This window comes from Esox lucius, chromosome 1 (genome assembly GCF_011004845.1).
Source record: "Esox lucius isolate fEsoLuc1 chromosome 1, fEsoLuc1.pri, whole genome shotgun sequence".
NCBI lineage: Eukaryota > Metazoa > Chordata > Actinopteri > Esociformes > Esocidae > Esox > Esox lucius.
Window position 1 is genome coordinate 11,606,261 of NC_047569.1, and position 121,896 is coordinate 11,728,156.

The window sequence follows — 121,896 nt, forward strand, 5'->3', positions numbered from 1 at the left end:
GGAGGAGAGCAAGAGGGAAAGAAGGAGCAAAACAAATGAATTAAAGATGTGTCTGCAAGGAACTGTACATCAGAAGTGGGACACAGCAGCTTGGTGTGTCCCTCTCCTCCAACCATTTTTGTCCTCCATCTTCCACTTTCTCTCTCCTCTCCTCCATGTAGTGTATTCCTGAATCAGAAGGATAGAGGACTGTACTCATGATCCACTTCCCGCCAAATGTCTTCCTAAATTAGCCTTGTGCCAGACACTCTGTGCCCGTTCACCCCAATGCAGTTATGCTAATGCTAACGAGCCATGCTTCACCATGTCTTTGAATACTAAACGCTACAATCCTCAGAACAGCTTAGCATATAGACCTCCAGCTATGTACTGGCACCCTCTGCCCTAGCATACATTGAACACATCTTTGAAATTCAATTTTAACTGTTTTTATTCCAATGTTTTAATAATTCTTATTCCACAGTGTTGGGATTGAGCCTAACACTTTGTAACTCTTGGTTAGAAGCCGCACAAATTCCCACAAGTACACATAAAGAAACACACACACACACGCTGTCACCCCCCATAATCATCATTATAATTTATTAAAAGTGTGTTGAGCTGAAGAGAGTGAGTGTTAAAGCTCAGGGGAAGACGGGATTGCTTTCTTAATTAAAAGAAAGGAGAGATGGGTGCCAAGGGCTGTGATCCTTCTTAAGAACAAACTCATTCAATGACTTCTCTTATAGTTGGCTCATTTGTTCTCTGGCACGGCATGTACATACACACACAACATTTCACATTTTACTAACCTTCTGGGAACATTATTCCCATTCAAAATACTTTTTCCTCAACCCCATATAACTAGCCTTAACCGTACACCTAAGCCTAATTCTTACCCTATGCCAAAAATATATTTGTTCCCTATGGAGATCAGGCACATGTCCCCCAAAACGTCAAAATTACATAATATCTAATAGTAAAACTATTCAACAATAATTCATACTTATTTGCCCCTTACGCATGTATTGTTTGAAAGTTGATACATTGAACTGTATCAGTGCAGAGGAAATAAGTATGCTCATAACTTAGAAAAAATATATAATTTCCTGGAATGGAACCTGCTTTCGCATGGCTGTACCTAAACTCTTTGGGAATACTATGCTAACTAAGATATGCTAACTATTAGCAAAGCTATTAACCAAAATAAAATCAAGGATCTGGACTTAGTCTTGTGTTGTTTTATGTTCTGATCAAACTTTTTTTTCTCTAAATACCTCCAAACTGTTCCTTTTTAATGTCTATGATGGGTTATGGATGTGATTTGTTTATTTCTTACAATTTTGGCTAGGGTTAAGAATGTTAAAATGCTTTCCCATTAACAAATGTGGATATAAATAAAATGACTTAATTTGAGTAGAACTAGTGATATAGATTAAATCGAGCTCTCCAAACCGATTTTTTTTGTCTACCTCTGTTTTGCTCTGCCTGCTCCAACCAGACACAGAATCAGTCACTTTCCACCAAACCAAACATCGTCAAGACTCTCTCTTCGGGATTGTTTGGAACAGAGGGGCTGTTTAAATGTGGCCGTAGGCCTGCAGTGAAGTCCTCTGGTTGTGGAGATACAAACGCCTTCATTCGCACGTCTCATGTCCGGCCTGCCTCATACTAAGCTGAAAATCCCAGACAACAAACAAATTTGTATTTGAACAACAGCGCTAATAAATATGCATGTTGCAGAAAATCCTTCCTGCTTCTCTCCCTATCTCTCCATCCCTCTGTACCCACCCCTCCGCTCCTTCTACCCTTCCTGAGCCGTGAGATGAAAGGTTAGGAAAGGTCAGAGGGCACTTCCGCCGCTCCCGGAGAGACGTAGAGGGATGTGGGGGCTCTTCATCCTGAGGGAACTTCCACACTGAAACCGGGCTGGATGACGTCATCCAGTTGACATTTAGATAAACCACAACCACCCCAAAAAAAACGCCCTTAAGAAAGGCCGGTGGGGGTGCACGTGTGTGTTTGCGTTGTGCTTGTGTGTCGTATGAGCGAGTCATGTTTGTGTTTATTCCTCCAGTGGCCCCAATTTGGACAACTAATTACCTTAATACTCCTTCATTCCTCATTAATGGCCTCTGTTTCAGGACATACTCAGTTACAACAGCAGGGCATGAGAGACAGACTGACAGACGGGAAGAAAGGCCCACAATACAACATGAAGGCAAGAACACACACACACACACAGAGGCAAACTGTACTGAATCATTTATCTGCTTTTTATTTGTGCCATGTTTGTCATGCATTAAAGATGCCCAGGCAAAAAGAGAGAACAAGAGCGTGGAAAGAGGCGACTGCAGAAACATGCACCAAACATTCAGAACAGGGAGTTGGATCCGTGGTGTTTTGCAAAGGAAACAAACAGCGTCTACATAATTAATGTTGATTAACAAAACCGCTCTGCATTTCACTGTGACTAACAAGCCTAGAGGAATGGGAAAGTGGGAAAATGCCAATTGTCTTCATTACAGAAAACAAGCTACAGTTACTGAACATGACTCGACACACGCACACATGCATACTCTCAGTGTGCTTAAGAGCATGAAATTATTACTTTGGCAATGTTTGTCCCTCCCTCCCATCCGTTCTGACACGGTTTTCAATGCCACAGGACATGATAGGTAAACAGAAGGCTCTGGTACTCCACTTCCAGTCTGGCCTCTCATTTTTACAAGCAACAGGTGAACAATGCCCAATAAGTTGCTTCTCCATCAAACCACAACAAGATCTGACTTTAAAATTGAAATTTACTTTTGAATCCAAAGTAAGTCCGGGATTGATAGGAATTGATTTCTGTTGCGGAAGTGCTTTAATTATATATTATATATACACCGATCAGCCTAACGTAACATTATGACTACCTGCCTAATATTGTGTAGGTCCCACTTTTGCTGCCAAAACAGCCCTGAACCCACCGAGGCATGGACTCCACTAGACCTCTGGCACCATGTCGTTAGCACAAATCCTCTAAGTTCTGTAAATCGCGAGGTGGGGCCTCCATGGATCGTATTTGTTTGTCCAGCACATCCCACAGATGCTCAATTGGATTGAGATCTGGGGAATTTGGAGGTTGTTGTGGTCCTCAAACCATTCCTGAACCATTTTTGCTTTGTAGCAGTGCGGATTATCCCGCTGAAAGAGGCCTTTTGCCATCAGGGAATACCGTTGCCATTAAAGGGTGCACATGGTCTGCAACAATGTTCTGGTAGGTGGTACGTGTCAAAGTAACATCCAGATGAATGGCAGGGCCCAAGGTTTCCCAGCAGAACATTTGCCGTACCAATGCTTTCCCCCGGCTTGTTTTCCCATAGTGCATCTTGGTGCCATGTGTTCTCCAGGTAAGCATCTCACACACACGGCCATCCACGTGATTTAAAAGAAAACCTGATTCATCAGATCAGGCCACCTTCTTCCATTGCTCCGTGGTCCAGTTCTGATTTTGTGCTTTCGGGAGTGGACAGGGGTCAACATGGGCATCCTGACTGGTCTGTGGCTTCGCAGCTCCGTATGCAATAAATTGCGATGCACTGTGTGTTCTGACACCTTTCTATCAGTACCAGCATTAATTTTTTCAGCAATTTGAGCTACAGTAGCTTGTCTGTTGGATCGGACCACACAGGCTAGCCTTCGCTCCTCATGTGCATCAGTGAGCCTTGGCCGCCCATGACCCTTTCGCCAGTTCACCGCTTTTCCTTCCTTGGACCACTTTTGATAGGTACTGACCACTGCAGACTGGGAACACCCCACAAGGGCTGCAGTTTTGGAGATGCTCTGACCCAGTTGTCTAGCATCACAATTTGGCCCTTGTCAAAGTCGCTCAGATCCTTATGCTTGCACATTTTTCCTGCTTCTAACACATCAACTTTTGAGGACAGAATTTTCACATGCTGCCTAATGTATCCCACCCACTGACAGGTGCCATGATAACAAGATTATCAATGTTATTCACTTCACCTGTCAGTGGTCATAATGTAATGGCTGATCGTTGTATCAGTGTTATTCACTTCACCTGTCAGTGGTCATAATATTATGGCTGATCGGTGTATATGTACACAAACAGCAATGAGTGATATGGTTAAGGTGAGGCATTGTTGTTACCACAGCTCAATAAGACAAAACCTGCTTTCTGTCGTGTGGGGTAAGAATTTGGGAAAGAGTACCCTCAGGTTCCCAACTGCTGGATGTTCTGGTTTTCAGGGGAAATAACCTCCCAAACAGATGATTTTTATCTTCTTAGGACTACAAAATACTTTTGGTAACACCACACAGATGATTTTGTTTACCTGCTACTGTAGCTTGGGAATATTGGATTATAGCCATTATGTATGTTGGTTAATTTGGTTAATAACGTTGAGCCACAGGAGAGAATTCAATGGTTTGGTATCGCAGTAAGTGTAGGCTTTGACAGAACGTGACTTCCTGTGAACGGATACAAAGCAGTGTTCTGTTGTTATCTAAACACGTTGAACTTATAACATTAATTCGATCATCTCACAAGAGTAAAGTTTAGCTATTAATTCAGAGTGGTAGTTAAGGTTTGCATCACAGTATTGCGGCATCATTGTGGTATAAAATTCTAATCCTAGTTGTACCATAAATGCCCATGCGTCCAGCGTGTGGCAGTGCAAATTCACTCAGCACAGCCTATTACTGTCGGTGTCAAACAGGAGTTCCCAATCTGGTCCTAATATAGCTACTCCTAGAACTGGCATCTGCAAGCCCAATAATGTTTGTTGGCTGATCAATGCATTCTCCTCCAACCACGTGGGCAAGTACTTCCTGGTTGTTCATGCAGTGTGATAAGAAGCAAAAGGACTTGTGCTTCACAGTACAGAGCAATGGATCTCCAACTTTCCCAGGCTGCCTGGAGTTTCTGCTCTGTGGCAAAGCCGTAAGTTCGATAAAATGCAGAATGGCTTGCCATGAACGCCTGTTTGGAAAGCTAGTCGTAATCTTCAACTCTGACTTGTCTGTTGGGATTTGTTGCAATAAGAAAGAACTGTAGATATAATTTGACAGAATTGTGTAAGGGAGAAAAAAAATATAGAATACAATGAATAGTGTTTACAGCTGTAAATTACTTTATATATTCAAAATCGAGCACCCATTTGGCTAATCAAGCTGATTCCCTGTTTCAGACATGACACAAAAATATACACACACACACACAAAGTATCAATTTCTGAACGAGACCTGGCATGACCATTCCAGAATATCTCCCTCTATTAATATTTATGGGAGCGAAGGAATCCAAAGGTATTTCTATTCTGAACGATTTGTGGCTAGGACGTTCCTACACACAAACACACACTGTCACACACACAGTTATGAGAATCCAAACTAAACAGTTCAGCCATTTCCCCAGTCTTAAATATTCATGAGCACCTGTCATCTACAAGACAGTCTTGAGATAAGCAGTGTGTGTACACAGTCACCTCCGAAATGACTGGACTCTGGTAAAGCTGATTGCTCTCCAATAATGTTGCCCTCTGATCATTATGGCACCCTTGAAAATATATTTTTTAAATACCTTATTGAATAAATGACAAAACTACTAACCTTCAAATTTTGGGGGAAATTATATAACTTAATTAGAAATATAATTAGAAATTAAAATAATTATTTTCTACAAAAGATTTATGTAATTGGAACCTGTTTTCACTACGAACTTGCTGGATGCATTCGCTGTTTTGGTTGAATTTTTTTATTATTAATTACCGCCCAGAAATGTGTGGTACATAATGTATTGTGTAATTTCCTTCCTTAAATATTATGATTTATAACAAGTGCCTAGTTCCATTATTCCAGATAATCTTGAAAGAATCATAACTCTGATGACTGAGGAAGTTACAGTGATATATGGAGAAGAGAGAGGCTGGAGAAAGAGAATGACTGATAGAAAGAGAAAGGCAAATGCCGACAGACAGAGAAATGGGGGTGGAGAGAGAAAGATGCAGGCAGACATATGGGAGGACAGAAAGAGACAGATAGATGCAGACAGACAGATGCAAATACACAGATAGAAGAGGTGGGTGGAGCAGCGAGAAAGGGTGGCAAAGGTTTCTGACCGCTGCATTAGTCTGTCTCATTCTCCCCTCCAGCACCATTAGCATATCATTAAGAAACATCTGAACTCACAGATGTTTGATGCTCGCCTGGCAGCAATGCCGAGCAGCTAACCCTCCACACACACACACACACACAAGTGTGTCCAACCACAGCGACACACACACACACACTCATACAAAACATGACCAAGTGTGTCTAAGCACAGCGACACACACACACACATACCCACACACACAAAAAAAACACACATGGGCTACACTAAAATACACACAGACTGAATTCACAGATGTTTTCTGTTTGCCCGTGGCACTATCAGAACACCCACTGACAGCAGACAAGAGTTGGCAGAGCTCAGAGAGAGTAGTGTGTGTGTTTGTGTGTAACACTGCAGTACTGTTTATATTCACTCACAAGGTTGCCTTGACTATGTCTCTTTGCTGCCAGTATACAACACCAGTCACAGACAGAGGAGAAAGAGAATGAACAAAGTGTTGGAGTGAGAGGGAGACTCCAGCTCTGGTTGGACATACAGGCAACATCATGTCCGACAGGTAGGAGAGGTGGCTATACTCATTATTAAAAGGGCCTTGATACTGATCCATTGTCAAAGCCAGAGAAGGGCTAAGTGACATCTACAAATGTCTCAGATGATCAATATCAGTGTGGCTAGACTTCTGTAGCCAAAATCTGACCAAATCTCAATACAAAAAATCGCTATACATGTTGACTGGCTATGTTACTGGTCTGCATTGGATTCACAGCCCCACTCAGAAACGGAAACTGTTTTCACCGACACAACGATCAGTCAGATGGGTGACGGTGACATGATTCGAGGAGAGTTGAACACAGAACTCTGCTTTTCCCCTCTGAGACTAGAGTTTGAGTTCTTCTCATTAATTAGCCCAGGGGTCCTGCAGAAGGCGCAAAGTGTGGTCCTTCTTGCGTGGAAGGATTCTAGTGTGAAATTCTGATGAAAACAGCAGTAAAATAAGAAACAAACCTGAATAGTATATTTTTCGCTAGATAAACTTCTTAAAATCGAGTGTCTCGAGTCCTATGGGGTTATGTTGTGATATAAGCAGGTTCGGGGGGTAACGCATTTTGAAGTAACACGCTACAGTAGTCAGACTACTTTTTAAAGATAATGGGTAACGCGTTAGTTAATCCCTTACTAGTAGCCTAAATGTTTCACATAAATAAAGCGCCACTCAATTTCCCACAGTGCAAACTTCATAGCTTTACGTTGCGTTTCTTCTCTCCAGTAGCAAGTGGCAACAAAGAACGCAAAGATGGCAGCACCAGGGGCCTCATGTATCAATCGTGTGTATGCACAAATATGTGCGTAAACAACGAGTAAACCAGTTTTGACGCAAAGGTTGGCATTTATCAATGTTGTTGGGCCAATCCCAATGTCCACACTCACAGACTCACAGACTTTGAAGCGAGTTCTCACTAAGTTTGTGAGGGCTTAGGGCTGTCCCACTGTCAAGTGCGCAAGGGTTATTTCGCAAACATTTTGAGCCTTTTATTCACCCTTTTCGTGAGTCTGCATTTCTGCAGACTTTGCCTGAGGGAATTGCCCACAATTCATAGAGTTGTGACGTGAAACACGAGGCTTACCAGGGGAAGCCTGGATGCGAGAGAAAAATCCCAGGAAACCCGCTTTATAAAAGAAGAACGGTAAACTGCATTACATTAACAAGGATTTAAGATGGCACATAGAAAACATGAAATCAGAGGAACATAATCACCTTATTACACAATAGTATATTCAACTATTTATTTTCGTTTTTGCCTAACAATGCTGTTTTGACCAAAAATAGTGCATTGATTGTTGACAAATATAGATTGTTATTGACAATTACCTCTTGTCCACTCTGTAGGGCAAGAGTCTACAAGACATATAAATCATGCAGTAGGTCTATTAAGTGCATTGGCCACGAAAAAAGTAAAAAACTTAAAAACCCACAAAAGTGTGCAACATGTTTCAGCGTCCTCAAGGTAACAATAAATTCGCAAAGCGTTGTCTCATTACTATTTATAGCATGTTGAGCCCTTGCAGCCTCTTGCACTTAATCACTCACCAGGTGATGTGAGTTAAGTCTGTGAAGGTTCAGGGCTTAGGGACATTGGGATTTGGCCAATCACTGGGGTTGCTGTTCAGTTTTGCTGGGAACTCTTGCCTGTTGGACCATCAAAGTTTGATCCCAAACATTCTTCTGTTGGACAACCAATGTTGACCCCAAATCAACCTCCATTATTTCAAGGCAAACCAATGTCTGATTGAACACATAGCTGCCCCTTCAGAGCTGTATTAACAACAAATGACTACAGAGGGCACTCAATTAAAGTGTATAAGGCAGCAGGGATTGTTTGAGATTCACCAGAGTACAATTTCATTCCGTTAATAAAAATGATTGTATTTTGTATTTTTGTTGTATGGGAGGTGTTAAGTGGTTTGAATGTTTGTATAAGAACTCTGAATAAAGTCCTGAAACATTAATGGATTATGCACATTGTTGCAAAGATATTTCAAATTGCAATGTTCCTAATGTTTTCTTTTTGAGAAGGTATTTTTATAAGTATATAAGGCTACAGCTGTTATTTTTGTTCTTTGTTGTTCACTGCAATGGATGTAGTACTGAAGTCTGGACATATCCCATATGGAAAATAAATGTATTTTTGCAATGCAAAATGCATGTAGAATGTATGATGAATATATGTCGAGTACATTAGCTTTATTCAAAATGCATTTCAGGTATGAAAATTTATTTCATTCCGAAATTTATTAAAAAATGTATACAAACATTTAACTTTATTCAATTTACATTTGATGTATCAAAATTTATTTCACCTTTTATTTTGAAATGTACGGTAAAATGTATAATTACATCAACATTTTTTCCAAATGTATTTCAAAACAATGAATCTTCACAGTCCAAAATGACATTCATATAAGACTTATATTTTTTCACTTCATAGCAGACCTGAAAATGATTTTACCATCATTTCAACAACAAACACAAACTGACACCAAGATGGATATTGGGCCTGGCAAGGACTAGGGGGTCCCTTAGGTGTCATCCAGGGATGGGTTTTTTGCTGAAATCAATATTATATTACAGCCAATAATAAGACCAGATTTTCGAAACAAATGCAGCACACTTGTCTTCACACAGTGTATAAACAAACAACACTTTCAAAATGTTCATCATTAGTATTCCTGGGAAGGTGTTCCGGGCCCGTCCCACCGGGAGGAGACCCCGGGGAAGACCTAGGACACGCTGGAGGGACTATGTCTCCCGGTTGGCCTGGGAACGCCTCGGTGTCCCCCCGGAAGAGCTAGAGGAAGTGTCTAGGGAGAGGGAAGTCTGGGCATCTCTGCTTGAGACACAGCCTGCCGAATATATATTTTCTTTTTAAATATATTGTACAATATATTTAGTATGTATTTTCCAATACATTTTCAAATTAATCTCCCAAAATGTTTGATACATATTATATGCATTTGGCAAATATATTTCTAAATGTATTCCAAATGTATTAATTCAATTTCCTTAAATACATTAATTGGCCAACATTTTATAAGTAAAGCTCCCTGACACTGGATATAGGAGGGCATTAATTCCAAATTGGATATCACAACATTGTGGAGAAAACCTGCGTAAAAGCATTACAGCAAAAACAGACATCTCTGAACCAGTACTGGAGCTTGGAAACCACAGCAAACTGTGAAATGGCTTAGAGTGACTGCCTGAATGAGTAGATTTACAGCCAATGCTCATAAAAACGCAAGGACACAAGGAGAACTCCAACTCACCGCAGATTAACTCTTTGAATTGGAAAAGTACTTGATCCAAGTAACCTGAAAACAGAGTTTCAGTTGGAGTTCAATCTACTGAGGGCAAGAAAAAGCCTAAACAACAAATGTAAAATCAAAGAACAGGAACCATTCTGGGATGAAAACAAACTCCTTAGCGTGGGAGGAAGACTGCAACAGTCTAACTTCACATTCAGAGAGCAGCACCCATGGGTTTTTCAGTGCAAACACATACTCATATATACTGATATAGTACCATCATGCATTATGGAGTAAGAAACACCCTAGTACAGATCAGATAGAGAGATACTGGATCCTGTCTGCTAGACTAGACAGCTTTTCAAGAGCACCATAGCAGGAAGCACAGTCGACTAGGGTTTCTAAGGAAAGGCCGGAGAGTAGGCCATCACACAGATACAGTACACAGATACAGTACACTGATACAGCACACAGATACAGTACACTGATACAGTACACTGATACAGCACACAGGTACAGTACACAGATACAGCACACAGATACAGTACACAGATACAGCACACAGATACAGTACACAGATAAAGTACACAGATACAGTACACAGATACAGTACACTGATACAGCACACAGATACAGTACACAGATACAGTACACAGATACAGCACACAGATACAGTACACAGATACAGTACACAGATACAGCACAGTACCAAGAGACATAACTGACTTTGCCATTCAAATAAACAGGTGTGGATTTTACAAGACCACTCATAGTGAAAGCAAATGGTTCTGAATAGAGAATATCTTCCGAAGTTGAAACTGTATTTTCATACAACCACAGGAAAGTGACAAAGTGACAGGTTAGATTTTTATAAAAAATACCTTCTTATTGGAGTTTCTTTGATTAAAAGTGTAGAAAACAGTGGTTAGAGTAGATTATGTATTTTTCCATATGGGTGAGATAATGTGGCCATAACATCATGCAATAGAGATTTCTATAAGAGAAGTACTTCTGTTTTTATCCCATTGCTTTCACAGCCAGGAAGTATAAATCTGTATACATGCGCTGATTGGGAGAGGAGCAAAATATATATTACATCTATTATTACTATCTTTGTTCACTGTGGTCTCTTCAGCTAAGAAACACTAAGAAACCATGTTAACTGTGGCATAATAGTTGGCGGTAGGTGGGTGTCCCTTAGGTTAATGCTTGGCAATGTGGGTGGATTGACTTCCTGCCTGTTGGGCTCTGTCTGGGTCCTCCCCCAGATAGGGCCACAGTATCACTGGACCCCACTCTCTCAGCCCCAAGGTTTTACGCTGCTATATTATTGTGTCGGGGGAGTAAGTTCAGATCTCCTTCTCCATTGTAAATCTTTGTAGCTCTAAGGAATGCATTTTCAAAATGTTCCCTGTCTCCTGCCCTTTAAACTTAGCAGAAAATGAGGTCTTGGCCCACACCTCCGGAGTACCAGGCTTGAAAGGAACTCCAGAGGTCCCTTGGACAGGGATAGAAGTTGCTATCCCTGTCCAAAGTCCTCCTGGTTGTGTTGCAGATCAAGACGATACCTGACGATTGCAGCTGCCACCCTGTGCCCCCCCCGGGTTGTCCCTGTCCTTGTCCATCTGGTCATGCTTCTGACCTGGACTAGGTTTAAAAGACTCTGGACTCAGCCCACATGCATTTATTAATTATTAAAACTTGGAGTCCTAAAATGTTCACCCGGCACAGCCGGAAGAGGACCGGTCACCTCTCTGAGCCTTGTTCCTCTCTTGGTTTCTAACAAAATGTTGACCTACTTAGTTAGATTTTCCTAGCCAGTGAAATTCAACACTGTTGTAGTTTGCTCTTTGGGGTTTCAGGCTGGGTGTTTTGTAAAAGCATTTGTAAAAAGGTCTTTATAAATAAATGTATTTGATTGATTGAAAAGGGGAGTCCAGGGGTCTTCAAGCAGGGACCTCTGGGAGTCTGTAAAGCTACTGCAAGGGTTCCCTGGGAATAATTCTTCATAAGTATTTATTTAAATTATTATTACTAACACTATTTGTGTTTATTAAAATTTTTGTTTTAACCTGGAAAATATGAGAACTGAAGAGAAGAAACTACAGTTGCATACCCTGGCAGAAATAGTGAAATTTTGGCATAGATTTAAAGAATATGACTGATAATGCAAAGAAAAAAGTATTAATTTAAGGATAGTGATCATATGAAGCCATTTATTGTCACATAGTTGTTTGGTTCGTTTTTAAATCATAATGATAGAACACCATCCCCACTGTGAAGCATGATACTGATGTTATGGGGTGTGTGAGCTCTAAAGGCAATGGGAATCTTTTAAAAATGTATGAATGCAGCATTTTATCAGAAAATACTGGCAGACAATTTGCATTCTTCTGCACTAAAGCTGTGCATGGGATGCTCTTGGACTTTCCAGCATGACAATGACCCTAAGCACAAGACCAAGTTGACCCTCCAGTGGTTACAGCAGAAAAAGGTGAAGAATCAGGAGTGGCAATCACAGTCTCCTGACCTTAATATCATTGAGTCACTCTGGGGAAATCTCAATCGTGCGGTTCATGCAAGACGACTAAAGAATTTGCATGACCTGGAAGCAATTTGCCAAGACGAATGGGCAGCTATACCACCTGCAGGAATTCGGGGCCTCATAGACAACTATTACAAAAGACTGCACACTTTAATGCTAAAGGGGGCAATACACAGTATTAAGAACTAATGGTATGCAGACTTTTGAACAGGAGTCAGTGCCGTGTTTTGTTTTATGATTGTGCCATTCTGTTATGACCTACAGTTGAATATGAATCCCATAAGAAATAAAAGACATGTGTTTTGCCTGCTCACTCATGTTTTCTTTTCAAATGGTACACATATTACCAATTCTCCAAGGGTATGCAAACTTTTGAGGACAACTATATATACAGTTCTGAAAGAAATTAAGAGACCACTGCAAAATTAGCAGTTTGTGTGGTTTTATTATTCATAGGTATGTGTAGAATTAACAGTTGACAACATTGACAACAGTTGACTACTGACAACCTTACTCCCAAATTCCAAATATTTATTTGTAGAAAATAACAACTGGTCAAAATGACCAATAAAAGATGCATTGTTTTCAGAAGACCATTTCATATTCATTTTTCAACAACAAAATACAAATGTTTTAACTTAGGAAAGAGTTCTGAAATGAATATTCGGTGGAATAACCCTGATTTTAAATCACAGCTTTCATGCGTCTTGGCATGCTCTCCACCAGTCTGTCACATTGCTGTTAAGTGATTTTATAACATTCCTGGCACAAAAATTCAAGTAGCTCGGCTTTGTTTGATGGCTTGTGACCATTCCTCTTGATGAAATTCCAGAGGTTTTCAATGGGGTTCAGGTCTGGAGATTGGGCTGGTAATGACCAGGTCTTGATTTGGTAGTCCTCCATCCACACTTTGATTGACCTGGCTGTGTGGCATGGAGCATTGTCCTGCTGGAAAAACCAATTCTCAGAGTTGGGGAACATTGTCAGAGCAGAAGGAAGCAGGTGTTCTTCCAGGATAGCCTTGTACTTGGCTTGATTCATGCGTCCTTCACAAAGACAAACCTGCCCAATTCCAGACTTGCTGAAGCATCCCCAGATCATTCTCAATCCTCCACCAAATTTCACAGTGGGTGCAAGACACTGTAGCTTGTAGGCCTCTCAAGGTCTCTGTCTAACCATTAGACGACCAGGTGTTGGTCAAAGCTGAAAATTTGACTCATTAGAGAAAATGACCTTACTCCATTCCTCTACGATCCGATCCTTATGGTCTTTTGCAAACTTCAGCCTGGCCCGTCTTTGCTTCTCATTTGTGAAGGGCTTTTTTCTAGCTTTGCACGACTTCAGCCCTGCCCCTAAGAGCCAGTTTCGAACTGTCTTCGTCGTGCACTTCACACCAGCCGCTGTTTGCCATTCTTTTTGTAAATCACTTGATGTCATCCTACGGTTGTTGAGTTACATTCAAATTAGTTGACATCATCTCGGTCAGTGGACAGTCGTTTTCACCCACTGCCAGTCTGTAGCTTTGTTGTCCCTAATGTCTGTTGCTTGACCTTGTTCTCATGAACCGCCATCTTTGAAATGTTCAGGATGGAAGCAACCTGACGCTCACTGTATCCCTCTGCCAGTAAAGCCAGAATTAAACCCTTCTTTTCCTCACTCAAAGCTTTTCTTTTCAAACTCTTTTGTCATGCTGAATAGTTATTTTTGATTTCAAATTACCTTTGAGGTACTACTTGCAAAGCTGTATATGTGGGTGGGGTGTTGAAATTATGGACATTACTTTTTAATTGTTAAATTAACAAGGGAGTGAGGGTTTGTTAAGCAATACTAATGGTTTTGGTAATGCAGAGAGGGAGAGAGGTTTCTTTTTGGGAGAAAAATAAAAAGGCGATGCTATTTGCACCCACATCTCCGTACCCAACAATGCAATTTGCACCCAGGTGTCCGTAGCCAACAACTCTATTTGCACCCGGGGTGGAAATAGCCCATGTATCTATTTACACCCAGGTGTTTATATTGGCAGACAATTTGTAGCCATCTGTCCGTAGCCAACTACCTGAGTACAAATACTGAAACTAATCACTCCCCAATACTATTTGCATTGATCTACATTTACTTTTACTATTACATGGTAAACACCCTATGATTTGAAGAGGTCAAGACTTTAATCTGTAAGTTTCAGGTTTATTACTACAGCCTGTGTATGCACGTCACTAATACCAAAAACACCCAGATATTAGTTATACCTGTTGTGAGTCATTTTTTGCATGATGCACACGAGCACGATATTCTCACTTTGGCCTTGGCCGGCTAGCACAAAACATGCATATCTGCGCTGAGCCTTGAAATAATTGATCATGTATGTCACAAGAACCAATGTATAAACTCAAATTCAGGTCATCAAATGCACCTTTGAAACTTAGTTAATATGCATTTAAATTCCATCATTCCCTAATGTCCCCATCTAACATTAGCTAGCTAACATTATGACATCGGACAAATCTGTTACTACAGTCAAATACTGAACCATTAGCCTTATTTTTGCTGGTTAAAAACGTAATGTAGCTATATGGCAGCACAGCAGAGTATTTCGGTTAAGGGCAATAGATGTGAAAGTTTAACATTTTGCATGTTCAGCTGTAGCCAGTTAGAGCTAGCTAGCTAGCACAAACTCTGCAATCGTTGTCAAAATTGCTGTATGCCTTCATAATTGCTGGCTAACGTTTGCTAAATTACTTGGCTAATGTCTAACATTTGCTAAATTTGCTGGGCATAGAGGTTTGCACCAGTGGCGTTGTTAGGCCTGGGCGTCTGGGGCTATATAGCCGCGGATCTTTTATAAATAGCCCCGACTGTATTGTGATCCTAGCGACTCCTCTGGTTTGCACATTGGATCATTTTAGTTTAATAATACAAACAGCGAGAAAACACAACGTTGTTGAAAGGGTTATATTTTGGGTAGTCTACATTTTTTTATTGAATCCTCCTTAGGCACCTGCAACCGTTGAGGCACCCAGCTAACAACAAGAAGAGCGAATGTCTCTTACTGTGTGAGTGAGTGAATGGTCAAATAGCGCAGTGGTTAGAGAAGATGACATGTGAATAGGTCCAGAGTTCGTATACCTCGCAGGGGAAAAGAAGAACGCATTAGGAATTATTCCGTATAGACAAAAACTTTGCTGGCTAAAACCGTTAGTATCTACATTATAGTAAGCCTGAAATAAAACAGTTTACGGTTATATTGCGACTGTTTCTGGTCAATTTTCGAAGTATGCATCCGTGCATGCGTTTTGGGTTAGTATAGACAAACACATTTGCTGGCTTAACATACAGTAGTTACGTTATAGTAAGCCTTACCTTAAACGCTATATGGTTATATTGTGACTGTTTCTGGCATGGAAAAGTTCATCTTCAGTCTCGCTAGAAATTGCTGAATTCTTATGATTATTCCTAGAATGTTAGTAGATACTAGTAAGCCTATTACTGGCTAATAAGCTGTAAAAATGGCCAGTGGCAAAAGCAATACAGTTCATAGACGCTATGGTGGAGTTAAACTTAATAAGAAACGTTAGTCAGTTTAACAGAATCCTCAGTGGAATCTAGCGACTGCTGAAACGTGTAATGCAAAGTGGTTGAAGACAGCGTGTCTCATGTGGAAGACCTAAGTTCAAATCTATTGAGAGCAACGACATTTATTAATTATTTGTGGTATTAATTATTTCCACGATTCTCTCATCTTTTCACCTGATGAAAAAGTTAGCAATCATCGCCTTTATTGATAGTTACTGTATAAATGTTATTCACGAATGAATGGAAACAGTACAATGTTTTGCCATGAAAGAAAAAAATATGTTCTTATTCCATGAAATGAAATAGCTTTGGCAGACTCACTAGCAATTGCTCAATTCTTATGACTATTCCAGTAAGTTTGTAGATACCGGTAAAGCTTATTACTGGCTAATATGCTGCTAAAACAGCCAGTGGCAAACGCCATTCATAGATGCTATTTGTGGTGGAGGTAAACTTAGTAAGAAACGTTAGTCAGTTTAACTGTATCAATGTCATTCACAAATGGCCAATTAACTATTAAAACGGCCAGTGGCAAAAGAGGATTTGTTCAGGATAGAGACAAGAGGCTATACTGACACCCAGCAAATGTACAGCTCTGTGGTGCATTGGTTAACGACACAGCCTTTCACGTGGGTGACCCTGGTTCGAAATTGGAGATGGCAATACTTTATATTGTTGGCTGGCTGAACTAGGCTTGCCTGGTTTCTTGTTTAACTTTGTCGTTGAACAATTACAAGTTCAGTACAACGAAATTCAGTAAAAGCCATGATCGCTGCATAGATCGAACTCATGACCTAAAGATTACAATACTGACACCCTACCTATTGTGACTAAGTAGTTAACTGCTAGGGTCGGGTGACCAGTATCCGTTGATACACGCAACAATCCGACAAGTATTGCACTGTTTATTTGGGTGGGTGTAAATAGCTGCTTAGCTGCCGTGTGGCTATTCTCACCCAGGTGCGGACACTCCGAAATAAAATTGTGTCAATGTAATTTTTAAAACAATTTTAGGGCAAGGACTAACATGAGAATGTGAAAATGTTTTATTATAAATAGTAAACATGTTATTATATTGCCTTGAAATAGTACGGAGTGATTGGAATTATTAAATAAGTAATTTAGCTTACTCTTGTCAAGAATAGATAAAAGTAATTAATATAAATGTTCTTACTGCCCCCTCATCTTGTGGGACACAAACAAAGTGAGCTGTATGGGCAAATATATAATGGGGATCCCTGGATTGCCTCTTGGTTTGGGTAGAGATTCCTTGACAAGAAAAGGTTGACAAGGACCTCTGCGTTACATATTGAGATGTTAAAACCAACAAATTCTCAGGAGCTCACTCCCGCAACACAAGCTTGAGGCTATGAATTAGTCACCAGGGACAGAAGAAATACCTGTTTGTTTTTACTTATCACTATCAAACATGTTGACTGTGGCTGCCGTTGTTTCAAAGCCAGCATCATTTGAACAGGTCAGGGGTCATCTGTAAGCCAGAGGCCAGTGTTGTCTGTCTGAAGGGTGTTGGTGGAGGAGGGGAAGATAGGCATATTGCAGCTCTGAAAGCCTCCTTTTCATGTCCCTGTCGGGCGATTATCTCAATCTCCATCATGAGTAATACTCTGTGTGAGTGTGTGTGTGTGCGTGTGCGTGTGTGTGTGTACAGTCCAATAGTAATTGCTACAATATGTCACTTTGAAGAAAATGATCTGACGAGGTGCTTAACACCCTGTCCATTAATGCTACAGCGACGCGAGGTGTAGAGTATTGACCCGGTAGCCTGCAAAATGACAAAAAAGAGGGAATGGATCCACACTCAGATATGAGGATGATACCGGGCCTAACAGACTGCCCTGTAACCAGAGGTCTGTCCCGTTGGGTCAGGCTGCTCTGGGGTCAGGTTCCATGACAGGTTTACAGGGAAGAAGTCTTACTGAGATTGCGTTATTGACCCTTTAGAGCTGGGTGCAATGTGCAAGTACGGCAAAAGTAGCAACCGATGCATTGCGATGTCTTCCTACCACAGAATCTGTGTGGCGGGTAATGCAGGCGTACTGTAAGAATGCTTACTTGCGGGCTCTTCCTCAACAGGTAAGTGTTCGAAAAATGCCAAGCCTGTAATATATAGAGGTTGCAAGCAAGCATTTCACTACAGGAGCATGAAATCAATACTAGGTCAGATAAAATTAAAGAAGACATGAAAATACTATATGCAGTACTGGGTTCGTTCCAATATTAATATCAATGTGCAGGAACACTTGTGGGGATCGAGCACAGTGATTAATGGAGCCCGGCATTGCTAAGCTTAAACACGAGAGACTGAAGACGACAAGTTGAACGCAGGAATGCAATGCATGAAAAACACCAGGCTCTGTGTTGGCCTCGGCTCAGGTAGAGGGTGGAGGTGAAGTTATGTGCGTTAGAGGTTGAAGGAGGATGTAGCGTAGGATGAGGCGACTGAGAACGATGTAGGATGAGGTCTGTGGTCCAGAAACCCCCCCGGAGGGCTGCCAATGGATGCCCACCATGTCACAGGCCGTTCAGTGTTCAGCGCCACACGGCAGGGTTAAGTTATGAGCTGCTGAGGGGTGTGTGTGTGTGTGTGTGTGCGTGTGTGTTTGATGGGCTCAGCTGTCCAGGGTGATTGGCTGATGAGGGGAACTGAGGGAGAAGAATGGCACATTGATTTCAACCAATGACTTGGTCAATACTGAGCAGAAAACCTTTTCCATTGATTCACACCCACCAAGTATAGTAGGCTATAGCTTTACAAAGTAACTGATTGCACACCAGGAAGTGGATATATCTTCTGTGGATTGCCTGTGTAAGCCTACACAATAGCAGGGTCAAAGTTTTCAAATTGCTGTAGCCAAAGACTGATGTGATTGGTCGGAATAGTGACTTCAGGCACTGTTGTTTTTGCTCATTGGGGCCAACACTTCAGTCTCACACATCTGTTCTCTGGTGGAAACTGAGGCAAATTGAGCTCAGTACAACACTTGTATTTTAGGTTTCAAAGGGAATAGACTAACTGGTTCCAAAAATGTGGAGGGGAAATATTTCTGTATCAGGTGGAGCCCATTCTGGTTCCAGATATATCTTGAGTTAACATTAGTACCGTTTACGGAAAGGGTTCCACATAGAATACAAAAGGGTCCTAAATAGAATCAAATGAGTTCTACTTGGAACTAAACGGCTTTCTGTGTGGAACCTGGAAAGGGTTAAAATGGTTCTCCCCCATTGAGACAGCCATAGAACAATTTTGAAAGCGTGGGGTGGGTTTTTCAAATGTTCATACATATTCAGATTTTGTTCCAGGTTTGAATAAATATATTGCAATGTAATAACTGGAACTGAAGAACTATTGATTTGAATGTGCATTCAAGCTATTTTCATTCCATTACTATAATTGTTTTCCCTGTTGGATATACCTAATCCAGGCGGATAACCATTGTAAAACCAGCCCCAGTTGTCAGTGTTTTCAGCACCATGGACAGCGGTCTGCTACTGCTGTGTGAGAAGTATTAGATTATTCACTACGGAAATCCCTCAACCAGGCTATGGGTTGAAGGCTAAGTGACTACCTCACAGATAGAAGGCTTTGGTCATGGAGGGACGGAAGACAGATTACTTTTCGTTTTTCAATGAAAAATAGCCGTTTTCTCCATGATCCCAGCCGGGTCTGTCGGTTTACCAGCGGCTTTAACGATTATGAATGAGGAGCGCAACAGAGCTAATGATGGTTCCACAATCTGCAGATGTTCTGTCGCGCCCAGTCAGAAAATAGAACACATGCAATGTCTGTCATGCCTTTCCCCTTTATCAGCAGACCTCCTAACTCCCTGTGTTATACCCAACCTTCCGCGTTTACCCTCTCGCTGATAGGCTATCCGTGCTCTCGCTCCCTCTGTGTTCTTTCTGCAGTCTGCACTCCGTCTCCGGTGTTTGGGAAGAGAAGAGTGGTTACGGTTTTATGGTAGACAGCCTGTTTACAGTTAGCAATTTAAAAATTACCCCTAGAGACTATTCATTTTTTCTCGGCGCTTTTTAAGAAAAGGGGCTTGTTTAGCGCTCTAATGGGTGCAAGGAGATTGATGGAAAACCGCGCAACACGCTAGGTTTGGAGCCCATTGGTGTGCTCGAGTAACACTCACGTATGAAAGAGAAAGAGAAGAGAGAGCGCTTTAAGGTGGCGTCTTATCCCGCACACATCTCACGTCGGGGATATGCGGTATGCGTTCAGGCCGCTTACTTATCAGACTATAGAAACCCCCTAAAAATGTTAAAAAAAGAATTGCCACTGTCACTGGTCTAAGGGACACGAGCCAATAAGCACCTGAATCAATGCCACACATGCCACGGCCCCGCGGCAGCTGTTATTAATGAAAGCGCGCAGGATTATCCTTTTCCGCTCCCTAAGCCCGACGAATCCTTATCAATGGAGCCGTGTGATTTACCGTAATAGCGAGTTAAAGATGACATGGTTGGAAAGAAGAGATAGGAGGGACGGGCGGGGAGAGGAGTGAATGTGTGTTTGCAAGTGTGTGTGCACGCGCGCGTGTGTGTGTGAAAGAGAGAGAGGGGGAGAGGGCGCGCATGTCCAATGCTTCCACGCAGGCTGTAGAAGCTCCTCACCAGTGGTGAGTTTTTCTCTCTCTTTTTCCCTTCGCTCTCTTTTCCACCCATCTTGCATGTGCTCTGTTGACCGTTGAGCCGGACAAAGCTCTCTCCATCGGCAGCGGACACTGCGGGGGGAACAAGCATACTATGGATTGCTAAAACTCCGGCTTCTTTTTCCTCTTTTCACTTCTTCTCTATCGCCTTGTGTAATCCTCCTCAATGTCTCTACACAGTTTTTAAGGAACGGAAAATGAGGATTATTTACCCGCACTTTCTCGGGGTGTTTTCCGCACTATGGGGGCTTGCGACTGGGGCTTTCCCCAGCAGCGTCCAGATAGGTGAGTAGGCTACAGACGCTTCAAACACACTGCGGCTAGAACAAAGTGTATGATATAGCCGATATAGCTATAATTTAAGACGTCTTTTAAATATATATATTTTTCCGCATTCGTGAATAGATATATATGAGAGGGAGGGAGAGAGAGAGAGAGAGAGAGAGAGAGAGAGAGATACCATTTTCATTCCTGTTATTTCTATGTATCTGAGTAGCCTGTAGAGAGACATCGTTGGCTGTCTCTCGGCTGATGTGACTCAGATGATTATTCATAATTGTGGTAATTGTTTTCCCGCCGTCGGAACGGAAGGCTAAAGGGCTCTCTCTCCACCTTCCCATTTCTCTCTCTCTCTCACCCGTCTTTTATCTGTCTCGCTCAATTCCCCCTTTGGTTTTATTTTAATTTTAAAATGGTTATCTTAAGCTCAGTTAGGGTGCTTCGTTCCGTAAGGTGTTCATCCGAGTCAGATGGCCATGCACTGCAGCATCATTTCGTGCCATTGCTGATAACACTGGCCAACTGAGCCGACCTGTTCAGAACGGTCAAGACCAGGATGAAAGTTTAAACATGAACCGCTGCCCTGCGTCGGTTATTTATATTCCCCATGATATGACCAACACAGACAAACACACGGGCGCGCACACACACACGCGCACAGCACTGTTCTATTCACTCATTGTGGGGTGTGTAAGAGACACTGTAATGAGATTTCGGTCACTCACTGGGTCTCGCTGCTTTTACTGAGCTATCCATAAAGTTAATATGCTAAATATGGGCTGCTGGATACACACACATCCCTAAACCCCTCCCCGTCTCTTCTGTCGAGAAACAATTTGCATATCGCTGCACTGCACAGCGGAATGTCATTGCAACTCAAGGCAGAGGGAACTTCGTTTTTAAAACGTAAAATGAACATGGTCTTTTGCGATCTCTTAAAATAGATGCAATTTAGTTAATTCAGCAATGATGACGCATTAAATCATCAGTAATACCTAAAGCAGACAGGTCTTGGAAGCTTGTAGGTTTGTCTGACTTTCGGTCCATCAGCTATTGCTGTTGATGTTTGAATGTCATTTGAGCCTGCTACCTTGCCCTCACCGTCCTCTTGTCTTCTCTCTCTCTCTCTCTCTGTCACACACACACACACACACACACACACACACACACACACTACATTCTCCCTCATTTTGTGTTACCTTACCCCCGTATTTCGGTAGTTTATTTTCGCTCTCCGAATCCGCAAAGATCCCCTCTTTCTCAAATATGTTTTGTCGCCCAGTTCTCCCGTATTTATTTTGCTCCCAATGATACAGTGTTCTAATAAATAAGTTGAAACCAGACTTTCTCTTCTTCTTATCTAGGCGGTCTGTTTATCAGGAACACCGATCAGGAGTACACAGCATTCCGGTTGGCTATCTTTCTGCACAACACCAGCCCCAATCAGACGGAGGCTCCTTTCACCCTGGTACCCCATGTCGACAACATCGAAACAGCTAACAGCTTCGCTGTCACAAACGCCTGTGAGTGCTACCTGATAAGAGTAGTGTGTGTGTGCGTGTGCGCGTGTGTGCATGTGCGCACGTGTGTGCAAGAACGTTTAGACCATCAATCGTGCTAAGTTGAGTAAGCGTGAACTCTCACACACTGATCTGAGTGACTTCCTGGTTGGGAACGCAGTTTGGAAAGATGCGGAGTGTCTTGGTGTGGATGCTGTCATCTTTAGCTCTCCCTTGCCTTGGGAGGTGCTGCAGCAACACATGATCTTAAATACAATTGGATGCTATGACACCGGATAAGGAGAAAAAAGTCTGTCTATGATATCTATGATGTCCTCAACGTCCAGGTTCCTTAATTATCTGCAGTGGGATGAAGGAGACCTAGAGTATTGAGCAACTTCAGTCTTGAGGAATTGCGTGAAATGGAACTATTATAATTGTGTTCCAATTCTTATAAAATTATCTTTGCCTAAACACTTAAATTATAAAATCATCCTGGGAGTTGTGTTTCACATTGAGGCCCAATAAAACATTTTCCACCATAGAGTCAGGATATTTACAGAAATTGTGAATTTAACCTAAGGACTACAAGTCTGTGGCTAATTTGTCTCCTATTTTGTCTCATTCTGAAGTAGGAGTAACAGGGTAAAATGAAAACACACCTGCACTAACTAACTGTTCTGTGTTGGAATATAATTTGATACAGAAAACTGCAAGGAGGGAAGGAAATGTAGGTTGTTCATATTATTCAATAAAGAATCCTGAAAGAATATCAATTGACAAAAATAATTCTCAACAACCCACTTTTGAATGCTATTTCTGCAACATGGAGAATTATTGGTGGGCGATTTCCCTAGAAGGCTGTGGTGACTGTTGAAGGCTGTGGTGAATGTAGAAGGCTGTGGTGAATGTAGAAGGCTGTGGTGACTGTTGAAGGCTGTGGTGAATGTAGAAGGCTGTGGTGACAGTTGAAGGCTGTGGTGACTGTTGAAGGCTGTGGTGACTGTTGAAGTCTGGGGTGACAGTTGAAGGCTGTGGTGACTGTTGAAGGCTGTGGTGACTGTTGAAGGCTGTGGTGACAGTTGAAGCCTTTGGTGAATCTAGAAGGCTGTGGTAAATGTAGAAGACTGTGGTGAATATAGAAGGCTGTGGTGAATGTAGAAGGCTGTGGTGAATGTAGAAGGCTGTGGTAAATGTTGAAGGTTGTGGTAAATGTTGAAGGCTTTGGTGACTTTAGTAGGCTGTGGTGAATATAGAAGGCTGTGGTGACTTTAATTGGCTGTGGTGAATGTAGAAAGCTGTCAGTGGCTGCCATTTATGGTGCCAACTGGTATTGATTTAATGAAAGGACTTTTGACAAATCTATGTGATGAAGCAATGTTGATTAGTACCACTTTCAATCTCACTGTGTGAAATCTGTCTAGTTCCAGAATCATTGTCTGGGATGGGCATCTATGTGCTTTGTTACGTGTTAGTGTGAGTGTGAACTTGGAAAATGCTAGTAAAACCTGCATTCAGGTTTAATGCTAGGGCTTGGTTTAAGGTTAAGATGATGTATTTGGGGTTCTGGTTAGGGTGTTTTCTGATAAATCTGTGTTTGTTTGTGTGTTGCAGTGTTGTTTGTGTGTGTGTGTGTGTGTGTGTAGTGCAGCAGTGGTGCGTTTGTGTCATATTGTCTGGGATTGTTACAAGTAGGGAATATACTGTCTTATTCCATTTCCCCCCCTTTTGCTTTCCCTACCTCTTTATTTCTTCCTCCCTCCATTTCGACCTCTCCCTGTCTCCCTCCCTCTGTCTCTGTATGTGTTTTTTTCCCCTGTCTATTTGTCTGTCTGTCTCCTTTCTCCCTTTGTATGACTCTTTCATTGGCTCCCTCCGTTTCTCTTCATCTATTTATTTGTCTGTCTGTCTCTCTTTTCCCCCATGTCTCTTTATCTGTCAGTTGGTCGATGTTAGGTAGAGAATGTCTAGTGTTTAGTTAGTAAGGTTGTGCCAGTCCACTCTAGGCTGGGAGGAGACATTGGATGGCAGACAAAGTAACACTATCTCTTTCCAGTCCCAGTAGACAAGTGGGACTGAAAACACACACACACACACATGCACACACACAAACAAAATGACACACACACACACTTTCTGAGCTTACAAGGAGAGTTAGGAAATGAAGCATTGCTCTGTGAACGTATCCGTCTGCTCCGACGGTTTTCCCTCTTTTTCCCTAGGCAGGAAATAACAAGCGGAACAATTTAATATCTCTTTTTTCTTTCCTCTTTCTCCGAGTTTGTTTCTGTTTCTCCCTGCCTCTCCCCCTATTTCTCATTCTCTCACTCTCTCTCTGTCTCTCCGCGTTTTTTTTTTACCTTGGTTCTCCTCTAAACATGCGTGGTAAATCAATCTCTAAATTAAGCACCGGCTTTTGCTCCGGCTTGAGCGACGCTTCAAATTAAAACTGGAATTGTCTGACCTTCAGGAGTTTTCCGGAGCATCTCAGAGGCGTGAATAGATCATCAAATAGCGCAACTCATTCTTTCATTGAGAAAAAAAAGATCTCAGGGTCTTATTTTTGTATTAATCCTCAATTCAGAGGTTGTGTGTGCATGTGTGTGTATGTGTGTATTCTGTTTAATGTATCTAAGTCTTCTGGCTTCTGTACTGTAATCAGTGGATTATACTGAATAGAATTATGTGCATGAATTCCATGGCTCGGCCAAGAGCTGTGTGACTTGTGTAATTTTGTGTCTGTGGTGTCTATGTGTTATATGACGATGAGCGATAGTTGCGCGTTATGGACAAAAATACACACTGAAATAAATTGCCTATAGATAGAGTGATACAAATAAATAGAAGGATACCCTTATTACCTTTAAGCGATGGCACGTTGTTTGAATTGGATCGCGTTTCATCCACAATCAATTTATCAGATGTAATTTCAAACACAAATTTCTCTAGTGAAGGCTACTTATTGGAGTGAACAATAAGAGCCATCCACTAACAGGTCGGTGTACTTGGTTTATTTTCCCGGCTCTACAAAAACACATTGATGATGGTGAGGATGATGGTGGTGGACCATAGATGTGGAGGAATACGTAAAACCACAAATGAAATAACTAAGGGTCTTCTACTTGCAGTGTCTTCTGTTTCATATGCACACACAAAACAGCGTTCACACCGAGAGCTTTCGTTAGGCCGCAGACGGTGAGATATTGTTAACGCCCACAAATGGACGAAACGTCTCCTTTCCGTATGATGTGACATGGGAAATAGCTGAGATGTGAGTACGTGCATCTAATGCAGCAGAAAACGTGATGATCTGTATTTATCCAAAAAAGCAGAAGTAGTATTGGAGTGGGATGTTCAAACTGTGTGCACAGCAGAAATTATTGAGACCTGAGCTTATGTAGGCTAATAGTACAGGTCTCCTTGGTATGAAATGACAATCAATGAGCAATAAAGCTTAGGTACCTTACCAACGCTGTGTGTGCGTGTGTGTGTGTTTTTGTGTGTGTTGGACTGCATCTTACATAGTCAATGCTAGTAATGGATTTTTCTACGCCCGTTCACAATGCTGTAGGCTTTATTAGCAAGCGCATTGATTGTTCTCCTGCATCATCATCTTCACATGCCCTCTGTTTTCTGGGAGTACACATTTATTAGTGGAAGGAAAATGAACGTTCACCCACGACTCCCGTCTGATATTACATGTTGAGTTAGAGAGGCTCTTGGGGTCGCTGAGCGGTGACTGAAGACAGGTGACTCTGTAGTGGCTCTTAGTACAGGACACACACACACGCACACAAATTACGCTGTTTTATTCCAGTTCACTGACATACCCACACCCTTCCAATTTCTCCCATTCTGGCTGTTCATGACAGCCCAAACAGAATGAATGGATGACAGAAATGGAAACAGAGCAACATTACTGGGTGTGCTGCAACACTGCCAGTCCAGGCTCCTCACTGAAGTTATTTAGCAGACAGTCTTATCCAGAGCGACTGCAGTCAGGGCTTATATTGTAGAATCCAACCCACAACTGTGGCGTTACAAGTGCCCTAGCCGATTAGCCATGCAAGGCCACGGACAGTGCACATCAGGGGAATAACAGCAGAACGTTTAGATTGGTAAACGACTTGATGTCGAAAACAGCTACTAGGCACAATGGTGGTGGTTTTAGTCGTTTAGCAGAAACTCTATCACCCAGAGTTTGCTGAAGCTAGCTAATTGGTGATTGAGCGGCTGACGTTGAATAGAACGTTCAGTAAAAACAACCAATCAGAGGTGTCTCCTTGATAAGTATTCTACATTGTTATTCTTAACCCTGCGCATGAAACCTTTTCAGGTTTCGCAACTTTGTAGCCTTCAGACTGGCTGTTCCTGTGACGAGGGAGTTATGCCACTCACATGCGTTAAATAAATGTGCCAAAATGATTGAATTAAAACCAACTACTGTCTTATCAGGGATAAATTAAACTATTAAAAATACTAAACCAGGGTCTGGCACCTGCGTGAAGTTGGCCCCCCACCCGACGCAAAACGTTGTCAAACTATGCTCAATCGTTAGTGCTTCGTTTGTGCTGGTTTGTGCCGGTTAAAGTTTCGTTTGTGCTGCGTTGGGTTGTAAAATATCAGAAATTGAATTATAGACGATGACGTCACCAGGCCCCCCCCCCCCCCCCCACATGCTCCAAATTCACCCATAGTCTCGTACGTTTGTGCTCCGTTTGTGCCGTCAACATTTTCGTTTGTGCTGCGTTGGGTTTTAAAATATCAGAAATTAAATCAGATTGATGTTAATATTTATTAGGTTTATAGGCTACAAATAAGGTTGACTGAATAAAATAGATAAATCAATGGTCACAAGATCAAAAATAGTTATAGGCAGCTCTGTATGTTTGTGTGAAGTTAGTCAGCAGGCTATAGCCTATGAGCATTTTATTTCGGTTTTGTCTATTCAATCTCTAAAATGTTAGACCCTAATAAAGATGATTTAATAGAACATCATGCAACTTCTTATCAGTGTTTTTTGTAGTCATGTAGTGTTTCATAAAAACGTAATGTTGTTCAGATATTAGGCGTATGTCACTTTTTTTTCTGCCACTCTCTAAGCAAAATGGATTTGTGCGCGTGTGCCATCTCGTAGTTTAAATGTAAATTCAGCATTTTTGGCCAAGAACACAGCTAAACTGTCCTCGAGGTGAGCACACTTTTAGAGTAGATTTGACGAAGACGTTCTGTCATCACATCATTTGTTCAATAAACAATTATCTTCACTTCAGTGTCTCCTGATTGTATTTTATTTTTAGAGTCTCATCTGCTACATTTCACTGCCACCACTAGGGGCAAGTGACACTTCTGTTCAAGAATGCTCTTGTATAAAATGGAAAAAAGCCTTAGTAATAAATTAGAAAAAAAGCCATAGTGAGCTTAAGAGACATATAGGCCTTTACAATACACATGTGTATAAACACAACAAATAGATTATGGTGCGTGTATTTGTGAAATTTTTTATATTATTAACAAAACAGCATACAGTAAGTAAAAACACATACCTTGAAGTTTATGTTGCATCCACACATCCTATGATCCGCATCAGTGTTCGTTAAAAGTTGAAAACGCACAGGATAACAGTAACCTATAAGTGAATATTGTGGTTTGGTTTGCCGATTCTTTAGGTTTTACCTTGTTACTTCAACTAGCCTACTGTTAAAAGTGGGGTGGTGCACCGTCTATAATTCTCTCTCATTCAGTGTATTTCCCATTCAGTTAGTTGTGCAAAAACGGAGCACAAACGAACGAGAATTTGGGGGCTGGTGACGTCATCAACAATAATTTAATGTCTAATATTTTAAAACCCAACGCAGCACAAACAAAACTTTTACCGGCACAAACCAGCACAAACGAAGCACAAACGTACGAGACTATTTTGGGTGAATTTGGAGCATGTGGGGGGGCTGAGTGACTTCAGAATGACCTAAAAATATTATTTTAATATCTAAAAAACCGAAACAGCACAAACGAAACTTTTTACAGCACAAACCAGCAAAAACGGAGAACAAACGATTGAGCATATTTAACGACGTTTTGCGGTCACGCAGGTGGAGCAGGCCAATCATTTTCCTAAATTATAGCAATAGTTCCTTTTTAAAAATTAAAATATTAAATTAACTACATTCATTTTGTTCAAATACCTTAGCCTAAAGTCTTGAGCGTGCTGTGTATCTATCAGTGAACAGCGGGCAGCAGAAGTAGGAACCTTCAGATTATTTTAAAATACAATCGCAGGAAAACGCAGGTTGGCTCTTTTTTGGTTGCAAACTTACACAAACCTTAATGTTTACATTCGGGCATGCTCATTTTGGCCTTATGACCTTAACATTTATTATGAATCCAGAGGGGTACCTCAACTTAACCAATAGTTGTTTCTCTCTTTCACGTCACAAATTGATGTTGGCTTTAAATCCCCCACTATCGTTAATCTCTACTAAACAAATGTCATATACATGAAACTAAGAACTTGTTGCACACATACTCTTCTTTTGCGTTTAGTATCTTTCTTCTCCTTTGGTTTTGCGTGTGGGTATACACTGTGTATGTGTGTCAGCTATTTCTGTTTTACCTGAGAACAATAGTTAAGCTGTAAACAGACTTTTCTCTCTCCCTTTGTGTTCGATGAAGTTGTTCTATTGCTTTATCGTTCAAAGATAAAAACATTAAAGGACAGATATTTGACTCTTTGTTCTCTTTATCATTGTGACTAAAACAGTTATTCATTTATATCCTTGAAACCTTACCGTCATTCCTGTGCTTTCCCTGAAGCGCTGCACAATTTCTGAAGTTTATCCTCTCTTTCTCACTTTCTCACACACTCCTATTATATATATATATATATATATATATATATATATATATATATATATATATATATATATATATATATATATATATATATATATATATATATATAGTATTTTATATCCACATAAGCATTTCTTTGGGTTGGAGTTGAACAAAACCAAATTATCTGAATAATTAACAAAATCTTATTCCCCATTATGTAAAATTTCAAGCCAGTGATTTGCCTTTACTTTGTAAGTGAACTGACATGTGATGAGTTGCAGGTGCCTGCTATATTAAAATCACTCATTCAACCACTTTAAATTAAAAATAATAACTATGTGTATTGCAATGGGCAAAGAGGAAAAAAGAAAACCGCTGAATTGGCAGAGGAGGTCAGAAACAAGATTGCAGCCAAGTATGGACATTCTTTTATGTTCCTGTTTCCACTGTTCATAGTGTTATCAAGATGTTTAAGGCCCATGTCACTATAACCAATCTCCCTGGATGTGTCCTTGATCAAGAGAACTTGATGCGAAATCGCAGCGAAGGATTTTTCAAATGGGGGAGAAGGTACCTTGATCAACTGCCACACAGATTAAAGCTGACCTTCAGACACAAGGTACAACAGTTACAACTCGCTTCATCTGAGTTGCAGTGAAAGGGGGTTGCATGGTAGGAGACCCACTGCTGAGAGGGAGACATGAGAAAAGTTTACTCAAAATGCCACCACACTGCTACTTCAATCTGTTTTGGACAAGTTAAATCTAATTAGAGCATATTTATGTTTATAGAACATAAAATTAATTAGGTTCAGAGATGTTTTGGGGTTGCTTGTCTGCCTCTGGCACTGGGTAACTTGAATGTGTGCATGGCATGATGAAATCAGAAGAATACCAAGGGTTTGGATTGCAGTATTAAACCCAGTATGAGACAGCTTGGTCTTCACCAAAGGTTATTGGTCTTCAGGTAGAACAATAACAAAAAATATTCTATAAAAAGCAATATATAGACAAATCGCTGGACTATTCAAGACAAATCGCTGGACTCTTCTGAAGTGGCCCGCAATGAGTTCAGATGTTAATCTTTTTTGATAAACTGTGGAGATCTGAAAACAGCAGTTGGGACACACCCTTCAAATCTTGGAGAACTGGAGCAGTATGCACCAGATTTGGCCAAACTGCCAAGGAAGCTCATTCATGGTTGCAGGATGCACTTGATAGCAGTTATTGTATCCAAAGGTTGTGCTTATAAATACTGAGTGTAGGATGTCAATCATTTGTCATTGCCAATTTCTGTTTACTTTTTAAAAATAATACATTTGGTTTTGAATTCAAAAACCAAGATAATAGGTTCACAAAAAACAAAGATGATATAATACACTGATGAGCCAAAACATTATGACCACTCACAGGTGAAGCAAATAACCTTGATCATCTCCTAACAAGGTCTGGGTAGATTAGATTGTGAGCGAACAGTCAGTTCTCATAGTCAACCCGTTGGATGCAGGAGAAATGGGTAAAATGAGTAAAGACCTGAGCGACTTTGAAAAGGACCAGATTCTTATAGCCAGATGACTGGGTCAGAACATCTCTGAAATGACAAGGCATCTTGGGGTGTTCCCGGTCAGCAGTGGTGAGTACCTACTGACATTGGTCCTTGAAAAGACAAACCCCAAACCGGTAATGGGGTGTTGGGCACACAAGGCTCATCACTGCGCGAGGACAATTAAGGCTATTCCATCTAGTCCGAACCAACAGAAGGTCTACTGTGGCATAAGTCACAGAGAATTGTAAGGATGGTTACGGGAGGAATGTGTCACAAGACACAGTGCTTTGCACCCTGCAGCGTATGGGGCTGCATAGCCGAAGACCAGTCAGCGCCAATGTTACCCCTGTCCACCGGCGAAAGTGCCTACAATGGGCAGGCGGGCATCAGAACTGGACCTTGGAGCAGTGGAAGAAGTTTGCCTGGTCTGATGAGTCACGTTTTCCTCAGATGTCCGTGTACATTTGTACCGTTTACCTGGGGAAGTGATGGCACCAGGATCCACTATGGGAAGATAACAAACTGGTGGAGGGAGTGTGATGCTCTGGGTAATCTTCTGCTGGGAAACCCTGGGTCCGGGCATTTATGTGGATGCCAATTTGACACCTTAACATTGTTACAGACCAGGTACACCCCTTCATGGCAACGTTATTCCATGATGGCAGTGGGACTTGTCTCTGCAGGTCGGTGCTGTTTTGGCGGAACATGGAGAACCAACTCCATGTTAGGCAGGTGGTCATAATGTTTTGGCTTATCAGTTGTATATCTATACAATTAACAATTAATGAATTGGGTAGACCAAATAATTCGATCAATTCAAACTGAGTAGAGAGGAAAGTGCAATGATGCCAATACCTTTAGCCACAACTATCTCACCTTGTAAATGCAGTGCGATAATTCTACTGTGTGTACTGTGTAATTAGCACTTTCAAAATCCATGCTCAGACTGTACCTGCAACATGCGTCATCTTATCACAGACCTGAAAATACCTCAGTGTTCAAATTCAGCATCCAAAGACACATTCAAAAAACATTGCGTATACATCATACTGCAACACTCACAGAGAGACTTGCGTCAGCCTCTGAATCTCTGTGGGTGTTTGTGATAGGAAATGCTGTGTGTGGATGAAAGGTATAGGGTTGGTTAATATTAATGAGTGCTGCCACTCAGAGCACCTTACAGACTCACTGAGAGATGAGAGGTTTGACCTTTATATATATACAAACACACACACACAAACACTCTTTTCACCTAAAACACACCTTTTTTTGGCATTTAGCTGATGCCATTATCCAGAGCAACTTACAGTGCTGAGTACTCATTTATCAATATTGCTCAGAAACAATCCTACATTTGTACTTAAGAACTGAATTAAGACTGTGCCAACGCATAGAAAAAGTGAGATTTACCAAGCGACCCTTCAGCCTTGCGGTGGGACATCATCAATAATAAATATCCTTTGTTCTCCGACTCTGTCCTTGTGCACGACCGCTATTTGCATGTTGAAACGTCTTTAATAACTCTTATATGGCCTGTAGGAAAAATACAATACCAAAGCTTGAAATATAACTACACAACCAAAAAAATCTTTATTTCTGGAATTGACATACGTAGAAGTATGTGGTAGGTGCTGCAGTGTAAAATAGTAGTGTTGAATGCATATACAAATAACATTTTTCTTTAGATGAGTTTTCATCAATCAACAATAGGCCTCCCATCCCAGCTACCTTAACAGGTCATGCGTTCCACCTGTCGGCTTCATGTTCAGCAGCACCGTATATACTGTACCCTGCAAATTGAGTGGAAGGCTGTTTTTTTTCAAATTCTTTCTTGGGAAGGTGCTGTTGATTTTGATCTAGGTGCCATCTACACCCCTAAACATTCTCCTGACACATTTGAGGGACAAATAAAATATTGTAGCCTGTTATCACAGCCTCTTTTGGAGACTTCGTGTTCCCAAGATTTAACCAACTGGATATTTTTATGCCACTTGAACCACCCTTCTCGCTATTCATAGGGGCGAAATGTGTCCTGTTGCAGGCAAGTTGGGCACACAAGGCTCCAGTTGTTTTAGATTTTTTAATTATTGTGCCAATAGTGGTGATCAGTGTAGGAATTTCACCACGCCATGGTCGTCGTTGCCCTTCGCTCTGGCCGTGAAGCCCCGAAAATCACTGTACGCCCTACGCCCACCATGGCATTTGTGCACGCTACTGTCAAAATCTCGCGGTCAGCAGTCGTCTTTTTGTACCTACGTTTATTTGTAGTAAACTGAGAACAGTCGCAAGAACAGACTACATGCTGGTAAGCAAGCTAGCTAGTTTTTTTTTAGTTTTTTATAGATAACGGACTTATTTAGTGCTTAACTGAATCAAACCTCTCCGTTTTGGAAGGTGCGTTCATGAGCAACTAGGAAGTGGGAAAGTTCTGACCTCCGAGTGGGAGGATACACCTGAACGCTTTTTGAAAGCTACGAGAAGTAACGTTCGGTTTGGAATCACTACATGGCAGCGTTTGTGGTTAAAGATAAACAAATTAAAATGACGTGCTCCATGCACAAATAAGTCACTAAAATTGTTTATTGAGGTCATACTCTTTAGCGCAGGTTATTGTGATGTAAGGAAACTTTGCGGTTTACTTTTGTGCAACTGAGGTAATGTTAGCCTTCTTGCTAGCGAACCTTAACGTTACTTAACTGTCAATAGCAGAGGTGTCAAACCGGGCCGAGTGCGTGCTGGTTTTGGGTGCCCAACTGCACCTCTGGTCTATACCGTTGCCTCTGTCATCGTCATGTGAATGCAAATTCCAGAATCTATTAAAAACATTGAGGGAGGAGTAGATGTAACTTCAAGTATTAAAACATGATAATTGAACTTTTTATGTGGAAAGCGCATATCAGTTATAATGAGTTATTATTCACAGTATGATACTAAAAATGTTAATAATGTTTTTTTTTCTTATCAATAATTCAAGTTTATTTTTATGTTTATTTGTAAGCTCCAAATCCTCCTATTTCACTCAATGGCATTTGTGCCCTGGCATGTAGCTTTTGTCCCCTAAACATTTTTGTGACACCAAAGGCCAAATGGCCTTGCCCCTAAAATGACAAAATTCCATGCCTAGTGGTGATGGACAATTTCATGCATGAAGCTATCTTTCAATAGTTAAGGTCAACAACATTCTGTCTAATTTCATTTGGGTGTTCTTTATCCTTTTCAATGTTGATGTATGTTTAGGGGAGTTTAGTCTGTGAAACAGGACATCCTGGATGATCACTTGAGAGTTTCCCAAGACTGAGGTTAACTTTAAAAAGTCAAATCTAAATGGGATTATAAATACATTGGATTTTGTTCATAAGATTTTCCAGAAATGACAATGTTTTTGAATGAAATAATTATTTATTGATGATTTTATTTTCTTTGAAAACATTTCACTAAATTAAAGGTTGGATTCATGTACACTTTTTATTGTAAGATCAAACAACAATGATCTTTTTAAACAGCCTTTTTTGTTTATATATAACTAGGGTGCCAATAATACTGGTGGACACTGTAAATTGACATTTGAGTTTGTTTGTAAATGTAGTAGATGTGTGTGGATGTACTGTATATATATATATATATATATATATGTGTATGTATATATATATGTGTGTGTGTGTGTGTGTGTGTGTGTGTGTGTGTGTAAAATACTTTACTTGCTCAATGTCAGTCAATGAGTGAAAGTAGGCCAAACCACCACCTTAAGTAGACCAAGATGAACTGTTGACAATCTTTAGTGTAGACAGAGTAAAGCATTCATATTGATTTATTGATTTCATTTTAGTGGTCGGTGAATGTGGTGGAAGGCACTCCAGGTTTGTAAATTAATTTGATGAAGTTATGTAGCCTATTGATTCCTTCTTGAAGAATAAATAAAACAAACACGTTTGGTGGTTTCTCTGTTATACTAGCCACATAGCCAGCTAGCAATTTTCTATAGTTGTCTTTAGCCATCTATTAATGGGCTACCAATGCCATATTCATAATGAGGTACCAATAAGTAATTTCAGGCTATCAATCATGTTTGAGCTAGATTGTCTAACTAGCAATGTATGCCTGTTGGCAAGGTTGCTGGCCTGAGTAAGACTCAAAATTTTACCCAGATTCAAACAAAGCTGCAGAATAGCATAATTACAGTAGCTACTAAAAGAAACAACCAGTCGGAAGGATGTAGACATGGTTTGATCATAGTTGGGAGTGTTTAAACAAATGTCTCTACAATTGTTACCCGTATCTCTTAAGCAGTACAGTGAGGGAAAATAGTATTTGATCCCCTGCTGATTTTGTATGTTTGCCCATTGACAAAGAAATGATCAGTCTATAGTTTTAATGGTAGGTTTATTTGAACAGTGAGAGACAGAAGAACCCATGTCAAAATGTTATAAATTGATAATCAGTAATATTTTTTCCCCCTCACTGTATGTAGATTGCTTTATTCTTTATTTAAAATAATATACACTTACCTAAAGGATTATTAGGAACACCATACTAATACTGTGTTTGACCTCCTTTCACCTTCAGAACTGCCTTAATTCTACGTGGCATTGATTCAACAAGGTGCTGAAAGCATTCTTTAGAAATGTTGGCCTATATTGATAGGATAGCATCTTGCAGTTGATGGAGATTTGTGGGATGCACATCCAGGGCACGAAGCTCCCGTTCCACCACATCCCAAAGATGCTCTATTGGGTTGAGATCTGGTGACTGTGGGGGCCATTTCAGTACAGTGAACTCATTGTCATGTTCAAGAAACCAATTTGAAATTATTCGAGCTTTGTGACATGGTGCATTATCCTGCTGGAAGTAGCCATCAGAGGATGGGTACATGGTGGTCATAAAGGGTTGGACATGGTCAGAAACAATGCTCAGGTAGGCTGTGGCATTTAAACGATGCCCAATTGGCACTAAGGGGCCTAAAGTGTGCCAAGTAAACATCCCCCACACCATTACACCACCACCACCAGCCTGCACAGTGGTAACAAGGCATGATGGAACCATGTTCTCATTCTGTTTACGTCAAATTCTGACTCTATCATCTGAATGTCTCAACAGAAATTGAGACTCATCAGACCATGTTTTTCCCTTTTCACACCATTCTTTGTAAACCCTAGAAATGGTTATGCGTGAAAATCCCAGTAACTGAGCAGATTGTGAAATACTCAGACCGGCCCATCTGGTACCAACCAACCATGCCACGCTCAAAATTGCTTAAATCACCTTTCTTTCCCATTCTGACATTCAGTTTGGAGTTCAGGAGATTGTCTTGACCAGGATCACACCCCTAAATGCATTGAAGCAACTGCCATGTGATTGGTTGATTAGATAATTGCATTAATGAGAAATTGAACAGGTGTTCCTAATAATCCTTTAGGTGAGTGTACATTATATGGCCAAATGTATCTGGACACCCGACCATCACACCTATGTGAGCTTGTTGAACATCCCATTCCAAAACTAAGGGAAAACATCTCATTCCAAAACTTGTGCACATTCATACCATTGTGGCAGTTGAACCACCCCATTAATATTTGTTGATTGCAATGCAACATCAAAAATACTTTGTGACCGGATAGATATACAGTGGGGAGAACAAATATTTAATGCACTGCCGATTTTGCAGGTTTTCCCACTTACAAATCATGTAGAGGTCTGTACTTTTTATCATATCAAAAATCCAGAAAATCACATTGTATGATTTTTAAGTAATTCATTTGCATTTTATTGCATGACATAAGTATTTGATACATCAGAAAAGCAGAACTTAATATTTGGTACAGAAACCTTTGTTTGCAATTGGAGAGATCATACGTTTCCTGTAGTTCTTGACCAGGTTTGCACATACTGCAGCAGGGATTTTGGCCCACTCCTCCATAAAGACCTTCTCCAGATCCGTCAGGTTTCGGGCTGTCGCTGGGCAATACAGACTTTCAGCTCCCTCCAAAGATTTTCTATTGGGTTCAGGTCTGGAGACTGGCTAGGACCTTGAGATGCTTCTTACAGAGCCACTCCTTAGTTGCCCAGGCTGTGTGTTTCAGGTCGTTGTCATGCTGGAAGACCCAGCCATGACCCATCTTCAATGCTCTTACTGAGGGAAGGAGGTTGTTGGCCAAGATCTCGCAATACATGGCCCCATCCATCCTCCCCTCAATATGGTGCAGTCGTCCTGTCCCCTTTGAAGAAAAGCATCCCAAAAGAATGATGTTTCCACCTCAATGCTTCACGGTTGGGATGGTGTTCTTGGGGTTGTAATCCTCCTTCTTCTTCCTCCAAACACGGCGAGTGGAGTTTAGACAAAAAAGCTCTATTTTTGTCTCATCAGACCACATGACCTTCTCCCATTCCTCCTCTGGATCATCCAGACGGGCCTGGACATGCGCTGGCTTGAGGAGGGGGACAGTGCGTTCGCTGCAGGATTTTAATCCATGAGGGCATAGTATGTTACTGATGGTTTTCTTTGAGACTGTGGTCCCAGCTCTCTTCAGGTCATTGACCAGGTCCTGCCATGTAGTTCTGGGCTGATACCTCACCTTCCTCATGATCATTGATGCCCCACAAGGTAAGATCTTGCATGGAGCCCCAGACCGAGGCAGATTGACCGTCATCTTGAACTTTTTCTAAAAATAGTTGCCTTCTCACCAAGCTGCTTGCCTATTGTCCTGTAGCCCATCCCAGGTCTACAATTTTATCCCTGATGTCCTTAGCTCTCTGGTCTTGGCCATTGTGGAGAGGTTGGAGTCTGTTTGAGTGTGTGGACAGGTGTCTTTTATACAGGTAACGAGTTCAAACAGGTGCAGTTAATACAGGTAATGAGTGGAGAACAGGAGGGCTTCTTAAAGAAAAACTAACAGGTCTGTGCGAACCGGAAGTCGAACTGGTTGGTAGGTGATCAAATACTTATGTCATGCAATAAAATACAAATTAATTATTTAAAAATCATACAATGTAATTTTCTGGATTTTTGTTTTAGATTCCGTCTCTCACAGCTGAAGTGTACCTATGATAAATATTACAGACCTCTACATGCTTTCTAAGTAAAATAACCTGTAAAATTGGCAGTGTATCCCCACTGTATATCAAAAAAACTTGATTGAAATAGAAGAAAAATATTTCATGACAGAATACATACAGAATAAAAAAGCACTTGCTGACTGGATCGATATGGGAAAAATAAATACTTCTGTAAAAATTTTGGTTATACTTTTGTTTGTTGAGAACTGTGATATAAGCTGATTAAATGCTTCGGTCCTGTAAATTACCTTGATTGGTTCTGAGTGTGCGTCATCCATTATTTCCAAGGTAATGAACAGAACGTTGCCATTTATCCCTTACATAATAAATTATAATGGAAGTTTTTTTCCAATTCTAGTTGTGTGATAGATTGGTAACCACATGGCAATTCATCAGTGCCACAAATAGGATGAAACAGAACTGAAATGGAAATATATTAAGGGGACCTAGAGGCAATTTAATTCCTATGAATAAATGGTTCGACGTTTTTAGGTGATCATTGTGGAGAGTGCAACCACACACGTACATGCACACACACACACCAACAAGATCTCACAGTCTTTTGTTAATATTTAGCGTTTGTCCAAGGAAAATGTTTATTGTTGAAGTGGAGAAGATAAATGTCTGTATGTGAAGGAAATGTCAACAGGTGAAATGAAGAAAAAGAAGATTAGTTAGGATTGAGGTTAAGTATTCATTCTAGCTGGTTAAGAGTTAGGAAACGCTTAGACCAAAAATCTGTTTAGTCTCACAATTCATTAGAATTCACAACATTCGGAATCTTAGAACTTATGCATCCATCCTTTAGAGCCCTAAAACTCAACCGGACCTCAAAGCCACTTCCATTCAGTTTTTTTAATTAATGATAGAACTTAAAAAATAGCTCATAGAAAACCGAAATAATGTAACTTTCTCCACTGCGCGTCCACTTGAAAGTAGTGATGGCCCTTAGAGGCATCATTAGTGTTATTTTAGCAGCAGGATATTATGCTGTCATCACACTAAAAGCCATCATTGAAATGTATAAGACAATATAGTTAACAATCTAGTCTGTGAAAAAGAACAGACAAGAATAACATTGGAACAGATATTGAACATAAAATGTACAGACTAGATTGTTAACTATATTACCTTATATATTTCAATTATGACTTTAATTTTGAAAAAGAAAATATGAGTTAGCACTGCTAACATAATATCCTGCTGCTAGAAGAATGGTAATGAAGCCTCGAATGGCCATCACTACCTGAAAGTCCTCTTTCCTACCTGCACTTTGCTCTGTGTGCAAGTTGTGGCCTGCCCTAGAGACAAGAGACAGCCGTTAGCTTAAGTTAGCAAGAATCCACTGTCCGGCTGATAAACACCAGCTATCGTTTTTGAAATACTGATTGAAGACTAAAAAATGTGTCTTAGGGGTTGACAGAAGGAAGAGCAGTGGGGGAAAAAATTATTACAACATTCTCCGAAAACTGTGTACAACACAAACACAACTGTACTGCCCTTTTCTGTGGACTGTTGATCCTTTCTAACTTTCACTCTTGTTCCTGCTCAAACCCTGGAGGAGTCTTGTTCCGGTGTTAACCTCTACCAACCGCCATGCCTGGCAAAAACACACAAACCAAACTATCCTAACGCTCCACATTTGCTAAAGTTGCTGGTTTTTAAGCCATAATGTTTATAGATATTTTACTTGGTCTTACATAGACGTCGTTTTTGTGCGAGTTGATCCCCACATGGCTGCACATTGGGAGGTACCCTAACCTTTAAAGTTGAATCTAACCTTTCGACTAGACACAAAGAGCGGTGTGCTGTGTGTTTGTTGTTTAGTGTGTGTGTCTGGTTGTGTGTCTTTAGCTGTGTTCAAGCAGTCTAGTCACGGTTTTCCCGCACCCGCTCTTCAGGTTGTTCTTGCTGAGGTAGTGGAATGCGTCACAAACACTATTGATCTGCTCCTTCAGACAGTCTCAAAGATGGATGGACATTCCTGCTTCTATTTATATCAGTCTCATAGTGTGTATGTGTGTGTGTTGTATGATTAGAAAGGGAGAAAGTGTATAATGGACTGGGCAGAACAACACTCCTCTATGCAAAGTGACATCTATTAAAATGCTCTTTCACTCTCTCCCCTTCATTCTGTCTCCTTCCTTTCTCTACACATTTTTCAAACACTCAGCCGACCGATGTTATCGTCATTTTAAACATTGGAAAATAAATAGAGTTAGTATCAACATGTACATTCTGGTTAGGTAAACTTGAAGTTACTGTGTGTGCTGTTTTTGTGTACTTTTAATATTGTGTTTTTTGGTTACTGTATTGGTTAATTGTGTAAAATGAGAAGTAAATAAAATAAGAAAAATAAAAACAACCATAAACAATTGCATGGTGCATACCAAAATTAATAGTCCTACCAAATAGTCTAGGGTACAATTCAATGGTCCTATTTTCGAATGTATCCAACAATTCACTTTTATAATATCGTACATCAACAATATCAATTGTTATTCCCATTATCAGTGAACCCACTTTGTGTGTCCCCCAAATTGCAGGGTGTTGTGAGGTATGATCCTATCACGCTGAAGAGTGTAGTGTGAAGCAATTCTGCATTTTGGTCTCACCTTTTGCACTTGGCTTCGGAATCTACAATGTGCTTTTTAGCAACGCTCGATCAAAACTTGATGTTGCATTTTTTTTTGAGGATCTGCCCTCCCATAGAAACCAGGTTTGTGGAGCGCTTGTGATATTGTGGTCAAATGCACACATTCACCATTCTTTGCCATAAAGGCTAGAAGCTCCTTCAAAGCAGCCATTTGGCTTCTCTGTAGCCTCTCTGATCAGTCTCCTCCTTAAACCAAACTGGAGAACATTCTCAAACATTAAAAACATAAATAAATCAAACTGATTGTTCTGAATGAACTAGCTCAGATAATAACTTTGTCTGTTTCAAGATCATTCCTCCTGTTTCTTGCTTTGCTGCAGAAAGTGATTCCCTGAGGTTGTGAAATGATTCTCCAGCCTGCACAGAGATGATATTACCAGAGTAAATGGATGATATTACCAGTGTAAATGGATGATATTACAGTAGTAAACATTGTAGCAATATCACTCTGAAACAACACTATTACAGACTGCTCTCTGTCTCTGTCAGAATGAAGGGCTTTGCTGCTCTGTCAATGTTTAGACAATAATCTCTGGGTTTTATCATACACAGTATGCATATAAACAAGAATACCACACAGTCACATAAAAGCGTTTAGTTTTACAAGCATTATGCAAACACACGCATGCAAATATACTCAAACGCAATAGCCAGGCAGATGTTTTTCTCTTCTATACATAGTTATTAGTGTGCTGTCACAACCTGGTCTCTGGGTAATATGTAACAGAGTATATAGGGGTTCTCAAAAGTATTCACCGTAACCCTAATTAACCCTCACATACACTGATCAGTCATAACCTGCCTTATATTGTGTAAGTATCCCTTTCGCCGCCAAAACAACCCTGACCCGTTGACTCCACTAGACCTCTGAAGGTGTGCTGTGGTATCTGGCACCAAGACATTAGCACCAGACCTTTAAGTCCTGTATGTTGTGAGGCGGGGCCTCCATGGATCGGACCTGTTTGTCCAGCACATCCCACAGATGCTCAATTGGATTGAGATCTGAGGAATTTGGAGGCCAAGTCACACCTTGTACTCGTTGTTTTGTTCCTCAAACCATTCCTGAACCATATTTGCTTTGTGGCAGGACGCGTTATCCTGCTGAAAGAGGCCAATGCCATCAGGGAATACCGTTGCCATGAAAGGGTGCACATGGTCTGCAACAATGCTCAGGTAGGTGGTACGTGTCAAAGTAACATCCACATGAATGGCAGGACCCAAGGTTTTGCAGCAGAACATTGCCTAAAGCATCACACTACCTCTGCCGGCTTGCCTTCTTCCCATCGGGCATCTTGGTGCCATGTGTTCTCCAGGTAAGCAATGCACACATACCCGGCCATCCACGTGATGTAAAATAAAACGTGATTCATCAGACCAGGCCACCTTCTTCCACTGCTCTGTCGTCCAGTTCCAATGCTCACGCGCCCATTGTAGGTGCTTTCATCAGCGGGCAGGGGTCAGCATGGGCACCCTGAATGGTCTGCGGCTACTCAGCCCCATACGCAACAAATGTTGATGTACTGTGAGTTCTGACACCTTTCTATCAGTACCAGCATTAACTTTTTCAGCAATTTGAGCTGCAGTAGCTTGTCTGTTGGATCGGACCCCACAGGCCAGCCTTCACCGCTCAGGTGCATCAGTGAGACTTGGCCGCCCATGACCCTGTCGCTGGTTCACCGCTTTCCCTGCTTTGTTAATGTTAGTGAGAAATAAAATCAGCAAATTGTTCTAAATTAATTATGAATATAAAGGAATTAATTTGACTGCATTAGTATTTCCCCCGGATATCTTAATGGATAAACTAATGAAATGGAGAGAATATGTCAGAACTCTGAATCGGTCTACCTAGATGACTAGGATACCAGTCAGGAAGGCCACCAAGAAGCCTATTGCAACTCTAAAGCAATTACAATCTTCCAAGGCTGAGCTGGAAGACACTGTATATTGTAACCATACCCCGGGTCCTCAACAAATGTGGCCTTTATGGGAAGGTGGCAAAAAGAAAAAAAACTTGTTTGCCCCTTTTGCCAGAAGGTATGTGTGAGGCTCTGAAACCATGTGGAAGAAGATTCTATGGTCTGATTAGACCAAAATAGAGCTTTTTGGCCTCAATGCGAAGCACTATTTTTGGCGCAAGCCTGAAACCACACATTATCCTGAGAAAACCATCCCTACCGTGAAGCATGGTGGTGGCAATGCTTGTGTGTCAAGGCCTGGAAAGGCTTGCAGGGTAAAATATATGAAGCAAAGCAAAGATATCCTGGAAGAAAACCTTCTGAAATCTGCAAGAGACCTGGGACTTGGGTGAAGATTAATCTTCCAGCAGGACACTGAGCCCAAACATACAGAACAAGCCACAGCAGAGTGGTTTAAAAAAAAAAGAAGGTAAATGTCCTCGAGTGGCCCAGTCAAAGCCTGGACGTCAACCCAATTGAGAATTTGTGGAAAGAGTCTAAGACTGCTGTTCATCAAAGGTTCCCATCCAATTTGATGGGGCTTGAGCAATTTTATAAATAAAATTGGGCACAAATTACTGTCTCCAGATGTGCAAAGCTGGTAGATACTTTTCCAAATATTTTTTAACATGCAGAAGACTTATGGAACCAATTATTTTGTGTTTTGCATTTGTAATTTATTTAGAGAAATTTGTAAATTTTTATTTTTGACATTATGGGATTTTGATCAGTTGCAACAACTCATGATTAAATCCATCTTTATTTCATATTTGTAACATTTCACAAAAAAAGTCCTATTCTTTGAGAACCACTGTCCGTAAATCTGTGACTGCGGAATCTGTAAGGCATGTTAGGCTTAGGGTGAAGGGTAGGAAGAAAAGAAAATCACCTATCCTTGGATTCAAACCACTGGAGTGATGACCGGTGGCACTTCCGCCCACACACCATTCCAACAGCAACTTCCATAGCAAACAGCCACTCTATTTAACTCTAAATCCCCACTGCTCCTAGTGGCCTGTCCTAAACATATGCGCTGCAACGTAAGATATCTTCCATATTTAGCTGTCACAGAGTTATGTATACAATCTTTTATGTTCCCCTGAGACCAGCCTGTTTGTCATGTAGCCGACTAACTCACTATTCTCCCTAACTCAAAACCCTTTGTTCCTCCTCCATCTCTTCCCACACTTGACACCAAACACAATGCTGACCCAAATACCTCTGTACCCTCATCTGTCTATCCCACTGCCTTATAAAGATGACAGCTGATTTTCCTTGCAGTTTATTTTGCACGCACACAGACAAACACTCACATGCATGCACATTATGCAATATTAATCTTTGTGTATAATATTGTATAAGAGATACAGACAGAGAGAGAGTGTACATGAATGTATGTAGGCTTGTTTTTCTATACTTGTAAATAAGTTCTTAGCAGTATAGTATACCGTGCACAAACCTCCGAATTGAGGACTTTTGCCAATAATAAACAAAAAAAACATTTGAGGTTTAAGTGTTGGGGTTAGAATCAGGGGCGATTCTAGGATTTGACCCTTAGGGATGTTCAGCCCCCAATGAAGATGTGAGATATGAAAAGCACAAGTAATTAATTAATCACTTCTGTTTCATTACCCAAAACAAAAAGACCCTGTGGGTGGCTGCTAACAAACTGGCAAACTAATTATACTGACTCTTTAAAAGCCACAAAAAAATAGTCTAAATAAGTTGAAGAATTTGTCCATTATGGCGCAAACTTAAGATTGAGAAATAATCATGCTTTCTTAAAGCACATAGCCACCATGAACAAAACAAACTGTAAACCTACATTGAACAATAAGGGTGTGGAAGCGAAGTATATATAATAATAATACAAGCAGAAACCATTTTGGGGGTGTACTACAATCAGTGGGGACAACACACATGCTGTTTTTAACAAACAATCCTACTTAACTAGTAAAACAAATAATTATCTATGTATGTATACTTTGGGTATAGAAAGATATCACCCCCTTTCGAAATATTCACATTTTGCTGCCTTAAAATCTTGCTCGTCTTGCTCAGTAGTAAGCAATCCCAAAATATGCCACTAGCGAAGTAATTTGAAATTAAACGTTTCTACTTCAATTGCTAAATAGAGTTTGTGTTTGAAAGTATCGACACTGATCGATAGGGCGCTCAGGCGCTAATGAAACCTGCGCTTTGCAACAAGCACATTAAAACAGGTTTCTACTAACCCGGCTAATTTTAAACAATTGTCAGACAGCTAACTCTCACAATCTCTCATTAAACACATCTTTCTCTTGCAACAAATTGACACAATTCATTGAAAGTTGTTGGTAATGCCACCTCAATTTTCAAAGCCTGAGACAGTCAGGTTGGACACTCAATCAACAATAGTGGTTCCATTAAATATCACGTGACATGGTTTCGACACCTGCCCAGGTGACTAGAAATGTTTCGGAAACTGATGCAGTGAGTGTGTGAAGGTTATCAAAAAGCTCGGAACAGTATCAAGCCTCTGGGCATAGCAGCCCAGCACTACTCGTTGCAGTGAGTGTAGAAAAAACTGGGTGCATCCATTATTATGATTTGGATGATTAAATCAGAGCCATTTGATGCTCTAAATGAAAGAAATAATTTAAACACAATAAATAGTTTCAATTGGGAGAAAATAACCGGGATTTGAATTTGTGAAGTTCCACAGGTGAGTCTGTGCAACCTGGTCTCAGGAACCTATGTAGACTATTTTATGAAAATCCATGGCACCCGATTTCGTATGATATGTGACGTTACGTTAGGTTACATTACAATGCGCCACCAAAACGTATGATACATTACGAAATTATTCAAACATATCTTACGAACACTATTACAACGTACCAAATGTTACGACCGCTATTAAAACATAAAATAGAATATGAACACCAGACAAACGTATGATATTTTACGAACGCTATGAAAGACGATTTTTTGACAAAATGTTAGACCTGTGTTTTGAACTGGCAATGTTACAATTACAAGGCAGACACATTACCCACTGACCCACACTAGACATGGGGATTATGGATGAGTAACAGCAATAGCAAGGTCGCTAGTATATGTTATAAAAGCATTTTATCGTCAACGTTATAACGTTGACGTTAGGCATCACAGCACTGGGGTTAGGGTTACTGTTAGATCTCACTGCACCAGGGTTAAGGTTAGGGTTAAGGTTTGGGCTACGGTTAGGAAACAAAAAAGGTTAGTTTAAGGTTATGTCTCACAGCTCTGGGGTTCAGGTTGGGTTTGGGTTAAGGTTAGCTATCACAGCACTGGGGTTAAGGTTAGGGTTTGGGTTAGGATTACGAAGAAAATCACTTCAAGCACTTCAAATTTATGTTGTGACAACACCACTCGCCATGACCTGTTACAGGTTCCCCAGTGGAGCAGTGGGTAGTGCAACTGGGTAAGATGTGGAAGGTTGCTGGTTTTAAACACGTTTACTGGTTGTTTTTTTTTCATTCCGACTCAAACGTTATTTTACTGCACGTAATATATCTTACAAAATCCCCTGCCTAAAATCTTCGTAAAATCATCATTCTGAGATTAGGTTGGTCTGTGACACTATCCCCTGAGCCACTGCTAAACGTCACTCATGCCTGTAGTAGCCTACTGAAATTGGTAGTGAGGTGTTCAGTAAAGGCAACGATGCATACTGAAAGAGTTACTGCCATAGATGATAAAACCTTTCTATGGTTACTACCAACTACTGTAACCTTCAACAAAGTGACACCACTCATTCAAAGTTGTTGATATTGCACCTGTTTATCAAAACCAGAGTCAGTAAATTGTTTGTGACGTAACTGCACAGGTTTTGTAAAATGACATGTGACAGTGTTCCGGCACCCAGTGTCATGTGACCAGAAGTGTTTCGGAACACGTCTATGAACATTGTTTCGATGCAGCGAGTGTCGAACAGATTGGAATTGTCCATTAGTTGTTGTGAATGTTGTGGAAAGGCACAAGTCAGGGGATGGATATAAAATATTTTAAAGGATTTTTCCATCCCTAGGAGGATTGTTAAGACCATTATTGAGAAATGGAAGGTGAATGGCACCAGCCAGACCTTGCATAGATCAGGCTGGCACTACAAACTGGATGACAGGTTAATGTTGTTTTAATGTTTGAGAATTCTCCAGTTTGGTTACATTTTGGTTTTAATGATTGAAAGTGTTCTCCAATTTGGTTTAATGTTGGCTTTAATGTATGAGTGTTCTCCAAATTTGTTACATGTTGGTTTTAATGTTTGAATTTTTTCTCCAATTTGACCTAATGTTGTTTTAATATATGGGTGTTCTACAGTTTGGTTAAATGTTGGTTTTAATGTTTGAGTGTTTGTCCAGTTTGGTTTCATTTTGGTTTTAATATTTGAATGATCTTCAGTTTGGTTAAATGTTGGTTTTAATATTTGAGAGGTATTTATTTTGGTTAAATGTTGGTTTTAATGTTTGACAATGTTATCCAGTTCGATTCAACCTTCATTTTAATGTCTGAGAATGTTTTTCTTCTTGTGTCTGTGAACAAGACTCTGCTCTACATAAGAGACCATTAGATGTGAAATCTATAAAAGACTGATTCTTCTTACTTCTGTACAAACCCTGCAGAGTCTAAACATGTTGGTTTTAATACGGTCAAGAAATACATTTTAATAATATCCCCTTGTCATCCAAGGGTTGCTCAACCTCTTCTCCACTGGAGACATGTCAATAGTGTGCATGGCTGAGAGCTTGTTTAGATGTACATGTGATCCTCAATTGGGCTCCCTAGCCACTCAGTCATTATATCAGTGTTTTTCAGATGGCGACATAAACATGGACATAATCACACACTTCACAATCATGGCCCTTGTAGTACATATTCTCTCAGGGTTAAGATTCAAAATATGGTTTGATGACTGTGGTCTCATCCAATTGACCATGAGCTGTGTCATTTGAGGTACAGTGTGGTTCAGATCATGTGATTACAGTAAAATCTCAGGAGGGACTCAGTGTTTAACCGTTAGAATATGTGGTTGAGTCTCAGGAGGTTTAGAGCTAGGGGTTACTGGGGTAAGCAGTCAAGCTTTTTTTACCATGACTATTCAGGGTTAAGTCTCAGTGGTAACAACACAGGCACACACTCAAATGTGCACACACAAGCATTCACACACACACACGTGCACACACACATAGAACATTATCATAAAGATGAAGGTACAGCAGACTGAGAAACAGACAGAAAGATAGATAGACAAAAGGCGGAGAAACAGACAAAGACAGACTGAGAAAAAGGCAGAGAAACAGACTGAGAAACAGACAGTGTGGTCTCTGTGATTGAGTACCGTAGGGACCAGTGAGATGAGGAGCAGCCAAACAGAAACAGATTCCAGCCAAGCAGAGAGTCCAGAAAGATGTGTGTGTATGTATGTGTGTGTGTTTGTGTGTGTGTGTCCTTCCGGCTCACTGGGCGACAGTGATTCAGTTTAACTGCAGATTAACAGGGATAGTACAGTCAGTCTGACTCTGCCCTCCCCCCCCCTCTGTCCCCCTCTGTCCCCCTCTTCCCAACTGTCCCTCCTTCTACCCTGTCTTTCCCCCTCAGCTGTGTCTTTTTCTGTCCACTATCTCTTGTGTCTGTCTGTCTGTCTCTTTCCTATCTCCATTACTTTTACTTTAATTGCTGCATGACCCCAGGTCCCCTCCCTGCCCTCTGCCAGCCTGTGTATCTCTCCAGTTAGACGACAAGCTTAGCCAAACCCCCTTTTGACTGACTCCTTTACTGGATGGCAGACTGCTTGATTGGAAGACTAGTGTATCTTTCTGGTTTGGCATGTCCTTCTGTGTGCACACCTAGAAGCAAGCCATTGTTAGTAACTAGAATTGTAACTAAATTGCCACATATATATAACAAGCTAACAAGGAAGAAAATAAAAAAATCACCCTCCATAATACATTTCTGCAAGAGGTATTCCATAGACACATCTTTAGGTAGCTACCTTACGTTAACTGAACTGCTATCATGTCATTTGGTAGCTAGCACAACATAACAGCCTTGCTAAATAACTTTTGGCAGCTAACACAGGCAGCTGCTTCATGGAAACAAATCCATTGTCATTTATAAAGCTTGGTAATAATAGCTACAGTAGATTGCTTGGAGGTTGCTTGTGGAAAGTATTTGATCATGTATTTGTCTGTGCACTTAGTTAGCTACCACCTATCAGCCTGTGACCGACTCCAAATCAACCCTTATCAAACAGCACAACCCCAGCATTGCCATAAGTGGTGTACCTGTCCCCCTGTCAACAACGGTCAAAAGCCTTGGTGTCACCCTGGACAATTCCCTCTCATTCAAATCACACATACAAACCAAAACCTGGACAGCTTTTCACCTTCAGACAGCTTTTCACCTCCATAACATCTCCCGACTACAACCCTCACCTTCACACCCTGACACTGAAGCTCTCATCCATGTCTTCGTCATTTCCCGCCTAGACTACTGCAATGCTCTCCTCTCCCGTATCCCCAACAATGTTATAAACAGACTACAACTGGTCCAGAACTCAGCAGCCAAAATTATCACTGGTACCAATAGAGCATATCACATCAATCCTCATCAAACTACACTGGCTGCCTGTCCAACACTGCTTTAACTTCAGAACATTCCTCCTGACATAAAAACCCGATTCCAAAAAAGTTAGGACACTGTACAAATTTGTGAGTAAAAAAGGAATGGAATAATTTACAAATCTCATAAACTTTTATTTAATTCACAATAGAATATAGATAACATATTGAATGTTGAAAGTGAGACATTTTGTAATGTCATGCCAAATATTGGCTCATTTTGGATTTCAAGAGAGCAACATATTCCAAAAAAGTTGGGACAGGTAGCAATAAGAGCCGGAAAAGTTAAATGTACACATAAGGAACAGCTGGAGGACCAATTTGCAACTTATTATGGCAATTGGCAACATGATTGGGTATAAAAAGAGCCTCTCAGAGTGGCAGTGTCTCTCAGAAGTCAAGATGGGCAGAGGATCACCAATTCCCCGAATGCTGCGGCAAAACACAGTGGAGCAATATCAGAAAGGAGTTTCTCAGAGAAAAATGTCAAAGAGTTTGAAGTTAATATCATCTACAGTGCATAATATCATCCAAAGATTCAGAGAATCTGGAACAATCTCTGTGCGTAAGGGTCAAGGCCGGAAAACCATACTGGATGCCCGTGATCCTCAGGCCCTCAGACGACACTGCATCACATACAGAAATGATACTGTAATGGAAATCACAATATGGGCTCAGGAATACTTCCAGAAATCATTGTCGGTGAACACAACCCACCGTGCAATTCGCCATTGCCGGCTATAACTCTATAGGTCAAAAAAGAAGCCGTATCTAAACGGGATCCAGAAGCGCAGGCGTTTTCTCTAGGCCAAGGATCATTTAAAATGGACTGTGGAAAAGTGTTCTGTGGTCAGACAAATAAAAATTTGAAGTTCATTTTGGAAAACTGGGACGCCATGTCATCCGGACTAAAGAGGACAAGGACAACCCAAGTTGTTATCAGCGCTCAGTTCAGAAGCCTGCATCTCTGATGGTATGGGGTTGCATGAGTGCGTGTGGCATGGGCAGCCTACACATCTGGAAAGGCACCCTCAATGCTGACAGTTATATCCAAGTTCTATGCTCCCATCCAGATGTTGTCTCTTTCAGGGAAGACCTTGCATTTTCCAACATGACAATGCCAGACCACATACTGCATCAATTACAATGTCATGGCTACATAGAAGAAGGATCCGGGTACTGAAATGGCCAGCCTGCAGTCCAGATCTTTCACCCATAGAAATCATTTGGCGTATCATAAAGAGGAAGGTGCCACAAAGAAGACCTAAGACAGCTGAGCAACTAGAAGCCTGTATTAGACAAGAATGGGACAACATTCCTATTCATAAACTTGAGCAACTTGTCTCCTCAGTCCCCAGACGTTTGCAGTCTGTTATAAAAAGAAGAGGGGATGCCACACAGTGGTAAACATGGCCTTGTCCCAACTTTTTTGAGATGTGTTGACGCCATGACATTTTAAATTAACTTATTTTTCCCTTAAAGTGATACATTTTCTCAGTTTAAACATTTGATATGTCATCTATGTTGTATTCTGAATAAAATATAGAAAATTCTGTTTTTATTCACAATTGTACAGTGTCCCAACTTTTTTGGAATCAGGTTTGTACAAAGCCCTCCACAACTTGGCACCCACCTGCCACTCCTTCTCCCGACCTATGCTCCCTCCCACTCCCTCCCTCCTCTCCTCCTCTGCCGTTCTCCTGGTCACTGCCCAATTCCATCTCTCCTCAATGGGTTCCTCCGCCCACACAAATGCCATGCAGACACAATCAACACATTCAAAAAGCTTCTCAAAACCCACCTCTTTCAGGTCGCATATAAACTCTAGCTCAGCTCTGCCTCTGTCCCTACACATTCATTATTTTATACCCTTCCCATCCTTCTCTTCCATACCTTTTGACACATATCCTCTTCCCAGCCATCCCTCCCAGTATTGTCTCTCCTTTTTATCTAGTTCTCTGGTATCTATTTAAAAAAAAAATGCACTAATGTATACTAATACTAATACTACATAAAGACATACTAATGTATACTAATGCTACATAAAGACATACTAATGTATACTAATACTACATAAAGACATACTAATGTATACTAATACTACATAAAGACATACTAATGTATACTAATACTACACAAAGACATACTAATGTATACTAATACTACATAAAGACATACTAATGTATACTAATACTACATAAAGACATACTAATGTATACTAATACTACACAAAGACATACTAATGTATACTAATACTACATAAAGACATACTAATGTATACTAATACTACATAAAGACATACTAATGTATGTCTTTATGTAGGCCCATTCCCCATGTAAGACGTCATTGAGTGATTTGAAATAATCCCCCAAATAAAAGGTATTATTATCATTATTACATAACAAATTACTAGCTGTCCTTACGGTTCCCCACTCATTATCTCTGATGTGCTTATTTTTACTGAAACGACTCTACATTAGGTACTCAGTATACATATACAGTACACTCTTAGAAGGTACTGGCAGTTTGTCGCTAAAACACCACGTTTCCAGTGAACGATTGAACGGTAGAGGACTGGTTGGCTGTCTGACTACAACCCTGACTTGAGCCAGCAGTAGCAGTAGGATTAAAGCATATCGTTTCGCTTTACCAGACTATCAAGGTCTCTGACTACAATAGTGAAGTTGAAATGTTGAGACTGGCTTGCTAGTCTAGGAGCAACACGGTCTAGTCTTCTCTCAACTCAAGGGCTCCAACTGCCTCCGCTTCTCCTGAGTCTCCTTTTCTTCCTCCTTCTGTCAGCGTTTCTGTTCATTGGCTTTCTTACTCCTTTGGGTTTCTCTATCTCCATCATTCCTTGTCACTGTCACACACACACGCACACAAATATGGGACATGTTGAGAAAGGTATACCAGTACATTTAGCTCTGCATGCATAATGACACACATGATCACACTTCTTGACCTTTGCATGACATGCTGTACACGAAGGCAACTCAAGAGTCTTTATTGTGTCAAATGAGTGGTTATCATTGATCATTTAATCTCACTGGAAGTGTGTCTGTGTGTGTGTGTGTGTGTGAGAGAGAGTTTAGGCTGATCACATTAGCATCAATGTAAGACATTTGTCCAGATGGGTAAACTGTCTATAAATTACTTCAGATCAGGCCACTATAACCCCAACTGTACTAGCCAATAATCATCCCAGCTTAAAGGTCATGCTAGTCTTCCATGTCTTCTTCATTCCTTCACTTTACATACAGACGTTTGCTTTCACTTCCTCCAATGACGTTTCTCTCCTCATACAAACTTCAAACACTAAGTGTGTGTACGTCTGTGTGTATGCGCGTGTGAGTCATCGTTCTTGTCTGGTTAAGGTGTCTGAAGAGCTTTGCTCGAAAAGGACATCAAACCAGAAGAGATGGAGAGAAAGGCAGCAGGGGACACAGAAATCTAGGGACATTCTCTGTGTCAGTCCCTATCGTTTCATAACCCTGGCCTCTTTCTCTTCTCCCTTCCATTTCTTCCAATTGTCTGTTCTCTCTTTCTGGCTCTCTTCTCTCTTTCTGTTTTCTCTTATCTCTTTCTCTCATATATTCTCCTCTTATCTCTCCCATCATCTGTTCTTTCTCCTCCTCTGTTCTTTATCTTCCTCAGTTCTCTATCTTCCCCTGTTCTCTCTGTCCTTTCATTTTCTCTCTTCCTCTGTTCACTCTTTACCATTGGACATATGAACAGTAACTGACAGTAAATGTAACATGACAAACATTTACATCAGCAGTCTTGCGAAGCCATACCTGAAAATCTCATCTAAGAGGCTGTTCCATCAGTTACTACAACTGTTTCAGTCAGTAACGACTGTTTCAGTCACTAACACCTGCTTCAGTCAGTAACAATGACAGTTTCAGTCAGAAACAACATTTAAGTTGGTAACAACAACTGTTTCCGTTATTAACAACAGTTTCTTCAGTTAGTAGCAATGAATGTTACAGTAAGTAACAACAACTCTTTCAGTCAGTAAGAACAACTGTTTGAGTCTGTAACAATATTTATTTTCAGAGAGTAACAACATCTGTTTCAGTCAATAACAACAACTGGTTCAGTCAGTTAAAACAACAGTTTCAGTCAGTAACAATGACAGTATAAGTCAGATAAAACAAGTTTCAGTCAGTAACAATGACAGTTTCAGTCAGGAACAACAACAGTTTCATTCAGTAGCACACACACACATACAATGCACACACATAGTAAATGTCGCTCTGCTCTGTTCTTTATCAAAGGATTTACTCCAGCTGTGTACCACCCGCCTTTTTGACTTCCAAGGGTTGCAATGGTCTCTTTATGGGTTTTTGGATGATTAGATGACCTTGGAGACATCCTGGTAGACTGCCTCGTGTAGATAACAGTCAGGGAGATGTAACACTGTTTATCTGTCACCGAGATGGGGGGATAGACATGTACCAGCCTGCTCTGGGAAACTCGACAACTAAAAACCCACCAATGTTACCACACTCCTATAAAAGCTGTTTTATATGCTGGTAAAGTAGACAGGAGTGGACACGCTGGTTATATTACCTGTTAGACATATGAGCTTAGTGTATTGGATGTCTCAGGGCTGTTCATCTGTGTGAGGGAGAGCAAGGATGGAAAGAAAAATGGAAGAGCAGGTGCAGAGAGGGAGATGTAATCAATGGGAAGAAAGCATTTAAGGAGTGTGTCCAAGAGCCTTTTTATTTCTGCTGATGGTGGCCTGTGTCAAAGGGATGCACTTTGACCTCAGCACCATGCAGTGCAGCGTGGGTTAGAAGATCTAGACAGCAGGAGTTGGCGAGTCATAACGGGCAACTGTGGGCGAGTGTGTGTGTCTAACAAAAAGAGAAAAAGAAAGAAAGAGAAAGAACTTGACTGAACACACACAGCTGCAGTTGCATTTAAGAGCCTTTTTACTCTACTGCCTCTCCTCTCATCCTCTCCTTCACCCCACAGGGCAGTGCTGTCACTTTCAGGAACAGGTGTGAGCCCCCGGGAGATGGAGGAGAAAAGAGGGGGGAGAAGAGACACGCTTTCTTTTCCGTCTTCCTCTCCTCGGTTCTCCTTGGCAAGATTCTCCTCTCCCTGTCAGCTCCTCTGGTTCTTGGACCCTTCTCTTCCTTTTCTCCCTGTCTCTCTCCTTTTCTCTCTCTTCCTCTCCTCTTCATGGTTTGAGTTATGGGAGGGAGGGATGGAGCTGAATGGATTCTGTTTCCTCACTGGGCTCCTCAGCACGTATCACTTATCCCGTTAACGCATACGCAAAGTGTTAATCCATAAAACTATTTAATTACTTATCATCGTAATCCGCATTTTATTTAGTATCATATCTCTCAGAAACACGACCCCAATTACGCTACATTCAATCTAGTTATTAAATGACAGAATAGAAAATCTATGCTGCGACCTCTTTCTGTTGCCAGGGCGCATCGATCCCTTAGCCAGGCAGCCATTTTAAATGAGTGACTAATGAGTGCTGATATGTTGTCGTCAAACACGACCGTCTGGGCCTGTTTACGTTGCCAGATGCAACAGCACCAGGGCGAGGATATGTGGATGTGAGGATGGAGGGGGTGGATGGAGGGGTGGATGGATGGACAGATGGATATATTGTGGTAGGGTTAATAAATGTTACCTACTCCCATTTCCCTCCTCATATATTTCCATTTTCCATAACGCGATGTCCCTCTGGAAACAGCTACCCCAGGAGCGGGAGAGAGAGTGAAAGAGTTCAGGGGAGACAGAGTAGCAAACAGAGAGAAAGAGAGAGACAGAAAAGGAAGTGGAATCAGGGGTTAGTGGAGGGAGGCAGAGAAAGAGGGAGGGTGAGGGGAAGTTGGGGAGACGATAAAGAGTTGAGTATAGATAGGGTGGAGGAGAGGGACAAAGAAAAAGAGAAGTTGTCACAGCGTCCGTCTTTGTGGGGTGCTTCTCCCGGATTTACTGTGTTGAAGATGCACCATACCTCTCCCCTTGTTAATATTTTATGAAAGAAGCTCAGTAGCCATTTTATTACGACACCTTTCTCTGGCAACCCTCCACTGGAAATATGTCCCAACTCGAAGAGAAAGTGAGGGGAAGAGAAAAGAGGAGCGAGAGAGCTATTAATATGCTGCGATGTGGAGAGGGGGAGCGTGGCGGTATAGAGAGAGAGGCAGGGGGGAGAAAGATTGACGGAGATGAGCTGAGTGCTGTGTAATGTTGGGTAATGGTTGAGGCTGTTTGTTTGCAGCGGTAGCTAGGACTCCCTGTGGAGAATTTAACACTGGTATCTGCTGCTGAGTCTCTCTGAGGGGATGAGATTTTCAAGCTCACAATGTTGCTAATTTTGCTTATCTGTCCGAGATGGTCTTCGTTGTCTTAACAAACACGGTGTCATATACAGACCTGGTGAGGCTGCTGGTAAGATAGACAGCCGTGACCTACTGGACACAGAGGAGAGAAAACCGAGAGTGATCAATGGTGGATGAACCTGAAAGACATCCGAGGACGGGGCGTGAGGGAGAAATGAGACTAAATTAAGATAGTTTCACATTTCTGAACTGCTTCCAGTTTTCTTCCGGAAGTATGTGCTCTGGGAGCCAAAGAGACATCCGCGACTGTGTTAGTGGAAGTGGATGTAATGAAACCGCTTTGAACGTTTTACATTTACATTTGAGTAATTTAGCTGACGCTTTTATCCAGAGAGACTCGTATGCATTATTGATTGTATACATTTAGTACCTATAGTACTTGGAAAATACGAATTGGCCAGGGAGGAGAGGGGATGACTGTGAACAACCTGACTCTTCCGGTAAGTGCCATGGGGTCTTCGGAGTCTGGACACCAGTTTAACATCCCACCCAAAAGACCACACCCATCTGGTCTCCCACCCAGACACCAACTAGGCCCCATCCTGCTTTTTTGACACTGGCCAGCTGTAGGATACAGGGTGCTATGCTGCTTTCTGTTTGCACACTAAACACCCTGTCTCCCGTGTGGAATTACTTCCTAGTGTCTATTATAATGAGTTTCTAATCCCCCTCCTTCTGAGCCTGGGTTCAGGGCCATGCCCACTGCACAGACTTTGTTTCATTGCTACAAGCAGAGATTCAAAGCGGCTTCTCTCACCATGTGTTCACCAGACGGAGTCTTACTACAGAAGACAGCTAATGGAATTATATTTACTCCCCAGAGATGGGGGTGTGTAATCAAACAGAGGGAGATGGATGGAGAGATAAGCCAGTAATAGAGAGGAGAGAGTAAGCAAAAGAGGGCCATGAAGAAAAGGATGTTAAGAGAGGGAGGGGGGCTTGAAGGAAGAAAGGAACCCTGGGAATGTGAAAGAGCCATAGAAAAGGCAAGCATGGAGGCAGGGTTTGTAAGGTGGATAGGAGAAGGTCTGTGACGCAGGCTAGGCTTCTAATACAAAAGACACCTGTCTGAAGGGAAAATGAATGGAGAGGGAGTGGAGAATACATTTGATGTGGCACCCCTGTCACAGCAAGCAGCAATGTGTAAAGCTACTAGTCCTGGATCAGAAAGACTGAAAAGGATATGTTGTTCCCGGAATAGGAGACACATCTTCTCAACCCGCAGTCACTACAAAGACATACTTTCCAACGGTTCTTCGAAACACAGTGTGACAGCCCTATGGCATCTGTGTGCGACAGAACGCACATTCCAATGGAGCAGTGGATGACTGACTTACAGCACCTCCGCGATTATAATTGGCACCCTAGGTAAATCACCCGTGCCTCTCAGGAAGTACGTTCATATGGGACTATTTGGTAAACCCCGATTACGTTCAGTAGGAACATAAATCGGTGCAATTACGTTCGCTATCAACATATCCCCAGTGCTATTGGTCCTTAATGGCTCACTATTACATTGCTCCTTCACGCTCGCTATTATGTTGGTCCTTAACGTAATCAACTCAAAAGCCACGTTTCCACCAAAAAGTACCCAGAACTTTGAGTCCCAGGAACTGCTATTCAAGGAACTAAAGGGTTCCTTCAGCCCATTGTTGTGTGTTTTTCCACCGTAGTCTAAAGACCTGCGAATATTAGGCAATTTAGTCCGCTGACGTATGTTCTTACTCTGACGTATGTACCACACGCTACACAAAGCGACGGACAGGCATCTTTATTATTTATGCGACACCGCAACACCACAGCAACCATGCAGGAGATTCAAGTCGTGTTGCTGTTGATTGTGATTTATTGGTTTGCAAATGTGGTCATTGAGTCAACGGTGCAGGACGGCCCAGTTAACGTTGTCCATGTCCCTCAGCGTGTGAAGGAAGTCTCTGTCACCTATCCTCTTTCCTAAGAAGAAAAATAACTCCAAAACAGACCACAATAAATAAATGAATACACAGGCACTGTTATAAGTTTTCATCAACTAGATTTCAAAACTCTTCCATTACTTTTCAATAACCTTTAGTTACATTTGCATGACCTTTCACTACCAACAAGTACAAAAAAACCAACCTTTTCCACATATTTTCACATTTACTTCAAACGATCGGCTCACATTAATCCATAAAATATAGTATATAATTTCTCCTAAAGGTCCTATGGCCCTATATGACAAAATCAAATTTAATTACTTGTCCAAATCTTTCAGTGATTTTACTTAATTCCATGACTTGTCTAGATTGGGAGAATAGGATTTTTTAATTACATGGCATTTTGTGAATTGTTGTAGCACGCAAAATGCTCCTACTGGTATCTTGGCGTTTGTTGGCTTCAGGACATATGGAACAAGGGCTGTTGGTGGTCGCAGGGGAAAACACACAAATCTCTGCAGCCTGCACGTCTTTGTGCCCGTCCGTTCCATTTGAAAACTAAAACACTGTGATTTATTTTTTTCGTTTGGTTGTCACCAACACCACGATTCTACAATGGTACATGCAAAGGAACCGCTAGCCTTAGCATGTAGCGTTGAACCCCCTATTATCGGCATAGCCAACAGCATTTTTGAAATATATCTTGTACCGAGTAATAATTTGAGCAGGTTGTCAATGTTTAGTGATAATTGTTTAGAGACATATGTTTAGAAAATGTTAACTAACGTCATTAATTATAATTTCTGAAATTTTTGTGGAAACTTTACTATTTTCAACTAGGTTAGCGACATGGCTAAAAAATACAACCCTATTATCGGCCACCTGACTGTTTTGTTCAATAACAGAAGATGTCCTCTTTATTTATGGTACAAATGTCTGATCACAGTTTTCACGTATGTGTTTACTAGAAAGTTTTAGCTACCTTTCATGCCTTCTGGTGAAAAAGGAAAAAAAGACAGATCACTGATAAATAGCCTACATGATGATGTCGAACAAGTCAAATTTCATGATTTGCAACTTGTCTAAAACTGTTTCCATATACATACATTTTTTAAAGTATTTAACTTCCATTCATCACTATAAAAATAGGCGTGGTCGATAATAGGGGGACGTTAGCTAAGCTAACATGATGTACCTATAGCTAACGTTGCCGCAGCCCCAATTGTTGCCCCAATTGTTGCCGCAGCGCCAGAGAAGGTCGGCCTGTGACCCAGCAACGCATCTGGACGGTCAAACCACTAGCTCCGCCGGTCTGTTAGTGTTATTGTGATCTTGTAATCTTGTTTTCGTTTTTTAAGCTTCTCTCTGCACTGTTTTCCGGTGTAAAAAATATTCAGCTCACTTAACTGGCAGGGTATTTTCGCGAACACCATATTATTACAGATTGCCATTTCCAATTCCCGCTGTATTTGGTCCTTAGCATAAACACAATAAGGCCTGGACTTCGTCGTCGGTCCATCTGTCTTCTCCATAAAAAAGTTATAGTGTTTGTAAGCACAATAAACTCTTAACTCCTTTACTACGCCGAGGACGGCTACAGACATTTAAAAATGGCGGTTGAAAACAAATGCGAGTAAACTCGACCGATCACAAATGTTAAGCACTGCAAGCCCCACCCCAAACGTTCTGGTACTGTGGGAAAGTCCTACCTCCCGAGCAGAGACTGTTTTGGGGGTAAAATGTAGTCCCTGGATCCAGGTTCTAGACCCTGGTTCCTGCGGTGCAAACGCAGTGACTTCCTCTAAATGTTCCTAGTTCCTGGGTGTAGTTCCTGCAGTGGAAATGCGACTTTGAAAAACGCCTCGTTACGAATTAACAATCCCGGTTAAGGGCGAAGGTTAACTTAGGAGAAGGTATCACAGTGATGTCAGGGTAAGGATGAAGGTTAAGGGTAAGGTTACAAAAACAAAAAATGCCAGTCTAAATAACACAATTCCTCAACAATAAATGTCTTGCCTCGCACTGGAATTGTAACTGGTAGGTAAACAGAACTTCTCATATGTTGATACTGAACGTAATTGCGAATCATTAAGGACCAATAGTACTAGGATACGTTGCTATTGAGTAATATAGTGAATGAAATTGAGTTTTCCTAAATAGTAACATATGTACGTAATTCCTGCGATGCTGAGTTGAGGTAAATATGAAGAAAAAGGGTTGCAAAAAAATTCCATTGTACGTTGTCCGCTTGATCTTAAACAAAAAAATTATATGAATGCAAAATTGTTCAAATAAAAAAAACAAGAAGTAAATATGTTACTATTTTATTTTATTAAAAAACAATCCTCATTGCAGGGCATCATGCCAAATGGCTTATTTGGTTTAACAATTAGCGGTTGTTGAATAATTTTTTGAGGGGGAAAATGGATCTTCTGGCAATTTGAACATCAGCACTTTGGCTGGAAGTTGTTGTTTGCGAAATAACGAGAGCATGTCTACATCCGCCTACTACAATAAGCAAATACGTTTAGACAAGCATAAAATGTTTCTGCTTTATAAAAGTTAATGCACAAAACTGTTATTTTGGGATAATTTCTTTTAGCAATCATTTAAAAAAAACATAGGCCGCTATAAACACACTCTAAACACAATCGTAGTTGAATAGGTTAATATTATTGCAAGTATTTCTTATTATATACAATGTACACTGCAAAAAAAATTTCAGGGAACATGTAATCATCACAGTATAACACCAAGTCAAATAAACATTCAGTGTTAGAAAGCATAAGCGATTGTGAATCAATGTCATCAAATGAAAGTGACAATAGGTGCATTGGAGAGACAACAGCAAGGCAGGTGGTAGCCACAGGCAATTGCTCTCTCCTTATCCTTCCTGACTGATTCTTCTCTAGTTTTGCATTTTGATAGTGTCTTTGTCACTACTGGTAGCATGAGGCGGTATCTGCAGCCCATTCAGGTTGCATAGACAGTCCAGCTCCTCCAGGATGGCACATCCATACTTGTCGTTGCAAGAAGGTTTGCTGTGTCTCCCAGTACAGTCTCAAGAGCAAGGAAGAGATACCATGAGATGGCTGTTACACAATGAGAGCTGGACAGGACAGTAGAAGGGCATCAACCTAGCAGCAGGATCAGTATCTGCTCCTTTTTGCGAGGAGGAACAGGAGGAGCACTGCCAGAGGCCTACAAAATGACCTCCAGTTGGGTATTGGTGTGCATATTTCTGACCAAACTGTCAGAAACAGACTGCATGAGGGTGGCATGAGGACCCATGTCCTCAATTGGGACGTTGCTTGATTCACATTTACCAGGGAACACCAGAATTGGCATGTCCGCCATTGGTGCCCCATTCTCTTGAAAGATGAGAGCAGGTTCATACTGAGCACATGAGACAGATGTGAAAGAGTCTGGAGATGCTGTGGTGAACGTTATGCTGCCTGCAACATCATCCAGCATGACCGGTTTGGTGGTGGGTCAGCAATGGTCTGAGGCAGCATATTCTTGGAGGGTCGCACAGAAATCCACGTGTTAGCCAATGGTACCCTGACTGTTGTTAGGTACCGGGATGAAATCCTCAGACCCATCATCAGACCTTATGCTGGTGCTGTGGGCCCTGGGTTCCTCGTGGTGCAGGACAGTGCCCGGCCTCATGTGGCCAGAGTGTACAGGCAGTTCCTGGATGATAAATGCATTGATGCCATTGACTGACCCTCATGTTCCCCAGACCTGAATCCAATTCAGAACATCTGGAAAATTATGTATCGGTGCATCCGACACCGCCAAGTAACGCCACAGACTGTCCAGGAGCTCATTGATGCCCTGATCCAGGTCTGGGAGGAGACCCCCCAGGACACCATCCGTCCTATCATCAGGGGCATGCCCAGACATTGTGGGGAGTGCATACAGGCACTTGGGGGCCATACACACTACTTAGTCACATTATGAGTTGTCGTGATGAAATTCATGCAAGTTGGAACAACCTGTGATTTCAATAGTTTACTTAGATTTTCGGTGTCATTTTGAGTTCAGCCCTAAATTGGTTGGAGATTTTGTTTTCCATTGACCGTTGTTACGTAATTGTGTTCCAAAAGAATTACACAATATACAGTAAAGATTTTGATCTTTAATACATTTCGTTCATTGAGACCCAATGTGTGCTTTAAGTGTTCCCTTCATATTTTTGAGCAGTGTATGACATCCCGCCTTCCGTGTGTTGCTCTTTCAGTAACGCCTAATTTCCACCAATTGTGTCAAATGCATTGCGTTGCCCTGGAAGTCGTTCTTGTCAATTCAGTGTCACAGGACTATGTTTGTTGGATGATGGCTACTGCATGCGTTTGATATTTTCTAAATATTGAAAATGCACTTCTTTGTGTGCCACCCCACTCTGAAGCCTTGCAAGGTACATACAAATATGCACAATGTGGGACTAGCAATCTGACAAAACAACATAAACCATTTAGAGGAAATGCGCCTAATGCCTCATTCACACCTACATCAAAGCTGAAAACTTGCGGAACATTTTGTGCAGCTACGCAATTGCTCAGAACGAAATCCAACGAATGCTCGAGGCCAAAAGTTGTGCAGCTTCTTCTGCACTACAATGCTGCAAGCCAGTTGCAGCATTCCATTAGAAGTTAATGAATATTCAGTGTATCACATTGCATTGACACTGTAGGTGAGATTGGGGCTTGAATCACACCTGTAGCAGCAATGCGCTCTGGTACACCGGAAGTTCATTAACTCTCAAACTTTTATGCATGTGTCGCCTGGGTGAATGCACAAAATATTTTCTAATTTCACATGTTGATATTTCCAAACGGATTCTGCATATATCTTGATGCATACATTCGATAAATCCAACTCACGCAACACAAGAAGATTTAACAAATGTTTAGGCAAGTTATCTCTAGGGTTGGGTATCGTTTGAATGTGAACAATTCCGATTCTGATTCCTTGTTTCGATTCCGGTTCCTAACGATTCTCGATTCCGATTCTTTTAAAGGCAGGGTCAAAAAAGTTTAAGATATTTTAAATGAGCTAGCTAACCAACGGTCTTTCTGAAGGAAATAGTCTGACCTTCTCCATACATTTTAATTCTATGAACTTTTTACTTTTTATGAACTTTACTATGAATTTCTCACTGGGCTGTTTTCAATTACAATATAAATATCAAATCTATGAACTTTAATATAAATATTATAAATATATTTTCACAGGGGTACACTTTCCTCAAGTGAGCTTTATTTTTGAAAACTTCATGAAAACACATATACACATGAGTGTATGATGCTGCAGGAACTTAAACATGTTACCGTGCTCTCACTGAGGGGCTAACCTGGTGTAGAATAGCAAATAAACAATAAGAAACAACTTGTAAAACCCAGTCCAGATTAGCAGCAGGTACAGTATAAAATCAGAAACAGTTCTTGTTTAGGAAAATGATCATATCTGCCTTCTCAGGCAGGATGCTTGAGCGTTCTGGACAGATAGTATCTCCTGCTGTGGAGAAAACACGTTCGCTGGGTGTAGAAGAAGCTTGAACGCATAAATAGGAGAAAGCGAGATTTGAATTATACTTTAAGATTTTACCAACACCATATTTTTCCTCTATTGACCTCTTACCCAACTTTACTCCACTTGGACTCTTTATGGACATAATTAACAGAACTGCTCACCCCTGAACACCCGAGGCTAAGTATCATTAAAATGCCTTATCATTGTAATTATTGTAGCTACAACACGGAGGAGAACTATCGTTCGGAGGGGAATGATCGGCAGGCATGTTCTACCGGTGGCCTTGAAAAACTAAAAACTTTAGTCATCGGCGATTCCATTACCCGCAATATTAAACTAAAGAATCAGCCGGCGATCGTACACTGTTTACCGGGGGGGAAGAGCCACCGACGTAGCCGCAAATCTGGGGCTGGTGCTAGCGAAGTCTAAAACTGGCAAGTATAGAGAGTGAGGAGATATTGTTATTCACGTTGGAACTAACGACGTTAAGATGAAACAGTCAGAGGTTACGAAGTTCTGTTTAGAAACACGAAACCACACTTTCGTGTTCAGCGGTTTCTTCTTCCGGTCGGCGGACTGTGAATCGAAACTAGCAATCGAAATTTAAACTTTTGAACGATACCGGGAAAATCGCAAAGCTAGTCCCGGTTACAATCAATACTCGATACTCAATACCCAAGCCTAGTTATCTCCAAGGATTTCTTTCCAGAAAATTTGAACGAAATATTTGTCATTTCCTGTACCACCTAAGGCAAAATAAAACCATTTTAAACCCATCATATGAATTTCTCAGATTAAAATTTAATATTGATTATAATGACCGTGTATTCTGGGGGAATGGCATTGAAACTACTGAACATATATTCTTTCATTGTTATCTTTTCTGGACTAATTTGCATGATGTACTATACCTTGTGCTATGTTCCAAAAATCTTGATATACAAATTTGATATATCCGAATTTACATGATATGAAATTTTAGTTATTCCAAGTCAATTATATAATTGTATTAGATCTTTATACACAAATTCAGATGAAAAAACCCACCTGAAATAGGTTAGAATTAAGCAAGCCATGAAACGTATTGCTGCAATGGAATCATATATCCTGATAGAAAGTATCTAGATGACCTCTGTGATGTTCTTTTAATAGTCCTTTTATTTTATGATTTATTTTTATTTTCTATAAAAGTGTGGATATGATGTCTTTATTAAGCTATTTCTTCACTTAGCTGAAAGTAATTGTTTATGCTAAATAGTATGAAAATGTAGCCAAATGTACACCAATATGTACATCAAAATGTACACCAATATGATTTGATTCTATTCACCAAAAACAACGGTTCAAAAAGAGCCATTTGTTTGTGTACTAACCATTATGCCTTTTTAGGCTAACTTGACTTGCTACAAAGTTACAGAGACAAGACGAGGAAAAAGTAACATCAAAACATGTTTAACTATGTTCTGGAACTATACACAGTATTTCTCCTCTGTTGAATGCAAAGATATATATTTATTTTTCTGAAATTTTCTTTAAATGAATGCAATCTCTGATGAGAGACAAGCTCTTCTCCATTCACTGCAGAGTGTTTAACCAGTAGTGGAATGTATTTAATAATTAGCAAATGATTAGCATACCAGTGGTGAATATCAGAACCTGTATTTCATACTAGTTCTGGATATCTTTAGTTGGAATGCAATTTTGACTAATAAAAATGGAATAGCAACCATAAACAATTTTGAATAGTTACTAGTAACTAAGAAATAAGTAAAAATAAGTTAATGGGTCTCATGTTTCTGTAGAAAGAGCTGCAGGGATGTAGGAAAGGCAACCGTGAGACATATTTATGTCTTTGATTTGCCGTTGTTGTTTTGTCTGTATGAGAGACGACCTCTCAGAGGAGTCATGATTGTTTGTGTGTAGTTATTATGTCAGTGTCTGGCTTAATACTGTGGACTTGGAATTGTTGTGAGGAACAAAACAATAACTGGAATACATTTCTGTAATACAAAAATCTGGTTGAATTATTACTGGCTGTGTTTTGACATGCCCAGTTACATAGTCACGAAGACGCTGCCATTTGTTGTAATTAAAACCTGGACGACACAAACTGAGGCATCCATTCATTAAACGTATTTCCCAAGATTCCGCTGTAAATGCACATTAGAGTAATGAGCATCTGTCTCCATCTTTGCATGCATTTTCACCTTTGTGCATTCTTGTGCTATAGCTTCATGTAAGAGGGTAAATTATTTCTGTCAACCTTTCCCTTTCTCTTCCTTCTTTCCCTGTCTTCCACTCTTCTTCCCTGCAGTCTGTTCACAGTACTCACGGGGTGTGTTCGCGATCTTCGGCCTGTACGACAAGCGGTCTGTACACACTCTGACGTCATTCTGCAGCGCCTTGCACATCTCCCTGGTCACGCCCAGTTTTCCCACAGAGGGGGAGGGCCAGTTCACCCTGCAGCTACGCCCCTCCATCAGGGGAGCTCTGCTCTCCCTGCTGGACCACTACGACTGGAGCCGCTTCGTCTTCCTGTACGATACAGACCGAGGTATGAGATGTCAATCTATTAATCAACCATTTACTCAGTTAGTTATTCAGTCAATTAATCAATCCATCTAATTAGTACAATGGTGGTAGAGAAGAGTTATTAATGAAGAGAAGACAGGAAGAGGGGTGAGAGATGTTAAGGTTGAGAGAGAGGAACGCATAGAAAGATAGAGGAATACGAGTAATGGTAGAGGGGCAAGAGTAAAAAAGTGGGAACACAGCTGGACCCAGTCATTCAAACGGCATGTTGTTGAACTGACTGATTCTGTTATTTGGGGAACAGGTTAAACTCTCCTGGCGGACGTTAAAGTCAGGCTTGTCTGCTTGATGCTGTGTCTGTTGGCTGTCAGGGCACAGCTGATGCCCTCTGCTCCGGACTATCATCATGGGAATACTCTGAACCATAAGACAGACATTCCAAGATCTGCATGCCAGGGTCTCTCTAGGCTTTCTGGGTGGCTTACAGTGCCAGTCCTGCCATGTCTCTTTATGTGTGTGTGCCTCCCTCTATCCCAGTCTCTGTGGCCTGGACTTGGCTAGATCAACACCAAGGGGATTGGGGGAGCGGTTTCCGCTTGACTTACTCATGATTCACAGAAGAAGGGCTGTTCATTAGCATTTCCCATCAGCCCTGTGCTGTCGGTAATGTGGTGGAAAATGGGTGGTAAGAGTGTGATCTGTTTTATGCTCCATGCTCTGCAGACAGCAAGGAGTGCCACACACACAAGGACACACACACACACAATATGTAGTTACTGAGGTTTTATCTGTTGTAAATCATTGAAATCTGTAATGATAATTTTTTCTAGGGCTTACGTGAGGTTTGAGCATGTGCCCATTACTTGACATACATTAGATATGGTTTCATCATTTCAGTTTTTTATTTCCATTGAAAAATGTACCGTGTTTTCCATTGTGTGGCTGAGGCTAGCTCCATGCCAGGAAAGAGACAAGCAATCTGGACACAATATGACAGACAGATACAGAGAGAGAGACAGACAGACAGAGAGAGACAGACAGACACAGAGAGACATACATACAGACAGACAGACAGACACAGACGGTTAGCCTCCAGCTGAGTACTGTTTACACAGGGACAGCTGTTGTTGTTGGCTGCTGTGACTCTGGAAGGTCTTTGGAGGACCTGTGGATATGAGGATGGAGACATCAGTGTGAGTGCATGGAATAGTGGAGGGTGAGCTGAAGAGAGGAACCACCGATAACGGTGGTGTCAGAGACAGGCAATGGAGTGTGTCAGAGAAAGGAGATTGGGACAGGGTAGTAAAGCGAGTGGTGGCGCTGGAAAGACTAGTGTCACAACCCATATCTGAGAGGGTGACAAGCAATGGAGTACACACACTGGCATTAAAGGAGTGAATAATTAACAAAATATAAATAAAAAACAAAGAAAAACTAACCTGTGAAGTGTGAAAGTAAGCATATGAGGAGTGTAATGGAAATGCATGGATGGATGTAAATGTAGTGATGTGCTGCTCGGCACTCACACTCGATACTGTTCCGATCTGTTCCGACACTCACTGCATCTGTTCCGAGATGTGTTCCAAATCACTTCTGGTCACGTGACGCAGGGGTCGAAAGATCGCGTGTTATTGAATGACACCTGTGTAGTTACGTCAGAGACAATTTACTGTCTCAGGTTTTGAAAACCAGTTGCAACCAACGCCAATAACTTTGAATGAGTGGCGACACTTTTTTGCAAATTAGCTTAGTTGGTAGTAACCTTAGAAACGTTCTATCATCTATGGCAGTAACTGTTTCAGTAGGCTAGGCATCGCAACCTTTACTGAACACTTTATTACCAATGTCAGTGCCAAGGCCACTAGCGAATTTCAGCGGTGGCTCATTGGGTAGTGTTGCAGACTTTCATTTGGAAATACACAAGTTTAAATCCTGCTTAATGTTTTCCATTTGAAACATGACTATTTATTCTTTTTTAATTATTTATTTCATTTACTGTATCTTATTGCTCTGCCTTTATCATCCAAATCATTATAATGGATGCAATGTTAAAAACTCTTATTGCAAAGCTGTTCTGGTCTTTTCAACACATTGTATCGGAAACGATGTCTGGAGTAGCGATGGGCTCCTATGCACACACGCTCAATACTGTTACAATCTTTTCGACACCCTTCACACACTCACTGCATCAGAACAATGTTTACGAAACATTTCTAGTCACCTGGGCAGGTGTCGAAACCCTGTCACGTGATATTTAATGGAACCACTAGTGTCGATTGAGTGTCCAACCTGACTGTCTCAGGCTTTGAAAATTGAGGTGGCATTACCAACAACTTTCAATTAATTGTGTCAATTTGTTGCAAGACTGAAATGTGTGAGATTAATCAGAGATTGTGAGAGTTAGCTGTGTGTTTGAAATGAGCCTGGTTAGTAGTAACTTGTTTTAAAGTACTTGTTACAAAGCTCAGGTTTCCACAGTTCTCGGGCGCCTGAGCACCCTGTTGATCGCTGTCGATACTTTCAATCGAGCTCTATTTAGCAATTGAACTAGAAACGTTTAGTTTTGGACTACTTCAGTAGTGGCGTAATGTGTAATGTCGCCGCCTACTGAGCAAGACGACCCTGGTTCATATACAGGCAGTCTTTGCTTTTTTCCCTTTAAAAACAAAATTTATATTCTCATTTACTGCAAAAGGAATAGGAATGAAACCGCTCTCACCCACACGCCTTTATCATCCAAAACATTATAATGAAGGAATGGTAAAATGAAAAGCAAGATGGAAAGGCGAGAGGATAGCGGGATATGAACCCCACATTTTACTTTTCAACTGGCACACACACCAAACTGTTGTGCCACAAAACCTTTCCTAGCAATATGGGAAAATATGTCTGTATGAACACTGAACATCTGCTTTTCATTTCTAACTAAGTTGAGTGTTGAGTGAATGTTTCAAGTTTTTTGTAAAGTCTCTAAACCAGAGGTCTCAAACCGGTTCCACGGAGGGCCGAGTGTCTGCAGGTTTTCTCTCTCACCTTGTACTTGATTGACTAATTAGGTCACTAATTGGTTAGTTTCTACCCTCACCTGGTTGTTTTTAGGTCTGAACTGGGAAACAATTGATTGGAAAAAACAAAAACCTGCAAACACATGGCCCTCCATGGAACTGGTTTGACACCCCTGCTCTAAACTTATGTTTCAATTGTCTGTATGTTTTGCTATATTTTTGTTTAGTTTCAACATCTGTGTTTGGTTTACACATGTACAGTGAGGGATTGTTTTTTTTTGATCCCCCTCTGATTTTGTACGTTTGCCCACTGACAAATAAATTATCAGTTTATAACTTTAATGGTAGGTTCATTTGAACAGTGAGAGACTAACAACAACAAAATCCAGAAAAACGCATGTCAAAAATGTTATAAATTGATTTGCATTTTAATGACTGAAATAAGTATTTGATTCCCTCTCAATCACAAAGCTCCTAATCTCAGCTTGTTACCTGTATAAAAGACACCTGTCCACAGAAGCAATCAATCAATCAGATTCCAAACTCTCCACCATGGCCAAGACCAAGGAGCTGTCCAAGGATGTCAGGGACAAGATTGCAGACAAGGTTGAATGGTTACAAGACCATCGCCAAGCAGCTGGTGGCAAGGTGACGAACAGTTTGGTACAATTATCACAAATGGAAGAAACACAAAAGAACTGTCAATCTCCCTCGGTTTGGGGCTCCATGTATGATCTCACCTCGTGGAGTTGCAATGATCATGAGAACAGTGAGGAATCATCCTAGAACTACACGGGAGGATCTTGTGACTTCAAGGCAGCTGGGACCATAGTCACCAAGAAAACAATTGGTAACACACTACGCCGTGAAGGACTAAAGTCCTGCAGCACCCGCAAGGTCCCCCTGCTCAAGAAAGCACATGGACCGGCCTGTCTGAAGTTTGCCAATGAACATCTGAATGATTCAGGAGGGAACTGGGGAAAGAGTAGTGGGTCAGGTGAGAACCAAAATCGAACATCATCCCCACCATTAAACATTATGGTGAACATTATGCTTTGGGGGTGTTTTTCTGCTAAGGGGACAGGACAACTTTACCGCATCAAAGGGACAATGGAAGAGGCCATGTACCGTCAAATCTTGGGTGAGAACTTCCCTCAGCCAGGGCATTGAAAATGGGTTGTGGATTGGAATTCCAGCATGACAATGACCCAAAACACACGGCCAAGGCAACAAAGGAGTGTCTCAAGAAGAAGCACATTAAAGTCCTGGAGTGGCCTAGCCAGTCTCCAGACCTTAATCCCATAGAAAATCTGTGGAGGGAGCTGAAGGTTCAAGATGCCAAACGTCAGCCTTGAAACCTTAATGACTTGGAGAAGATCTGCAAAGAGGAGTGGGACAAAATCCCTCCTAAGATGTGTGCAAACCTGGTGGCCAACTACAACAAACGTCTGACCTCTGTGATTGCCAACAAGGGCTTTACCACCAAGTACTAAGTCATGTTTTGCACAGGGGTCGAATACGTATTTCACTCATTAAAATGCAATTCAATTTATAAAATTCTTAACATGTGTTTTTGTGGACTTTTTTGTTGTTATTCTGTCTCTCACTGTTCAGATAAACCTACCATTAAAATTATAGACTGATCATTTTTTTGTCAGTGGGCAAACGTACAAAATCAGCAGGGGATAACATATTTGTTTCCCTCTCTGTATTTAACATCTTTTGCACCCAAAGTGAGTTTTTTAAGAATCTTATGTTCCCAGATTGAAGTTTCTCTTCAGTTTGAATTTACTGATATTTGATAACTATTTTGGTAGTCCTGGCTGGCGTCTCTGTACTCGTTGGCCTACTGTTGTTGACCTTGATGTCTGAGTGGTTGTATTTTTATCGGTGGTTGTCTAGGTTTACGCCATTCTACAGGCAATCATGGAGCGTGCAGGTCAAAATGGTTGGCAGGTGAGTGGCACCGGCAGTCTACACACACGCACATTTAGTTTTCTGTCCTGGTGGGGACCTAATCATAACCCAGAAATCCATGTTCTCTATGCCCTACCCTAATCCTAACCTTAATCTTAAAAACATTCTTAATAACCTAAACTTGACCTTGCCCTAACACCTAACCTGAAACTTAAACCTAAAAGTAACTCCAGTTCTTACACTAACCTAGTGGCAAAACTACAAACGTTCTTTGAGGTTTTACTATCTTTGCTTGGACATCCATTCCCCACATAGACTTGGATCTGACGTACACACACACACACACACACACACACACACACACACACACACACACACACACACACACACACAGAGGCAAAACAGACATATATCCTTACTCCTCTATCTTTGTACAGGTGAGTGCCATCTGTGTGGAGAGTTTCAATGAAGCAGCATACCGTCGTCTGCTGGAAGACCTGGACCGCCGGCAGGAGAGGAAGTATGTCATCGATCTAGAGCCTGAGAGACTGCAGTGCATTCTAGAACAGGTGAGCCTGAATACTGCTGAGCCTTCTACAACTGGTGAGCCTTAAAAACTACAGGGCACTCTAGAAAATGTGGCCCTCTGCGTGTTATGGTTAAAACAGATGAGGCTTAGAGACTCACATCTAAATGGGAATGTGATAAGCTGGCTTTTCATTTCCTCACTTAAACCGGAATGTCGGCTTGTTGAAGACCCCGCAGAGGGTGGAAACCCCCAGACAAGCATCAAAAGTCTTTTCTGATTCTCATACATGACTACCGTCATTGTTATCACCTCCATCTTGACTTTTACTCCCTTGCAGCATGTCGAAATGGATGCAAACTGGTTGAGCTGAAATTGCCCACAATGCACCAGGATCACTGCCTTTGCCATGACAATACTTCTGTGACAATGACACGCTCGGGGAATTGTGGCAAGCTGGTTCCATCCTTTGCAAGTAGTTCAGTTGACCTCTGTCAGTTGGTCACTTGAATGTAGTCCAATCTCCGTCACAGCCCAGTCTGTCAATCAACTGGGTGAGTGAAGGGGACCTGTTCTCATTTGTTCGACAGGAAAGTCAGTCATACTACTGGTTGTATATCCGTACTCCTGTCCTCCTCTCAGCAAATCACCTGTCTACCAGTCAGTCTTTTCTGCCGCTGTCATCTTTGACCTCTGGCTCAGGTTAATGTCTTGTTGGTCAGCCATCTGTCACTGCTTCACAGGGAACACATCATTCCTTTACCCTTATCTCCCTTCCTGTCTACTGGCCTGACAAATATGGGGAGAGACCATAAAGAAGCGTATCAACATTTCTCTGTAGCCAGGACCACTCAGGCATGGCCTTCTTCATCTGGGTACCTGTTATAACTGATTTATTTACTTTTTTATTAAAAACTAATTCTTAATTACAATTTCTCTATGAATTCTACCCCCCTAACAACAAACTGAATTATTTTAATGTAGTCATAACATGCTCCATCAATCAATTTAATTATCAATTTAGGACACATTGGGGCTATTGGAAACAATTATGTGATAAAAGATGTGATAAAACGTGTATTTGGCCTTAAAATTACTCCCATAATGTTAATAAACGCCCCTAAATAACACGAGGAAATATGTCAAAGTAGGTCAACCAAACTTCAATCTGAAGGATTTAGGTCTATGATTTGTAGTGACTGAAATACAAAATAAGATATTTCCTCGTCAAATTCCTAAGAGTCTTTGCTTCAAGTGGGTGTAATAGGTAATTGTAAAAATAATTCATAATCAAATTTGTTGGAGTGAAATAAAAAAACATTCCTGGACACTCCTTTATAAAGTAGATGCCAATGCAATAACTAGGATTAATTTCATAAGGGACTGAATTATGTCCTGTTGGTTAATGGTTTCAAGCTATATTACCACCATCTAGTGGCCACAATAAACGAATGAATCAGTAACTGGTTCTGGGCTCCAAGCAAAAACTGAGCATGCCTACATTAATATTAGCCTATCCATAGAAAATATGGTTTAGTAACCCACTACCGACTCATATTTCTCTAAACAGTAAATAGGCAATACCTGGCATTTTATGTTCATCAGACTGGATTGTTTAGGAGAGTAGGTTACTACTTGTCCAAAAATGGTACTGCTACTGCTTGTCTACTATTTGTTTACAAATGGTGCAGCCTTCAAGATATATCATGATATTTGAGGAGGACATTTGATGCCAACCCCTACTGCAATTGCCTACAGGTAGGCCATGTGATTCTGCTTGTTCTGGACCTCAGAAAAGGGAGATCATTGGTTGCTTATGACATTGACTTTAAGCTAAGAATACAGGTATAAATATCAGTACAGTATACACTACCATTCAAAGGTTTCACTTAGAAATGTCCTTGTTTTCCACGAAAACATACATGAAATGAGTTTCAATAGTAAAAATTGAAAAATGAATAGGAAATAGTAATCGACAAGGTAAAAAATATATTATTTAACTTCTCCTCCCACAAGTTGGCTTAGCTTGATGGGTGCTTCTCACGTACCATATGGTCAAGTTGATCCCACAATAACTCAATAAGGTTGAGATCCGGTGACTGTGCTGGCCACTCCATTATAGACAGAATACCAGCTGACTTGCATAGTTTGGAGCAGTTTTTTATGTAATTGTCTTGTTGTAGGAAGAAATTGGCTCCAATCAAGTAGCGTCCACAGGGTATGGCATGGCATTGCAAGATGGAGTAGCCATTTCTTCTTCAAGATCCCTTTTACCCTGTACCAATCTCCCACTTTACAACCACCAAGCACCCCCAAACCATCACATTGCTTCCACCATACTTGACAGATTGCATCAAGCACTCTTCCAGCATCTTTTCATTTGGTTGGCGTCTCATGAATGTTGTTCTTTGTGATCTGAACACCTCAAACTTAGATTTGTCTGTCCATAACACTTTTTTCCAATTTTCCTCTGCCCAGTGTCTATGGTCTTTTGCCCATCTTAATAACTTATTTTTATTGGCCAGTCTTTTCACATGGAATAGCTTTCATTTCTCAGAATTAGGAAGTTTTAGAGTAAAGTTCTTTGTTTCTGGCCATTTTAAACCTGTATTTAAACCCACAATTGCTGATGCTCCAGATACTAGTCTATAGCGGGCCATTTCTATTGCTTCTTTAATCAGCACAACAGTTTTCAGCTGTGCTAACATTATTGCAAAAGGGTTTTCTAATAAACAATTAGCCTTTTAAAATAATGAACTTGGATTAGCAAACACAGCGTGCCATTGGAATACGGGAGTGATGGTTGCTGATAATGGGCTTTTTTCAGCTGTTTCCTGATACAATAGTCTTTTATAACATTAACAATGTCTACACTGTTTTCTCGAAAACAAGGAAATTTTTAAGTGACCCTAAACATTTGAATGGTAGTGTATTTATGAATATTGCTTTTTGAAAATGATTTGCTGTTGGCCCTAATAATTGCAGGTTCTGTTGTTGTCAGTAAATGTATTTGTGTGCCCATGTTTACGTTTGTGCACGTTCATGCAGATCTTTTGGATTTCTGCCTACTTTTTACAATGTAATAGTATGTAATCAGATTACATTATTGAGTATGAGTAATCCAAAAGCTGCGTTACTGATAACAATTCTAGACCGGTAACTTTGTAACTATAATGGATGACATTTAAAAAGTAACCTACCCAACCTCTGGCAGTAAATCATCTAAATGAGCTGTGTGCATTTATCAATCTACGAAATGTGACCAAATTACACAAATTACATCAATGGTCCTGATATATATGTTTTAGGTCTGTAGTTTTTATTTTTTTAAAGGTTGCTTCAGAGTGGTCGTAAGATAGTGATGAATAAGGTCCCAAGTTAGGTTTACTAAGATACGAAGAACTGAAGACAAGATAAAACATAAAGCGATTGGTGGAAACTATATACCGGGTTGCAGCTAACTCATGGTCTTAATCCACCTTCGCCCCAGCGCCTCATTTTGTGGCTCTCACCTTCTCTTTAACCTTAAATGTTTTTTTTTTTTGTATTTTAAGGTTTAAATTCTTTATGGGTGAGAAATACAAGCTGTTATTTTCATCCATCTCCATTTTATGTATGTTAAACACAATCTTCTGACACTACAATACAGTTGCTTTTGTCTTTTCCAGCAAAGGCCTCAAACGGAGACAGTACAAAATTGAGACAGTCGACTTAGAGGCACCCACTCACCACTCGTTTTTTCATGTTGGAATCAGTCTGGTGTAATTATTGTCACCGCATGTAATTTTGTCTTGTCTGGCAGGGGCAGGTAGTTATCAGCCAAGAGTGGACCCATCTCCAATCAGTAGAAATAGGAAGCAGGGAGTCTCGCATTTGGTGTTGTGTTAGCTGATGATATATCATACCGACAGGGTATTCAAGTTACTACTTTAACAATTTAAATGACCTATCTTCAAAGATAGGAGGCAGGTGAAATTAGGTGAGTTTAGGTGGGATAATTCTAGCCAACAAGAAGGCTGATACACATGTATATAATTCTCAGTGTTTTTGTAACAACCTAAACATTTCTCTTGCAAATAAGCACTTCATTATAGTTTAAGCTCTTCAAATGTTTTTTTTGTTTCATTTTAGTTGATGTTTTAGTTTAACATAATTACCACACACACACACAACCACACACAGTTGGCTCAGAAATAAAGGCATGGACAGAATTTGTTCTTTTTTAAGACCTTTGTTTTTGTTTCTTTCTCCCAATCTCCCTTTCTTCTCTCGTATCTGTCTTCCCTTCTGTTTCATCTCCAGGCAGTAAGTGTGGGGAAACATATCAAAGGCTACCATTACATCATAGCCAACCTGGTAAGTGTGTATGTGAGTGTGCGCATGTGTGTGTGTGTGTGTGGGGGGGGGGGGGGTGGGGGGAGGGGGGGGATGCATCCTAATGATGAGTGCATCCTAATGATCTAGTCTTTGTCACCTCAAGTCTTGCTCTCCTGCCACAAACCGCAACACCATTACACCATGTAATACTCTGGGTGTGTAGAACTTCAGTTAGCTAATGAAGCTGATTCTGCTTCTGCTGACATTAACAGGTGAAAGCCAACACCTGCGTCCCCATTTACGTGTACTGTGTTCAGATGAAGATGAAACAGGGGCTTACTTCTCCCTGAGGAAACTGAGCCGGGTAGACAGTCTGACGTCTTCGTAAGGAGAACGGTTGGAAAGCACTTCAAACAGCGCACTCCCCTTCATTGGTTCTCTCGTTCCTTCTTTCAGTCTCTATCTCTTTGGCTTGGGTAGAGAAGGCTTCAGTTCAGGGGGTTTCGGTTCAGGCTTGGCAGGCCTGGCTTATCTGTGAATGTGGTTTCTCTGCCTAACACGTCTTCCGCTTCTTTTCTCACTCTCTCGCTCTCTCCACCCCTCCAGGGTTTTAAAGACATATCGCTGGAGAGGTTTATGCATGGTGGGGCTAACGTCACAGGGTTCCAGTTGGTTGACTTTAGCAAAGCCATGGTCATCAAACTGATGCAGCGCTGGAACAAACTGGACCAGAGAGAGTACCCGGGTTCTGACAGCCCACCCAAGGTACACACGTGCAAGACACATTCACGCGCACTCACACGCTAGGAAAGGATTCAAGAATCCTGCTGGACCGAAGCCACTTTTCTCCTGTCACAGCGCTTTAGCCAATCAAAAACCGTGACACTGAGAAGCAGCGGGAGAGACTCAGCCAATCACACTGTGACAGAGCATTAGACACAGAATGACACTCATCTTCCATAGTGTCCCCTCTTCTCCATATTGTATGATCTTCTCTCTCTCTCCCCTTCTCTTACTCAATCTTTTCTCTACAGAATGACTTTGTTAATGTTTCTCTCTCTCTCTCTTACACACACACTCCAGTATTTATTCTCATGGTAGATATTGACCTGCAGCCATGTTCTATTTTTAGGTGTGTTTATCTACTGTCCTCTGTCCTCCTCTGCATTAAATATTCATTATACACGGTTCACGGGACATGCCCTATGATGACTTCGTAGCTCTCTCTCTGATTCACTCTATTTGACCTCTCAATAATTTCCTCTCTCTTACACTCACTCTCTCTCAATGTCAACTGAATTCAATTTACTTCATTGATATGGAAAGTTGGGTTACTTGCATTGTCAAAGCAAACATGAAATAACAGTCAGAACAACGCCAGACAGGCAATGATAATATGAACACATTCCCACTAATAGCTACTACAGAAACAATAGTAATTTCTCACTCTCTCTCCATCTCTCTCTTTCTATCTTTCTCTCTCCATCTCTCTCTCTTTCCATCTCTCTCTCTTTCTATATCTCCCTCTCTGAATGACTGCTACTTTTGAATGATATCTTAAAAATAGCTTCTGTCTTTGATCATTTTCATATTTACGTGATAAATCCCAGTTAAAAGAAAGTTAAATGCGTGTTACTGCGGATGTGTGAGTGTTTGTGTGGACATGTGGGTGTGTGTACGTGTGGGATTTAGAATTTGTCATTCTCAGCGTTCTATTCCTGGAATACGCCATGAAAGCAAATGTCATTTGCTGCCTTCCATTATCCGGAGACCCCTTTCAAGACCAAAGGAGCTCAGAACTGTTCTGTCAGGAGGGTATTGACGCTTACTGCATTATTAGTGAATGACTAGGGCCTTCCTTAGCCAGTAAATTGGGATCAATCAGAATCAATTAGAAAGCTTGATCAAAGGCCAGAGTTTTACACGCACCTGTCATAGAGTATTAGAGACTGGTGTTCTGGTGTCACCGCTGAACAAACACTTGTCTGTTCTCAAAGACAGACAGGAGAAAGATGAAGGGAAGATCTTCAAAAAGTCATGGTTTAAAGCTCGCAAAGGGGCCGAGCGGGAAAAGAGAGAGAGAGAGAAACAGACCTGATGATATGTGTGCCCCCTGAGTGTATCGTCCTCTCATCTATTCATCCCCTCCTCTCCTCATCCCCGCCTCTCCTCATATCTTCTTCCTCCTCCTCTATCAGTTTGGTCTTTGTTATGATGTGAAGGCTTCCTGCTTCCTGCGTGACGGCCTCAGTAATAATGTCTTTGAGTGTGTGTGCGGGTGTCAGTGCATGTGTGTGTGCGGGTGTCAGTGAAGTCGGGGCTCCCTGCAGTATGTGTAGCTCAGTGTTATACCCGTCAGGTAACCCTCTGAAGACCTTCATACAGTACCCTTCTTAAATTATTATCTTACTAGTGCAGATGTCTCTCATGTGGATCCTTTCATTCTCATACTAAACAGGATTTATTTCATTCATTTTCAATGCAGTGGTTAAAATTAACCTTCAACCTGAAACATACACTTCCTTATTCCTAAAACAGGCATGCAATTGTCTGCCCTTTAGTTGTTGATGTGAAATATCTTATCAAGATCAAATCTCTTCTTCTGTTCTCCTTCTCACCTGTATCTCCTTTTTTCTCCTTCCCCTCCTTTTCTTCCTCCCGCTCCTTCTCCATTATCGTCATCCTCCTCCTCAGTACACCTCATCTCTGACATACGACGGTGTCTTGGTCATGGCCGAGGCCTTTAGGAACCTTCGTCGACAGAAGATAGACATCTCTCGTCGGGGAAATGCAGGCGACTGTCTGGCCAACCCAGCTGCTCCCTGGAACCAAGGCATAGACATGGAACGTACACTCAAACAGGTATTCTATGCTCCTACTTGATTCGGGACGTTCTGTGATTGTTCCACGTTCTACTCTCTGACCCGTCGATCTTCTGCGTTGTCCTGGTTCCAGGTGCGTATTCAGGGTCTGACGGGCAACATCCAGTTTGACCACTACGGCCGCAGGGTCAACTACACCATGGACGTCTTTGAGCTGAAAAGCAACGGACCACGACGGGTAAGGGCATATGCTGACACTCGACAGGGGAATATAACAAAGGAGATGACGCGTATTTTCGGGTTTTGCCAGGTTTGTTGTTTAACCCTCTCCCCGCCTCTCCTAGATTGGCTACTGGAACGACATTGACAAGTTAGTTCTGGTCCAGAATGAACTGCTTTCTTTGGACAACGGCACGTCTATGGAGAACAGGACAGTCGTCGTGACGACCATCATGGTAACGTATTCCTCTAGCTCGTCCCCTTCCCTCAAACGCTCCAACTGTCTAAAACGGCTTCCTGTCCTCAACTCCTGGCTGTCTGTGCTGATACGTGGAAAATAAAAAGTTTGTAGGGATCCACCGTGCGGTCTTCTCAGATCAGTGCAGAAGAAGCGGAAGGCTCCTTAGAATGCTGAGACCCACAGCAGGGAGCAGAGTGCCAACAGTGCCTCTAGTGGTCAGAGCTAGGAGTGACACCATCGTGTTTGACAGATCAGTGACAGGTTATTGTGACAGCTGGCTAGCGGGTCATAGCAGGCAAGGGGAAAAAATGCAGGGGGGCCGTACCAGACAAATAAGACATGCAACTGGCAGGTTGTCTTTTTACATTGATTTGGTTTTCTTTTTGCGTTTAAGTCACTTGTCAAGTGTGAAAGAGAGAGGAGTTTTAGTCCTTTTACCTTCTACCGTGTGTGTGTCCCCTCCCCTTCTTCTCTCTGTGGATGTCACTTTCTCTCGCTCTTTCTCTCTCCCCCCTGTCTCCCCCCCCCATCTCTCTGGATGACCCATGCCCCTGTCAGAAGGCCATGGCTAATGTTACCTCAGCCGCCTCCTCCTCTTTGCAGCCACTGATGAGGAAGCCTCTTCTACGGCACTGAGGACTAACAGTACAGTACAGACAAACAGACAGACGGATGGGAGATGGACTATCACACGAAGGATTCACAGGCCGAGTGACCACAGAGACTCTAGCTGTATTCCACCGTGTTTCTCTAGCTATGGAACTGAGACAAGAGGACTTATGAGAAGACCGAGTGACAATCAGGCCTGCGGGCCTCTATCTATCTCTATCTGCTTTGTCATGGCTTTGCCTTTCCTTCACCGGGCGGAAACTGCAGACACGGGACAGAGCACAAAAGTGTGAATGTTTCGGGAAAGTGTTTTATTAGATGCTGGTGAAAACGTGTCCCTTCTTTTGTTTCAATGGTGATGGCTGGACTTTCATTTCGCTTTCCCTGCTTCGTTTATGTTTTTACTTTCTCGTATGGATGAAGGAATTTGATCGGGTGCAGAGAAAGAGACCCACTCAGAAGAGGCAGGGGCCGTGCAGAAACAGCCACACCAGAAGACAGCCATCCACACACTTTCTCACAGACTAACACCCCAAAACACATCTACAACAACATCACTGTTTCAAATAAACTCACCGCGACCTAGCCTACAAAAAAGGTTGTTCGGAAACTTGCTGTGTATGCATGAACATACACACTCAAAGAAACCAACACTATCTCCGCCACAGACAGGCACGCACGCTAACTCACATGGTCCCAGTGTATTGATTTTGATTGATCTCACAGTGTTGATCTTATTAGTCTTGGCTTGTGTTCGCATGCTAATGGGCGCAATCAGTACGTGTGTGTGTTTGTACGCATATGTGGGGCGTTTTGTCTGCAATTAGTGTGTTTCATCGCCATGCCTGTGAAAGCCGGCTTACTGTCTTCACATCACACCGGCACACCCCAAGCATATAACTGCCGTAGGAATTCGGTGTTCTCCAATGACTGCGTCAAAGAGCGTGTATCGACAGTGAGGCACTGCAGGTGTTTTGGGAGGCACAATCACGGTAGAATCGTAAAATCGACAATTACGTACAACAGCCGTGCACTAATAGAACTAATTGCACAAGCAATTTTTTTCCATAGATCTAATTCATTTTACAGGAAGTTGCATGACGTATTGTACATCATGATTTCCCTGAAATACATTACGAAGCATTACAAGCTTTAAACTTTTTTTTTAACACAGATTACAATTACGATAACAACCGCGGTTGGTTGCATAACCATTAATTGTTACCCAAAATGTCATATTAGTGCCAGACCTGTAGCGGTTAGCACTTTGTCTCCATTCATTTGTCATTCATCTGGATTTCTTCAGCGATACCTGCTGTTAACGCTGTATCTCCCTGATGTTTAAGTTTGAGTATAGCTGTTCTGTATTGAGTGGTGGGATAATTAGCTTTATGGTGCCTATGTTGCTGTTATCGACCTGAATCATTCACCACCACACATCCACTGTCTCTACTCTCTATCTATCTCCTACATATCTGTCCCTCGTTCTTTCTCTCTGTCACTCCATCTCTCTCTCGCCCTCTCTCTGTCTTTTCCTGTCCGTCTCCCTCCCTCCCCGTCACCTCTACACTTCTTTCCTCTGTCTGTTTTCTCACTCCCGTATTCTCATGTAAGACATTTGCTGCAGTGTTCAGCAGATGAGAACAACAGCCCAACATTCCTCCATGCACCTATACTGACACTAAACCCCAATAACACTCACACACGCTGTGACAAGAGTCTGCAACAAACTGATAACAGACAATAACCAGTTGTAGGCAGAACCCCAAGAAGTGTGTGTGGACATCCATGTGTGTGGCCTTCCGTGTGTGTGTATGCCCATACCTGTGCTTACATGCAAGTGTTTTTTCCATCACAATACTGAACACTCGTCAAAGTCATCTTTCCTGATGTTAAACTGCCGCCCTTCTAATATGTAAATAATTTCTGCAAAGTGAGGCCATATTAAGAGGATACTTATCAAGTGTTTGTCAGATATTGTCCTCACGTAGCCTAAAGTCAAGTTGAGTCTATATTCTCCACCATCTGTTCTCCAGATCCTGCTACACAGTAGGGTTACTATTTAGGCAAACATTTTAAACATCTAAGTCTTTTTTTTTTTTTTACAATGTTTTAGTTTTTTCTGAAAACGTAAATGTTTCTGAAAAATTAATTTCTCAAAACTATATTAGAAAATGTGCAAATACATTCATCAAAAGGACACGACAGCCTGCAAAATAATTAATGCAACCATATTTTTTAGTTAAGTCTTTCTATCCCAGTAGATCAATACATTTCTTATCCTAAAATGTAGAATTAAGGGTAATTACTCTTTCTGTTTTTATGGATATTTCTCCAAACAACTTCATATGCATGAAATATAATGATTCCTATTAAAAAATATATATGGTCATTGTATGCAGGATGTATTCATCTGTGATAATCCAATCCAATTGCAAATATACAACACAAGCTCTTTTACTTTTAAAGGGGAATACAATGGGGCTCAACCATTTCCATTGCTCAGTTCTGGAATGGAAGACCACAACGTTCTGGAGGATGAGTAACCTAAATTTACTTCAACTTCACTGTCTACACTTATATGTCAGTGATTAAGCAGACGTGCTTATCCAGAGTGATTTAGTGTCTGCATACATTTTTATACTTTTTTGTGGTGGTCCTTCATGGGAATCAAACCCATAATGCAGACGATGCCTACTCAATTGCTTTAGGTATCGGAATATATCAGGCAAGGCATAGAGAGTTAGCAAATCTTACGTCACCTACCCAATAATTTATTGTCTTAATCTCCCCATGATGCTAACATTAAAGAGCCCAGAGTTAAATAGATGTATTCATCCTTAAGATTAGAAATGCCCAGTTAGGTGCCGAAATGCATACTACTGTATATGTGTGAGTACTTTTCCCATAGACAGCGTTGTAGATTCATTCAATGTACTAAGCTAAAGTCAGAGTAATGCACTTGTCTCTAATTCTAAGTAATTTGATTTATTACGGTTAAGAAGTAATGATACATTTGATCAAAATAGAGACTACATATCAGCAATTGTCACTGTAACAAATTGCTCAAAGTATAAAATACAGACCTTAATATTCCACACGTACCAGTGCCGGGAGAATCGTTTTCACATTCAGTCCCTGAATTATAATTGCTTTTCCTTATTCTACCCTGACAGCCAATCTTGCAAAATCCCCCCTAGCATCAAAAGCATCACTTCACCTTGGCAAAAACAATGAAATAACAGACAGGAACTCAATGCAACAATAGGAGAGGACATGTTCTCACAATGCTCTTTTAACGGTCCCGCCATCCGGCCACCATTTCTGCACAACATCTCTGTAAAATATGACAGATGGCCCGTGCGGTTAAATAACTGGAATACTCAAGCGTACAAGGGAAACCAAAACCACAGTTAAATCCTCACAATAACATGAATTAAAGTCTAATCAGACACCACACCTTAACAGGTGCCCAACGACACTGGTGGATGGGGAAGAGGTGTGTCCTGCTCTTTCAGAGATGTCAAAGTGTTGACATTAACCCTGAATATTTATTATCATACTGATGATGACTGGCTGGATAGTGCCAGGTTTAGAAAAGACCATGATCACAAGTCTGCAAATACATTAGATCGTTGCTGCTCTATGTACGGAAATCTCTCGACAAAACAAAAATCACCTAATTACTTACACAAGGCTGAGAAAAAACTAAATGTAATGGAAGAAGTTGCACGTTATGTGACTTCCCAATAGATGGCAAGGAATATGAACTCAGCTCGGATTTAGAGATTGAGATTTTTTTGTGTTGGACTACGCCTTTAAGGCTTTACGACAGTCTGATGGTTGAAGCGGCACAGCTACGTTTGAGAGAATTTCAGACTGTGTGACTTTTTTATGAGTGATTCACACTGAGGAAACAGAGATCGAGCTTAGAGGGGTGCTAATGTGTGCATGAAAATAAGGTTGGGGAAATTAAATGTGCTTCGCAGCTTGGACAAAATATACAATGTAACATGATTCTGCCTTAAGATAACTGCACAGTATATTTACTTTCAGACACTGGATAAATGCAAACACCAGTACTGTGTAAGCATGTAAGGCTTGATTCTACCTCGAGGTCCTTGTGAGTAACAGAAATCTCACAATTATACCAGAATTAAAATCTCTAGGTAGGATGGCCTTATGGACTATGAGTTTGATATGTTAGTAATATCCTTCTTTACCAATGCCATGTCTCTAAAATTCGGTCTAAAATATGTCACACTTTCCTATTTGCTTTGGTATTGTCACTAATTTTATGTTGCCTCTCAGATTTATTATGGCAGACACCTTGGCATCCAGGGTTGTATCCATCTCACTTGTAAATGACCATTATACAACAAGATGTGTATATCAGTTTGATTTCAACTATTTCATATAGTGTTTATTGCAGCTATTCTAATTTGATAGATGTATAAAACTTTTGAAAGCCTGTGAGTCTGAATACAAATATTTGAAATTCTGTATCATGATTCTTTTCAATCTAGGAGTGTAACACATGTCAAAGCATTGTTCTGTGGACCAGAGTAAAGTGCCTCAGGCATTCTACCACCTGGGTTTCTTTATGGAACCCTGAGCTCCTGATGGATTAATGTGTCAGTCAGTGTGTGTATGTGTGTGTTTGTGTGTGTGTGCGCGCACATGCTCAGGCTTACTTGTGCATGTGTGTATTCTAACTGCTAATGAGACATGTTGGTGGTGTAAAGAGTTTCTTTAAAGACAGAGGATGCATCTGTCCTGTGTACTACATGCCGCCAGAACAGCACTGTAGCTGCTCACCTCTCTGTTCTTCCTCTCCCAGTGTCCTTTCTGCTGTTCATTTTTTCTTTTTAAGATAGATTATCTGTGTGGAGTCAGCCTTTTCCCCCACTGAAGCTTAGTCTTCAAGGGAACATAAACTTGGCACCAGTCGTAGACTATCAGGATATAAACCCCCACTGCTCACACAACGGCCTTTTAAAATGGCCTGTGATATTTTCTTCGGTTGCCATAAAACGTCCCTTTTGGCTCTGTCACTGTGATCCTGTCATCCAGCGGAGGCTTTGGGCTACGTGTCATCCACCCTCTCCCCAAAAAAGTCTCACTCTTCAGGATAGTGGTCATTGGTCAGTGTGGGTTAGTTGGTCAGTCTGGGCCTAGCCGCGCCCTCCTCTGTCTCTGATTGGTGTGTTTGTGGGTGTAGGAGGGTCCATATGTGATGCTGAAGAAGAACTGGGAGTTGTATGAGGGGAACGACCAGTTCGAAGGTTACTGCGTGGACCTGGCTTCAGAGATCGCCAAACACATCGGCATCAAGTACAAGATCGCCATCGTCCCAGACGGAAAGTACGGAGCCAGAGACCACGAAACGAAGATCTGGAATGGCATGGTGGGAGAACTGGTTTACGGGGTAAGGATGGCGGGACGACATGAGGGATGGGTGGCAGGTGGGAGGTATATGGATTTTGGAATTTGTTACTTTCAGTTACTTTCAGTGTTGTTTTACAGCACTTCCCTCTGAATTATGAGTCTGATGTGGTGAAGTGCTGATTTTGGCAGCCAGGTGGACAAAAGCTACTAATATAAGGCTGACATAACTCAATTGAAAATGCAAGTAGATTTTACATTTCCCATTTCTATATGGGAAAAGGGAACTGTAATATTAAGAAGCCATAAGGCACACATGTGTAATTTAGCAGACCAGATTATTTTTTTTATATTTACTATCAGTTAATAATGCACTTAACTTGAATCATGTGAACAAAGTCAATCTGGTGGATTAGGAATGTACAATAGTTTTGTAGGTTAAACTTCTCATTATGTTGTAAGGACTTTGGCAAGCATGGAGCAAAACCTTTTTAGTAAATTAAAAATGCATACTTAGTAAATCTGAATTTACTATTTAGTAAATTGTACACTCCAGACAAATAATTTGGATGTTAAATATCGTACATATAAAAGTCTTTGTTAAAAATTACATAGACCAATTGATTTTCATAAGACGTATTTTCCAACTTCAACCTAACAGACAGAGGCACCGAAAAATGCATTTATTATTCTATTGAACTGTTCCTCTGTGGAGAGATAACTATGGTAAGTTACCAATCAAAATCTGATAACATTGTCCCTTTCCTCTTGTGTGTGCGTGTTTGTCTTTGTAAAACTGTCGCACTTCACCCATCAGTAAGAGGGATGTATTTATTCAACATAAATCAGGATTGGGTGCATTTAGGGAGAGCACCATGATTCAGGTTATATTAGCTAGGAATGGCAGTCATCAAATTTATTTTCATTTTGCTATATAATTTATCAAGCATATTACGCTAATATTCTATCAAGGCAGGACCAAACTCACTACATCTGTAGATATTCAAGTAACTCACCATAGCTCCTTGTACACAAAACATTTTACATAAACATGCATTGAGCCACAAGCTTGCCTCAATGTGCACTGTGCCCAGTATAAATGCCCAGTAGCCTAAACCTTTGTCCAATGGCACATTGAACCATTCCTCAAAATGCTGTGCTCATATAATTCTTATCATAAAACAAACCATATCCATGCACAAATGAAAACCAGACACACGCTTTCAAGTGGAAGTATAAATACATCTTAAGCCATGGCCACTAAGATGCATGTTGGCTGTGTTTTTAGGGAGGCTCACAATGGCAGTGCTTTATTTTGCTATTGCATTTCCTCATTTCAATATTATTTATAATTATATTGATTAGATAACACTGTATCTTATCCTTATTGTGAATATTTTGAATTCTGCAGTGCGAGTAGCCTATTTTCTGTCCGTTCTCCTGTGCTCCCCAAACATGTCCATGGTCTATGGTGCTTTATTTCACTTTGGGAGTGTATGTTTTTCATAATAAGGGATACCTGGGCAAGGGATATAATGGAATGAGCACCTATCTAGGGAAGTAGAGACATGCCTTTGTAAAAGTTTAACCTTTATAAAATTGCATCTTGTTTGATAGCAGATGCACTCATTGTGAAAACCTTGACACTAATGTTAATTATAACGTTAAAACGATCATTGTGAAAACTTTGACACAAATGTTAATTTTAACGTTAATATTAAACTTCTAGAGGTTTTGTAGTTTGTCAGTCCCACTAACCTACTGAGGGCTATATTCTCCCTCGCAGGAGAAACGCATAGCCAAGGCACCGTACATACTGTAGGCTGCAGCTAGATATCTACAGAAGCATACACATCTCTAAATTGTCTGATTTGTCTGTGAATGGATGCTTTCCCTTCAAATGTTGGAGCGTGGATTAAGTTCTGTTGTGAAACCCAAGTTCAGTCATGCAGTAGCAACACTTTTTTTTTTCTCAGACTCAACATTTACCATCCTTTTTTTTTTTTATAGAAGCCTCTGGCCTCAGATCTAAAACATGCAGGGCAGGGGGGCGTCCAGGAGTAGGGTTGAGAAACACTGTGCTAGACAATATAGTAGTGATAAGGCAACACCAGTCGGTACCAGGAATGCAGTGGTAAAAAAGGTGGATTAACTATGAATTTCTCTGGAAAATTTGAATACAACAAATCCATCGTATCAAATAATCAAAAAGGGTATTAAACTTTTTAAACAGTATCAATTAGCCTAATTGCATTTGATGCAAGGCTACTAAAAAAGAAGGCCTAGTATTAATCTAAAATGAATCCCCCAAAAAATCTGGACTGAAAACACATTGCACCAAACATATTAATTTAACCACTTTAATGGATGACATAAAATATTTACGCCTTAATTATCAACAAAACATATTAACTAACACTAGTTAATTTACTAAACTCTCTCCTCTTTCTGCACCACTGTGATCTTTCTCTTACCCGACTGTTTCTTTACTCTCTGTGAAGCGATGTTTTATATTACAATTTATTGGCATGATAATTAAATTTACTGAGTAAACAGACAATGGAGTAAATTAGTATATTAGTTGATATTGGCGATTAACAAAAAACGCTCATTTTCAGTCTACTAGCTGGCTAACTAGCTAGTACAGTAGCTACAGTACAGTACAGAGCTACTGCATTTAGCTAACTACTGTAGGTGACTAGCAAACTTACAGAAATATCAGAAACTACAGTATTTAATTAACCATTTGATACCTTATCTTGGAGCCTGGATTTTTTCGGGGGAGGTGAAGACAAGGAAGTTGCTTGAGTTCATAGACATTTAAAAAAGTGTCTGTTATCTCTTAATGACGCCAATTATTAGCGCCAGTTCAACATCTTCATTGTATAGAGTGCACGCGGATGAGTTTTCTGTTGGTTCACGCTTGCAAGGCAAATCGAGCATGCGCAGGACAACACGAGTATAATTTGCTTGCCTGAGCATGACGGAAACGCTGTAATAAGTAAGAAAATGACAATTAATTAAATGAAAATGTGAGTAAATGTTATTTCACGAATAAAAAGGTGCGTAAACTGCGTTTACCCTCCACTCCAACCCTGGCCGGTACCTACCGGTATCCTCCTCAAAGAGGGAAGATGTACCAGACATTCTTCTTGACTACCTCGTTTTCGTATGGATCCTGCTGCTGCTTGATCATGCAATAAGAATCTAACTTAGTTTTGCCTCAAAGGCTAATTTAAATGGAATGCAATTTTCTATTTCAGGTATTAAATTAGATTGATAAGTGTTACATGCAGCACTAAAATATACCCGTGCTTGCATTTTCATCACAACTACTGTTATGAAAAGATGCGTCAGATTATTGATAGACCCTATTTTTAGCTCAGAAAACTGCTGTCCTTTTGTTCTAATTCATTGTGCAAAAACCCCACCCACAATGTTTGACAAGTCAACCCAGCTCCAAATCAAAAATGCAAACTAGCGATTAACGATTGCTCTGAGCACTGGGGTCAAAACTGGAGGAATGAAGCAATACAACCGCAAAATGAAGTTGGCCTACTGTGGTAGATAGTGCTTGTATTTGACAGTCTTAAACCACATATAGAATAGAAAGCAATGTCATTTGAAATGCAATTTTTGTTTTGACAAGCATTTCTACTACTTTTCAGTGTTGCAGTGTTGTACTGGACAGACCATGAAAATGAAATATTAAACACACTTTGCTATTTCTTTTTGAAATTGGCAGGAATTATGCATCACGAAATACAATATATTACTTTGAATTTAAGTGTGTGTTGTGTCACCAAAAATGCATAGCCATTTGAGAAAAAAGGTATTGCAAAGTCTATTTGCATTTTCAATTGAGATGTATCAGTCAGAGACTTCCATAGCCATCTCCTTAGGCATTGGTATGGCTAATTAATCACACATTTCATGAGCGTGGATGCAAGCACTGACATCGCAGCTGTAGCTAATTTGAACACATTTTGTCAATTTTAAGGACAGACTGTAGTCTCCAGCTTCAAAATTAGACTGACAGTCCTTGCTTCATTTTTCTTGTTCTCTCAAACCACAAGCAGGAGAGAAACAGTTTGTGGATGTGCATAAGAACCCAAAATGTGGTCATGATATCCACTGATGAAGACTAGTCTGTAACACGGTTCTCTGATGTCGGTTTGGTCAACTCTGGTAAATGCTGCACCTATTTGTCTTTCATTGTTGGGGAGAATCTCAATTTAATACTTCTCGTGTACTCTCCCCTCGTCTTCTCAACAGCCATTGGATGAGAAAGCCAGAGGTTCATCTTACATTTTCCTTGAAAAGGTTTTGGAGAAGAAGGTGAGGAGAGGGTATGCGAGGTATGCAACTGAAATTCTCCCCTGGAAACCTTTAAACCTTGCTCTTCGTCCCAGTGTCTTCGTCTGATAGTCTGCCGTTGGCCTTCTCCATAGCATCTTGCTGTTATCCTTTTTTCTTCCACTATGCTTAATTTCTCCTGGGATTCTGTCGTATTCCATCCAGCTGCCAGCAGACACATAGCAGCATTGGTTATGATCAGTCGATGACCGTCTCACTGACTATATTAGCTGTGTGAGTGCGTGTCTGGTGTTCTCACTCCGGCAGCTGTGCATGAGTGTGAGTTCTCGCTCCGTAAGCACATTTTACAGACTCATTATCAATCCCACATTTCTATCACTTTGAATAATTCCATGAATTGAAACATTCAGAGTTGTGTCAAATGCGTGATCTGTTCTAGCTGAAAGGAGTTAACGTGTTTATCTGTCCCTTACTGTCTTTGGTTTCTCTCGCTCTTTCTCTCTTCCTATCTTTCATTATGTCTATTCATATCTCTCTTATCCTGTCTCTCTGTATTTTTCTATCCCTCTCTGTCTCTCTCTTCCTGTCCTTGTCTCTCCCTCTTTTTTTCTATAATCCTTTCTTCAACTCTCTTTCGATTTCTCTCCGATTTCTCATCATTCTCTGGTTCAGTCCTTCTGTTAATTCTTTCATACTGATGTGATTAAAAAGACACACATGGCATTATCCCAGGGCAGCCCAATCCTGTTATTTCTTTCTGCTCATTGGTAACTTGACCAAACTGATCAAAGCAGTGAAAACATCTGATGTGATTGTTTAAAATCCCAATTAGTGGAACAACAATGATGAGAATTCGTCTGAAATCTATGTGTCTGCTTCCAACACGGGAGTGAATAGGTGAATTCATGCTACACTAACTGAAGGATGTTTACTCCATTGTTACAGTGGATTGAAAAAGAGACCTTGGTGGCTGATTTGTATTCTAGTTGCCCGTGCCTTGTCCTGATGAATGATTTCCTGTCTGAATTCTTCTTCTGTCTGTCCTTGCCTCCCTTTTTCTTGCTCCCTCCATCTTTCCTCTCATTTAGAAAGCAGAAATAGCGGTGGCCCCTCTCACCATCACCCTGGTTCGTGAAGAGGTGATAGACTTCTCCAAGCCCTTCATGTCTCTGGGCATCTCCATCATGATCAAGAAGCCCCAGAAGTCCAAACCGGGTGTCTTCTCCTTCCTGGACCCACTGGCCTATGAGATCTGGATGTGCATCGTGTTCGCCTACATAGGAGTCAGTGTGGTGCTGTTTCTGGTGAGCGTGTGTTGTCTGTGCGGATGCCGCGCTGGAACAAACGGCCGCCCGACCCCACCTGGCCAACCTGTGCGCTGGTTCTCTGCTCTGTCCCCCAGGTGAGTCGTTTCAGTCCATACGAGTGGCACGCGGAGGAACCAGAAGAGGGCTCCACCGAGCCTGGGCCCGCCGACCAGCCGCCCAACGAGTTCGGCATCTTCAACTCCCTTTGGTTCTCACTGGGGGCATTCATGCAGCAGGGCTGCGACATCTCGCCACGGTGAGTGCGTGTGCGTGTCTGCTCGACTGTGTGTGTGTCTCCCTTCTTTCTCTCTAACGTCAGAGTGCTTTTCTCTTGGATCAGAAGCGGGCGGTGATACCGTGAGTGTTGTTGTGATTCAGACCAGTTCACTAAGTGACAGAGAGCCTCTGTCTGTTCCAATGCCGTGACACACTCAGATGGCATGTGTGAGACAGGAACTAAAGATGTGTCAAAGGGATACACGCGCACACACTCAGTGCCGTCCTCTGGTCTGCCTGCATATAGCTGTGTCTTGTGTGGGAAACTGGCGGTTTGCCGCAAATTAAACTTTAATAGTGCAACAAGGGAAGAAAGTCTGACTTTTATTTTTAGAATATTTATAGGAATATAGGATTTTTATTATTGATAACCTCAGAATGCTGTTTAGTGAAATATTCATGTCCTCATAGACCTTTAGGGAGCACATCTGATAAAAGAGTGACAGTTTTACACAAAACAAAGAGTTAGAGAGACAGAGAGACAGAGACAGAAAGACACAGAGACACAGACAGAGAGAAAGACAGAGACAAAAAGGCACAGACAGACAGTTTTTTAATTTTGAAACATGTATTAGGTTTAGGAGCCCACACCAAATATCCAAACAAACCAAAACATATTTAAACATAATTTACTGTACAAGCTCAACCCCAAATCATCCTACTCAGAAAACGAGCACAACAACTACTGAATGCCCCATATGCACATGGACAGCAAGGATTCTTAACCAGTTTGTAATATACATACTCAACCCAAAGTCTAGCTGCCAGTATCCCCTCAAACATGCCCACCACATCCATAGACCCCTGTCCCTAAATTAAAAAATGTATTGTCCTCCAAATTGGTAATTTAGCTGCCACTGACACAACATTAAGATGACCTCGTCGACCAACATTTTACTTTGGTCCAAATATAAATATTTGGGAAGAAGAAATTCCCCCAAAGTGGAGAACCAGTGATCAACTCAAACAGCCCTACCAAACTGGGACACTATGAAAACAGATGTGAAGTTCTCAGACTCAGCAGAAAATGGACTCCCATTACTAGCACTAGGATTCAGGTGTACTAGATGCCTATTAATTACTATAGTTTCTTCTGTAATCCAGTTTAAATAAAGACCAGCAACAACCAATAGATGAGATACCGACAAAGACTCACGGACCTAAAGCATGACCTTCCTTAGCAGACAAGATGATTGTATCTCTGCTCTTTTTCCCAGCTGCTCCAACAACCTGCTGTTACTCCGCATCGCATGACCCAGCTTCACTCACCTCACACTTAACAGTTGTGAGTGTAGGCTGGATGAACCTAAACTATGTGACCAGAAGACAGTGTTATGAAACAGTGGATCTTCAAACAGCCACATTTCAGGTGGCGTGCCATCCTTCTGGGACATATCCAACAACTACCAAGTCTGAAAGACACTCATAGAAAGGAGTGAGGCAGGACAAACCACCTCTACCACTTCAAGAGCAAAGAGCTTGGAGCATACATGTCCTTGAGGGTAGCAAAGCCAGACCCTAATCAAGGCACCATTTCATGCAAAAAGACCTCAGCTCATGAGTCTTAACCTGTAACTGGCCCAGGTTCATTCTGAGTGAGCAATTTCAACATAACAAAAATAATTAATTTTATGTCTTGTTCAAGGACTCAGCCTCATTATTATTATATTACGTTAGTCCCAGGTGTATATTGTTGACAAAAAACCAATACTTGGGACTTCCCAGCCTTCCACCATTTTCTCAAAGGTTCCCTTTTGTAGCCATTGCTTCTAAAACAGCAAAACATTTTTGGAAACTTTGTGTCAAACAACTTGACATTAGAACACCAATAAGAGGTTGACCTTCGTGGACAGGACTTGAATATCAACTGTAAAAATATGGTGATCTGAAAAACCCACAGGGGTAATATCACACCTCAGAATCCTACCAGAATAGAGCTCAGAAACATAACCTTGCTGCATTTAGCTGCTCACTTTAACTCTCAACCTTGTGTACTAAAATGACAGATGCATTACAAACTCTCCAAACATCAGAAAGCTAAAACTCTGCTAATACACAAGACAGACAAGTAGCTGACTGCAGGTTAGATTCCTGTGTGATCAACAGTAATATCCCCAGTGCAGTTCCTGTCCTTACCTAAAACCAGACACCATTCTTGGTCACATTGTCTCAAGATTTCCTTTATTCTATTTAAAAGCACGCAATTTGCTCTGCACTCTTATTCGGAGCATCAAAAAACCACATTAAGCTTTTTCTGTTTAATTACTTCTAATACCCAAGCCCAATTATTCCTATTCATTCTCCCATCATTATTTAGAGAACCAACCCTAAGCAACTTTTAGAAAAGAGGGGAGACAGAATAGAACACAGAGAAATCAGAAAAAAGAGAAAATTTTCTCTTGACCTCACTGAACTACCATTACCTCCTACAATAGCTCTACACCGGAACAACCAGCAGCCTGCCATCCAGCTTCTCCCTTTGAGGGCAAGCCTGCCACTTACGGCCAACATCCCCACACTCAAAACACTGTTAACAGACTGAACTAGCATAAGCCACAAACGGCCTGTTGTCATATTACTCTAAATGACAACTCCAAAGTCTTCTCAGGTGAGTCTGAAAACAAACATTTGTTGCTGAACTGACATAACCTGTATCAGTTCTGGGTGTTTACAACCCAGTTAGGCAATTCTAATCAAACTCACAAACTTCCAAAAATGCAGCAGCTCTTTCGCAATTTCAAAATCTTAACCCACGTAGACTGAGAAAAAATCGACATGAACAAATATTCCTTTGAGAAGCACGCCATGCTCAACCATCCTACTGACAAAACATAAACGCTGTGTTCATCCACGACCCGTTAAAAACATTTTCACCACCTATCCTTTCTTCTACGGCAACTAGAACCTCGTCCACATTGACTGTAGTTTCAGTAATTCACCTGAAGTCAAAGAGAGAGAGAAAGATAGAGTAGTAAGTAATCGAGGTATACTCTTAGTGGGCACTTCTCAGTGCACTCTGGGAGTTGCGGCGCAATGTGTGTTCAGACTTTCGAGGAATTCAGTAGCTTGTATGTGTGCTTCCTCATGCATGCATCCATATGTGCGAGTGATTTTAACTTCTTGATTGAAATGTTATGTTAGGTAAGCAGCTTTAAAGATTGCATTATTACGGGGCTGTGTGCACACACCTAGAGCAAGTACTGACCACTTAACCAGAGTATTTTAGTGAAGGTACTTTCTGACAGATTAATGGACTTATGCACTCTTTCTCACTCATGTAGCTGGTCAAATCTTTGCTTATTCAGGGGGGAGCTTTTTGACAGGCTAATGGAGATATTAAAGTAGCTATACGTCAGGCTTACATGGTCAGTGGCCCGGGTGTTGTACATTAGCATGCGCATACACCTTGCAGTCCATAAGTACTTGGACAGTGACACAGGTTTTGTAGTTTTGGCTCCGTACTCCAGCACTTTGAAATAATACATTGACGTGTTGGATCAAATATTGAGGGTTTTCGCTGAGTCTGTTCACTGAAAATCAAGTTGTTGATTCACTGCTAGTTTTAAACATAAAAAAACGGGATGACATGCAAAATCCAGGCCTATTGGTTAGTGCTGCTCTAATTATATCTGGAGCTCGAACGCATTAATTTAATCTAACATTAATTTTGGAGGTTATCCCTAAAATCTGGAATCCTGCTCATGTGCTCCCACTGCATAATGATGGGGACAGTAGTATCCTTGATAACTATCCCCTTATCTCTAAATTGTCATCCTTTGATGAAATCCAGAAGACATTGGTAAATAAACAGTTATGTTCCTTTTATCAGATAATTGCATTTTGAACAGATTTCATTCAGGTTTTAGACCTGGGCAAAGTACTACTGTATCATAGCAACTATACTGGTTGTAAATGATGTTGTCAAAGCCTTAGAATTTAAGTTGTGTTGCTCTGTTTGTTGACTTGTCGAAGGCGTTTGATATAATAGATCACTCAATCTCTTGCAGCAGGATAATGACACCAAACATATTCCTAAAGCAACCATGCAATTGTTCATGGTCAAATAGTTATTGACTGGTCAAGTCAATCACCTGACCTAAATCTAAATGAGCATGCTTTTCATTTGCTAAAGACAAAAGAATGAAGGCAAAAATGCCCCGAAACAAATAGGAACAAAAGATGCAGGCTCTGCGTTACACGTCTGGCAGAGCCTCTCCAGGGAAGATACCCAGTGTCTGGTGATGTCTATGGGTTGCAGACTTCAGACATTTAAAGATTGCAAAGGCTTTGCAACCAAGTACTAAACACAACACATTTATTTAAGATCATGTTAATAGGTCCAATTACATTTGGTCGAATAATATCAGGGAACTATGTATAAAAGGGGCTATAATTCCTCCACAGTTCATGGATGTACATACCCTCAAATTAAGCTGACAGCCTGCAGTTTAACCCCTAAGTCATTGTTTCGTTTCAAATGCAATGTACTGGAGTACAGAGCCAGAACAGTAAAGGTTGTGTCACTGTCCAAATAGGTTTGGACCTCATTGTAATTACAGTACATATACAGACACACAAACATAATGTATTACCTGTACAATTGAACCCTCTCTAAATTATTTAGGACTGGATTACATTTTTTGTGAGAAATAAACCTCTGTGCCTACGTGGAGGTGCTTTGGCTGAATCCATCAAGTAAGAGAACAGTGAAGGAAGAATGGTTCATTTGTCTCCTAACTTTCTGCCAGTTCTCTGTTTCTCTCTCTACTCTCTCACTCCATCTGTTCCTCCTCCCTCTCCTTTTCTCTTTCTGTCTGTCTCCATCTCTTTCTCCCTCCATCTGTTTGCCACACTCTTTTTCTCTCATTCTCTCCCCACCCTAAGACACCTGTCGACTCCCACTTCTCTCTCCTTGTGTTTGAGTGACAGTCCAATTCCAGCCTCAGTCCTTGTACTGGAACACACACACACACACACCTGCCAGTGTCAGTCCCTCTGTTTGGGTGAGCATGAGTAATAACCATCATACAGTACTATGCTAATCTCATACTGATTGTATACAGCAACGTTAGCAATTTAAATCACCTCATGTTGTCACTACCAATCCATCAGTTTGTATATGAAGCTCATTCTGTCCTGAATAGTGATAGATGGATGAAGCACATTATTTTAGCTGTTGGTGGTTATATTTCTTAGCTGGAAGTTAAGTCATTTTTTCTCACAATACTCACTTCTTTTATTTCTCTCTGCTTTTTCAATTCCTTATTTACTTTTCCCTCTCTCTTTCCTTCCACCATTCTCTCTGTTTGCCTCTCCTACATGATTTGTATACCCCCTAAACCAAACCTAAACTTTTCATTCTTGTGAATGTCTGCGTGTGTTTGCCTGTCTCTGTCTGTATGTACAGCATCTCACAAAAGTGAGTACACCCCTCACATGTATTTGATTATAAATTGAACACGCCTGCTCCCCATTCACACCTGAGACCTTGTAACACTAACGAGTCACATGACACCGGGGAGGGAAAATGGCTAATTGGGCCCAATTTGGACATTTTCACTTAGGGGTGTACTCACTTTTGTTTCCAGCGGTTTAGACATTAATGGCTGTGTGTTGAGTTGTTTTGAGGGGACAGCAAATTGACACTGTTATACAAGCTGTACACTCACTACTTTACACAGTAGCAAAGCGTAATTTCTTCAGTGTTTTCACATGAAAAGATATAATCAAATATTTACAAAAATGTGAGGGGTGTACTCACTTTTGTGAGATACTTTACGTGGTTGTTTGTACTGCATGTGCAAAGAGTATAGGTTTAGGGTCGGGATAGGTTTAATGAGGTTGAGGTTAGCTCTGAATAAGCTCAGAGGATAGAGAATATGGATTTCTGATTTCTGGTCCCCAAAAGCATAGAAAACAAATGTGTGTGCGCGTGTGTGTGTGTGTGTGTGCATGTGTGCGCGTGTTAGAATGAGAGAGCAGGAGAGGTAGTGTATTGGTATGCTGAGTTGGGAGTGTATTGAATGGCTGTAGACCGGTGCATTTGTATTCAGCGTCAGTCTCAGTTTCCTTGCTGCAGTGATCACTGCAGTCTTAGAAAGAGCATCTCTCTCACTCTCTCACTCACTCTCACACACACACACACACACACAGTCCAATACTTATAAAATATTACACCCTTTCAGCCTCTCTTTTTCTTTCCTTATCTCCCTCTAATTCAAATAAAATAATTAATAACCAGGCCAATGTTGCACTCTCTGTCTCTCTCTGCCATTTCTCTGTCTCTCTTGCAGTTTATTCCTCTCAGGGTTCATTAGTGTTTCCTCCAGCAGACACATTCCACCACCATTACTACCACACTGATTACATGGCTAATACATACCTGAGACATTCTTCCACAGTTGCCATCTTTTCTTTATCTTTATACTACGGTGTGTGTCTGTGTGTGTGTGGGTGGGTGACCTTGAAATTATGTTGCGACACCCTGGCGCGTTTCTGATGGAGGAGAATCAGCAGCTCCGCCCCCCAACGGCCGTTTAAATAATTCCTATTGGTCAGGTCACGCTCAAGTTGCCTGAAAAACATTCATTCTCTTTTTCTCACCCTGTTTCTCATTCTCTCTGTATACCGGTCTCTCATTCTCTGTATACCTGTCTCTTATTCTCTTTACCTGTTTCTCATTCTCTGTATAACTGTCTCTCATTCTGTCTCTAAACCTGTCTCTCATTCTCTGTATAACTGTCTCTCATTCTCTCTCTAAACCTGTCTCTCATTCTCTGTATACCCATCTCTCATTTTCCCTGTCTCAAATTTCTTTCCTTCTTTGTCTTTTTCAATCCCTCCCTCTCCTATATCTTTTAATCAAAATTAAATTCGAGTTGCTATAGTTGTATAGTGAATAGAATAATTACAATAATAGCAATAATAAAAACATATAATAGTAATTTGTCTCTTTCTTTCTCCCTGTATTTGGGAGGAACAGTAGAATTGCATGATGTGAGCTAACATTCCGAAAGAGAAATTGATTGCACATGTGAATAGATTCAGGGATGGAGAGAAGGTGAGAGGAAATGGAACAGACAGTCACAGAAAGCTTGTTGAGGAGAGAATGACAGGGAATGAGAGAGAAACGAAAGAGAAGAAGGGGAAGTGAAGAAGGTGACAGATTGAAAGATTGCGCTTTTAAAGGAATGAAAGAGAAAACGAGTTTTGGGTTATAGGAACATGAACACCATTCCTATTTATTTCTCTGAGGGCTTAAAGCCGGAGAACAGCCAGGGAAAGACTTACCAGTCAATAAACCACTGAAACGACAGCTCTGTGTTTGCATGTATGTGTGTGATCCAGGTACCTGTGGACAGGTGGGGATCAGATGTCCCCTTGAGGATAATAAAACCTGAAATATTAGCAGTGTATTAGAAGTGTTAGAATTGGGGTTGCTTTCATGTTTAGGAATAACTTGTTAGGTTCAGTGATAGGCTTTACGTTAGGTAGGTAAGGTTTAGGCCTAGAAGTTAGATCATTGAGATTAAGGTTAGGTTTAGGACTAGGGAATAGGTGATGTGGGTTTTTGGGTCATGGTTAGGTCTCAGGATCCCACAAGGAGAGAAAGACAATGTGTGCCTATGTGTGTGCGAATGTGACCTCTAGTAGGGCCTCTCAAAGTTGGGTGCATATGAAATAATAATAAATGAGTAATGAAAAGGAAAGACAAACTGTAAATAACTCCCCCCTCTGCCTGCCAACCTTTTTACTTATTCATTAGCTCTCAAGGTCAGGGATCAATACACAGTACATCAGTACAACACCACAGTTCCTTTCTCTCACTCCTATGCTGGAATTTCTTTTATTAGAAAACATGCCTGACAGACCTGGGTTTAGAAGTCTCAATTATTTTCAAATACTTGCAAAGTGAGTATTCAGTACTTGACCATTTTAATTTTTTGGACATTCACTGAAATTCAAACAGGAAACATAGTAGCAAAGCATATTTCTTTTTTTGAGAGATGCCACAGTGTCGTGGTGTTAGGTTCTGTTCCTTACTTGTAACTCACTACCATCACATTATTGTGTATATAACACTGCTAATAACATTCATATTGTAACATTATTAATAACAATAGTTATAGCCAATGAGCAGGGTTCGCAGAAGCATTCCCTCCACATTCTAAGATGACCAGCTAGTGCAGCAGACAGAGTGAGTATCCTGCCTGACTTACATAGACCGTCATATTAGATGAGGACATGTTGAGACTGAGGTAGGGGAGATTCTGATGTCAGCTGATGCATCACTGAGCCAATGCCCACTCAGGTTCATTGGCTGATCTAACTGTGCTTTATTACACTCCCATGCGTTTAACCAAGATAACTTCCATTAAATAAAGTTTGGGGTATTTTAGTACAATTAGTTTTTTATAAGTAACCATTCAAATAGCCTACTCAATAGACTACTGCTTTTTTTATATCCCTGAAAAAAGTTTAATTGCCAGCCAATCAAATACATGCAGTATATTTCAACCCTGGTCTGGTACTAAATCAGAATTAGTTGGCCCTAAACTTAATAGATTCAACATCTGTTTTTTGTTTAAAGGTTGCATTCTTAGTCACTCTTGTCCCATACCCTCTTTGTCTGATGAATGGTTCTTGGTCTTGTAGGATAAATTGATTTATTCACGCACAGCAATCTTATTACCATGCATCTTAACTCTTCCACAGTTATTGGATTGGTTGAACAGTATAGACCCATACAGTTTTTTGTAAGACTGCGATATGGGAGATCTAGTTTCAGGTGTTCTTTTAAACTTCAGGTTATTGCCTCCTAAAGGACAATAATTCACTGGCCTTATACTCTGCCATCACTTAAAAGAGCTCCTACCTGTTATAAGCAGACTGACATAAGCTAAACAATTGTAACAATGTTTTGGAAAGAAAACAAGAGGTCATTGTGCAGATGAATTTATGTTTTCATAAAGTGGATGTGTTGTCTATGCTCTAAGCCAGTCCCATCTGTTTTTCCCTCTAGTGCGCATACATCCGATTTGTTGCTAAACAGCCAACCCGTCTATAAGACAGCAGGAGAGCATTATGGGAACGTTTGTCTCAGCGAATGGTATTGATTGCTTTTGTGTGTGTATATGTGCCTGTGTGGGTGTGGGCAAATGATAGTATTACTCCTGCAAATGGAGCTTTCAAGTCATTCTAGGTAATTGTGCTGTTAATTTGTATATGGTGATAACAACAACACTGAGTTATGTATCTAGTTGGTTTTAATGATCTTTGCAGGAAAGATGCACCATTTGGAAAGGAGTTAAAAGAGCATTGAGGTCTATGGCATAATAGACTGTTACAATAAATGATATTATGTCCACTCAGAACACAATACGCTCTCTGTCTCTCTCTCTGTCTCACACACACACACGCACGCACACGCACACACACAAGCACACAGAGCACTTAGCTATAAGGACACTCCCCTCTCTTCCAACAGATCAAAACACTTATCTTCCAGGGCAAAGGAGACAGTAATTCTAGACCACCAAATGAGTGTGTGTGTGTGTGTGCGTGTGTGTGTATGTTTGACAGCATGTCATTAATCTCTCACCCAGAGAATAGAAAGGCAATCTGGCGGCCATCACAGATGATACATGGCTTATAATACAATGACTTGCCTGTTGCATACGAACTACACAAAGACGAACAAACGCAGACATACAGAAGCAGACACATACGGAAGCACACACACACACACACACACACAGGATGTAAGTCAAAGGGACAGGCTGAGAGTAGCAACATTGTGTGAGGGGTATTGATCCATACCATCATGTATATCCTTTTGAAGCAGAGATGATTTCTTGTGATGTAAGAAAGGCAGAAAAATGTAAATGTGATGCGCTACAAATAGAGAAAGAAAGGCAGAACAAGATATGGGAGAGAGAATTATTTGATTTTATTCGATGAAACTAACAGATCGCGTATTTAAGGTGTAGCTGTCACGCTGGAATCAGAGCACCCTAAAAGTTCCCAGTCCGTGAGATCTGTGGGGTGTTCCCCATTGGAACCGTCTGAACCAGGGTTCAGGTCAACTCAGCGGGCTGGTGACACACAGGGTCTCCCGGGAGTGGGAGCAGGGACACTTGATCTGACAAGCTGGGACACCGTGGCTTACCGAATGTGATAGAGTGTGTGAGCGTGACCAATGTGTGGGAGGAGACGAGACAGACAAATTAAGGAAGGTAGGAAGTGTGAGAGTGAGGGACAGAGAGAGGTGGTGTTTATGATGAGCGTGTCAGGGCTTGGAAATGTATTAGTGGTATATGGAGCATGCCTAGATCATGTGAAAGTACAGTCACCGTGTGTGTGTGGAGGGGGGCTGAACAGAAGGGGACTGTAGACACCCTAAAGGGTGACAATTTATGCAGAGTCAGGCGTCACTGCGCCTCTCAACCCAAATCCGCCTGCAGGGAGTGTTTTACTTTTCTATCTCTTTCTCCCTCTCCCTCTCTCTCTCTCTCACTCTCTCACTAAAAGAAAAGAACAGTTTAATGTTAATGAAATTCACACAGGCCAGAAGAGAACAGAGACAGAAGGAGATAGGGAAAAGGGGGAGAGAATAACAAATAACTTTATCCAGCTAGAATACAGTTTGTCTGTCTAGAGGCTGTGCCAGCACTGTTGCTGTATTGTGTTTTCTCTGTTTCCCATTGTATGTCCTCAGAAGTGTATAGGTACCAATACATCCAGATGGTGAAATGCAGATTACAGATAATAGCAGGCACCATCAAAGAAACAAGGCTTTGTAAACATCTGCACGCCCATTTCCAAATGATAAAAAAAGAAGGAAAAAAAGGATTAAAACAAACGTTGCTCTAATGCGGCCTTTTTTAAACTAAGAGTCAGACATGTTAATGATGAGTCATTACGTGTCAGAGTGAATGTATAATTAATTAATTTGGACGTGGGCTAAGGTGGTCCAGTGATCAGGGATCGCTGCCTCTGATAAACATGTACTGCTGCAACATGGGTTTGATTCCAGAACATCTCTTTCAGCAAAACAAGCCCTCCCCTCTTTATCTTACCCCACTGTCTCTATCTGAATAAGCACAGATGCCTGAAAATATATATGCTTTTGAAGTCCAACTGCGCTTTCTGTTCAGTGCACTCTGCTTAGCAGCAGCACTTCTGCCTCAGCAGTTGGGCAAGGGGGGAGATGACGTATGCTTCACGCCTCAGCAGATCTTTTTTCAGCATTTGTAGATAAAGATCAGTCCCCAACCCACGCGCTGCCACACTGTCGCTAAGGAGCGGATTATGCACTGTCAGTCACACTGACTAGTCATTGTCTCTCATCATCACCCACTGTAGGTTCAAGCTGTAGCTGGCCTCTATTTCTGACTGAAGATTGCACTGCCACAAATTCTACTCAATCCTCATGAAGCGCAAATCAAGCTATTTATTTTCAGGGTTAGGCATTCAAAGGTTAAGATTAGGTATTAGGGCTAGGTAAGGTTACGGCAACCATTTTAGGTTATTGAGTTTTGGGTTAGGGACATGGATTCTTTGTTTTCTGGTCCCCACAAGGATATAAATACAACCTTGTGTGTGTTTGTATCTGATCATTTTATTCCAAAATGGGAAAAAAAACCTAGGCTTCTACAGTACTCCTGCAGTAAGTTTTACCAAAGTCTTCATCACTGCCCACCTTTATCTGTACTGTCATGAAGGGTGTTTATCTCATAATAACTGTGTGTGCCGTAGTGAGTGTGTGTCAGAATGTGTCAGAATGAAAATCAACTATCAGTAAGCAGTGTACGTGAACCAAATGTACATGCATCATTCTGAATATCAGTTAAAATGATACAAATAACCAGTTGGCTTTCTTTCTGCCTACTAGAAAACATCTCTTATCTTTTGTGACAAATGACAGTTCAGTATAGAACTAAGCATGCAACTACCTTGACAGTTATTGATCTAGAAGTCATTTTGGATGCCAAACAACCCAGAGCAATATCAATCAAACTGTGCACAGTGCCCAGCTTGATAACCTTACCAAAGAGATACATATTCCAGATGACTTGCACAAACATCATTGTATAACAATGTAGAACTTCATGCCACAATAGGTGTATTATTGTTGTGTGAAGATTGGTCCATTAAAGGGGCATTATGTAGAATGTTTGCATTGCAATATAAGAAAATGTCCATAGTGTTTCACAAAATGTAATCAACAGAAATGATTTTGTCTGTTTACAAAAGCGCATCTGAAAAAGCTGAATTTAGATTTTTCAACAGTTGTCTCTCTTCTGTCACAAAATACCTTTGTCCAGCCTATGCAAAGAGGACCAACATTGTCAATATTTGTGATGTCTGTCGCGACATTTAACGACTTGCTTCAGCACATTACCCCGTCATCTTGCACAAGAAAACGTATAGCTTGCTCATAGGTGCTGCAGACAGAAACAAAGCTAGCATAAACTTGCACAAAGCTAAGCCTCTCAGCTAAGAGGGTGCAATGTTATCGGGAAAGTCATGGAGGATTTGTTGCTTATCCCTCAGTGGAAAAATGGCATGAAAATGGCAGGGTTTGTGGCATATGAGGCATTCCTTCTGAAAGTAAACTTGAAGCAGCCATATGCTAGTAATATGCTAAATGCATTAAGTGACTGTACATACGAAGTTGAAATGACATCAATACACACATTGTAGTTATTTGCTTCACAGAAGTGATATGGTCCAAAGTAGATATAGTACACATAATACAGGCCCAATACCAGATCAGCCTCTATACTGTTGACTCTAGGAGGTCTGAGTGGATTTCACAGGTGTCTGCAACACTATAATAGCTCCATCCTGTCCTCTGATTTACAGCAGATGTTTCACTATATATTTTGTTATTACATTATACAAATCACGTCCTTTCAGATCTCCACTAGTGCATAGGGAGTAAGGGTTGATTTAGGACCAGCCCACATTAAATGTTTGATAGTCTTCATGTCGCTGTTTAATACTAAAGGAAAACACTTATTTTATTCAAAAGTTCTTCTGGCCTTGATAACGGTAAGAAAACCTACAGCTATCGCAATTCAAGAGCCAAAGAATTTCTGAGAAGGGCCTTGCGATCCTCACTGCAAGATGGATAATTCTGCGACAAGCCCTTGAAGTTGTGCCAGAGAAAACAGTGAGTGCTGTGAAAGCCTGTGTCTGTGTGGCCCTCCATCACTACCTTTGTATCACAACTACTGGGGCAATGCAGTCATGGACATAATACATCTACACTAAACATAAGATCACAAATATGCTATAAAAGGACTCAACTGCATGAGAAGAGTACATACCGTATCTGGCATATTGGTGTCTGACAATGTTTCACAACACAACGCCCACTCATCATGAATGTCTGTCTGTATGTATTGAATGGTTAATTTGCTTGCTAAAACAATATCTAGATAACACTTTAGACCCCAATAAAATTCTACAACGTTGTTGTAGATCATTGAGAATTTGAAACGGAAAGTTTTGAGTGAGGAACAGAGGGGTTCAATTTGCAGTGGTCTCTTAATTTTAACCCTTCTGCTCCTCACTCACTCACCTTTGCGACTTTTTTGGAAAGGAAAGAAAAAGTTACAGTGGTCTCTTCATTTCTTCTGGAGCGGCATGTTCCCTCTTTGGTCTGCTCTGCCTCTTCCTATTTCTCTTCCTCTTCTTCTGATTCTGACTCTTCTGCCTATTGCTTCTCTTCTATTTCTTCCTTTCCTATTCCTCCTTTCTTTTTAGGTAGCCTGGCATTCAAAACAAATAGTTAACTGGTTACAACAAGCAGCTAGAGTCGTTTCTAGATGAATAGACATTGGTAGAAAAACATGGCTAAATATTGCAACTATTTTCACAACCAGATTGCAAAATATGGAGTCTTACAAGGTGAAGGAATGATGGGGGGAAGATTGTTTGCAAATAACTTTACCAATAATTCTCACAGACACACTTTTCAATAAGCAAGTAAATTATGTTAATCAAATAAATAAAAAAATAGGCTATATGTTTGTTATATCCCAGTACAGTTGGCAACAACACAAACATTAATACACATTTACCAGTAGAAACAGCTACGAATTTATCCTTTCTGTACGCTAAATCTGGTTCTATGAAGGACACCACTGTCCGTTGTACTAAATGTTCGGACAGTAGTTTGAATAATAGTGACTGCATTTGTGTTTGTTTATATATTATATTGTATTATATGGGCCACATAATCTCAATAGTTAATTACAGAGGCATGGTTTTCAATCAGCCAGGCTCAAAAAAATTTCATCATAATGACAGTAACTAGCCAAATCTGAAAAAAAGAGTAGGCTATTCATTTAACAGTAGATTACTAGCCAAAGATCTCAGTAGTTGGTTCTTAACCTAGACAACATGAGCAGTAAATTCCCACCTTTTGTTTGCCAAGAAACAACACACAAATCAACAGAAATAATTACTTATTTGCTGTTTAGCACCTTTTCTTATCCAGGGACTCCCACCCAAACCAAGAGACAATCTAGGGACCTCCATTACATGTTCACCCAGGCACATCACTTGGTTGTCATGATTCCAACAGAGGGACAGTATGAACATTTGTACTCACTAATTTTTGACTAAAGTATATTTGTAAATGTACAGATTTATTAACTGCAACCACTCAGTATAATAATATTTTTGGTAAAAAGTATAAACATTTCTCACATCCTTAAGCTAATTTTGTGTAATCTTCTCTTAAAATTACACAACATAACTAACCTGATGTAGATTTTGAAATCATTTGGAATGCAATAAGGGACAAATGGAATGTTTCCGGAAACAGGTTTACTGATTATTAGATAGAGGTTGAAAGGGAGTTTTGAAACCAAAATGTGTTTTTATTTTTCTAACTCACCGTTTGAAGAGCAGGGCTGCTGGGTAGTCCACGTCTATTCCTTCCCCAGGGGAGCCTGGGTAATCGCCTTTCCCTTTATAGAGGAATCAAAGCTTCCTTTGCCTTTTACTCTCTCTGTCCTTCTCTCCCTCAAATTAAACAAAAAGAATAAACTAACACCACTTTGATATGCTCTTAGAGAGAGCCAAGCGATGGAGAGATGAAATGGGGTTGGAGTGCACTAATGCTTTAATATGTAATGTTTTGTTTTGGTGATAGCTGAACTTATATTGAATGGTGTTAATTGGTTTGACTTGTTTCTTTGACTGTGTTGCAAAACAAATATTATTTGAACAGTTGAGTTCTATTTAGGGTACCTGAATTGTGTCTCCCTGTGTGCTGTTGTGTTCTCGGTAACAGTAGCGCATGGATATTATCGGATCTTCGGACGTTCTGACTCTCCCCATCTTTCTACTCCTCTTCAGGTCTCTGTCAGGCCGTATAGTCGGGGGGGTGTGGTGGTTCTTCACCCTAATCATCATCTCCTCCTACACGGCCAACCTGGCTGCCTTCCTCACCGTGGAGCGGATGGTGTCTCCCATAGAGAGTGCTGAGGACCTGGCCAAGCAGACTGAGATCGCCTACGGGACACTGGACTCCGGATCCACCAAGGAGTTCTTCAGGGTTAGTCTACTCACATAGTAGCAGTACATACCCGCAATACCTCGGGGGCTAGGTAGCCTAGTGTTCAAGCGCTTTGAGACATTAACCGGAAGGTTGCTGGTTCTAATCCCCAGATTGACAGAGGACAGAAATCTGTTGTTGTGCCCTTGAGCAAAGCACTTAACCCTAGTTTCTCTGTAGTCGCTCTGGATAAAATAATCTGCTAAATCAATATAATGCTTGCACTTTTTTGAGAGGATTATGAGGAATTGTCTTTCTCAGAAGCACTACGAGGAGCACTACAAGTATACATGCACACACACACACACACATACACACACAAAGTTGCAGACCATGTGTGCATCTGTGAGCAGCGTTCATATCATCAACATAATGAGCAGGCTGGAATCTGTGGAGGGTGAAGAAGCAATTTACTCTGAGATGGATTTACTACCATTCATTATACTTTGTGTGTTTCTGTGCTTGTGTGTGTGTGCATGTGTGTGTTTGCATGTGTCTGCGCTTACATGCAAGCTTGTTTGTATTTCTATATGTGTGTTGGTAAAATGTGTTTTCCCGCTGATTTCGTAAAGGCTAAATGTAAACGTATGATGGTTCCTAAATAGAAAAAACAACTAGTTTGCCATAGCAGACAGTGAGAGATGGAAAAACAGAGAATATAGAGTGAGAGCGAGGGATGAGAGAGAGACAAGAAACAGAGGGATGAGAGAAGAGGAAGAAGAGGGAGAGAGGTTGTGTGGTCCAGACGGACGTGACTGACACTATTATATGACAGGTGTCCTTCACGCCCCAGCAAATGTTGGCAGGCACACACACGCGCCCACGCGCCCCTATACACGCGCCCCCACGCATCCACGCACATGCACCCACGCACATGCGCCAACACAAACCGCCAATAGTGAGGGTCTTTTGTGGAGTAACAATACATTTTTATTAAAGATCCGGTTTTCCCAAAGCTTTTAGCTAACGCTAATCATAACCCTGGAATCTGTAGCCCTAAGCTGAACTTAACCCTTAACCCAAATGTAACCTATGAGCCAAAAATAACTTGTTGCCACAAATATACAGTGGGGAGAACATGTATTTGATACACTGCTGATTTTGCAGGTTTTCCTACTTACAAAGCATGTAGAGATCTGTAATTTTTACTATAGGTACTCTTCAACTGTGAGAAATGGAATCTAAAACAAAAATCCAGAAAATCACATTGAATGATTTTTAAATAATTAATTTGCATTTTATTGCATGACATAAGTATTTGATCACCTACCAACCAGTAAGAATTCCAGCTCTCACAGACATGTAGATCAGCACAAGGCTGAGATGGGCTACAGGACAAGAGGCAAGCAGCTTGGTGAGAGGGCAACAACTGTTGGCGCAATTATTAGAAAATTGAAGAAGTTCAAGATGACGGTCTATCTCCCTCGGTCTGGGGCTCCATGCAAGATCTCACCTCATGGGGCATCAGTGATCGTGAGGAAGGTGAGGGATTGGCCCAGAACTACACGACAGGACCTGGTCAATGACCTGAAGAGAGCTGGGACCCCAGTCTCAAAGAAAAACATTAGTAACACACTATGCCGTCATGGATTAAAATCCTGCAGCGCACGCAAGGTCCCCCTGCTCAAGCCAGCGCATATCCAGGCCCGTCTGAAGTTTGCCAGTGACCATCTGGATGATCCAGAGGAGGAATGGGAGAAGGTCATGTGGTCTCATGAGACAAAAATATAGCTTTTTGGTCTAAACTCCACTTGCCGTGTTTGGAGGAAGAAGAAGGATGAGTACAACCCCAAGAACACCATCCCAACCACAAAGCATGGAGGTGGAAACATCATTCTTTGGGGATCCTTTTCTGCAAAGGGGACATGACGACTGCACCGTATTGAGGGGAGGATGGATTGGGCCATGTATCGCGAGATCTTGGCCAACAACCTCCTTCCCTCAGTAAGAGCATTGAAGATGGGTCGTGGCTGGGTCTTCCAGCATGACAACGACCCAAAACACACAGCCAGGGCAACTAAGGAGTGAGAAGCATCTCAAGGTCCTGGAGTGGCCTAGCCAGTCTCCAGACCTGAACCCAATAGAAAATCTTTGGAGGGAGCTGTATGGAGGAGTGGGCCAAAATCCCTGCTGCAGTGTGTGCAAACCTGGTCAAGAACTACAGGAAACGTATGATCTCAGTAATTGCAAACAAGGTTTTCTGTACCAAATATTAAGTTCGGCTTTTCTGATGTATCAAATAGTTAATTACTTAAAAATCCTACAATGTGATTTTCTGGATTTTTATTTTAGATTCCGTCCCTCACAGTTGACGAGTACCTATGATATAAATTACAGACTTCTACATGCTTTGTAAGTGGGAAAACCTGCAAAATCGGCAGTGTATCAAATACTTGTTCTCCCCACTGTAACACTGCAAGTACAGACCCTCGACTGTCCTCTCTGCTCCAGGGTTAGGATTAAGGCATCCCTTAAGGAAAGGGTGAATAACACTTTTAACAGAGAGGGAGAGAGAGAAAATACAAGGAAAAACAAGTGGAAAACAAGACAGTTGTGGAGAATGAAGTTAAGTTGTCTTTACTAGAAAACACACACAAACACACACGCAAATACACACAGACACACACAGTCACTCTGCAGATAAACACAGACACACACAGATAAACACAGGTACACACAAACAAACACAGACAAAGACAGATGACACTACACCATACTAAGGTCAAACTAAAAGATGTATAATAGGATCAGGTTAGAGACGAACAGACAGACACAATGAATCCCTCCCTGTCCTCATAGACAGATGGAAAGACCAAATCTCACCCTGTCTTTAGAGACAGACAGAATCCCTCCCTGTCCTCATAGACAGATGGAAAGACCAAATCTCACCCTGTCTTTAGAGACAGACAGAATCCCTCCCTGTCCTCATAGACAGATGGAAAGACCAAATCTCACCCTGTCTTTAGAGACAGACAGAATCCCTCCATGTCCTCATAGACAGATGGAAAGACCAAATCTCACCCTGTCTTTAGAGACAGACAGAATCCCTCCCTGTCCTCATAGACAGATGGAAAGACCAAATCTCACCCTGTCTTTAGAGACAGACAGAATCCCTCTCTGTCCTGGTAGACAGATGGAAAGACCAAATCTCACCCTGTCTTTAGAGACAGACAGAATCCCTCCCTGTCCTGGTAGACAGATGGAAAGACCAAATCTCACCCTGTCTTTAGAGACAGACAGAATCCCTCCCTGTCCTGGTAGACAGATGGAAAGACCAAATCTCACCCTGTCTTTAGAGAGAGACAGAATCCCTCCCTGTCCCCATAGACAGATGGAATGACCAAATCTCACCCTGTCTTTAGAGAGAGACAGAATCCCTCCCTGTCCTCATAGACAGATGGAATGACCAAATCTCACCCTGTCTTTAGAGACAGACAGAATCCCTCTCTGTCCTCATAGACAGATGGAAAGACCAAATCTCACCCTGTCTTTAGAGACAGACAGAATCCCTCTCTGTCCTGGTAGACAGATGGAAAGACCAAATCTCACCCTGTCTTTAGAGACAGACAGAATCCCTCCCTGTCCTGGTAGACAGATGGAAAGACCAAATCTCACCCTGTCTTTAGAGACAGACAGAATCCCTCCCTGTCCTGGTAGACAGATGGAAAGAACAAATCTCACCCTGTCTTTAGAGAGAGACAGAATCCCTCCCTGTCCTCATAGACAGATGGAATGACCAAATCTCACCCTGTCTTTAGAGACAGACAGAATCCCTCCCTGCCCTGGTAGACAAACCAAAATACAGACTTTCTCCCCGTCTTCGGAGGCAGACTGACAGACTCCTTCACTATCTTTAGAGTCATACAGAATCCCTCTCTGCCTTCATCGACAGACAAATACAGAATCCCCTTAAGAGACAGACAGAAACATAGAATCCCTCTCTGTCTTTGGAGGGAGACAGAAAGACAGTATTCCTTCCTGTTGTTATTGCCAGTCAGAAAGACAGACAGAATCCCTTCCTATCTTCAGAAAATGACAGAGAGACCAAACGACAGAGAGACAGATAGCAGTATTGCACAAAAACCTCACAGCTGAAGAACAGTCATTGTTACACACTACCAAACACTGACAGACCCACTGTCCATAATCTCACACCGTTCCCTGGCAGCTGGTTTCATGCTCTTCAAATGTTCCATGCGTCTCGGATCTTTCTCCTTCTCTGACTACATTCAAATGAATGCCTCTGAGCCGCAGATGAAGCAGTCATCTTGGCAGTTGCGAGGACTTGTGCTGAGATGTCAGCTGTAACACATCAAACGCACGTCGGACGGGTGACTACCCCTTAACCCTCACCCCTCCTCTCCGCCCTTCGCTCCCCCAGAGGTCCAAGATCGCTGTGTACGAGAAGATGTGGTCCTATATGAAGTCCGCCGAGCCCTCTGTGTTCGCCAAGACCACGGCGGAGGGCGTGGCCCGGGTCCGCAAGTCCAAGGGGAAGTACGCCTTCCTGCTGGAGTCCACCATGAACGAGTACACCGAGCAGCGCAAGCCCTGCGACACCATGAAAGTCGGAGGCAACCTGGACTCCAAGGGCTACGGCATAGCCACACCCAAAGGCTCCCAGCTAAGGTGGGTGGAGTAGTGTAACAATGGGAGTCTTCAGCTCGGCTGTTGTTATGGTATTCCACCCACCCTGCTGCTGTGCCTTCTGTATGGAGCACTTAGTGTGTGGTTAGTCTGTCTGTCGCTCTCTCTCTCTGTTTTCCCCTATTTTGTTCTCTCTTTCTTTTATTCTTTTTTGATTTCTCTGTTTCTCTCACTTATTTATATATATTGGTTTGTTTCTCCCTTGCTCTACCCCACTCTTTCTCTCTCTTTCCCTCTCTCTCTTCCTGTCTCTATCCCATCTGCTCTCCTTCCATCTCTACCTCTCTTTCTCTTTTTCCCTCTCTCTCTCTTCCTGTCACTATCCCATCTCCTGCTCCCCTTCCATCTCTACCTCTCTTTCTCTTCTTTTCTTCTTTCTCTCCCTGTGTCTGTGGTGTTATTTAGTGTCTGTTGACTCCATTGCTCTGTTGTTTTGCTGTCTGTCCGTCTATGCGTCCATCTCTCTTTGTCCGCCTGTCTGTTGTTCTTCACTCACTTTCTCTTCACAGGGTCACCGATCAGGTAATCTGTCCACTCGTCTGTTGTCACCCTGTGTGTCCTCCTGTCATTCTCAGATGTTGTGTGGAACTGTAGACTGATGTTTGTTTTGCCCCGATTGTGAATGACGTTACTAATGAAGAGGCCGCGGGGAGGGGCGGGGCACCGTGGCGTTGCCATGATTCCTGGAGCCGCCCGGGGGAATTTATAGACGCACAGGAAAACAGGAAGCAGAAAAACTGGATGTTGAAAGGCTGGCCAACTGGGGGAACAAAAAGCACAAACAAATGATTTAATAACAAACCCAAAATACAGATCAAATCAAACTAAATTCCCACAAACCAATTAGCTGACGATGCCCGTAAACATGATGACATCCATAAATTAGTAGTGTATGCTTGTACTGTATGTGTGTATGTGTGTGCGGATTTCTGTGAATGTGTGTGTCTGTGTGGATCACGTAGAGGTCCATCTATAGCAGCAGCAAGACTACTGCCACCCTTTCTATAACTTCCCCCTGTGCACCGTGCAAAGATGTCCTCCCAGATCCCCCCACACCTTTACAAGGGTTCCACTCATTTAAATCAAGGTTTTCCGTTTTGGAGGGAAAAGTGACAGACAGTGGACGATAGTTCCCCACCCCCGCCCCCTCTATTCTGGGACTATCGAATGCTGTCTCTGGCTTCTCCTAATCACCTGAAAACCTATCGGAAGCATGCACGTGGACAGGAAAGCGCACGTCAGGTGACAGCCCCTGCTCGCGGCAAGCCAATCAGATCACTGATTTGAAATGATTATGACAATGATGATTTAACTTTGAAATGTTAGTAGTGGAAATATCTAGTATTATATCATATGATAATATTGATAATATGGTGGTAGTTCTTTTCCGTGTGTAGCATTGTTCCTTTGCCCCTACCCTCCATATGTTGTTTCATTTCTCATGGTTTGCAGCTCACCCAGGATAACTCTCTGTCTCTCTGCCTCTGAGCCAAGGGCCATCACCCAACACAATGACAACAATGACTGTCTGTCATTGGACCCCAGCACAGATCAGCGAGCTGTTCGATGCTCTGTGTTTTTTCCCTTCTTGTCTGAAAGACAAGCTCTTAACCCAGAGGACCAAAACAGTGCATGTCTTACTCTGAAACAAACAGTAACGGACATGGTCACGCTCACGAACACAATCTCCCTGGCACACGTAGTAAAGCAGCATTCTTTTGTATAGACGAGATGAGCTAGACTGATAACAGACAGAAGGGAGAGCGACTGGAAATGGAGCGAGACAGAGAGAGAGAGAGAGAGAGAAAAGCTGCACAGGATTACAGATTGCTGCAGCTGACACACACACACACACACACACAAACAACAACACACGTTGTTGGATACGAGGGTGGAATATAAGAGGTCTATTGCCTCAAGCTGGCAGATATATAGAGCAGCCACACACAGACATAGAGAGACACACATGCCAACATGAGCGTGTTATTTTAGCCCTTTGTTTCCCTGGTCCGTGTTTGGAGGTCGTCCCCCTCAGGGAGGTGAGGTGGAGCACCACAGGGATAGAGGAGAGGAGTGTCAGGGAGCAGGACAGCGTCAGCATGGTATCAGATCTGGTTCAGTGGGGGACTAAGGCAGGCTTTAACATCCATTTAACCAGGGCTCCATCACTGCCCTCCCGCCTCCACCAGCGCATCCTTCAGGCAATAACCGTTACGTATGCCTGGTTCGAGGTGGACTGTATAACAACTTTTCTCTCAGTTGGCTCAGTTTCCACCTAATGATTAAGCTATAGAAAACTGCCATACCTATTCTAATGGCAGGGTTTCAATGCGGTACAGATGGCTCTATAATTCAGGGGTTGGAAGGGGTGAACAAATTTGAAGAGAACGACAGAGGGTTGTCAGGGGCGCGAGTCCAATATTCCAAGCCTTCCAACCGATCTCGGTTGTTCTTTTTTTCCTCATCTCATTGGCTCATCATTGGCTGACACTCCATCCTTCCTCTGACAAATTATGTTTTATCCCTTTGAAGAAATGCGGTCAACCTGGCCGTGTTAAAACTCAACGAGCAGGGCCTGTTGGACAAATTGAAAAATAAATGGTGGTACGACAAGGGAGAGTGTGGCAGCGGGGGAGGGGACTCCAAGGTTAGCCTCTCTGTCTCCGACCGCGGTTCCGCCGCGTTTCGGGAAGTAATGCGCGCATCTGCCCCGGCCACACACAGACCACTGACGAGCACGACCATGTCGGCCCCCTCCTCGACTCCCCCCTCAGGCTGCAATGAGGGAGGAGAGGAGTGATGGACAGAGAGAGAGAGAGAGATAGGTGAACAATTACTGTCAAAGCAGGAATATTGGCCCTCTAGTGGCAGCTCTGGAGAGTGGTGTGGACTGGTTCGCCAAATAGAGCGACGACTCACTTGCCTCAGTGTACTTCACTGTCGGCTCACAACGAATTCCTTTTTGTGGACGCTCTTACGCGGAACTCGTTATTTGGATGCTGTAAATGGTCCAGTGCTGTTCCCTCTCCCAATGTGAGCAGGCTTTGCCAATAATCCTGTGTTCACAGCAATTGCCTCCACTTGCATAGCGCCGGCTGGGGCAGCATGGGCGCGTTACCTGAAGTGATGCAGGGGGGTCCCACTCATATGTCTGTAGCTCGATTAGTCCTCGCCCCGCCTCCCCCCTCAGCCCCGCCCCCCCAACGAGCATACACACATGTACTCAGTGGGACCCAGCCTGGGTCACTTTTACTAAGCAGTACCAATAATGTGACAGTTCTAACTGTAATGTGACCTAATAACATAAAATAACATGACCTATGATGTTATTTATGTTATTTTTACACGCGAAGAACCCCGGTAAACCTTGCGGTTTTGAAACTGAGTGAAGCAGGCGTCTTAGACAAACTGAAAAACAAATGGTGGTACGATAAGGGCGAGTGTGGACCCAAGGACTCTGGAAGTAAGGTCAGTCTCACGGGCAGAGTGGGGACCAAACAACCTCACTGTTTGACAGACAGGCACATCTCCAGATTAGCCTAGAGACTAAGATTAGCATGAGTTTGGCCAGTTAAATCTGAACATTCAAATTATGATATTTAATTTATTGTTAGTTTTATTACTGCTAGTCTTCTTGCCTATGCCATATCTGCCTGTATAATGTGATTGCAAAAGAAAAAATATATACATTATGTGTGTGGGTGTTTATGTCTATATACAGACATATATACACACAATACCATTCAAAAGTTTGGTAAGACCTAGTCAATCAAGCATATTTCTTTATTTTTAATAATTTGCCACATTGTGGAATAATAGCAAAGATGTCAAAACTATGAAATAACACATATGTAATCAAAGTGGTAACCAAAAAGTGGTAAACAAATCAACATCACCGGCAGTGTCACCAGCAAAGCACCCACACACCATCACACCTCCTCCTCCATGTTTCATAGTGGAAAACACACACTCACAGCTCATTCGTTCACGCACTCTGCATCTCACAAAAGACATGGCGGTTGGAACCAAAGATCTCAAATTTGGACTCATCAAAACAAGGGACCAATTTCCACCGGTCTAATTACTATTTCTCAAATTTCTTGGCCCAAGCAAGTCTCTTCATATTATTGGTGTCCTTCAGTATTGGTTTCTTTGAAGCAATTCAACCATGAAGACCTTATTAAGGCATTCTCCTCTTAATGGATTTCTGAGGCTGGTAACTCTAATGAACTTATCCTCTGCAGCAGAGTTACAGTATCTCACAAAAGTGAGTACAGCCGTCACATTTTTGCAAATATTTGATTATATCTTTTCATGTGACAACACAGAAGAAATGACACTTTGCTACAATGTAAAGTGAGTGTACAGCTTGTATAACAGTCTACATTTGCTGTCCCCTCAGAATAACACAACACACCCATTAATGTCTAAACCGCTGGCAACAAAAGTGAGTACACCCCTAAGTGAAAATGTCTAAATTGTCAATATTTTGTATGGCCACCATCATTTTCCGGCACTGTCTTAACCTTCTTGGGCATGGAGTTCACCAGAGCTCCACAGGTTGCCACTGGAGTCCTCTTCCACTCCTCCATGATGACATCACGGAGCTGGTGGATCTTAGAGACCTTGCGCTCCTCCACCTTCCGTTTGAGGATGCCCCACAGATGCTCAATAGGGTTTAGGTCTGGAGACATGCTTGGCCAGTCCATCACCTTTACACTCAGCTTCTTTAGCAAGGCAGTGGTTGTCTTGGAGGTGTGTTTGGGGTCGTTATCATTTTGGAATACTGCCCTGCTGCCCAGTCTCTGAAAGGAGGGGATCATGCTCTGCTTCAGTATGTCACAGTACATGTTGGCATTCATGGTTCCCTCAATGATCTGTAGCTCCCCATTGCCGACAGCACTCATGCAGCCTCAGACCATGACACTCCCACCACCATGCTTGACTGTAGGCAAGACACACTTGTCTTTGTACTCCTCACCTGGTTGCCGCCACACACATTTGACACCATCTGAACCAAATAAGTTTATCTTGGTCTCATCAGACCACAGGACATGGTTCCAGTAATCCATGTCCTTAGTCTGCATGTTTTCAGCAAACTGTTTGTGGGCTTTCTTGTGCATCATCTTTGGAAGAGGCTTCCTTCTGTGACGACAGCCATGCAGACCAATTTGATGCGGTGTGCGGGGTATGGTCTGAGCACTGACAGGCTGACACCCCACCCCTTCAACCTCTGCAGCAATGCTGGCAGCACTCATACGTCTATTTCCCAAAGACAACCTCCGGATATGATGCCGAGCATGTGCACTCAACTTCTTTGGTCGACCATGGCGAGGCCTGTTCTGAGTGGAACCTGTCCTGTTAAACCGCTGTATGGTCTTGGCCACCGTGCTGCAGCTCAGTTTCAGGGTCTTGGCAATCTTCTTATAGCCTAGGCCATCTTTATGTAGAGCAACAATTCTTTTTTTCAGATCCAGATGAGTTCTTTGCCATGAGGTGCCATGTTAAACTTCCAGTGACCAGTATGAGGGAGTGTGAGAGCGATAACACCAAATTTAACTCACCTGCTCCCCATTCACACCTGAGACCTTGTAACACTAATGAGTCACATGCAACCTTGGAATGAAAATGGCTAATTGGGCCCAATTTGGACATTTTCACTTAGGGGTGTACTCACTTTTGTTGCCAGCGGTTTAGACATGAATGGATGTGTGTTGTGTTATTCTGAGGGGACGGCAAATTTGCACTGTTATACATGCTGTACACTCACTACTTTACAATGTAGCAAAGTGTCATTTCTTCAGTGTTGTCACATGAAAAGATATAATCAAACATTTACAATAATGTGAGGCGTGTACTCACTTTTGTGAGGTACTGTAACTCTGGGTCTTCCTTTCCTGTGTCAGTCCTCATGACAGCCAGTTTCATCATAGGACTTGATAGTTTTTTTCAACTGCACTTGGAGAAATATTCAAAGTTCAAATTGACTGACCTTCGTGTCCCAAATAAGTGATGGACTGTCGTTTCTCCCTGTGTATTTGAGCTTATTTTGCTATGTTATGAACTGCTAAAATACAGACATAGTGATGGTTTTCTGTATACCAACCGTACTTTGTCACAACACAACTGATTTGAGGAATCTACTATATGAAATGTATTTTGATTTGTTTAACACTTTTTTGGATGCTACATAATTCCATTGTTGTTTCATAGTTTTGATGTCGTCACTATTATTCAAAAATGTGGGAAATAGTAAAATTAAAGAAATACCCCAGAATGAGTAGGTGTTTCCAAAACACACCTGGTATATAAAACATATATAGTGTATATATACACTTTAATAATATAAAGTGTAATGGCCTTCATACTAATGGCCTTAGTTTCAGAATAAATAACTCTGGGTAGAAAGATTGGAAATATAGAGTGGAAATATACATAGTATTAAAAAACTACAGATTGAGATCCTCTTAGAACATAAGAGCTAAGAACTTAAGCTATAAGAACTCTACAAATGTTTAGAATTAAACCGGAGAGAGTCTAAGAACATCAGAGAACTCATAAGAATGCAAGAAATGTTTTTACAATACCGGGGACCTTCACCAACTGTCTAAATAGGATTCATTTTCATTGCTCTTAAAAAAGTGATTACTGAACTTCTTTCAATTGGCACAGTGCACTAGTCATCCTCAATGTAATACTTCATACTTGTAACAATACTGAAATTTTGTATATAAATCGTAGTCAGTAGTATTAAGTGAAGTAGTCATAGTAGTACCGTTGTAGTAGGAGTAATAGTTGTAATACGAAGATATGCTTGCAGATAACTGATTTGAATAATGCTGTAGAAATGCTTACCATAGTATACTAGTCATAGTATTTGGAAGGTTGGCGTTGTTGTCAGTAGATGTTACCGTGTTGATATAGAGCTAGGATGTAGCCTTGAAAAAACTGTAGCTTGTCTTCTGTGTTTCTCCCCAGCTCCACGGTCTCTCTCTCTAACCCTGTGCTCTCCGTCCTCCGTCCCAGGACAAGTCTTCCCAGGCCCTAAGCCTGAGCAATGTGGCTGGGGTCTTCTACATCCTGGTCGGTGGTCTGGGCCTGGCCATGCTGGTGGCCCTGGTCGAGTTCTGCTACAAGTCGCGCGCCGAGGCCAAGCGCATGAAGGTGGACCTTAGCCCCCCTCACTGCCCCAGCCCCTCTCCCAGCACCCAGAATTTAGCCACTTATAGAGAGGGGTACAACGTATACGGCTCCGAGGGGGTCAAGATATAGGGGTAGGACTTAGGGTCTCCTATAGGTGGGGTGATGTGAAGTATCTTGTGCGTGCGGCCTCTAGCAGCAGCGGTGCCTTGTTGTTGTGACAGTGGTGAAGCATTGTGGAACCAATGTGCTTTTTTTTTTATTTTACTTTTCTGTTGTGATCATTTGTTATTTTTCTGTTTTTGGTTGTTGTTTTCTTTCTGATCATTGTTGTATAGCGCTTCACCCCAGAGCACACTGGGGGCAGATTGGTTCCGTCGTCTTTGGCTGCAGAGGATGATGATGTTAATGATGATGATGCTCTTGGCTTTGGATTCGTACATAGGCACCTGCATTCTGTCCATACTCTGTACATAAGACATTTGAACATCTCCAGTCCTCAAAAAAGGCAGTGTCTGCTGGTTTTAACTCTGTTCTAACCAGTAACCGATTTAGACCGTGGCAACGAGGTGTATTTCCTATCAATCCAATCCAATAACATTGACTGACCAGTAAGTACAGTAAGGGGAACAGTAAACCAGCGAGACTGCTTAACTGGAGGACTGGAGTTTTACTGACCAGTCAAGCCCCCTATAAAACATCTGAATTGGAGCTGTAGTTAGAGAGGACTCCACACAAATCAACAAAGCCCTTTATAGGGATTGTCTGCTTGTTGATTTTCAAGTAAGGATGTTACATCAATGAGCAGTGTATTTCTATAAAGTAAAAAAAAAAAAGCTTACTGTCCAAAACTTCACCTTTACAAATCCTCATACCATAATAAAACTTCACCTTACTGTAAAAATCTAACATTTACAAATCCTCACCTTAATGTATTAAAACTCACCCTACTTTAAAAATCTAACCTTTACAAATTCTCACCAGTGTATTAAACCTCACCTTACTTTAAAATGCCTTACTGTAAAGAAAAAAAATCACCTTTACAAATCCTCACCTTACAAAAAAACCTTCACCATTACGTTTTTTAAATTAAGACCCCAGAAATGCATGGTCACCTTGAAATGCAGATGTCTAACCCAGATGTTTTTTAAACGTATCCTGAGTGTCACTCGTTGTCGTTGCCTGCCTTTCTATCTAATGTCACTGGAAGTATCCATACACAGTATGTTTCAGTGCCGATGCTAGTGTGTGTGTGTGTTTGTGTGTTCCTAAGTTTGCACAGTGATTGATGTTTTTGATCCATTAGGGTCCTATTATAAAAACTCATAAGTTTTTCTTTCTCTCCTCTCCTTCATTTTGCCCCTCCTCTAATGACCCCGCCCACACCCTGGCTCCTCTTCTGCAGCTCTCCTTCACAGAAGCCATGCGGAACAAGGCTCGACTGTCAATCACAGGCAGTGTGGGTGAAAATGGGCGTGTCTTAACTCCGGACTGCCCTAAGGCCGTCCATGCTGGCCATTCCCTCAGACACACAGGGCTCGCAATACCCTCGGGCCTGCCCTGAAAACCAAAAACACAAGCTGTGCCTTAACCACACACATACGCACACACTCACACACTAACACACACACGGTTACATCGTCATCACCCCGAAGCCACACACACCTAGACCAGTGACTGCCAGCAGGCTAACAGCTACTACAATGAGTGAGGAAGGACAAATATGATGATCACCACCATCACAGTTAAATTCGGATTGGAGTGTTACATTCTTTGGGGGGGGGGGGGGGGTCCATGAAACAAGGGTGGAGAGGGGACACACCCACAGTGTTAGCACACTGATCACACAGGATCTGAAGAGAAAATCCGAGACAGAAAATGGATGATGATGATGATGATGGTGAAGAGGAAAACTTAGGGCATTGTCATGAACAGGTATAAATGTGACTTTATCTGCTCAGACTTTATAGGCTGCATCCTCTAACAAGCCACTTCCCTGATGCCAAACCAGGAAACAACGCTTCAGGATGAACAACCACCGACACCATTATCATTCTCACTTGCCCAATAAGCGGCGGGAGAATCACTTAGAAGACCAGAAAACTGTAAACTTTAAAATGTTGGACTGTGCAAACATTCAGACGAACATGCTTTCTTACACCGCTTTGGTATTGTCTGGCAAAAACAATGCAGAGATCGGTGAACTTACCGCAGTAGACGACGGACATCTCTGAACTTACATGGCAAAGCGGGCCGTAGGATTCACAGGGGTTTGTAAAAAGAAATCAAAAAAAGAGTAGTAGTTATTGACGTTATCCATAATCATGACAGTAATGCTTATTGACTAGATTCATCACTTTGGTCAGGGAACAGAGCTAAAGATGTACATTCTGTGAAAAGTGAGGAAACCGTATGAGCAAAAACCCAAAATGAGACATATTCCCCATATAATGCTTTCTTTTTTACCAGGGCCACATCAGTTCAACCACTTTGGACTCTGGTCCTAAATAACGCTATATTTGGGTGAAAGGGTGTCTTTTGAGATGGGGCCATGGTCTTTTCCAGTGGAGAGGAAAGGTACTATATCAGAAGCTTGCTTTTTAAACTGTTGTAAATAACTGCGTAGCAAAACTGAACTCACCTCTTTTTTAACCATCTTAGGTAATAATTCATTGCAATAATGAATATAAGAAAATGCCACTTGTAATTAGGAATCAATCTTTTTATAAATACATATTATATATATAATAAAAATGAATATATATATATATATATATCTATACATCTATAGAGAGGTATAGATGATGATATAAGCACCATTGAGGCCATGACATCTGTTCTGTTAAGGGGTTTTGGTAATGATAATGATTATGTTCCACCGTCTTTGTGTGTCCTAATTCACACTGAAGGTCAATCTGACACTCATAGACACACAGACAGGCACACATCTTGTCAGTCACACAGGGTCAACTCTTACAGAGCGATCACCATCTTTGGCACCACACCAGATGTTTATTTCCAGTTGTTTGTTTCTTCTCCATTTTGTTTTGTTCTGTCGTTTTATTCGCCACTGAGAAGATTGTGTCTGCAGGTACAATAGGATCCCAGATCCTCTCTGTGTTTTGTTCTTCAACGGTGTTCTATTCTCTGACTGTCTTCTGTTTTAAAGGTCTGGAGGGTCCAGAAGGAAAGGGAGAAAGAAAAATAACTCGTAAAAACATTAAAGGTTTTATTTTTCTAAGTACCACACGTTTAGACTAAAGGACTTTGGTGGCGCTGACAACAGTTCATTTAGGGGTAGTTTTGCCTCAAGCCCCATCATATTGATCACTGTGTATTTCCTCTTCTCCTGTTCTCTGTGCTTTACCCCTACTAACAAGGATTCTCTTTAAGTTCTGTATCACTGTGTCACCTTGACCAATAACACCTAATATTAAGACTCCAGCTTTAAACTTTCAACTGAATCTAGTGTTACTGATAAATTCGGCCAGCACACTGAGCTGTAATCTGTTTCTCTCTCCCTCTCCTACCCCTCAATCTGCAGCTCGCAAAATATTGAAATTATTTTTTTATTTTTCAATCTCCCACCAAATGAACTAATCCCAGGCAGTCCTATCTGTGTATTGTCGAGGCAGAAAGGCTGACTGCCGGCTGGCTACTAACCACCTCAGCTTTTTTGGGTTTAACAGATTTGGGTTTAACTTTATTTGTATTTGGTTTGGTTTCTTTTTTTCTAGTAAAATATCAATGCCAAGCCCTGTGTTCTCTGTGTGTTTATTTCACTGGTAGCATATTCGGTTTCTACACCATGGGAGAAGATAAAGTAGGAATCCACATGGATTCCATATTAGTTATCTAATGTTATTGCTCCTTTTCGATAAAGCTATGGATTTTCTCCCACTGAACCTGTTTCCCAAGAGAGTGTGGATGTGTGCGTGTGTGTGTGTGTGTGTGTGTGTGTGTGTGTGCAATCCACATCTATGTGTACTGTAGATTTCCCCACAGAGATGGTAACACCTGAAAAATTGGTCCCTAAAAGGTTTTTGGCAGGTCTCAAATAAGAAAATTAGGGGT

The 121,896-nt window shown here is 41.4% G+C and overlaps 1 protein-coding gene and 1 long non-coding RNA gene across 8 annotated transcripts; one reads left to right on the forward strand and one right to left on the reverse strand.

Annotated features, from left to right (window-relative positions):
- The first annotated feature begins 20,375 nt into the window (after positions 1 to 20,375).
- On the forward strand, positions 20,376 to 121,576 carry gria4a (glutamate receptor, ionotropic, AMPA 4a). Of its 7 annotated transcripts, none has more exons than XM_034291929.1 (18): positions 20,376 to 20,980; positions 22,339 to 22,497; positions 65,303 to 65,543; positions 70,430 to 70,481; positions 70,880 to 71,011; positions 75,271 to 75,324; positions 75,892 to 76,050; positions 77,980 to 78,147; positions 78,241 to 78,345; positions 78,452 to 78,562; positions 84,398 to 84,604; positions 89,967 to 90,182; positions 90,281 to 90,441; positions 105,837 to 106,035; positions 110,417 to 110,664; positions 114,036 to 114,150; positions 117,709 to 117,956; positions 119,228 to 119,319. In XM_034291929.1, the coding sequence occupies exons 1-17, from the start codon at positions 20,893 to 20,895 to the stop codon at positions 117,952 to 117,954; spliced, it is 2,661 nt and encodes an 886-aa protein (XP_034147820.1). In that variant the 5' UTR covers positions 20,376 to 20,892; the 3' UTR covers positions 117,955 to 117,956; positions 119,228 to 119,319. The 7 variants fall into 7 exon arrangements, with proteins under 7 accessions (XP_034147820.1, XP_034147821.1, XP_034147826.1 ...); XM_034291928.1 differs by lacking the exon at positions 114,036 to 114,150 and adding an exon at positions 113,215 to 113,329 and having other exon boundaries at positions 20,377 to 20,980; XM_034291923.1 differs by lacking the exon at positions 114,036 to 114,150 and adding an exon at positions 113,215 to 113,329 and having other exon boundaries at positions 20,378 to 20,980; positions 117,709 to 117,846; positions 119,228 to 121,576.
- LOC109616042 lies at positions 65,435 to 66,526 on the reverse strand. The gene is made up of 3 exons (XR_004575718.1): positions 66,444 to 66,526; positions 66,126 to 66,237; positions 65,435 to 65,523 (listed from the first exon to the last, which is right to left on the reverse strand). It is a non-coding gene; the product is annotated as an uncharacterized LOC109616042 (long non-coding RNA).
- Positions 121,577 to 121,896: the final 320 nt, after the last annotated feature.

Excerpts from the sequence above, each read along its gene's own strand:
- gria4a (XM_034291923.1), top strand. The coding sequence starts at position 20,893 with ATGAGGATTATTTACCCGCACTTTCTCGGGGTGTTTTCCGCACTATGG. Across the intron at positions 20,981-22,338 it reads CCCCAGCAGCGTCCAGATAG|GCGGTCTGTTTATCAGGAAC; the intron begins GTGAGTAGGCTA and ends CTTCTTATCTAG. Across the intron at positions 70,482-70,879 it reads CAGGTCAAAATGGTTGGCAG|GTGAGTGCCATCTGTGTGGA; the intron begins GTGAGTGGCACC and ends ATCTTTGTACAG.